Source organism: Haemaphysalis longicornis, unplaced genomic scaffold (assembly GCF_048455015.1).
Source record: "Haemaphysalis longicornis isolate Haplotype H1 unplaced genomic scaffold, Haemaphysalis longicornis Haplotype H1 scaffold_31, whole genome shotgun sequence".
Lineage (NCBI taxonomy): Eukaryota > Metazoa > Arthropoda > Arachnida > Ixodida > Ixodidae > Haemaphysalis > Haemaphysalis longicornis.
The window spans coordinates 1,590,666-1,733,308 of record NW_027526340.1 but is presented as its reverse complement, the minus strand read 5'-3'; the positions used below and the strand labels follow the sequence as shown (position 1 = coordinate 1,733,308).

General features: G+C 46.8%; 6 protein-coding genes across 16 annotated transcripts; 3 read left to right on the top strand and 3 right to left on the bottom strand.

Moving 5' to 3' along the window:
- The first annotated feature begins 26,196 nt into the window (after positions 1 to 26,196).
- LOC144177784 (methyltransferase HEMK2-like) lies at positions 26,197 to 28,893 on the top strand. Its single transcript, XM_077705355.1, has 6 exons — positions 26,197 to 26,528; positions 26,586 to 26,672; positions 26,736 to 26,826; positions 26,941 to 27,024; positions 27,739 to 27,883; positions 28,749 to 28,893. Exons 1-6 carry the CDS (start codon positions 26,404 to 26,406, stop codon positions 28,868 to 28,870), a joined length of 654 nt encoding a protein of 217 aa, XP_077561481.1. The 5' UTR covers positions 26,197 to 26,403; the 3' UTR covers positions 28,871 to 28,893.
- A 2,199-nt stretch (positions 28,894 to 31,092) lies between these two features.
- On the bottom strand, positions 31,093 to 71,208 carry LOC144177808 (uncharacterized). Of its 6 annotated transcripts, none has more exons than XM_077705389.1 (7): positions 71,023 to 71,208; positions 53,370 to 53,503; positions 49,717 to 49,865; positions 48,109 to 48,168; positions 44,230 to 44,331; positions 38,400 to 38,460; positions 31,093 to 34,091 (listed from the first exon to the last, which is right to left on the bottom strand). In XM_077705389.1, exons 1-7 carry the CDS (start codon positions 71,072 to 71,074, stop codon positions 33,960 to 33,962), a joined length of 690 nt encoding a protein of 229 aa, XP_077561515.1. In that variant the 5' UTR covers positions 71,075 to 71,208; the 3' UTR covers positions 31,093 to 33,959. The 6 variants fall into 6 exon arrangements, with proteins under 6 accessions (XP_077561515.1, XP_077561512.1, XP_077561511.1 ...); XM_077705386.1 differs by lacking the exons at positions 48,109 to 48,168; positions 71,023 to 71,208 and adding exons at positions 47,421 to 47,453; positions 54,992 to 55,332; XM_077705385.1 differs by lacking the exon at positions 71,023 to 71,208 and adding an exon at positions 54,992 to 55,328.
- Positions 71,209 to 71,306: 98 nt separating this feature from the next.
- On the top strand, positions 71,307 to 76,352 carry Sf3b6 (splicing factor 3b subunit 6). The gene is made up of 4 exons (XM_077705393.1): positions 71,307 to 71,456; positions 71,613 to 71,731; positions 73,088 to 73,226; positions 76,190 to 76,352. Exons 1-4 carry the CDS (start codon positions 71,433 to 71,435, stop codon positions 76,268 to 76,270), a joined length of 363 nt encoding a protein of 120 aa, XP_077561519.1. The 5' UTR covers positions 71,307 to 71,432; the 3' UTR covers positions 76,271 to 76,352.
- Positions 76,353 to 77,517: 1,165 nt separating this feature from the next.
- On the bottom strand, positions 77,518 to 78,553 carry Crif (growth arrest and DNA damage-inducible proteins-interacting protein CRIF). The gene has a single exon (XM_077705392.1). The coding sequence runs from the start codon at positions 78,397 to 78,399 to the stop codon at positions 77,599 to 77,601; it is 801 nt and encodes a 266-aa protein (XP_077561518.1). The 5' UTR covers positions 78,400 to 78,553; the 3' UTR covers positions 77,518 to 77,598.
- A 45-nt stretch (positions 78,554 to 78,598) lies between these two features.
- LOC144177806 (dnaJ homolog subfamily C member 27-like) lies at positions 78,599 to 83,613 on the top strand. 4 transcript variants are annotated; one of them, XM_077705382.1, is made up of 8 exons: positions 78,599 to 78,805; positions 78,876 to 79,014; positions 79,676 to 79,758; positions 79,852 to 79,921; positions 80,021 to 80,176; positions 80,285 to 80,398; positions 82,059 to 82,219; positions 83,309 to 83,613. In XM_077705382.1, exons 1-8 carry the CDS (start codon positions 78,726 to 78,728, stop codon positions 83,442 to 83,444), a joined length of 939 nt encoding a protein of 312 aa, XP_077561508.1. In that variant the 5' UTR covers positions 78,599 to 78,725; the 3' UTR covers positions 83,445 to 83,613. The 4 variants fall into 4 exon arrangements, with proteins under 4 accessions (XP_077561508.1, XP_077561509.1, XP_077561507.1 ...); XM_077705383.1 differs by having other exon boundaries at positions 78,876 to 79,029; positions 80,021 to 80,152; XM_077705381.1 differs by having other exon boundaries at positions 78,876 to 79,029.
- A 380-nt stretch (positions 83,614 to 83,993) lies between these two features.
- Naprt (nicotinate phosphoribosyltransferase) lies at positions 83,994 to 137,266 on the bottom strand. 3 transcript variants are annotated; one of them, XM_077705378.1, is made up of 14 exons: positions 136,936 to 137,266; positions 136,321 to 136,491; positions 135,765 to 135,975; positions 133,781 to 133,911; positions 131,200 to 131,315; positions 128,504 to 128,697; positions 126,354 to 126,579; positions 108,623 to 108,760; positions 103,121 to 103,201; positions 100,338 to 100,440; positions 97,789 to 97,874; positions 93,808 to 93,879; positions 91,547 to 91,654; positions 83,994 to 90,397 (listed from the first exon to the last, which is right to left on the bottom strand). In XM_077705378.1, exons 1-14 carry the CDS (start codon positions 137,021 to 137,023, stop codon positions 90,320 to 90,322), a joined length of 1,803 nt encoding a protein of 600 aa, XP_077561504.1. In that variant the 5' UTR covers positions 137,024 to 137,266; the 3' UTR covers positions 83,994 to 90,319. The 3 variants fall into 3 exon arrangements, with proteins under 3 accessions (XP_077561504.1, XP_077561505.1, XP_077561506.1); XM_077705379.1 differs by lacking the exon at positions 136,936 to 137,266 and adding an exon at positions 136,589 to 136,847; XM_077705380.1 differs by lacking the exon at positions 108,623 to 108,760.
- Between the last annotated feature and the right edge of the window lie 5,377 nt (positions 137,267 to 142,643).

The window sequence follows — 142,643 nt, the reverse complement described above, 5'->3', positions numbered from 1 at the left end:
TGGTCCCGTGATGTAGTTGCAAGTCTGTTGTTTCGCTTATTGTTTGCGTAATTGGAAATAAATGTGATGGCGATGGATGTCGGAACCAGTCGTTAGGCCTGGTGCGAGGTGTTGCTTGGACCTCTGATCCTTTCAATGCCCTTAGAAACGTTGGATGACTCATATAACAGTTTATGAAGGAACCTTTTGATGGACAAACGCGTTTAAATCGCAACGACGAACTTTGTAGATAATATGGCGCACTCTATCGTCACCCCTCGCATTGTATTTTTGCCGTGGAGAGCACTGGCGCTACGCGCTTATTTTACCAGGATCGCGTGGCTATGTCACGGGGCTGTAATAGCTTGTCAATGTGGCTCTGTCACGTAATAGGCTGCAATAGCTTCTCAAACCAGATTTATCAAACAAGGTAGACGTGCGTGGAGACACACTCGGTAAGTTCGTGTCAAATACCGAAAAAATTATACCACCGAAATTATAAAATAAGGAGTATTGAAGGGTTCCTTGGCAGAACCTCGGGTTCACAAGCAAATCAGGTGCAAGACTTCGACTGTGCAAATGAACGTTTTGGCAGCCAAATATTTATACGTTCCTAAAATGTATGTTTTGAGTGCAAAGCTTTTCTCCATTTACGCTATCATAAAGGTGGGACTTCGGCGAAATATGCATTTTGTGGAAATGCAGGGCATTACACGGTTCACCATTTTCGATGTTTGTTTCTATTTTTTTATTTTTGGGTTGGCAGAACTATTGCAACACAGACGTAATATTATCTAAGTATTAAAGCACTATCATAAAAGTGCCACCATGCGATACCTATGCCGTCGAAACGTTGTCGAATGACCATGCAGCTGCACGGGATTATTTGTATTAGCAGATATAATTACGGTCTAGAAATATTTGCTTTTAGTTCAATGCTTTTTCTTTGACACCTGATTTTGATTTCTTAATGTTAGCATAGCGTATATATTTATTATACCACACGAAGATTCGGCAACGCCGCTATTATTTATTTGTTTATTTATTTAGTTATTTTTTGTTTATTTATTTATTTATTTATTTATTTATTTATTTATTTATTTATTTATTTATTTATATCAAAATACTGTCCATCCCAGAGAGAGAGAGAAACAACCTTTATTAGAGCCTGCTGTGAAGACGCCGCTAGTACGTCCATCCCAGGAGGTGTAATTATTGCAGGAGGGGCATGTCAGTAATACAGTGTCATTTCAATCAACAACAACAAAGAAGTGAATCGCAACAATCAGGTACAAAACATGGGAACTAACAATCAATCGATGTCACAGAAAGCAGTTCAAGAGCGATCACAATCCGTTCACTTATCGAATACGACAAACTGACAGTAGCAACAGATCAGCACAGAAACAACACAACGAAATGTGAAAAGAGCTTATGTTTGGCAAATACTACATTCCCGGTACATGCAGAAACGGGACGCACATTTGTTCACGTGAACAAGTGTTCACCAAGGCGCTCACAAAACTTCTCGAGTGTTGGTTGTTCAATCAAAGAATCACCTACTGTGTTCCATTCTCTTATGGCTCGTGGAAAAAACGAATAATAGAAGACGTTGTTCCTACAAAGATAATCATCGACAATTAAATGTTTGTGTCGCGTTTCTCTTGCGCGATTAAATGTAAGAAATGATTCGGAATCTATTCCCGGATTGCGATGAATTGGCTTATGCAAGGACTTTAGGCAGTGAAACTTGGAGCGAGTTTCAAGAATTAGAATAGATGTGGTTGAATAAAGAGAAAGAAGCGCGCCACGAGGCAGGCAGCGGGGGCTCGCTCCACGAGCGCGGCTCTCGCGGCAGTCGTTCGTAGGCATCGCTGGTAACCGGACGTCTAGTTTACTGGTTCCCTTTCGCTACACATTCTCTGGTGCCGAAAACCCCCAGCCGTCCGGTCCCGCCGACTCGCGCCATGGAATCGCTTCGTCGCCGCCGGGGAGTTCTTCGCGCCACCGTCACGCAGAAGATGAAGGCACTCGACGCGCTCCTGCAGAACCCGGCGGCACCGACTCTGGAATTTCAGACGCTTCTGGACATAATTCTCGACAATCAGCGAGCCTTGAACGAGCTGGACAGCCAGATTCAGGCGGCTCTCACAGCAGAGGAATTTGACGCGGACGTTTTGGATGCCATTGACTACGACGAGCGCATCTGCGCCCTTAACACGCGCGTGCGCTCCGCCACGAGCACGGCCCCTTCAGCCAGCGCAGCTACAGCCGAGTCTGGTGAGCCTTGCGGGAGCGCACCTTCTCAGCCTCGACCGGGCACCCCTCGGACAACGCAGGGAACCCGCTTCGCCGCACTCCCGAAGCTCCAGATACCGAACTTCTCGGGCGACCGACGCGACTGGCAAGGGTTCTGGGACCAGTTCGAGTCCATCATCCACTCGAACACGACTTTGCCACGCGTCGAGAAGAAGAAGTACCGGTCAAGTACTTGCTCTCGTACTTGACCGGTCCCACCAAGGACGCGATCGAGGGCATCAGGCTGGCCGAAAACAATTACGACATCGCTGTTAAAATCATTACAACCAGATTTGGGCGGAACGACCTTCTCGTGGACGACCACCTGGACAAATTGCTCGCATTGGAGCCGGTGCAGAATTCGGCCGACACCGACAAGTTGCGGGTCCTCTACGACACGGTCACGTGTCGCATAAACGCGTTGGAGGGCCTGGGCGTCTCCCCGGACCAGCACTCCGTCGTGCTCCATCGCGTACTGCTGCGGACCTTGCCGCACGACCTGGGCCTCCTGTACGGGCAAAGGCTGAAGGAGGAGCACAAGGACGCATCCGAGGTGTCCGCGTCCCCTTCCGCCAGATACAAGGAAATCAAGGTGATCCTGGACTTTCTCCGCGTCCAGGTAGAGATCCGAGAGGAGAGCGCGTCCGATTGTTCGGTTCCGTCTACGCGCCGCGGCCAGGGGAGACGGCAGTCTTTGCCTCCGCGCATCGATCCGCCAACTGCGATGAGTCTCGGTACCCAATCGCCGTCTTCGGGGATACACGGGTGTGAACTTTGCAACGCTCGGGACCACGACATCGCCTACTGCAGAGCGCCAATGTCGCCCGAGGAGAAACGGAAGCGCCTGCAGGCAAGCAAGTGCTGCTTCAGATGCGGCAAGGGCAATCACTTAGCAAAGCAGTGCAGGTCAGCGAACAGTCTGGTATGCGGCCTTTGTTCACGTCGGCACCTTACGGCGCTGTGCGACATTCAACGCCCGGCTGGAAGGTTCGAACCCCCCAGCAGAAGACCAGATCCCAGTCCCAGCGACAGGGCGACAATCGGCACAGCGAACGCAGTGACGTCCGCTTCGACCAGTGCTGCAGGACTTACGCCAGTCCTTCTGCAGACAGGCCGTGCATGGGGCATCGGCACAAGCCGCCAGCTGCTCGTCCGCTTTTTGTTGGATTCTGGCAGTCAGCGGACCTTCATCCGACGCGATGTGTCCCGCGCACTCGATTGTCCAGTCGACGGGGTCGAACGTCTTACCATTGCGACTTTCGGAAACACTCGCACGAGCGCACCTGTTTCGTGCAACCGGGTATCCTTGACGCTTAAAAGTCAGCACGATGGCCAGCGCATCACAATCGAGGCCCTAGAAGTCCCCAATATCTGTAACGTCACAAGCCCGCCCGTCAGCGAAGAGATTCTAGTTGCGGCTGATGCCCGGCTTTCGGCCACGTTTCAAAAGCATCAGATAAGCGTGCTGATCGGGTCGGACGCATATTGGAAGGTGGCCACGGGACGAATTTCTCGGATTTCTCCCTCGCTAACAGCCGTGGAAACAGTTCTGGGCTGGACTGTGCAAGGTGCCCAACTTGAAAGCCCAAGTCCTTCGACCGCGCACTCCAGCGCGCTGTTTTTGTCACTCGGGGAAGCGCCCCTTGAAGACGCCGCCGCTGCGTTGAATTGTCGTCCATGAGGCGCCTGGGAGCAATCGGCATTCAGGGATCATCGGAAAACTCAGGATTCAATGACCCCGAAATCCTCCAGTTCCAGCATGGAGTTCGCAAAGCAAGCGACCGCTATGAAGTGCCCCTTCTAATTCGAGAGCCAGGGCTCGATGTCTCCGAGAACAATTATCGGCTCGCAGAGCAGAGACTCTGTATGCAGCTCAAACGCTTCCGCGGTCAGCCAGATTTACTAAGGCAATATGACAAGACCATCCGCACATACTTTGATGAGGGCCATGCGGAACGAGTCACCTGCGACAAAGAGGATGGGAAACCGAACACTTACTATATGCCACACCATGGTGTCGTGCGTCGTGATGCTGTGACAACCAAGCTTCGAGTTGTTTTCGACGCGTCGTCCCATATTCCCTCCCATCCATCCTTGAACAGCATGCTACTGAAAGGCCTAGAGTTAGACGCAAACTTACTGAAGTTGCTGGTTGAGTTGCGGTGACATCACGTCGTTCTCGTGGCAGACATAAAGAAAGCGTACCTGCAGATGGTTATTCGCGATGAAGTTCGGGACGCTTTAAGGTTCCTCTGGGTGGAGCACCTTCCGAATGAAGAAGACCCTCTTCCTCAGATAGTCCACTGGCGCATGACAAGAGTGCCATTCGGAGCCACGTCTAGCCCATCCCTACTCGCCGCAACACTTCGTCCCCACCTAAAGGAATGTAAAGAGCAGTTCCCAGACACGGTCGCCAAGCGGGTCGACGCCTTTTACATGGACGACCTTGTCGTCGGGGTCGACAACGCCGAGCAAGCCAAGCGTATCTACGCCGAGTCGAGGTCCATTTTGGCGGGTGCTGGTGCGGAACTGAGGAAATGGGCCTCCAACCTTTCGTCCCTGCGAAGCCAATTCCTTGAAGACAACGTGGCTTTCGAAACGGAAGGAGGGGACCGTTGTAACATGAAGGTGCTCGGTATGCAGTGCGACCGCTCAGACGACAGTGTCGTGCTAAGTGCGGACAATGTCGCCACCTTTGTATCCACAAAGCCAGTGGCAAATCGGACAATGCTCCAGTCGTTCGCGCAGCTCTACGACCCTCTAGGATTTCTGGTCCCTTTCACCCTTCGAGCGAAGATCATTTTCCAAGACTTATGGAAACTGCAGCATCCATGGGATTCACCACTGCCGACGACTCAACTCAATGCGTGGAACAGCTGGTGCAGCGAGCTCAGCGACCTAAGACGCATTTGCTTGCCATGGCATGCCTTCACGATGAAGTACACGGAACACGACACTCGAGAGCTCCACGTGTTCGCTGACGCAAGCCTGAGAGCCTATGGTACTGCAGTCTACGTCCGGTCGTTATCATGGGAAACTGGAAGATGGGAAGTGAACCTGCTGCTCAGCAAAAGCCGCGTTGCACCGATCAAAACCACCTCTCTACCACGCCTTGAGCTCCTCGCCTGTTTGATAGCTGCCCGACTATTTGATTTCCTGAAATGGCTACCGTGCCTGTCAGAAGTTCGGTCTTTCTTCTGGACCGATTCAAAAATCTCCCTGCATTGGATTGCGGGGGAACCGAGCCGATGGCCGCCATTAGTGAGAAATCGCGTGTCCGAGATACAACGTCTGACACAAGGCCAAGGGACGTGGGCTCATTGTCGGAGCAAGGATAACTCAGCCGATTTGATTACTCGAGGCTTTGCCGCATCCGCTATCGCAACCACAGAAATGTGGTGGCATGGCCCACATTGGCTCGCACTGCAATCTCAGGATAGGCCAACGGACAGAGAAAGAGTTGCGGACGTCGGTGAGCCGCCATTTCTACAGACAGCTTCATGCGGGCTAGTAACAACGCCAGCTGAGCCGTTGCTGAGTATCAAATCGTACAGTCGGTACTCCAGGCTTCTTCAGGTAACTGCCTGGATACATCGCTACTTCGAAAACACGCGAGAGTTAACGCATTCAGCAAAAGGTCCGCTGACGAGCGATGAAGTTCTCAAAGCGGAACGCTACTGGCTCCGGTTCGTACAAAACGAAGCTTTTCCGGAGGATATAGGAGCGTTGTCACGTGGTCAGCGTGCCGGAACTGCAATTCGCCTCATTTTACTACGGCCGTTTTTGGACGACGATGGAATCCTGCGTGTCCGTGGACGCCTACAGCAGTTAGGATCCTCGATCGACACCCGTCACCCCGTCATCCTTCCGGGCCGTCACGACTTTTCCCGGCTACTAATCATCGCAACCCACCAGCGCCTGTTGCACGCGGGTGTTGACAGCACTCTCACAGAACTGAGAGACCGATTTTGGATTATCAAGGGTCGTCAAGTGGTGAAGACAGTGCTGCACGGACGCTTGCTTTGTCGTCGACACAAACTCACACCAGAAACAGCTCCAGTTGCGCCTCTACCCCGAGATCGTATCACTGAATCCAGTCCGTTCGACGTTGTCGGTGTAGACTTCTGTGGACCGCTGTTCTGTCGCACGAAGAATCCTGCGCAAACAAAGGCCTACGTCGCCGTTTTCTCCTGTGGTGTGACACGAGCCGTCCACCTTGAGCTCACATCTCAGATGACGTCATCGAGCTTCTTGTCTGCTTTCAGGCGGTTTATCGCTAGACGCGGTATTCCATCGACAATTTACTCGGATAACGCTTTAGCCTTCCACCACTGTGCACGCTCTCTCCGTTCGGCTCCGGAAGACCCCGTCCTTAATTTTTGCAGCGGCCGCAACATTTCCTGGAAATTTGACGTCGAAAGAGCTCCGTGGTGGGGTGGTTGGTGGGAACGCTTAATTCGGCTCACCAAGGAGACATTACGGCGAATCCTCGGCCGCAGTTGCCTGACTGCTGAAGAGCTGCAGACGACGCTTTGCGAAGTCGAGGCAGTAATTAACAGCCGGCCCCTTACGTATCTCTCGGCAGACGCGGCTGAGCCATACCCGCTGACCCCAGCGCACTTCTGGCTGGGCAAAAGCAACACGTGCCTGCCTCAGCAACTCGACCTTCCAGAACCGCTGTCCACGGGCAGCGAGCTACGCAGACGAGCTCGGCACCGTCAAATCGTAACTTAGCGTCTTTGGCGTCGATGGAAACGAGAGTACCTCCTGTTGCTCCGATCCGCTCACGAGGCAACAGCGCAGCTTCCCTCCAGGCTCCAAGTGGGGGACGTAGTGCTCGTACAGGACAATTCGCCGCCGGCCTTCTGGCAACTTGGGCGCATTCTTCAACTACTTCCCGGACGCGACGGAGTTGTACGCTCGTGTTCCCTACGCCTGTCATCGGGACGGGAAATACGTCGTCCAGTGCAGCGGCTGTGCTTTTTTGAAGCAAACCCTTGATCAACTTGGGGCCACGGGAGTATGTTGAATAATGGGAAAGAAGCGCGCCACGAGGCAGGCAGCGGGGGCTCGCTCCACGAGCGCGGCTCTCGCGGCAGTCGTTCGTAGGCATCGCTGATAACCGGACGTCTGGTTTACTGGTTCCCTTTCGCTACAGATGTCACAACTACGCCTGAAAACAAATGTCAGTAAAAAAGCATTCGGCAAGCGAGAGCATAATGAAGTGCTCAGGCAGTTCTCGCCTTGTATTAACTTCTTCCAATAAAAGCCCCAGAATTGAGTTTAAAACTAACAAACTCGTGTATAATGCAAAATTTCCTTCAGAGGTCTACTCACGTAATTTATTGTTCCACTTCATTCATTTTTCATCATACCAAATTGTTGTTGCTTTTTTCTAACCTTACTTCTCTGCGACCATTTGCCTCCACTAACGCTATTACGCTATTGAAATCGAGGGTTGGACGGAAACCCGTCTGGTCAGGAAAACACATGACAATAAAAACTCTGGCACCGCCCAAGAATGTTTAAAATCCAAAAAAAGGCGTTTCGGCTTCCGTACGGGTGCCTTGTTCACAATGAAAAGTGGGGGCCAAAGTGATCCGGTTATGTTTGCTTCAAGATGTGACGTAGGCAACGTTCGTACACGTGTGGGAAGTTGCAGTCATTGCGATTAAGTGTTTGCTCGGTTGTCTGGATTGTTAGGGATTCAAGATAAAGCCGTGAGGTGCAATTCTTCTCTTTCACGATTATTTTTGCATTCAATCTATATCATGGTGAGTTGCTTGTGCGTGTTTGGCGAGAGCGTCAGAAGACACGTTCTTCTTTCTTACGTCGTACATGTGCTGCTTGAGACTTTGTTGAAAATTTCCTGTCTCGCCTACATAGCTTCGGTCGCAGTCTGCGGAGGAAATGCTGTAAACAACGCCTGGGAACTTTTCCTCGGTGAGCTTGTCCTTCACATTCACCATGGAGTGCTGTAACTTTCGAGTTGGCACATCATGCGCTACCTGTACACTGTAGGGGCGCAGTACACGCTCCAAGTACTCGCTAATTTACGGCGTATGTGCCGTACGGTGTATGGCGTATGTGCTGTAACACATACGCCGTAAAGTTACGGTGTATGTGCCGTAACTGTTGAGTTGGCACATACGCTACCTGTACACTTTATGGGCGCAGAACACGCGCGAAGTGCTCGCTAAGTCCAGGAACATACGGTATCGGAGCACGACGATTGGGACGCGTGTGGCCGGACAACGCAGGATGTTCTAGCTGACGTTCCACGGAGCCCACAATTGAGTCAAGGTAGCCACTTGCAGAGAGGTCCCGACGCACGTGCTGTATGTCGGCGGCATCTTCCGGTTTCTTGCAAACCCTCTTCGCACAGCTTACCAGCGAGGTGATTACAGACCGTTTGTGGGAGGCACGGTTCACAGACTTAAAATGCAGGTAGCGACCTGTATGGGTGCTCTTTCTGTACACGCTGAACGTCAAGGAGTTTTCACCTCCCTTGTAAGCCGTGCGAAGAGAGTTTGCAAGAAACAGGAAGATGTCACCACCGACATACAGCAGGTGCGTCGGGACCTCTCTGCAAGTGGCTACCCTGACTCATTTGTGCGCTCCGTGGAACGTCAGCTAGAACATCTTGCGCTATCCGGCAACACGCGTCCCAATCGTCGTGCTCCGATACCGTATGTTCCTGGACTTAGCGAGCACTTCGCGCGTGTTCTGCGCCCATAAAGTGTACAGGTAGCGTATGTGCCAACTCAAAAGTTACGGCACTCACTGGTGAACGTGAAGGACAAGCTCAAAGAGGAAAAGTTCCCAGGCGTTGTCTACAGCATTCCCTGCGCAGACTGCGACCGAAGCTATGTCGGCGAGACCGCAAATTTTCAACAAAGACTCAAGCAGCACATGTACGACACAAGAAAGGTGAACGTGTCCTCTAACGCTCTCGCTGAACGCGCAGAAACAACTCACCATGAAATAGATTGGGTTTCTATTTTTCTAAATAATGCCTGACGAATTAACGTCATTTGCGCCATTATAACGATTAAAGACAGAACTTCTGCGAAATCTGCATTTTTGTGAAAATGGAGGGCTTTACACGGTTCGCAATTCCTGCTATTGTTCTCATTTTTCTTGTCTTGTGGTTTTTAAAAATTCTGTTGGACCAATTATCTCCATTTACGCTATATAACGATTACAGGGGGGGGGGGGAGCTTTCGCGAAGTACGCATTTCTGTGGCAATGCAGGGCGTTAGACGGTCCTTGTTTTGGGGGTACTGGGCAAGCAATGCTACGCATCAGTATATCACTGCTGCCTGCATCTCTGCGCAAACGAAAAATATGTGCAGGGGTACTGAATCAGTACAGAAGCAGGTACTGAATCGGTACTGAAGCAGGGGTACTGAGGCTCACTAAGAGGGCTCAACTTAAATTGAGAACGACTCAGCGGGCAATGGAGCGGAAAATGATAGGTGTAACATTAAGGGACAGGAAGAGAGCGGAGTGGGTCATGGAGCAAACTGGTGTTAAAGACATATTAGTAGAAATTAAGAAGAAATGGACGTGGGCAGGGCATGTAATGCGAAGGCAAGATAACCGCTGGTCATTAAGGGTAACAGAGTGGATCCCTAGAGAAGGCAAGCGTTGCAGGGGCCGGCAGAAAGTTAGATGGGCAGATGAGATCAAGAAGTTTGCGGGGATAAATTGGTCACAGTTGGCACAGGACCGAGGTAATTGGAGAATAATGGGAGAAGCCTTTGCCCTGCAGTGGGTGTAGATAGGCTGGTGATGATGATGATGATGCCTGAATCAGATTCAAAAGACGAAATTTGAAGTCTTTCCTGTAAAATGTTTCCAGAATACTATTTTCTTTTTTCAGTGCAAAGTAGGAGACGGGTTCTCATGTGAGGCGTTGTCAACTCGTGAATTAAACTGCACCTGCCTGGCCTACAACGGTCCAGGTCATTCCAGCGGGATTGGAATTTGCATCAATCAGTTCATGCCATATGACAAAAACTTGTAGCTTCAATTAACCAACATTTGTTGGCTAATAAAACTGTAAATTTCAAAACACGTAAAATAAAGATATTTAAACTACCCAAATAAAGCTTTGCACAATTATTACTCGTTTTCTTGTACCTATGACATTGTGTCATTCAGTTTAGTTGCGTGTATACAAAAATAAAGGCGAAACTCATTGTCCACTAGACACAACAGCGAGTTGTAGTACAGCTTTTGCTGCGTTTGTGTACGTGCACTGTGGATTTTTTGAGGCCCGCTACGTGGGCATCGCGAAGATAGTTTTGGTAGAGTGTTAAGTAGGTTTTGCTTCGAAATTCACTAACGCTTGTTGCGCTAGCTGTTGTTGCGTACGGGAAGGCCGACGCGAGTCGAGAGAGAGAGAACAAACTTTATTTTCCGCAGGACCTAAGTCCAGGTCATAATTTGAAAGTTCAATTCACCGGATCCACGTGGTACTCCAGAATGTATGTGCGGATCCGGTGCACGTGTTTGTAGAGAGCTTCCTGGGCAGCCTGGATGTTTACTGTCGGCGGGGGAGACTACCAGAGCTCCCAGGAGGTGATGCAGGCGAGGTATGGGTCAAGTGATGGCGGGATGCAGTCACAATAAGAATGAGGGATGGATGGGTAGGAAGAACAGGTGGGACAGGAAGGATGGCCAGGGCGTCCATAGATGCGGTGAAGCATGTGATGGGAGGGGAGTGAAGATGTTTGAGCCTGCCGAATGAGGCACGCAGCCTCACGAGTTAGACGGGAACTGGGGTGTGGGTACAGGGTACATGATAGGCGTTGGGCGTGTAATTGGTAACGGCGGGAAGCGCGGTGTTGAGTACGAACCGTTGGCGGGTGGTACAAGGTTGGCTAGGACATGGGCGGACCCGGGAAAGGTACTCGGGTCAGCGCGTTTGCTAAGGCGTTTCCGCACATGCCAGTGTGGCCATGAACCCAAACCAGTGTGAAGCGGGGCCGAGGATTCTATGCAAGTATCACAGTGACGAATTCAGTAGTGTGTGGGTGAGTCTCACGGTGAGCGAAATTACGAAGGGCTGACTGACAGTCGGAGAAGATATATACTGGCGTGCTGGTAGGAACAGTAAGAGTAGCGTGCTCTATTGCAAGGGCAATGGCGTATTCTTCGAGAGAGGTCGAACCCGGTGGGGAAAGAAAGGAAAGCGTGGCAGTGTCTAAAGAAGGGAGTTGGAGAAATGAAGTCGTGCCCGTTGAGTTTGAGGGGATGTCGCTGGCGTCAGTAAAGTAAACGATGGAACCATGGGAGAGTAGAAAATTAATTCGTCTGGAGAGGGCCTGAACTCGCAGTGCACGACGAGCAGGGTGTCGATCAGGGTTCATGTTGCGGGGCAAAGGCTCAACCCGTAAATTAGTGAAAGTCGCCCAAGGAAGGTGTTCCGGTGGTATGGGGGGTAGTTGCGAAGTGGGGTAGTTAAGTGTATTGAGAATAGCACGACCTTGGGCAGAAGTCTGCAGGCGTTCGAGTTGGGCCTGGCGATGGCACGCAATGCGTTCTTCAAGAGTATGATATATCCCTAGTTCCAGAAGGGTGGCGCTGGGGGCGTAGGAGGGTACTCCCACAGCGATACGGTAAAGTGTGCGGAGGGAGGCCTCGAGGGACGAGAGCTGAGATGGCGAGGGTTGCAAATACGGAATTGTGTATATTATACGGGACATAACAAAAGCATCGATGGTGCGGAGCAGGTGATGCTCGTGCAGTCCAGCTCTTCGGTTGGTGACCCGGCGGAGGAGATGGGATAGCTGAGTGATCTCATTGTGAAGTGTGCGCAAAGTCGGTACAGAGCTGCCCGCATAATGTAAGGTGGGACCGAGAATCCGAAGGGTGTGAACATGCGGTATAAGGCTGCCAAAAATTTGTACCTGAGGAAGAAAGCGGTCCGGGGCTACTCAACGCTTGTTACTGACTACGAGTAGAGCGGATTTTGAAGGCGAAATAGAGAGGCCGACAGACGTGACATAGCCTTGGATGACGTCACACGCTTGTTGAAGAGTGTCCTCCAGTTGGCCGGGACTGCCCTTGTTTGACAAGAGCGTGATGTCATCCGCGTATATAGAGTAGGAGAGAAGGGGGATGGCATCTAATAGTGGAGGAAGCGAAGCTAAAGCGATGTTAAAAAGGGTGGGTGACAGGATGGAGCCTTGAGGGGTATCAGCTCATAGATAGAACGGGGGGGAGGTAGAGCCCGGGATAGAGAAAGAAGCGGTACGGTTAGAGAGGGACGAAGGGATGCAGGTATACATGCGAGATCCGCAGTTAGTTTTGGCTAAGTTAGCGAGAATGGCAGTGTGCTAAACATTATCGAAGGCCTTATGAATGTCGAGAGCAAGGATGCCACGGAGCTGAGAGGAGCTACGAAAGCCGTAGACGTCATGGGAAATACGGAGGAGGGTATCCTGAGTGGATATGTAGTGGCGGAATCCAGTTTGGGTGAAAGGGAGGGCAGAGTTGTGAGAAAGGTGCCATTCAAGGCGCGTCAATGCCATACGCTCGAGCAATTTACCAACACAAGACGTAAGCGAGATAGGGCGAAGATTTGGAAGAGTGTGTGGTTTGCCTGGTTTCGGGATCAAAATAATTTTGGAATGTTTCCAAGACGCCGGCAGTTCGCCACTGAGCCAGATGTGGTTAAAGAGAGCCAGGAGTTCTGAAAGTGCGTTGTCGGGAAGGTTGCGGAGTAGTTTATAAGTTATTCGATCTTCCCCTGGCGTCGTATTGCGACGAAAGGTGTTGAGCGCCCGGTGCAGTTCTGTTACTGGCTGGTCAAGGGGGGGCGGCGGGAAGTCTCGGCGTGGAAGCGCAGAAGCAGGAATGTGTGTTCTAGTAGGGTACATGAGTAAGCGAAGGTCATCCGCTAGTGTGTTAGGATGTTGCTTTGTCGAGAGGAGGATGCGGGGAACAGGGTGGACCGGTGAGGAAGGTTGAATGAGAGAGCGGAGGAGCGACCAAGCCCGTTTGGTGTTCATTGCTGAATTGAGAGAGTCACAGAAATTCCCCCAGTTCGAGCGAGCTAATTGATCCACGTAGGTGTGGGCTTCTTGTGTGAGGATGTTAATTCGACGGCGCAGGCGACGGCAGGCTTTCTTTCAGCGCCAGGGGCGAATGAGTGAGCGGCGCGCGTCCCAAAGGTGCACGAGATGTGGGTCTATGAAATGGGCATCGGCTGTCGGGGCAACATATTTCGTGTGCCGATCATGATTGTGCATGAGGGCACGAAGCCAAGCGTCGGGATTAGATGGGTCCATGGTGGGGAGATCCGACAGGCGGAAACGATGCCAGTCGGTGAGAGCCACGCGTGATCCCGGATGAGGTTGGGTTCGCATGAACGGTAACCGGATTTCAATAATGGAATGGTCGCTTCCGAGGCTTTCGTGTAGGTGTGATCACGAAGGGCTGCCTGCGCCCTGGAAGAACGACAAGTCTGGGGAGGTGTCGCGTTCGACTGAGTTGCCGAGGCGGGTTGGGAAGGCGAGATCGTTCAGGAGACAAACGCGGCCCTGACTGATTGCAGTAGGCAAAGTTCGTCCCGTTGGGCTGGCCTTAGTGTACCCCCAAAGGGGGTGTGGGCAATTGAAGTCCCCCAACACCAGGGTAACCTGATCCTTGGGAATGGAGCGGGAAAAATAGGGTGAAAGAGAGGGTAGTGGTTTGTTTGGGCGTTGATAGACGTTTATTATTTTGATGGTAAGAGCCGAATTTGGATCTGGTTTAATGAGGATGCCATGGGCATGAAAATGTGGGGTAGTGTAGGAAGTGAGGTCTTCGGGGGTGTAGATGAGGCTTTTTGTAATAAGGGTGATGAGATTGAGGGTGGTGGGATTGTCAGAAACGCCTGTGTGATAGGTATCGTAGCCAGGAATTTGGGGGAGGTAGAAAGCTTCTTGAAGAAGAATCAAGTCCGGCTGAGGCGTTTGTGATGGAAGGAGAGTTTTGAGAGAGGAGAGTTTGCGACGGAGATCTCGACAGTTCCACTGCCATATAATTGGAGGATGAAACAGCATTATAATTGATCTTCGGTGTCCGAGGTGAAGCTAACGTCTCGGGAGCATGGTGGAGGGGGTCTGTTCTTGCTGGGTGGGGCGCGTTTTCGACGGGGCCGATGGTCAAGGGCCTCCTCGATGGTGGCGAGGCGGCGATCGAAATGCGAGAAAAGATTGACCATGAGGGCATAAAGCTCAGGGATTGTCTGGGGAGCGGTGGGTGGTAGCGGCAGGGTAGGAGAGGTGGAAGGACCAGGCGGGGCGAGAGCGTTACGATAGGTGAGGGATGACGTTATTGGCGTGGCAGGAGGATGTGCAGGGTCGGTAGGTGCCCCGACGGAAGGCTGTTGGCTCACCTCCCCCTGTTGTGCTTGAATATGGCCTGGCAGGCGAAGTCGAACATGTTGGGATGTGGTGACGCGGCGATGAGATGATGGAGACCGTTTTTGGCGGTAAAACCGGGAGGCGTGTCGCGGCTGGGACTGGGGCCGTTGTCGATGTCGGGATTGGAAGCGTTGTCGTCTTCGGGACGAAGATCGGTGACGCCGGTCTTGAGGATCGAAGCTGGTCATGTCGAGGGCACGTCTCTGGGAGCGGCAGTTAGCCAAGCGACGTTGGTAGGCGCGACGTGCCGATTGTGCGTCGGCATCCATGCGTGTAGGACACTTGGGCGAAGTGCAGGCGTGAGCTCCCTGGCAGAGGTGGCAATTTGAAACGCAGTCGTGTTCCTGATCCGTTGCCAGGCCGGTGATATCCCGGGAGCAGGTTGGGCACAGCACGGTTGATGGAGGCAAGGGACAGACGCCCACTCGGTGGCCGATGTTGTGGCAGCGGGAGCTGAACTGGGCTTTTGGTTTTTGAGGGTAGCACCTGAATTCAGTGTGATGGTAAATCACGTATCGTGGGATGGTGGAGCCCGCGAATGTAATGAGGGCTGTTTCAGTGCGGCCCATCATGCGTGCTGAGATGATGGAAGCACCCGTGCTGATCAGGTTGGCTGCGAGTTCTTCAGGCGCGGTGTTACCTTGCACGCCATGGATCACTCCGCGGCAAGAGTCTGTGGGAGCAGCAAGGTACGCTCGGAGGGGAATGTCGGTGTCTTGAATGCGTAGGGATTGGAGTCCACGAATCTTGGTGAGCGCTGACATTCTAAATGTGGAGACAGATCAAATTGAAAGTCTCGGTAAGGGAAATCACACGGGGCAAATTAAAAAGCTTCCTGGTCATAATCATGGCTTAGTCATGGTGAGTCATAAACAGGGTCGTAACCATCCTGTTCGTAATCATGACATAGTCATTGCGAATCATTCAATGGTTTAAAACTCATTGGGATGCCGCTAGGTTGTGTGGAGTATTCAATTGAAGATCTTGGTGATGGGATTCACGAGGGACAAAATAAAATTGCTTTGGTTATAATCGTGACACAGTCATGGTGAGTCAAGATAGGGTTAAAATTCAAAGTGATGTGCCGCTAGGGCGTATGGGGTGTCAAACTGAAAGTCTCGATGAAGGAAATCATCTCAGACAAATAAAAATTCCTCCTGGTAAAAATTATGGCATAGTCATGGTGAGTCATCGATTGGGTTAAAAATCAAAGTGATGCCGCCGCAGGGTGTGGGGTACAAAATTGAAAGTCTTTATAAAGGGAGTTACTTGGGCCAAATAAAAGATGCTTCCTCGTTATGCTGATGAGATATTCATGGTAAGTCATAAATTATTCAAAATTCGAAGAAATGCCGCCAGGGCGTGTCGGGTATCAAATAAAGGTTTCGATGAAGAAAATCATGTGGGGCAAAAAAGGGGCATCCCACCGATCAGTACTAGTTAGGAGTACATAAACTGCGTAGATTCATTATGTTAGATTAGCAGCACAAAAGGAATTGTGGTATCACGAGAGCAAGACAACCTAGAGGAACGGCTCGTTCGAGATGCCCGCAGCCATTGGCTCCGCTCGGCGTACGCCACGCTTTTTTTTAGATGACGGCCAAGCTCCGCCTACTACAACGGCTACCGCTAAAGCGGTATTCACACGACAGAACGTTTCAGCGGAGAAATCCGAAGGAGGTCGGGACTTTACCGCGGGTGGACTTCCGCTCGGACAGCTACTTCACTCATACGGAAGAGGCGACTGTCGGACGGACATCACTGTGTGCAGTCGCCCAACCGGAGCTTCGCCGTCCTAACTGAAATCTGAAGATCCCACATCATTGCTTGACCCCTCACTGCTGCTGGAATCGGAAAAATCGACAGCAGGAGCTGCCGAAGTGCTTGCTACAGCAGACCGATTGTGCGGAGCGCGGCGCGAACCCGACGCCATTTTTCCTCCTCCTCCCCTCCCCCTTCGGTTCAGATTTCTCTTGCTACGCCGCCACCACACGAGACACATAAACAAACGAAACCGAAATTGAAAGAGAAGTTGCCAATGAACACACCAGATGGCGATAGTTGTCTGTAGAGCGCGGGTTTCAGATTTTGCGGGAGATTTAAAATCATCGGACGCCGGCTTCCGATTGCCTATGGCGCCGTCGTGAAAGAGTTAAAGCGGTGCCTGTCGGTGGTCGGCCCTTTAGTCGGCCCGCACCGTAACTCCGTGCGGCCCTGCCTCTCGCGTCGGCTGTGCCTGCATCGGCAAGTGAGATTTTTATTAGCCAAAGCAGAGTTTGAAGGCCAAATCGGGGGGTTCTAAATACAACATGCTCGCTCACGACAGTAATTGAAGATTGCCACCGACGACTAGCGACCCGCTAGCGTTTCTGCATGCGGCGCTGTCACGACGAACTGGTCCCTGCGAGGTCGGAGAGCAGGCTTAGCATAGAGGCAGTTATTCAGACACCACTTTGCGAGGCTGCGCCGACGACAATCACCGGCGCAATCTTTCACTGCACTATCACCCCATATCACGCATTTGTAAACTAATTTTCAGCAATAGTCCCGCTCTGGCGGGCTGTGACAAGTTTTACGGTGTACGCCGTATCAAGCGTACACCGCAGAGTGGGCTCCTTGTCGACCGTGCAGGCAGATGCTTGCCGCTGTAGCGCATGTAGCGGCGTTTCCGCCCGCAGAGACGCTCCGTGTTTTTCAGCGTTATCCATACCTTGTAAACGACGCGCTATATCTACAAACTCGCTTAAGCTCATGTAACGGATGGCCACGATCGACGTTCGTCCCCACTAAGATACGCCGTGCCACCGGTGCCGGAGTGCAGCTCCAGGAACGCTGATTGGCGACAGCTTATTAAAGGGGCCTACCAATAGCGGCGCCGTACTGTCCAGTGCTTCAATACACGCTGCGTATAGCATTCCGCCGCACGTCAGAGTGCGGCAGCATGGCGGCAAGGAAGCGATATGTAAGCAACGAAATAATGAGGATCTTTTTTGCATGTTTGTGCAGTACCTGCTTTACGCAGAGGTGTAATATTTGGTATACGCTGTCGTGAAGGGCTACTATAGCGATTGCACGATTAAAATGGTGACCTTCCGAAGCATATTTAGGGTCCTTTTAAATTTATGGACACTAACATTTAACAAAAATTGCACCGCTAATTAGTTATGCAAAGTATTTTTGCAGTGTTAAGGTCGACTCACTAAGTGCTCTTTTGGAAATATCACGTGTTGGCAATGTTTTTATTGAGTTTCTGGAAGGTCAGTTTTTTTTTAGAGAAAGATTTGGGAATGTTGTTAAAATGACTTATGCCTTAATGTACTGTTGCGTTAAAAGTAGGATACTACAGCACAACTGAGACTAAGGAAAGAACACACAGCCCTGCCCCTGCGTTCTTTCGTTAGTGGCAATCGCATTTGGCCTTGAAACAAAAGATTAATTACCAACTCTCACGAACTTACACTTTACTGAAAGGCTAAAAGACAAGATTCTTTGTGATGACCCAAAAAAGAAGGATTTGAGAAGAAGGACAGTACTGTTCACATCGCCCGAACTAGATGAAGGGGAGATGCGTGAACGGGCTGTATAGAAGCGGTCTAGGCACACTGCGCGAATCTTAGTGCATTTAACCCATCTCATGGCAGCGTTTTTGCTTTTAAAATACGTTCTATTATTTCCGCACCTCCACAGCGGTGGAAAGAAGAGCCATATCTATGTCATGCCAATACGGAAGCTATAGCTATTCATCAATGCGTTATCGATACGAACTCGATGTTAGCGTATCCAGTTTATAAATATAAAAATATTAAGTGCAGAGCACTTCAGGCGCTCGCCTTGTCGTCGTAGGTCACTCGCTGGACCCAAGTAGAGCAACAGGGCGTCCCGTGCTAACGCTGTCATTCGCGCATACCCCACAGGCTGCGAAAGCCAAGCGGTTTATATAGTTATAAGTGTTTGAAACTCGTGAACTGCTCGCGCTTGTTCTACGTCTTCCCATTGTTCAGTGCAAAGAAAACTGCAGGTACATTTGGGGCAAAATATACGTAATTAACCGGCAGCGCCCGCGTTCACTTAGTTTGCTCGTTGGGTTGGTTTTTACGATAGTGAGCGAAAGAGGCGGCCGCGCACGAAAACAATTGCGCGTTAAAAAATGACGCAGAGAAGCTCCATGCGCAAGAAGACTATGGCGTTTTCGAAATTCCGCAGAAAGGCTCCAGCCACACAAGAAAAAATTAGCAGTGCCTTAGCTCGACTATTCCAGGTTATACGTAGCGTGAGCTAAGCTTCAGCTGGCTATTCTTAGCTTCCCTGGTTGTCTAGGATTAACTTGATTATCATGCTTACTGCTGCTTCAATGATACACACACGGTATACGCATTATGTGACACATGTACATTTACCAAGCGGCCCCGCCGCAGCGTCACCAATCGCCCCAGAGTTAAGCTGGTTGCACAGGCGCACGCCGGTGTTGCTGCGACGCACGAGCCATCGGTTCCGCACCCGGCCACCCTTCGCATTATCATCAAGTGGACCGGGCCGCCACGTGCGAAACGGAGGTCGGTGAAGACGCGGGGCGCATGGGGTGTGTGACAGACGCCGGGCCGCGAGCAACCTTCTGTGCGCCGTGTGACGTCACTGCTCCTCGCGCATGCGGAGCACGGCTCTTCAGGACCCACACGAAACTGCTCACCCTCGGCCAGTGTAGCACACGCTACAAAAAATGGCGCGTTCGGAATGACGCAAAACTGCTCCAGCATACAAAATTAAAGCAAGCACCGAAAGAACAGAATCCCGCTGGCGCAGTTTCAGGCACAGGGCGCGCGACCACTGTGAAGACGGGAAATTTGAATTGCATGGGGTGGTAGCAGTGAGCGGGTAACGGCGGTACAGCCAATTATGGCGAATCACTGCTATGCACTTCCGACAGCTTTCGCTGAATGAAACGGCTTTAATTTTTGTAATTCTCATTCACTGACCCTGTTGCCCACAGTATATGGCGTACTCGCTATGTTTTACAAACAGTAAATCGCACGGCCTTCCCTTTTTGCGTAGGTCCGTACTTTAATCGGAATCACGAAATTTCGGTGTTGGAGTTTACGGTGCGTATATATCGTCAGCAAATCTTCTATGCATTCTTCATTTTTCGTTCTTATACTTATATCCTACTGGGACTGTGATATCAACATCAAAGCGCTGTTGGTTGATTGCGATGTGTGTGAACCAATAATAAACTCTCGTGCGCTTATGCGCAAAAAAAAATAATTTTAGAATAGATGTGAACTAACACTGTTTAGTTATTCCCAATGGGGTCCTTTTGATTTCATTATTAAAGACAGTTAAAAAATTCCTCGCATAATTAGGATTTAATTTCCCAAACGTTTTGTAAATCATTGATTGAAATTCAAATTTAAAGAATAAGATACGGAGTTCTAAGAAAAAGCGCTTAAATGACTTTGTCGAGTGATCATGAAACAGTGCAACATATCTTTTTTGGGGCTCCCATAACACTCTTTGGCGAAAAATCCCGAGATTCCAAACAACGCTGAAATGTGCTGCTGGTAAATAAGAAAAACAGAAAAACATCAGTTTTACCAGAATGATCTGACGAAATCAAAATTCACATCTTATACATGTCCTCTAAAGAAGAAAGGTTTAACTAAAAAATCGCAGAAAAGAACGTTTGCAGCAGGAATAAAAAATATCGAAAACCGACCAACCCTGAAGTATGTCTTGAATATGCGGAAAAATGTAGAACTGGAGAAGTAAAGGCACCTAATGACTATAATGGCGCAAATTTCAATCAATGGTGACAAAAAACAAAACAAAACTTCAAGAAGTAAGATTCGCCAATGACTTGGCATAATACTAAATAAATCTAGCTGTAAACAACTCACCCTCTGGGCAACCGCCATAAGAATGGTACTCATAAGTAGACAATTTCTGGAAACTTGTTTCTACCTTGGACTTGCGACCAGTTTCTCGGGGTCCATTTTTTCGTACGCCCAAAATTTCGAGCGGTTCTCGCGGTGTTTTCTGTAGTGTGTGCACCCTTTACGAACGCATGGCATTAGACGAGACCACATGTGCGATCTCGTCTAATGCCAAAAAAACAGTAACGCCCGGGTGCATGCACTGCGCACCTCTTCATCATATGCCCTATAGATAGATTCAATCAGTGCAGAAAATAATGCTGGACAACCTACGGCCGTGTAAATGTAAGTGTGAGCGGTGTTTTCGAAGAAGTAAGCATACACTCTGTTCGCGCTCCGAAATAAGCCGCCATCACATAAATGCCTTTTCATCGAACGGTGTTTGGTTGAAGGATAATTCCGTTGAAATGTGTCGTCGAATTTTTTCATACACAATGCAGCAGTGTCTTCGGCATGGATGGACGAAAGATAAGTGTGGTTATTGTATTGGCGCACGCTGACGTCTTCAGGCTACTTGCCTTTAAAGTTGGTGTTTCAGCAGCATTTTGGGGGTTCTAGTGTATTCTAGTGTACACTGTAGCTTCCCATGCAGCTAATTTATTTCTTGCAAAACAAATATATACCTACGAAGGGCTTGCTTTTTAGGTTTCTCCAGGATACTTGCATGCCTTTCCTGTGAATAGCAAATATGTGAGATTGTGCCAAATGGTGCCCTTCAAATGCTTTAAAAAAACACGATTCCAGAAAACAAAGAAATAATCAAAGCCACTGTAATCTAACGAGAAAGATGGTTGAAACACGCAGCTTTTCCTGGTTCAAATTAAGGAAGTGGGCGTTTACGATGGATTTGTTTGAATTCGATTTATTTAGAGGCTGGAGTAGCCCAGAGCATGAGTAGATGCGAGGTTTCAAGCACGCAATTTGTTATTATTTGTTATTATTTATTACAGATATACTTCCTCTCAATTCAGCGTTATTTTGGCTCATGCGGTCTTGCCAAAAATGTCTATTTATTTCTGGAATATTAGCCAGAATATTTCTACCTTTCAGTCAATCTAATTGTTCATTATGTCGTTTTTTCTAGCGACGTATTCAGTAAAACAAATCAGTGGCAGTATCATTGTGTTTTTCGTTTTTTCACTCGTTGTTTGCACCGTCTTATCATCGTCATTTTTTTTTCAAATATTGGTGACTAAATAATTTGGACAGAACTAACTTTTTGCACTTCGAGGAAACAGCAACAACAGCTGAATAATATAGCGCCACCGCATGCGTAATTGAAGTGATTGCATGTTAAAAGAAAGATGAAAAGCAAGGAAAAGGAATGAAACATATCGAAGAAGGATCCACAATAATTACATGAAGACATGTTTCAAAGAAAATACGGGGAAATATAATTTCGTGATTTCTAATTGTGTTTATATATTCTTTTCCGGCCTTTTTTATTTCAGTCTTTTCATTTTGTTAAGCCATTTTGCTAAATTTGTTCTTTTTATTCTCGTGCGCTCCAAATTACTTTACCCGAACTTCCCTAGCTCATTTACGCTGCTATAAGGATTAAATGTGTCAGCGCCACCAATTATGCATTTGTTTTGCCTTTGCGGGCGCGTATGCTTTCGTAGTATCTGCGAAAGATATTGTGAAATCGCCGCAGGTTTCTCGTCACAATTAAGGTGTGCAATTAAAGCCAGCAAGGTGGGTTTCAGTATACGAGGGTACATGTATAAAGAGGATTTATTTGGATGAGGCTTCAAGGTTCTGTAGTGCGCGAATTTCGGACAGCGCCAAATTAGGTGCTGGAGATTGGCGGGCGTGGGGAAGTCGTAGAAGGGACATCGATGCGGCAGAGACGGGGTGTACCATTTACGGAAGGTATCTGGGGTAAGGCTAGCAGTGGCGGAACATTTGTTTATGAAAATTTCGGCTGCTCTTGGAAGTGGGGCAGAGTGGATGAAAAGCCGGTTGGAGTGTGGGCCTTGCGGCGGTCTTTTTTTATTTTTGTAACGTAGAAGCTGTATCCCTGGCAAGAAAGCATGAAGGAGGAAACGTACGAGGGTAGAGAGAGAAAAAAGAAAAACACTCTCTACATTACGCGAACGTGTCACATAAAGTGGCACGCACGACATCACACTTCTGGTCTGGCAACCATGACAGGGACCATAGACTGGAGGAAAAAAACGCAGGCACACGAGGACACAGGATACGTTACTACGTCTATGAATCGCAACGATATAAGCCAGAGCTTGTCGATTGCAGTACACTTCATCATCTCTGCACCGCAGCGTGCGTTTTGCGTACTTCAGAAGCAGTTCGTAGAGTTCATACTCTGGATTACAGACCATGAACAGGTAATAAAAGTTACAGTGCGCCTACTTGCCGCACTTATATAAGCAGTCGGCACAATAACCGGCACACGATGCGGGGAAAGAATTTCGCGGCTAAAACCGAGGTTGTGCAAAGTGATAGCGGGGAAGGTATTCCTCCTTGTCGGGGCGTTGGCTTCTGTGCACCGCGATAAAGGCCCAGACAAAAAGCGTACTGCGCGTGGTCATTTGCCTCCGAGCAGTGGCATCGCTAAAAGGGGGTCGGGTTACCATCCCCTTCAGTAAGGGGAGGGTGGGGGCCTGGCACTTGTGCGTCTCCGTGCCACTTGTGCGGCTGGTACTGTGGGCTTCAATTAGTTCTGAGAGGGTATTGTGGAGCCCAAGATGGAGGAGGCGATCTGTGGATGTGTAGGCTGGTAGGCCTAGCGCTGACTTGTATGCTTTGCGTATGAGGATGTCGATCTTTACTCATTCTTGTGGTTTCAATGTCAGATAGGGTGCTCCGTAAGTGATGAGACTTGTAAGGATGGCTTGGAGTATGCGGCATGTGTCTGCCTCTTTGAGGCCGTGGCGGCGAGAGCATACCCTTTGTATTAGGTGTGTGAGTTGAGCCACCGTTTTCTGCAGGCGTGGGAGGAATGCTGCCCCCCATCCATCGTGGTGGTACTGCACTCGTAAGATGCGTTGTGTGGGTACTGTGGGAACCAGTGTTGCGGAGTTGCCACTTTGGAATTGGAATGTTTCCGGATTTATTCCACCTTTTCGAGATGCATGGAATGGAATGGGAATGGAATGAGGGCAACGCGTGTAGGAATGGAATGGCAGCAGAATTAAGGGCGTTTTGCCCGGAATGGAATGGGAAAGGAGTGGGGATTTTTAGACGGCCCCGTCACCATTGCTGGATCCTTCCGGCTATACTTAATTATTTAGTCTGTGGTGACGGCTCCGTCGGTATATCTCAAAGGGAGCACCGGCGACTCAAAAGAGAATGCGTACCCGGCATCTCGCGTAACTGACTCTGCGCAGTGCGTATGGAGGTGAACTTTGAGCGGCGAAGCGCGTCTGGCCAGTGGCGCCGTTAGGTCGGCTCTTCATGCTTCGGTAGGCTTTTTGAGGCATAGCTTCTCTGTACAACCGTTCGTGTTCACCGGTGGCAGACCAACATCCCTCTCAGTGGCAGGCGCTGTGTGGCCAGGCCTGCAGGCCGGGAATATCATCGAGAAGCAGGGGGATACGAACGGCGCGCATCCGAAGCCGCGGTGTTTCTCGCCGCAAGCTGACACTGCGAAATATTGGCGCTAGCAATGTAAAGCATTCGTCGCACATGAGGCAACAAAGAGTTTTCCTCGGCGTGCAATGAATAGCGTTGTAGCTCGCAAGCCGACCTGGTAGGAATCTCGCGGGAATACGGCGCCAAGCTTTCGAAAGACTGTCCGTGTATTGCAGCGGCCGGGGGGCGCCAGCAAATCAATTCCAATGCAGCAAAAAACATGTCACCATCTTCCCGTAGGGGAACCCTGGGTAGTATGTGAAGCAGCCATGCGGTCGACTCAAGTTCCCATGCCGTTGTCAGATGGAGGGGGGGGGGGGTCGCACAGAAGTGCTCGCCCCCAGAGCAGTCAATACACTCATCCAACCATCATCATCCAACTACGTTGCTCAGGCAAAGGTCCCCCTTGTGGAGCGGGGTTTTTTTGTTTAGAGCAACGGTCCTTTTTCCTGGACGTAGGATTGCCAGTGTCATTTTCTAGGTTCTGCTACCAGTCACTCTGCCGTCGTCCCTGCTCCGTGGAGCGCGGCGTGGCTCGAGAGCCATCGGTTTTGACCACTGGTCCATGTTTAGTCAGCTGGCAGGCTGATATATATGCTGCCTTGTGAGCTTGACTCGGGACTCACTGGGTTGTCAATTGCAACCTCGCTTTCTGAGGAGTAGGAGTCAGCAGACATCTCCTCAGAGCTGCTGCTCCCCTCGTCCCCCGAGGACTCGTTGCTGCACACAGCGGCTCGTTTTTCCTTGGGGGTGTCTCGCGAGCTTCGAGATAGCTCGTCCTCTGAGCCGTCGTTCGCACTCGCGCCTGCGGGGAGGGTGTGCGACTTCCTCTTTTGGCGTGGCCTCTTCCTCCTGGCCGATTTCGGTGCCTCTTCGACGGGTTGCATCATCTCAGCCAGCTCCTCCACGGCTTGATCCTGTGCTGCCGCAACAGCAGCAGGTGCCGACTGTTCTGAAGGGCTGGCTGCCAACTGCTTCTCTCGCACTGCCCGCAGGGTTTCGGAACGCCCGCCGTCCCCCTCGGACTGCATGCTCCCTGCGCCGCTAGCCTGGGTGGAACTAGAGCTATTCTGCTGGACAGGAGCTGCTGAAGTGCCGACCGCTCCCACGGGAGGCGGCGGCTACTGAGTCACCATCGCAAACGAGCGAAAGGTGCACTCCGAAACAGCGTGATCGCCAGCACACTTAGTGCAGGGCGCCTCGCACTGTTCGTGACCGAACCGATCGCAGCGCTTGCACTTGGGCGTCGTGCATGCAGCCGCGTAGTGACCAGGAAGGCCACAGCGGATGCAGAGGCGCACAACACCCTCGTACTCGCACTGCACTGTAAATCTGCCAACAGCTACCAGGTTCGGAACTGCCCTGCTCATGTCCACGCGCATCCTACGTACACCTGACCAGACGCCCGGAAATCCCGACACGCTTTCCTGGGAGCAGCTGTGGACCTGCCCAAACGACCCGAGAGCGCGGCACAAAGCCTCGTCCGGCTGGTCGTTCGGGTAGTGCAACACCCTGATTGCCTTCGCCTGAGACCCACGATAGTCGAACCGAACATCCTGCTCACGAACAGTGAGGACAGGGTTGTTCAGGAAACGCTCAACTGCACTCTTGGTTTTGAAAAAGATTTCGAACCTGCCCGCTCCAAAATCCTGCACACCCGAAAGTTCCTGCCTCGAGAACTTCTGAACGAGAATCTTTGTAAACTCCACGTTCGTCACCCCTTTCGGGAGACGAGCGTAGAACGTGAAGGGCCGAAGCCGCGCATCCTGAGCTGCCATGGCTAACGCGAAGGCACAGAGATAGCACTCCTACCTAAAACACGCGTCTGGCTAGCAAAAGACCCTCACGACTCACCCGAAATGCTGTGATCCGAGCTGAGCGCGCGCGCGTCATTTATACCGCGAAGCTACAGTGGCGCCCCCAGCGGAGTCTGCAGCGGCTATCGTCGCGTCTCTAACCCTAAGCTCAGGCTTTCTCTATGGCTCAGGGGGTTCCCCTACGGGAAGATGACGACCGAAGCTATCTCGTGATGGATTCCGGGCAGGGTGATGGAACCACTAAAACCTGCAGCTTATAAAAAAAAAAAAACGCGCTTGGAAGCAGTTTCGTCAATTTTAGGCAGTTGAGTATTCGCATGCTGCTAACACTGGTATAAACAAACATTTCACGCGATTTCACGTGTATTCATGGACACGCCAGTTCTAAGCTCCTTCACTAAAAATGAAGCGGCGAGTGTGTATGAGCCTGCCGAAGACAGTTTCCTACTAATAGACGCTTTAGAAAAAGACCTACCTGAAATCACCAGAAGAAGGTAATCGAGATCGATTGTTGTCGAAGTGCGTCCTAACGTCGTATTTTCTCGTTTCAGGCCGACGCTATGCGTGGAAGTTGGTTCCGGGTCGGGAGTTGTCAGCGCCGCTCTAGCGAAAGCGTTAGGGAGCACTTGTTACTGTTTGTAAGTGCTAATCTACTATGATTTTTGTGAATGACAATAAAGCCGTTCTCTGTTTATTTGCAGAGCTACAGACATCAACGGAAAAGCCGCGGAAATGACAAAAAGAACCTGCGAAACCAACAATGCAGACGTCGATGTTCTCGTTAACGATTTGGTAATCTGCTTTTATAACATGTCCAAATGAATCTTTTTTTATTGTCTCTTTTTTCACGAAAGCAATAAACTGTGTGGGGAAGAATTATCTTTGGCGACTAACTTTTGCACCCAGGTTGAATGCCTCGCAGACCGTCTGCGCAACCAAGTGGACCTCCTGGTTTTCAATCCACCGTACGTTGTGACGCCGTCCAAAGAGGTAATCGTTCATCTACAGTCTACGCGTAAACACTGTGGTCGGCAATGGCAGTGATCATGTGGCCGCTAGTGTTATTTACACAACTCAATGATTTCACTGTTTTTCGTAAGCTAGATCTTTCGGGAGGCTCTGTACTGATTCAAATAGAATCGAAATCTCAAGACGTGTTGCGTCAATTTTTAGGAGGCGTTGGTTGCATATTGCACAAACAAAACACCACATGCTAGGAATTTGAAAACCTGATAGCTCCATTTTTGTTTAGTTCAAGTGCTTTTCTAGCTCGAATTCAAATTGAGTTGAGTGCAACACTAGAAATTTCCTTAGTTTTTTTCTTAGTGATTAGCTCCCGTTAATTGAACTTCCACAGGTTTATTTGGCGCAAATTATGTGAAGATCAAAGTGACCGTGGTCAAAATACATAGCTTTATTCCCAAACTGAGCCCCTAATTGATCAAGTTATATTATCAACTCGAATTATTTGATGCTGAATGAATGATACTGAACTATATTGCTACCATTTACCCTGATTAACCAGCAGTTGAAATGTTAACTCATAATTTAACATTTTCTATTTAACTTTAGATTGAACTTTTTTGTTTGAAGCACAACCCATTTCATTTGAATCGTACTTATTGCAGTGTATTTAGAGTATATCCAGTGGTGTGCTGGAGCAGATGTGCTAAGCCTTCTCTCAACGTTGCGCATGTATTGCAGATCCACAGTGGTGAGCTGCTCACTCGATCCTGGGCGGGGGGCATAAAAGGCCGTGAGGTAATGGATCGGTTGGCTCCAGATGTACCTCAAATACTCAGCGACTGTGGCCTCTACTACCTCCTTGTTATCAAAGAAAATGAACCTGGTATGATTCCCACGCATACTTTTTTAAAGGGCCCATGAAGGCAAAATACTAGTTTTGTTCATTAAGAAGACCACTTTGTCCCGATGACAGTGATACCAATTTTATCGCAAACTTCGATCAAATAATTGAGATATTAAGGAGAACTAGTAGTGGTAGTAGAAAACGTTTATTTGAGCAGCTGAAGTGGGAGTGGTTCCCTAGTTCGGGAATTTATGAGATGAGCAGAGAGCCTTTGCTCTGTATGCCAGGAGTTGTTAGACGCCCAGATGGCCACTGGTCACCAGGTTCTCCCACAGCTCAGGGGTAGTGAGAAGGGACCGGAGAGGGGGTAAGGTAAGGATTGTGCTCACACTGTAATATAATACGAGGTATATTACTCGGTTGTGAACAGAACTGGCATTCGGCAGAATATTTAGTAGGAAACATACAACGCAGGCAAACTGGGTGAGCAAAAGTATTCTGCAGACCACTGGCAACCCCCTAGCCACTTTCCGCTGATTTCTCTATGACATCACAGAATCTTGTTTGCGTGACTGACAGCCACCCGCCTAGGCCACCACCACACAACATGACTGGGCCATTGCGGTCCTATCACTTGAACGCTAACATGCAGTTGATACACTGATGACTGTTTTAAGCGCTGGCCCATATTTTACATCAGTGCAGCACAAAATTTGGAACTTCAATATTTTTGCCTTTTTTTATTTAAAAAAACATTTTTTGTGGCTGTAATAGAGCTGAGTGAGTTATCAAATGCTAGTTCCTTCAAACTGAGCAAAGTTGTAATTGCCGTCGCGGCCCCTTTAAAGCACCTGCTGTATTCGGTACCTCGGTTGACGTGCACTTGGGCTTTCTTGTCTTCCAGATGACATCTGCCGGCTGATGTCGACGTACGGACTGCAAGGAGAAACTGTCATCTCCAGGCGATGTGGAGCAGAGTCACTTAGTGTGCTAAGGTTTCAAAAGTGTAAACAAGATTCACAGTAAACTGCTGTCATAAGTGTGTCCTTTCCCGTTAGTGTTTCTTTCAAGTTGAACATTTTGTGGAATAGTTTTTTGGCATGCACACAAACTGTGCAGGTTGTCTAGCCTAGGTTGGAACTGCAGGAAAATTATAAAAAAAAAAAAACGTGCTCACCTGCATTACGCATGCTGGAACATCATTCAAAATCACTCTTGTGGCACGAGTGGTAGGAAAACATCGTCGCAACCTCCAAATCTTACAGGTTCACTATTGCAAATGCCTTCCAAGTCTTGCAGTGGTTCTAGTGGACACCTCCAAAGAACTCTGTTGGTTGTGATTGAATTTCTACACCTTATGCAGAGCTTCAAAGACAGTGTCAACAGGAATACGAAACCGACTGACACAGTGCTAGTACTGAGAGGATTCGTTATCCTCACGTAATTCCTGTTGCAAGTCCCCTTTGGCAGCCTGATCGTACAACCACGTGAACTCCAGGCTAAGTTTTACCTACAGAAAGCTGAAGCTGTTTAGCAATTTCAAGTCATTTTGGAACAAGTGCCATGAACTTGCAAGGGACTTGAATGTTGCGATCGAAGAACGTCTCATTCTAGCTTTGGTATAGTGCGAATTGAAATATGATTTGATATACTGCATTCAAATATAAAATGTGACCAAAAAAAGCACATTTCTGTGGCATCGCGTAGCGGTGCAAATAAATAGAGTTTGGGGTTGTTGCAAATCGTACGACAACTGAAGACTTGTGTAGTAGCAGCTCCAAAAACAGGACCAGAGTGACTGATAATCCATCCAAGGCAGGTAAGCTGATCTCTGACCCGAGCTGCCTACTCAAATGCAAACCAATTGAAATTTACTACAATAGTTAGACATGTTCTGAATGGCGACGAAAGTGGACTAGGTGCAAATGTTTTTATGCAGATGTTGCAGAGAACAAAAAAAACAGCACCGTCTTGCAACAGGCCGGTCTGTATGCCTGCTGTAGGGTTCGAAAAAAAAGCCATCACCTAGGCCACTGCCACAGGAGGTGATAGAAAATTCATCCACACTGCCTATAGGCCCCAGAACCTATTTTCATTTGCTCTTACCTCTCAAATATTTCTGGAGAAACAAATGTCTTTTTGAAAGTGGAATAATAGCGCTAGAATGCGCTGTTTGATTGTACAGCAGTAGCTCCCTATGCCAGTCAATAGCCCGCTACGATAAATACCAAGGCTGGTACCTTGATGCCTCTTGCGGAAAAAGACGCCATTATAGCAAGCAGGAAATTTAGAACTCAACGCAGGGATCATTAGACCTGATGATGGCCTTGGCACTGGTGCTACTGCTGTGCGACGTCTTGCAGTGGTTTCTTGAAAATCTTTACTCGGCCCTCACCAGATGGCTTCAGTTGTAATGCTTGCAATATCCCCTGATGTAATGGGGGTGGGTGGCAAGGTGTGAAAGCCCATCGTTGCGACAGTTCACCATGTTCACCATGCAAAAAAAATTTGAGGAGACTGGTGTAGAACAAGAGAAGCATAATAATTAGCCCCAATGAAGGATGGAGTTGTGTTCCCTTCCAATTCTGACAGCACTAAATTCAGCAAACCCTCGTTGGTGTATTCAAAATCTGGCTAATATTCAGTGTTTCATGGTCCACTGCAGTACATTGAGAACAAATCGCCTCCACTTTTAACAAAATACTGCATATAATAAAGGCGGTTTTTCGACCTCAACACTTGTTATGAAGAGGGTTTACTGTTCTGTGGAAGCAAGCAAAAGTTGAAAAAGACATTCTATGGTGCCCCAAGGCACACTTTGGGTGCAGCTGACACTTCTTTCCCGTCATTTTAAACGCTATCAATTCACAAGCAATTTTGGAGACTGAAATAAGTTTTTGGCAACAACTCCTCCACAGTAAATTATCTGCTGCATTGAACATTTCAAAGGCTTGTTTAGGGGCTAGTTGGCAGTCTTGAATTCAAATTTAGTGTGTGCTGCGTACTTGGACGAGGAACAGGGACATTGAAAAAGAGAAACCATATGTTGGTGCGCAAACTAGCAACTGGTTTCAGTTTGTGCACCAACGCACGGTTTCTCTTTTTCACTGCCGCCCTTTCCTTGTCCAGGTACGCAGCGCACGCTAAATTTGAATTCATGAACATTTCACGCTGCAATTGTTTTACTGTAACAATCCTCTACTGTATCACATAAAATGCTAAGAACAGATCAAGCAATCACACGAGACGGAGACACCAGAAAAAGCTTTATTCCTCTTTGAAAACTGTTCCAACACAGAGCCTACCAGAGTGGCCGTGAATGTATTTTTTAATTATATTCCACAAAAGCACAATTGCATAATGTAAGGAAACAAAGGACTGTTCCAGAACCAATACCAACACGTTTTTTCCTGCCTTAACAGAGAGGGGAGGGGGAAATAACTCGCCACACAAAGCAACCGCTCGAAGCCTAGCTTTCATTTACAGCTTGCATATTGAAGAAAAGATTTACAAAACCGTAATACATATCATACAGACCACGTAGCATACACATGCCGTCTCATAACGTTGGCAGACACAGAGGGGGAAAAAGAACAAACAAAAAAGAAGTCATTTGTAAATAGTTCATAAAAATATATAGCTCTAAGGAGTACACAAAGTAATCAGCATCACCAAAACTTACAACTTAAAAATTATAACAAAGTGGCCAGATTATTTACCACTTCTGCCACTCAGTAATTCAGTCAGCTGCTGCAATAGGCATGCAAGCCTTGCACCATTCATGCAAAGCTCACTGTCCGCAATCTTCTTCACCGCATAAGGAAGGTGTGTTCACTCTAACATTTGTAAGGTGCGACACTGGCTTGTGATGGGTGTAGTATTGATAGCATCGGTCAACAAATGCTGAGTAAATAGTGTAGAGCCACCAAGTTTCACGCGGGCTGGAGATTTTTTGGCAATGCCTCTAATGACATCAAGATCCTGCTACCATAGCTCAGCGAAAAATAAAAGCTCATCACAGCCTTGTGAAGGTATTGCATGCCAAGGTCAGGACTACTGATTGTAGATGCTTCCTGTAGGCAGCTATCGTCGAACCCGGATATATCAGACAGGCCAAATATTCATTTGAGAATCCCATGGAAAGGTGTACAACCTCTGTGCATCTAATCGCAATGAACATTCGATTTATCAAACAAGCAAAGCCCCTCAAAAGGTGGTCAGCACGAACGAAAGTGTTGCTGCTTTCAAGATAACATCAAGCCAGTGAATGCACAATCTTTCCTGTGTGGGGTTTAGCAATTTTAGTAGTCTGGAGTGTTTGACACCCGGTAATTGTAAAAATAAGCACTCCCTCCACCTGTGTAAAAAGAACAACTTTGCTTTACCTCAAACGAGAGGTTCTCTTGTCACTGGATTTGCTGCAATATTCTCCAATCATGTCTGGCATTCACCTTAGACTGCTAGTTTCTTAATGCATGGAACCTCCCACAAAAAGTACACTCAATGCTTTTCCGAACTCTTTCTCTTATTATGTAATGGTTCTACCCGACCAGGTTCAGAGCACGACTTTCTTTAATCACACTGCACACGGTAGATGCAAACAGTTGACAGCATTTCCCAGCTAGACTTGACACTTTTCCGCTTCCCTTACGCCATCAAAAGTACGCTAGCAGCGTTGATGCAGTGTGCCTTTGCAGCCCACTGCCTTTCATGTCAGCGAAATGTCGCATGTAGGACTATCGATACATCTACCTATTTTCACATCATATTCAAATTTGATATATCCGGGTTCGATTGTACTACAAAACCAGGAATGGTCATGCTTCAGACAATGTGGCACCAACATTTAAAGCATTACAAGTTTCGTTCAAACACTTCCTTCTCTTTAAAACATGTGCGGGTGTCAATCACAGAATCACAATCCTTTACAGTAAAGTCCAGTGCATGTTGCCCAGAAGGTTCAGATCAGACCCGCTTCCCTTTCAAGCGCTCCGCACACATGCAAGGCACCCAAGCACATGAACCTCTCTAGTAACCCATACACGAACACTTAGATTACAAGACAAGGAAAGACGTGGGCCCCCAGTGCAATAAGGGCGGGGAAGATGAACAGTGTCTTAAGTTCCAGTCAATCAAAGCAGCTCATCGCTTTTAACTTGACTGAGTGTTGAATCCTTAGCTTCCTTTTTTCCCATGGTAACCACTCAGAAACTCTCTAGACCTGCTCATGCACGTTTAAAAATGCAAGTTATGACCGTTCATGGTATGCAAAACCACAATCGGAGTGCTCATACTTTTCCATTTCAGTGCATTACAATGCAGTGCCCACTATTGTTTTGCACGTCGAGCTGTCTTACAAGTTTCAGTAAGGAACAGTTGTGATCAGGATGGCTGCTTGTTGTTACACAACAAGTTGTGTTTCTTTAGCCTGGTTGCTACGCTACGCGGGTTCAAAAAGCCAGGCCATGCAACTAGCTCACAAGGGTACGGACTGAGGCGTGTTGATATCCTTCCAAATGACTACAAAGGGAACAGCATTTACCTTTCATTCTATGCTTAGTTTGTCATCACATTGTTCTGTTCCGAACGTTCTGTGAAACTTGAACCTTTTCATACACCACCTTTCTAATTTGGCGCATGGCTGTCAAACGTAATGCCTTCAGGAACCGACGAGAGATATGAATCTACGCATCTCTGCACCTGCAACTAAAATCTTTTCTAAGCAAACGATGACCGTACCATGGCTTGCCTTCAACCACAAGTGAAAATAAAAGCAACAAGTGCGCAGGCAATGTATATACCCCACTCTTTTCCCAGAAAAACGTTGCCAGTTGGTTGACTGCTCTGCATTAGACTGCAGCATTCCTTTAACTAGATGTTTTTCAAGGTCATGATTCTCTTGCTGGGATGCTGAAAGCTCTAGCTTTGACAGCACTGCGCCGAACTAGTTAAACACGGGGCAACTTTCGCTCCACTACGTTCAGCTCCAAAGGCTGGATAGTTGCGGGCACTCGGGCGGAAGAAAAAGGTGAACTCTGGAAGGAACAGGAAGGAGAACACACAGTTCACCGCAGATACCCACCCTGCTACCATACTGCGTACCCTACCCTTCCCTTTAGGACAGTGGCTTCTTTTCCTCGGAGATGGGGCTCGTCGTGGGTGTTGCAGACACAGACGTGTTGCTGGGATGGCTGTTCAGTGCGTCCTCAAAGCTGTTGACGCTGCTGCTTCGAGAGGACACCTTCGACTGGAAGCAGATAGGGTGTGTTTTTTTTCCAGGAGGATAAAAAGAAAGAAATGTGGGGGCATGGGGTAAAGGGAGAGGGGAAAGCCAGTTTAGGGGAAAAAAATAAACCACACCTTTCACACTGTGTAGCTTTACAATCACAGTTTACATGGAACATGGTTTGCCGTGAAATAAAAAGAGCAACTCCAAGGCACCTAAGAACTTTAACGAGTTTTCAATATGAAAGCATTGACGTTCAACCGCTGCATTTTTCGCACCACTATGTACACCCAGCAACAAAATACACCCGGCGAAATACACCCGGCACCATGTGACATTGCATTTCTGGTGCTGAGACACCAATGTGTGCATGCCCATCCTACCATGCTCGCTACTCGGTGATTTCCATCACTTCAAGCGGCGAAGCTGATCACATTCAGCATTTGGCACTAGGGGTCACTTTTTTTGTTTTGGTGTGCTCATTCTTAACAACCAACTGCATATTTTTGGCAATAAATACAAAGACGCCATGGAATATATGTGGCCCAAGTTTGATACCGAAACAAACAAGACATGTTATTTGTCAGATCGGGGCAGAAGGAGCAGCCCACAAATTTACCCTTGCTGTCCACCGCTGAAGCATGTATGGTCCGACTAGACATGTTGAGCAAAGTGGCCCCTGGCGCAAAACGCTGAATGTGATCCGCTTTGTCGCTTGAAATGAAGGAAAGGACAGGGTAGCAAGTGTCGGACGTTCACGCGCACATCGATGTCTCGACAGCAGAAGTGCAGCGTCAGATGGTGCGGCGATGCATTTTGCCACGTGCTCGTGTGGCAACCTGACAGTGAAAGTTGTCCATTCTCGCGTGTCCCAGCCTATTTTGCCACAGAGTGTACTCCCTATGTCAAAATTTTCTAGGCCAATCCTAAGCCTTCTCGACCACAAAGAATTCAGATTCAGCTTTACCTTTAGATGTGACAAAAATATTTTAAGGCAGTAAGAAAGAAAGGAGTTTTCTCTAGCTTTCCTGCATGAAAACTTTCAGCCTCACTCAGGACATAAGCATGTACATTGATTTTTTCGCGTCCTGCATGTTTCTAGCTTGGCTCACAAAATTTCGACAGACTCCAGCTTGGCCCACAAAATTTCGACAAAGACTGTACATTCTGCACAGACCCTACCACACTGATGCACACCACCTGAATGAGCACCTAAATATGGTCCTCCCAGTCCTCACTAATATCATTCCTCCTCTCCTAATTGGGATAAGGAATTACAGCCTCTGCAGCATACAGTAATAATGCTATGTCACCTGCTCCTCAAAAGTGTAAGGAGAAGCGACACAGACGCCAGTGTTTTTGTTCTATGGGCCCCTTGATGCATTCAAATTAAAACTCAATCCTTCATGTGTTATGAGGAAAAAATTTCTGCACAGAGACCAAATTTGCTGTTGTGCCGATTCTTATTTACGACTAACCCTCAGGTTGTACGCGGCGTGCATTATTTCTTTTGGAGAAATCCGCAAGGTCGAGCAAGTTTGAGAGAAAAATTTGACATCCGCCTGAAATGCAGCTGCACGGCTACAAAGGTTGAGCTGATATACATGTCTCAGAAAGCTGCATAGCTTTCTTCTGTAGCCATACGGCTGAATTTCAGGTGAACAACAAACTTTCCTCAGATAATTTCTTCTTGCAAAGCATTTACAGCTACAGTATGACTAGAGTCCAACCATTTGGCACAGAAAAAATGGCAATTTAGTGAGCTATTCTTGTCACACAAGTCCATGTAACTGAAAGTATAAGGGAATGCCATTTATGAAGACTGGAGACACACCTTGAAAAGTGTGCTAAAGACTGCAGCACGGTGGCTCCATTACCCACAGGTGATGGTATAATTGGGTGGTTGGTTTATTTGAATGGAGATGAGAGAGCATTAGTTGGCCTGTTGATTGAATGTGCGGAAGTCAGCTTTTGTAGTGCCAAAACAGCTCCTATACTACCAATGACTGGCACGTTTATGGTATTAATAAATGTTAACGAAAACCAGACCAATAAAACGAAGCACGCACTGCTAGGGAATGCCTGGGTGGACAGTGCAGCAGACTTTGCAACCTTGTTGCTATGCTGTCATTCTTTATATTGTGCATGCAACTTGGCTGAATAGCAGATTGTGAATGTGGCCCTTCTAAATTAGATTCCAGATAAGGGGGATGCATTGCAACGTAGTGTGGGCCCACTAGCATTTCATGCGCCATGTCGTGCAGTACTCAGAGTTCTTTGGCAAAGACAGCAAAGCAAGCTCCTCCAGTTCTGTGCAAGTAGGCTGTTTTGTTTTCATTGCATAGTAGACTACCACTACGATGAATGCAACTGAAGAAGTAGTGTTCCAATCCATTGCATTTTTGGTTGTATAAACTGCTATATCTAACTAATTGAATGGCCCTACAGTGAAGAGTGCTGACAAGTGTGCTTTCGTTGTTACGTTACCAATCTTAAATGCACGGAGAAACTTAAAGCTGTATACGTGCCACTGCAAGGGGCATTTTATTAATTTGCGATATGAAATTCTGTGGTAGTCTCGTGATTGTCATCTGTTCTTCTGTTGTGCCAAAGTTTCTGTCACGTCGTTATGGTTGCAGTAGCTTCAGCTGGTGGTGGTTTTAGCTGCAGCAAGCACCTCCCTTTTTGCTCGCCGCAAGGCATTTTTGCGCTCACTCGCACCTTCTTTCTAGACTTACTTCTGTGGATGACTGTTTCACAGCTGTTGCTGAGGTATATGCTTCAGACTCCATCGCAGCAGAGATGACACAGATACAGAAACGTGCCCAGTGGTGCAGCTCTGTCCACTCATTACAACCATTGTGATCCTTTTACCATTTCATCGTTTTCTTCTCTTTCACTTTGACCACAGGCTTGGCCAATTGCCACAGCTAGCCCTACATATATGCTATTAGCATAAACATGCTTTGCTACTTTGTAATTTACAGGCTCAAATTATTCCTGCGGGCCTCACTACATGTCTGTAATAGACATAGCCAACGACGCCTTCTCTAGGTTTACCTTTGGTTAGCTCGAGCCAAGGATGGCTGTAGAGTAGGAAATGCAGACCGGACTTGCATGTCGTACGCCCGGAGTTTAAAACCCAGCCCTGAATTTGCCCAATTTTTAAAACTCCTGTCCTCTTTGCACCTCAGCCATTTTCGCAACCATCACTCAGGCCCGCCAAATGCTAGATTTTTGCGCAATGCAACTTTCAGTCCTTTCGCATTATAGCTAATTGGTCACCTGCAATGAAAAGGTTTGAAAGGGATGGAATTTGCGTTACCATTACGAGCCCTTTATAACTGCCTTTGCGAGGTTTAAGGAAAATCTTGGGCATAGGTTTCCCCAAGATCACAAAATGGAGCATTCTTTAACTGTTTCGTTACTCCGCCTATTCAAAATTTTTCAGTCTGAATGATAAGTTGGAAGCCCCGTTTCACAGCATTAAAGCTAAAGCACTTGCACGGCTTTATCAATGTGTCACTGCAGACAAAAGTTTACAAGACAGGTAGTGAAAGCCCAGAATTAAATTAATATTCATTTTCGAGTTGGCTGGTAGCAAGGTATCTCAGTGCACACGTAAATCCTTTCCCCCAGATGAAGGGTTTATGCACACAAGAACACATTGGCCATCAGGCTAATGCTAATTCAACTACTGATTTCAACTACCCATCGCACATCTCATAATCTTTCATCCACATCCAGGAAGTTGCTTATCTAAGCTTAGAGGAGCTGAGAATGGTAGAGACGTTCCTAGCATGCATCTTCGCACACAGCTGAGCCCTAGGCACATGCACAACTCAGAAGGATTTTCAAACACAGGACAAGCAAAACACGGGTGAAGGCTTTATTAACAAAGCAAAAAGAAAAAGAAGAGACGAGGGAAGTAAACCGGGCAGCAGACACAGAAAAAAAAAACGTGATCTCAGCCTCGGCAAAATACAAAACGCGTGGCTGCCACGCCTGCGAAGTCATTCAGCCACGGTACAAGGTCTGCGAATGTTTTGTAGGAACTCAGGTGGACTAAACACTGCCAAATCATAAGTACACACACAAGCAGCGGGCTGCAGGCGCTTTTAAGCTACTGAATGGGCGACAGCTAGACTTCAAGAACGGTGGGCCCCGAGCTTCCTACGAAAACAAGCTACATGCTTTGGCTCAAGAGATCGACTCCTGCAAGGAAAGAAAGCACAAGAGCAGCATTACACCTAGCTGGGAAAAAAACGCAGGGCACAGGCACAAGCGTTACACAGCGCAGTGCGACCTTGGCGCCGGATTTGCACCTACCTTCACGTTGGTGTAGACCGATCCAACTTTCTCCTCGACTGACTTGAACGCAGTGGAATTTCTGCGAGGATAAGAAAGCACCGCACAAAATTACTCCGCGATTCGTTGGGGAAAATGTCACGAAATTGCACTTCACTGCAACCGAGACATTTTAAAAGAGGCAACATTCTACATAATATACTTACGGGCAACATCTTAAACTGTACATAATGAAAGCAAGGCAGCAAATTTGCACGGAAAGAGCAGACACCAACTTCTCCCGTTTAATGTGCTATAATCACGGTAACATCAGCTTGTTAATGCTCAGATCGTAGGAGACATTTTACAAATACCTACTGCAATAAAATCCAGTTTATTATCGACCTCTGTTAATTTCACTCCTCATTCAACTTGGTCGAAACGTACTAGCAAGAATCCACCCACTGCCACGAAAGTAGATCCGATTTTTCTGTTCTAAAAACAAGTGCTGAGCAAAAATTTCCACATACATCTGTTGCATTTACACTTTAATGGTTTCTTATCTTTGTTTTGGCAAAATGCTTAGGCAACCTCAGACAATATAATTTCACCCTTCACCATTTGCAACGTCATAAATCGAGTTATAAAAAAAAATGTATGAGACTGCAACAACCCCTTTTCATGCTTATGGCATTTTCAGGGTTAATAAGCAACTGCTGCTGCAGCAAGTGTTATGCCAGCATTCAATCTCACCCTTCATTATTTGCAACGTCATTAACTGTGTTAATTTCATCACAAGTTTTACTATGTAATGCTTCTTCCATTCATGGAGCCCTTCACTTCAATGCAATGCTGAAACAAAGGATATTGGTGCTCTCGTGGCATGGCAGTAATATTTCAAGACCAAGACACAAAGGAACCCTATAGCCTATTCCTAGCAATAAACACATTTACGTTCTTTCGTTATGCCGCATTGAAGTAACTTGAGATTTTGTAGCACCGCAAGGGTCGAATGTAGAAGTAAACTAGAGTACACAGTTGCAATTAAATTGTCTCCTTTCTGGTAAATTCAGTGCAGCCCATTAACCTTCATACATCATTCTAAAGAAACCTATTTTGTTGCTCATACAACATTCAGATTTTCATTTCTCTACAATTGCTGCCACATACAGCATGCTCCATAACATGTGTCCTCTGCAGGTCCCAACCCTGGTGGCCTCTCTGATTTCTACTCTGTACCGCAGCCTTGCAGCAACAATGCCCCACCCCTGCCCTGGCTTCACAGACTTCCAAAACGCCCCAATATTTGCATGCAACAGTCCTTAAACTTCAGTTAACCTTCCACTAAGAGGACCTCATTAGAAAAAGCTCACAAATGCTCCGCAGTCAAGGACAGTCTCCTTTAAAAATTCTGCGTCCTCTCATTCTTTTCAACCTCGTGGTCAAGGGAGCGACGGTGTTCACCTGGCATACACACTAGAGAATCGCTTGTCTGAAATTGTGAGGGGTGAGACTGCCTAACAGCCCTGATGCTGTACGATACCCAACACCATCACCACCAGCCCGATGATGTCTGCTGCAGGACAAAGGCCTGTCTTGCTCTCCCAGTCTTACAACCACTCCAATTCTGCACCAATTCCCCCTTAATCTTACCCCCGAAATTTTGTGTCCACGCGTTTTATTGCCAGTGCAGATCCACTAGATTGTGCGTGTTCTACATGAGCCTGCTCCCAAATGCTACTTGTCCAAGTCTGTAGATTCCAAGTATGACTACGGTGGTTGGATGCTGTGTTCCAGAGTGGGAACAGGCTGGAGTGGTTCAGGGCAACTAACACAGTAGGAACAGTGGCCCTCAAAGAAGTCAAATACGCTTTTCAGCACAGCTCTGAATTATACAATGAAACACTTTATGGTACACCATAAAATTCCGAGCAAGCGCCCCCCTGTAGTCAAGGGCACCGGCAAAATGGGGAGGGGGGCGCTATCCCAGAGACTGAAATTCAAGACGGCGGCGACAAAGATCTCCCGCCAGGGAAAAAGAAAAAGAAAAACAATACACATGCCCCTAAGATTTTGCCAAAGAAGGCTGGTCACTGCCTTCGAAACCATCAAAAGACTCCTCTGAGTCAGACCCAAAGAAAAGTCCCCAGAATGCCACTTGAAGTTCGCCCCGGTCTCCTGGTGCCCTGGCTCCAACATCTGCCAGTAAACAATGCAAGTCGCCTTCCTCCGCCATTCAGTGCACTGGTTATGCCACAGCCACTGACAGACTGTGCCACAGTACTCAGGTACAGCTACAGGCCTCAGCAACTAATTCGAACACATGCTGCCACGAAAAGACACCGACACCGCCAAGAGAAAAACAAGAAATGGCATGTAGAGATCGGGCTATTGGGCAGCTAACCATGGCTGGATTGAATTGGATTATAGACTAGCCGTGGCATACCCGTGTTGCCTGGGAGCAATTTCCCAGAATGGCGCGAAAATTTGAAATTAGCAGAGGATTTAGAGGGGACCCTTGCACAGGTAAGCGCTTCTTCAGAATTTTATGGTACGCACTTATGCGTGAACAGGCTTTGTCTAACCACCCCATTATTGTTGCGTTAACATATTTCAACTGGGCTTGAAGGGGAGCAAGCCCACTTTATGACCTGGTTGACCCTCCTCTATATTTCTGCCGCCCTTGACCTTCAGTTCCTGCTGGCCGAGCGATAGGGTGGCTGGATCGCTCCCGACAAGCCAACTGTGACAAAGACTGTTTAAGCTTGACAGACTCAAGTCGAGTGCGCACGCAAGACTGAAGCGTTCTCTGCTGGCACATCACAAAAACAAAAGGCCCCTTCATTTAAGAAGATGGGAATCCTCAGAAAAAAGGTGAGCAAAAACCCAAAGAAATGCGTCAACCTGGCAAAAGAGCTAGGTGTAGCCCTGTCCAACATGGCTGGGAAGTGGGACGTCTTGAGGAATGCCCAGCACTTCAGTTTAAATGTGAAGGTAGTGAAGACTACAACACGTCAGCAAACGACAACGTTGCGGCCGTCAAGTTCAGGACCCCTGAAGACAGTAGAAGCAAATTCCCTTGAATCTGACAGCGACGGTGGAGACAACCGGTGTGAAAACCGTCTTCGATAGCGGACGGCCCCAATGCTGTGATGTACCGCACTACACTGCAAGTGCTGGTTGCGCGAGTGATAAGTTGTTGCACGGTTTTTATGCATTGCAAACAAGGTTTTGTAGTGACACTAAGAGCAAAAAAGGGACACATTACGGACCTCTTCAACCGAAACAGTTGCAGCTAGATACTGAAATTTCTGCTCGCTCACATGTTCAAATTGGCTTATTTAGGATCACACCAATTTGGGACGAGACGAATATTTTGCATGCTCCCAGGGAATTTAAATAATCAAGATTCTCCTGTAGTTGGTCTTCCAAAAACTGAAAACAGTACTCAACATTAGAGAACTTTCGTATTCCGCATGCTCTGTGTCTTCTCTGCTTACTGTGTTGACCAGGACACGACTACGCTTGCACGCACGGGCATGGCGAGGGCCAGCCTGTGGAACTTATCCACCCTACCAGAATGAATGTGCAAATGCCCAGATCGGGTCCTGGTAAGCACCGTAAGCACGGAAGACATGGAGCAGACGGAATGCTAGAACTCTACTGCTAAAGGAACCACTGAATGTTCAGGGATAGCAGCAGTGGTTGGGAGACATTTGCTATTGTCCCAAAAACGAGTCGTCCGGCCTCTACTTAAAGAGTTGTAAATGTACCGAGATGACACTAAGCATTGACGACTTACCACTACTGCCAAAACGTTGGATTTCGATGCCACTTCGTGGCTGGTTTCCTGTCTAAGAGTTCTGGCCAGTAACCTCAGTGCAGGCTATTTTTCTTTGCTTTTCACAAACTCAACAACCCTTCGCAAATGTTTACCAGTATTGGGAAACTGCACTTATTACCAAATGAAAGCTGTTGGTGGGGTTGGTGACCAGCATGATTGTTGCCCTGGCGAAACATTTAACCACAGGGTCGACGAAAAGAGGGTGACACACACTGCCACAACAGCAACACGATCGACGCTAACGAAACAAGGAGAGGGACAAAAATGATGCAGACACAGGGAGGCGATGTCCTCGTGCGACAGCACTGTTCTGCTTCCTGCACTAGAAGCCACCATGCAGTGACGCCTGATCTATGGCAGTACTTGCACTGAACACCTTGATTATCTGGCTGTCTTGCTCCTAAAGCTGGTCTCCACAACCTTCACTTGGTTACAGCAAAGTGCACTATGAGCTGTGGCAAGAATGCCTGTTAGTGTTCTCGACAGAGTAGAGTGTTTCGTATGACTGACGATGCAGCTAGCTATAAACCGACTCCAAACCTCCGAACAAGTATCACGTACACTGTATTCAACATAACACAAAACTCGTAGAAATCTAAATACCACTGCTCCATTAAAAACAAACCCAAAAGCAATTTTTTCCCCCTCCAGTCAATGCCTCCCTTTTGGACAACATGCTGATACAGCCACTTGCAGGCAACAGTAGGAATCAGCCGTATGAAATAGCTGTATGACTGTCTCAGGCTTTGTTTATATACATTTAAAGGTATGGTGTGAGGGTTGCCTTCTGAACACCAGTGTGAATTGCTCATTCTCTCCTATCTTTTGCCAGAAAGACTAACGTTAAAGAACCAGCCGGCTGCTTCTGATTACAATAATTAAAAACCTTTTAATTAAGTGGTTCAGATGCATCCTTCGCCAAGATTATGCAGCACGTGAGGTTCTAAGCAATCGACTCCCAAGCATTTTGTAAATGCATTTTGTAGTAATGAAGTTATTGTATATTTGCACTCCACATATTCTCTCCTAACGGTGGCAAATAGTGCAGCACTGGACTGGGATGGCGATCAACCTGTCCATGCACACGCCAGCAAACAACTTTAGGTTTAAACCCTTGATCTTCTAGGATGCCTCGATGTGTGGGCTCCTTACCACTTGTAAGTCTGAAGCACATTGTGGCAGTGACATCTGCTGCATGCACCATAAAGTTCTTGTATAAATATGCTGGGTGATGTGCGGACGTAAAACCTCTGTTGTGCGGGGTGTTGGAACTGCATTTGGCTACAAAAATGTTTTGCTAGCAAGTTCAACAGATTGAATCCCCTCCATAATTCAGGCATTCGTAGCAAAGTGTAGTGTATAAACGTAGACACATTTTCGCTATTCCAAAGATGAGAGTCCAATTCACTCCAGCCGTACATGCCACAACTCACTGCCTGGTGGGACACGACGACAAAATTCTCTTTGTTGGCTTTGCAGCCACTAACCGCAAGGCGATGTTCGTGTGTCCTCATCCAGAACAGTAGTTTAAAAGCGACGAAGAATCCGTGATCACAAAATGCGTTGGTTTGCACTGTTTAATAAGACATTCAAATGGCCTCAAAAGAACCTCTGCTCCATGGCGAGTAATGCGAAGAGTGATGGTGCCAATTCAAAACCAAAGGAAAGAACTGAATTTTGAAGAGAACCCCCTGAGCCTGCCACAGATGCCACTGCTCACGTAGCCCAACAACTGTGCTATTTCCTTTTGCTACGTGCAAAAGGTGTTCCAAAACCCCTTAAGACTATCATTCAAAAGGCATTCACAACCCTACCCCAACACTTCACGAACAACACTGAAGCTAAGGACTTCGTGTGAAAATAGGAAAATTTGTGCCGCACCTGAAGAATGTGACCTCCTAACCTTTATTAAAAGTGGCAGCTCAGAACATTCAGTGCCAGTAAGTGGGAAAAAGAACCCCCCACACAAACACAAGAACTGGGACAAGCAGGCAGGCAGCACGGAAGAGTGAGAAAGGAGTGCATTACTTCATCTCCCCCAGCTTCTTGGACACACTGGCGCCCAGGGTTCCCAGGGCAGTGGTGGTCTTCTCCCCGGCATTCTTCAACGTGGAGCTAGTCTTCTGGTATCTGAGCACGAGAACGAGAGAGAAAAATAATTAGGGGCTTCTCCTGCGCTATTTCATATTCAGTTATGCAGTATCTTTCATTAGAGGCATGGTGTATTAACACAGTTCTGAGAATACACCCTAACATGCACAGGGAGCCCCATTTCGCATGCTGCATGCAAAACAATCACCGGAAACACTTGTGTTTTGAAGAGGTCATGAAGACATCACGCAGCTTTGCTGTATGTTTCAATTATGATGCAACATGATGGCAGCGCGGTAATGCCTGTGGACACCGCTTGCCAGAATGAAACCCTTCGCAAAAATAAAGTTACACCTACAGGAAAGGGGATATCAATACAGGGAAGAACTGCACGGGGAATCTTTATTTGTGCCACTAGTGAAAGCAGGCATCAAACATCTGTCATGTTGCTAGGCGTAACATCCTCTAGCTCTAGGCGGCCTGGCCAGGAAACCTGAACACTATGAAAAACTACCACCATAGGCGTGTCCCTCCGTGTTTGTGCACGAGGTGTAAGCTAAGCCTTGTTTGCAAGTGCATAATTTGCCCTAAAAAAGGTCTCTGATAAGAGCCTCGAAATTCCGATAAGGAAAGCTTCCGAAATGCATGGCGGCCGTTCCTTATGCTCACATCCTTTTCCCACCCTTGCAAATGGGTGCCCGAAGGCTCAAATTTTTCCGAATGCAGGGGCAAATATAAGCTGCCTGAAATCCCCTGCGCATTCCTGCAAAGTGTGCGCAAACAATCGACAAAAACACAATCCACCAGTTCAGCAAATAAAAAAATGCAGCGCCTATCCCAAACGGACCCAAGCATGCAAGTTAGGAACTACAGCTACTCAGACTCACAATAAAAACATGACCCGCAAGAGAAAGTAACAGTGCTGTATTGATGTGTGCGAGATTACTCATGCAGCGCTCAATAGAACACATTAATGCTGCTTCCCTGAACGAATGTACAGGAGCAAGACTTGATTTGCCAGATCAGATTCAAATACATCATAATTAGCCCAGCAAGGTGATTTTTGCACAAAAATGCATTTTTAAACACTTTCGATTGTGGTGATTACTACAAAAACAAAAAGCTACGAGTCGGTCACCCCAATCAACCACCTCTCCTGGCTCGTGATGCCAGTGGCTGTGCCAATTTTAGTGCAGGCCCATTTTATAGTTTGTTCCTGCCTGTCTGACAAAAAACGGTGCAGAATGGACATCTGCACCTTCCTGAAATAGCCAGCAATGGGTCACATATTCACCACACATTTGCACAATTTCATAGTTTCGAGGGTACCAACTAAAAGTTAAGCGAGACTCTTTCCTTGCTAAACTTTTTTTGGGTTACTTAATCAGACATGTTTCCCAGTATTATCAGGTTCAAAAAATTGGTGGTTGACAGCAAAAGACTATTCTGAGCTTGGACCCCAACTGTTTTGACCTCGCTGAAAGAGCTGAGTCACATGAAAGAAGGTAAAGTATCTGAACAACCAGGGGAAAAAGAAAGTACATGTGAATCTGGTTGATTTGAACCCGCTCAATTTGAACTCATGCCGTGCTCTGGTAAATGCTGTATTTTAATGGGCCATAACACTCAAGAATTCGAACGTGGCTGCCGCTGACCATGCTCTAGACAGCGGCCGAATTCACGCAGCAGCACATCCAACCCTGACGCCCACATACTGATACTATACTCTAACACTTAATTCAATGTGCAGTTAGTGAGAAGCTATGTAATTGAGTATGTCAAGCATGACGATGTGATGAGATCTTATGGAGTGCCAAGAGTGGCCGCCAACATTGGGGCTACAAATATCTACACTCCACTTGTTAAAGAGGCCATGAAGACAAAATACAACTGTTCAATTTGAAAATGCTAGCCTTCGGCAACTCTATCGGCTCCATTACAGCCACAAAAGATTTTTATTAACCGAACAATAAAAAAGTTATAAAATTTCCAAATTTCCAGCTAAAGTGATGTATTACGGGCCGGAATGATGTAATATATAACAGCACTAAAAGCATAGTCATCAGTGTGTAGACTGTACATAGTCCCATTGAAGTGAAACGATCAAATGAAGCTAGAGGCCCCACTACAATCACTAATACCCCTGTCACACGGCAGATGTAATGTCATTTAGAGCTAATGTCATTCGCCCTAAACATCATTATTTCAGTGCTACACGAGAATACGAAATGACATTTGAGGCGAATGACATTCATCGCTAACTGAGGTTCGGGAGCTCATTGAGCAGCCTAATGGCCTCGACAGAACGGCCTCGACAGCAGTGGCGCATCACTGGAGAAGACAGTTTCTAAACAACCCAAAGACTGTTTCTAAAAACTGTTAGTAAATTTATATTTTTCCCCTTTATGTTGTTTTTCAAATAAAGAAAGATAAACAAGTACTAACAAAAAAGAAAACATGATCCAGTGCGCATGCTACCCTAATACGGATTTTTTGTGGACTTGTCTCAGCTTGCAATGTCTACTGATGTCACCTAACCTGGTGATTTTCTAATTTTTTTTTATTTTAAAAAATAACCCTTTGTTGTCTTTTAAAAAGATTGTATCTATGAAAACATTCTAGATGCACTTGAAATATAATTTTGTGGTTTTGCGAGCTCACTAATCGTCATCGCAATCACTATCAAATGACATTTGTTTCACCGCGTAGACCCACACAGCCAAACTGAATCTCATTAACAGCTGTCATTCACTTTGAATGACATTAGATTTGCCATGTTACAGGAGTATAAGTCATGTTTCCTGGCGGTGGCTTAGGTCGTTGGCTGCCGATCGCACAAACGTGATTCTGTGACATCGTAGAGAAGTCGCCAGAAAGTGACTGCGTAGCCGTCACTGCTTCAAAAGAGTTCAATAAGAATGGTATCGTTACAACAAAGCAGCCCTTTTAATACACCAAACTTGCATTTTGTCTTCGTGGCCTGTTGCAGTTGCACTAGGTACAAGGATACAATCGAGAAAAGGTCGCTTCTGTGATACCCTCATTAGAGCTTTGTCAGACACACACCTCAATCGCACCAAACACTAAGAGCACAAAGCAAGCGAGCAAAGCAAGCACAGTCCACGTACGTGGTAGAGTTAAAGATGCCTGGGAAGTTTTGACTGAGCACCAAAATGCAAAAAGAGAGGGAGAGAGAGAGAGAACGGGATCAGTGAGCCACACTTTGCCACAGGATCCCTCCAACCCAGTAGTGTTCAAACCAAAGTCAACCTCCCACAGAAGATTAAATTAGACAAACGAGGAACAGGGTACGCTGGGTAGCACAGCGAGTGTTATTAACAGAAGCCACACAGCAGAGGACAAACCCCCTAAACAAGTACAGCACAGAGCTCGAGGAAACACTGCAGGGGAGAATACTTTCGCAAGCCACAATTCACCCGCGCGTGAAGTTCTGCTCTCGAACGGCAATTTAGATCATAAAGCTGCACCGTGCCGTAAGCAACTTGGTCGCTACTTTAGGTCAGCCCACATTAGGAGCAATGCGACGGAACTCGCACGCCTGTGAGAGCATTCTCAACCCTGCCATTGCAATGCGACTGGCACCAGGCAAGGCAAACTGTTCAGAGCCTGCTATGGCATCAGCCAGTGCACGGAGACGCAGAGGCCCCCAACAGAGAAGAAGACGGCCCACAGATAGGTATAGGTGCCACATGACGACATGACGGAGGGAAGACACAGTACAACAGTTGTTACTGTGGGCAGCAGCAATTGTGCGAAGCAGCCGATGGTGACGCAGGGGGGGCAAGGAAGACTCACATGGGAGCACTTGTGAGAGCAGCGTTCCATTCGACCAATTTCCCACTGACATCCTTATACCTGAGCCAGGAAGAGAGAGCCACACATTTCTCTCAAGGCCACCCTCTGATGAACCATGCAGCCAAGGCAGCCAAGTCTTGTTTTTAAACAAGGCGAATTTAGAGTTTTATTGCAAATAGGGAGGAAAAACTACGGGAACTTGGGATTGCTTGATGATGTGCACTTGCAAAAAACAAATGATTGAGTGAGCAAAAATGAAGTGAAGTGTTTCTTGATATCTTGTGTTGGTTCTAAATGAATGTTGACATATACAGTAGCCAACCGTTTTTTCGGACTGAAAATTCAGACTTGCTGGATTTCCCAAGGAACAGCCAGTTGTCCCATAGCAGTAATGACTCGCGGATTTTCCAGACAGCTCTTTTATTCAGACTATTTTGCGTTCCCCTCCAGGTCCGAAAAATCGGTCGGCTACTGTAACATGATCGCATTTGCAGATGCTTACGAATCCAAAAATAATGCTGACTTTGGTTTTTTGCAGGAGAGTGATTACAAACTGACACACTTAGCACATTATGCAATTGGGCATTTCAACATTTCTCAAAACGAAAACTTCAAAATAAATTTAAATTGAAGCTGATAAGCTATCGCTCACTACTAATGCTAGAACATGCAGATAACAAGCAAGAAATAAAGGAAATAGCTGGCGTGGAAAGGTAAATGCGCTCTGTCTTGTACGGCACTTGTACTGTCTTTTTTTCCGTTTTTTCCATTCTTTCGTCCGCATCCTTGCGCTGTTAGTTCAAATTAGAATTTACTTGACACAAAACTAATGTGCAAAGCAAGCATATTGTGCACATTTACTAATTGGTAAAAATAGCTTCTATACTTCCAGGATACCCAATACTACAAACAAACCAGAGCAGGGTAAATTAATACCTCCTGGACAAAAACAACCAACAAAAAGCAAAGAAGCACTTGGGGTTCACAAATGACACTGCAATTTTTCTGTAGATACAAAAAATGAAAAGCAAGGATCTTTTTAAAAAAACAAACATGTTGTATAACCACTGCCAAATAAGTAAGTGACCTGTTATCACTAATGCTCGTGTCAAGAATTAATCATAGTTTAACAAACAGCTGTGCCTAATGGGGGAGTTCATCAGAATTCCCAGACGTGTATAATTAGCAATTCCGTTAGATAAAATGTCACCTAAAACATTGATCAGGCGACACCTCAAGACCTAAATTACAGAATTTTTCGGCCGATTATGAATCGATTAACATAAAGCAGTGTGCACTGACAGCGCATTTTTTCACTTTTCCCACTGGGCCAACCCTGCACACCAAGCTTTTGCGCAGCACAGCCATTTCATCGCCAGAATGTGTCTGTACATCCCACGAGCAGAGTTAATGGCATCTGTGATCCCCAGCCTGAAAGCATGCTCTTATTCAGCCAAGCTTCAAGGGACGAAGTCTGCAATGTAGGAACTTAGGGCGTGCCATTATGAACGACTGGTGGAGCCTTTAGCCTCGACATGCGAGTTCCCCGCAAGGTCCCCCTCAGAGCATGCCTCCAAGGAACGAAGGAAGGAAGGAAAGCGTCCTTACGCAGCCGTGTCCTGGATGTTTTTGATGCCCTGCTCCATGTCGTCCTTGAGCTCCTTCCAGACGGTGATGCCCAGCTGGCGCTTGAGCTCCTGGGACCGGGCAAGCTTGGTGGCCAGCACAGTCCTCAGCGACTGGATCTCCTCCTCCACCTGGGAGGGAAAGTGGGCAAGGGCAAGCAGCGCATCGTCACCACAGCTAGGAAGCAAAGATGACGATGACTGGTTGTGTTTACTGGCACAAGGCAGAGTAAGAACAAAGAGCGCTAAACAAAAGCTCCCACTAAAAGTCACGGGAAGTATATCCAAAATGGGACAGTTAAAATGGATGTGAAACGGAGTAAAAGAAAAATAATACAGTAAAAGTTCGTAAGCTAGAACTCAAAGGGGAACTTAAAATTGTTCGAATTAGCGGGCGAGTGCTGGAATGAATGGACATCGAGCCACACTGTGCGGGCAGAACACAAAGAAACCACCTCTGGACTCATTATCGCAAATTAGGCGCTACTGCACATTTGTGGAAGGTGATTTCGTAAATGTTCAGAGAAAACCTGCAACGGCATGCACCAGAACACTGGTGCCGGCTGCAGGAGCAAAATAAGCCATTGCAGCAGCATAGCGCACACACTACACTGTTGGTTTTCTGTTTCGTTGTTTTGCACATCTAGTAAATTTGGTTTTGTTTGGATCTTTTGTTTGAACCACTCTGGGCAGACTTCTTTTGCGAGCAGTGATCGAAACCAGGGGAGCCCAGTTTGAATTAACCGTTCTGGATACCGAAGGGTTCGAATTATCGGGAGTTTTCCCACACTGAAATATTCAGGGCTGTTCCGGGAACAGGGTGCCAGTTTGAATTACCTGCAAGTTCGAATTAACTGATTTCGAAAAAACGAGCTTTTACTGTATAGCTGGTGTAAAGGGCCTGGCTGCAATTAGGTGCGGTAAGAATTTCATACCTGATGAATATCTAAAAACACGCTTAAATGGAATGATAGGATCGCCGGCTAAAAAAAAATGATTGGTATAGTGGAAGCAAAGAATAAGCACCCATGGGCAATGCTAGGGAGTCCAGAAGCGAAAAGTTAATGTGGATGTCTGCAGGCCTGCTTTTACAGATTTCAACGAAGGACAAAGTACTGGGCATTGGCCACCAAAATGCCGGCAGTGTTCTTGCTGCACTTATTTCGAAGGCCGTTGTTACCAATGCTCAAGTCAGGGGCCCCACACTTCTGCAGCTGTCACTGCTTTTCCAACTTCGCTACCAGTGTCACCTTATTTATATCTTATTCGTGTCAACATACTGCCAATCCCATTTAAAAATTTTTACATTTACGTCAATAAAGACGTTTGGAATACACAGAAAACAAGTGGGACTTTTGTTCATACAAAAACATGGATGTGAGCAACTGAATCAGTTTTAGAACATGAAAAGGATAAGTTAAAAAAAAGAATAAAAATCACATGAAATTGTGAGGCAGCACAGTGATGAAGTAGGTCTATAGGCGTGCAATCATCAGAACACACACCCAGTACACAACACAAACATTGTTACATCAATAAATTCTGCCATGATCGGCACGAGGCAGAGAAGCAAGCACAGTCAAAGAGTACCCAGGTACGTCAGTACGACTGCAATGTAGGAAATCTGTGGATCTTGGCCCTCACAATGTAAAAAAAAAAAAAAAGACTACCCACCTGATATGTCATCTGCCTTCCTGAATGTGATTTTTGAAATAAAATTTGACCAATATCTTCACTAAAAAAAATATATCAAAATTTGACCATTTGGGCATAAGCAGCAAAGCAAGTTTTGCTGTGCATTGAAAAGGTCATGGTAACACAGCTGCCCTTTTGCAGACGACGCATCTAAGCCAATTGAGTCACTGTCTCGTATCAAGGACATTTTTTCCGCTCATCATCTAGCAAAATTGCTGTGATATTAGTAATGATAGACATATTCATTTGACAGGGTAACTGATGGTGTTCTGTCAAAAAACTAATGCATTTCCCCATAGACTGGTTGATTGACTGAAAAGCTCTGATGAGATCTTTTGGACACATGGCGCGTGCGCGACACCAAGCTTCCATTGTGTCAAAAGGGTTACTTGAAAATCGTGAAAAAGGAACGGTTCTAGATAAGACTACACGCACCAATCATGCAGGAGGAGTAGAATAGTCTTAAAGCATGTATCAGTATACATTTAGATAGTTGCGCAAAAAATCGTTGCATTGGTTCGTTCTTTGTTACCGATTTGAGTCTTCGAAGCTTTGACGATTGATTGGACCCACTTTCAGCTTTTGCGCCTCTCTCAACTTTCTTTAGGAAGGGATAATAAATTTCTGCCACTACAGCACAGCCATCATTTCATAACCAACCTTTTCCTTTTCATGTAATGACCGTCGGCCCAGATTTTAGATACCTAAATAATATGCTGCCTGCCATAAACATAATGGTCAACAAGTAGCAAGCAGGCTTTTTAACATAAGATCCCTCACACTTCCCTCCCGTTTCCTTCCTTACAACCCTTGTTGTGGCTCGAAATCAAGAACAAAACCACAAGCCAATGTTCGAACGAACTGCCAGTCCCAAAACTATCAATCGCAAATGCTGACACGAGTCTAACGCTACCCTCGAAACAACTGTGTACAACAATTTTACTCCGCAGGAAATCCTTGAAAAGGAGGTCTTGGCAGACAGTAAATCGCAATGAATTTAAGAAGACAAAAACTTCTGATGCAGATGAGCAATAGATGGTAAGGCCAACAACTTCCAAGCAATTCATGTTAGGCTGCACAAACAGCCAGTGCTTAGATAGTAACTTTCTTGTTACTTATTTTCGCATTCCGTTAATTTGTGCTGTCTGTCCATTGTATTAGTTCTGTTCTGGCACATTGTAAGGTTGTTTTGCTGTCAAACGGCTTTGTTGCTTCACTTAAAATAAGGAGCAAGAAAATTTTCACGTGCTGCTGGCAACAGACACCAAGCAAAAGGCACACTTTTCCCCGATGCCGACTTTCTAGGATAGCACAGGGCTGTGTTCTCGCAGCAGAAACTAATGCTGGCCTTCAATACTACATGAAACTAATGAACATATGGTAGCAATACGCTCATTACCGTGTTATATCATGGCCAGCTTGCTCCAGGAATTACAAGAGATCAGCTCAGCTATACAGCACAGGGAAGCAGTAGACACAGGATAGTGACAGGATTCGTCACTGGTATTTTACTATGCCCTCAATACACCCATCCCTACCTGCCAGGGGAGTAGGAACCCAAGAACAACGTTGCAACAAACATACTATGAAAACTACAATCCCCATGAATAAATTGTTTAACTTATGGCCTGCGACTTTTTTTTACAAATGAAGTTTTTCCACTTTGACCAAGGCCATACCGCAGACAAAAAAAAATACAGCTGGTATTTCTGTCTAAATATATTTGAATAACTCGCTCATCAGGATATTTCTACAATGAGATTGAACACAAACCCAGTGATGACATTTTTCAAAAATCGCCACTTTCAGTTTATACCACATTCTCCAAGTTCCCTCCGTAACAGAAGATCCACCAACGCAGTTAAGCACTTATTGCAGAAAGAGCCAATGGCATAGCGTGAGAAGAGCAGATCATTAAAATGCCCAAAACACTGCGCTCACCTGTGTAAGCTCGTCCCTTAACGCAGCCTCCTGGCGCGCTTTCTCCTCTGGGTCCATCCCTGATAGGTCGTGTACTCCGCTGTCTGGCGTAGCGTCACTCGCTTTCACATCCGAAGTCGCGTCGAAGAAGTTCTCTGTCAATGAGATTGGAAAAACAGAGCACTCAAGAGGCACTCCTTTTGTCTCACAAAGTGAACCGCGAGAAGAAGAAAAACCACACAGGCCTAGGAAGTATCCGCACGCTCGATCAGGGAACAAGCACTGCCGGTAGAGCATCAAGAACAATGTTCGAGTGCTGTAGCCGAGCATAGAAGACAGACAATTGCTAAGTTTGGCTTCGACCACCAGTCTTGAACTTGGCAGCCATCCAACAAGCGTCACCGAATCAACAAGCAGCTAGTGAAGTGTCAAGCACGTGTGTGTCATGTCTCTCACAGGTGTCTCGGCACACAATGACTGCTCGCCTTTCGAGGCTGACAGAAAGCAGACTGGAAAGCAAGCTCACAAACACTGCTAAACACTAGCATGAGCCCCTTTGCTTTGCTTCACGGTAGATCCATGCTTATTAACCATTTCTACTCATAATCGTGTCAATATAAGTGTTTCTTTTTAGAATGTTAACCTTTACTCCAAGAGATTTTATACAGTGCCGCCCGAGTTCTAGCTGCAAGTTTTATAGCCACCAGAAGCATATTGTAAAAGGCACCAGCACAGAAAGTGCTGTGCTACAGTTTTCCAGACAACTGCATTAGTTCCAAAACACACCGTACATTGAGAACACAGCAAATTGAACCCTAACACCGCTCAAGTTGTCTAACAAGTTAAAAAAGTGAGGGCACCCAGCATAAAGAAGAAAGCATAAACTCAACTGATAAACCTTTAGAGGCTTAAAGCCTGTTGCAAATTAGCTGGGCACATATGCCATGTGTTTATCTAATCAAAAATTCCTTCACTAGGATTAGTCGAAATTTGATGGCATGCTGAAGTCTAAATTTAGGACACTTTTTAAGACTTTCTATGTGTTAAAAGCATACGCAAGTGCACACAGCGAGGGCCCCCTATTTGTAATACAACTTGTACATTTCAGTTTTTCTGTGGATCCAACACAAGTGCAGATTTTAGCAAAAAATTATAGCAGTGCAAAGACTTCATTGGAATTTTAAGATTCATAATTTTTTATATTACCACGGTCTCAAAGCCAACCAACGTGGGACTACACGTAAAAACTTTGCCCGACAGCTCACACCTCGTGCAGCTGCAAGTACACCTGCAGTCCAGGAGCGACACTTGTTCCCGTCCGTCTGGTAAGTCCATTCAACCTTTCTACTGCTTCAGCCAACTCACCGCGTGCACACAGTCCGAAAAAAGCAGCGTGGAATCAGCCTCAGATAATACAACCGATACCGCGGATGCACGAGCAACTGCGCAACGGCAGCTCCGGTACCGCGACGGCGAGGAGCGCAACGCACTCGTGGCGACCGATGACAAGGCGCGCACGTTCGACCGGCAGCACCGCGCGGCTGCTGCTGTCGTCGTCGATGCGCCGGCACTTCACGGAACAGCTGGCCGCGCACCGTCATCGCCTTCGACGTCAGACGCGCAGCAGCAGAGGGGGCCCTCACCGTGGTGCAGCTCCTCGATCTCCTCGCCGGCCGCCAGCCGGAGCAGACTGCGGCCTTCGTCGTCGAGCGTCGGGTCGGTGGCGCCCACCTGGCCGAGGTCCTGGCCGGAGTCGTAGGCGGGCGACTCTTCCTCGCCGTCTTTACAGTCGGGCAGGTACGAATCTTCCTCGTACGTGACGGCAGCGGCGCGCGCCATGCGAGACACCCGCCGGGAGGATGCTCCGACGCGCGCTACCGTACGGGGCTGGCGCTGCTCGTCGACGTCGACCGGTGCTCTCCGCAGTGGCCGCCGGTCCACTCGACGTGGCGCACGGAACGCGGCCACCGCGACGAGGAGGAAAGAAAGCACGCCGACGACTTCGCCGCGCACGACAGACCGAGCACCGGTCCGGCCGACACCCTTTCTGGACGGCTCTTTCCCCATTGTTACGATACCTGGCGCCCTCGCCACCCATCCAGCCAGCACGAGTGACTCATGCGTACCTGGCTTTACCCGGAGCAGTTTTCGCTCCTCGCCTGTCTTCGTCCAGCTCGTCTGGCGACAGCCGAGTGTTGCCCGTTATGCCATGTCTTGTTGCTCCCATTTTCTTCGCTTTTTGTTTTTCCTCCCAAAGACTCTTCGCTTTGCCTTGAGAGCCGCGGCGTACAATCCGGGCCACCACTGCCAGCAGCAGACAGCGCCGTCCGTACGTCCATCCATCCGCGAGCAGCTCAGCCGTCCGTCAGCCGGGTCAGCGCGGGACTTTGAACCGCCGCGCTCGGTCGCGTCACCTCTCCCCAGCCGCCAGACGTTCTCTTCTTTTGCGTGGATAGCCGCCAAATTCTCGCTCTTCACGGGTCCGCACGCAATGGAGCGGCGACGTGGCCGAGCGTACAACCGAGCTTTAGACAATCGTCTGGCGGTCGTGAAGACACCGTGCCCGCAGGACCCGAAACTGAAATTGGCTACACAACGACTTGAACGGTAGACCAGCTTGCTCGCAGTTTAACGAAGCGATGGATGTAGGAACTTAACATAACGGCTAAATAAGGAACTACCTTGTTCATTTAGCGTAGGCAATGAGTTTCACAAATTCCAGGAATACTAGAGACAACCGCAGTACAGCAGCATCTTCGGTTGCTGGTCAAATGCACGAATAAAACGCAGCGCACGTTTGTTTCCACTTCTGTAACCCGGAATCCTGTCACATAGTGTTGTTATTTCTCGCCAAACACGCACCCGGCGGGAATCGAACCCGCGTTCAGCGCAGGATCACTTTGCAACGGAGCCATTGAACCACGTCTACCGACCGCGGCAAACAGCTCGGTTCTACGACTTAACTATGAACTGTATAGAAGCAGTATACTATACACACGTGACGCCTCGACAGAAAAACAGCAACCAAATACTCAAGACTCAAATAAACAGGCAAGAAAGCTGGTCCTCGTCGCTTCGCAACACAAGTGGCGACAAATTAGTGGCAGTGACATCGCCATTTACTCAGAGGTAGCGATAGAAAAAACTAACACCGAAACTGCTTACACCAAAGGTACAAAATTTTCTTCTGAAGAATACACGAAATATCTACTTGCAAGGATTTGAAACCCTCTCCTACCTAAAGGCCCTAGACGACAAGGACTTACTAATACCAGAGTTAAGGCCGCGCCAGAGTCCTTCAGTGCTTTTCTTTTGAACAGCATGCCCTCTCTCCCTCTCTCTCAGCGCAATATCGTTCCAGTGAATGGTCCTTTTGCCAAAGTCCTTTACGCTACCTGGATGTTTTTCCTCCACACTCACGACGCCTGCGGCGGGGGCACGCCTTACCGCTCGCCGACTGGTCACGACGTCTCGGGAGTCGACCAAAACTACATCTACAGGCCACAAGGGCGCACGCGCCCGAGCAGCAACACAGTCCAACGCACCGTAGTTTTTCAATGCCCACGCCGGAGTACAAAGTGCTTCGGCACGGATGCAATCTTTCAAATGTGGGGCACCTGACATCGGGAAAAAACACCTACGAAGCGATAGCTTCGCTACGTCTAGTTCACTCTGGCTTCACTCGAGAGAAAGTCATATAGGACTGGAGGCGTTATGAAACAGCTTCGTTGCGCTAACAAACTCGTTACGTAGCCCGCGCTACATACAATCTGAGTTTTTAAATGGAAGCGGACGTTTTTTGTTGTTTTTTAAAGAACGTCAGCAAGACAAGGGCCATATTTCTGGATGGGTTAAGCTAGAGGCTAGCGGGCCAGAACGGTAAATACGATTTGACGAAAAAGCCGATTAGCAGACTTTACATAAAGAGCTCTATTCGGGGCACGCTGATACTGTTCCGTAACGTCCATCATTCGTAATCACAAGGCAGCGGACGTTTCTTTATATGCCACGCTGCCTATAGGTTATTTTACAGACTTTCTGTAGTCCGCTAAAGAGCACAGCAGCTGAGCCTACCTTATTAAAAAAATTGGGTATTGTCTTCGAATTCTGGGGTTTTACGCGCCGAAGCTACTCCTCGGCAATGAGGCAGTGGCGGGGTGGCGATCTTTAAAGGGACTCTGAAGGCAAGCTGCAGCAAGAAGCCCATAGCCATTTAAGCGTCGGTTAGGTGACGAAAGATGCCTTGACTGCCCAGAAATCGCTAATCAAACATCGATCAAACGTAACGCCAACAGCGACTGCAACCGCTGTTTGCTTCAAGCAGCGGTGATGTATACTGTTGAACCTCGTTATAACGAACACTGATATAGAGAATTACCGGCTATAGCGAACTAAATACAGACTTTGGTAGGTCACGCTTTACTTCAATGACACTCATTCTTTCGTAACGAAACTGAAACCATGAGATCCGCGCGATATCAGATATAACGAAGAAATATTTGACCAGGAGGTTGAGAAGCTAACTGGAAAAAGACCCCGTAGTCCCAAGTTGCAGAAGTATAAAGGCCCTTTTCGTGGACACTGGAAAACTTCACCCTGCTCAGTGCTGCAAGTATCCACCAGACGAAGATCACACCCTTCAAATAAATAAAGACGCAGTCCTGTTTTGTCAAGTGAACTCTGTTTCGCAATTTCACGTACTCTTGTTCCCGTTCATTGAGCTCGAAATGCAACAAGGAGAAAGGTAAGAGTTACCTTGTGTACAGTGGATTCGAAGCCCCAAGAAATTCATTCTTGTATCAAGTATTTTTGCGCGACCCAAATTGTCGGTCTGTTATAGCCGATTTTTACCTCTACTTTTTTTAAAAATATCGGTAATAAACTAATTTGCTGTCCCGATACCACTTCTTATAAGGAGGTTCTACTGTACTGGCATAGAAGCAAGCGAATACAACGCTCCCACTGGTCAGTTACGGCCAAATCAGTCGCTTTCCCGAACTCCCGCGTCCTTTGCAGCTCCGTACCACTAACCAAAATGTTCTCTCATGGAACCCGTGACGCTCTGTTGAAGAAAAGCATATTGTCCTTTCGAGGCCCCACGAATGTTGGCGTCGAACCAACCGCTCGTGCGTAGCTCGCACGCTTCCTCGAAAAGTGGTAACGCCGCCCGAAGTATGGATGAGTAGCGCCATCCAGCGGCCGCCAGGTAAGACTTCGCGCACGCCAGACGTTTTAACCACTTCCGGAGGTAGAGCCAGTGGCGGCGGAACCTGCCTTCCCGTTTTCGCTATTCTCTACCTTATTACAGCAAAGCTGTTTTTGGCTAGGATCCAGCAGATCGTCTCCGGTAACAGAGCGATGTAGACAAGAATCGCTAACGAGCGTAGCGCCACGTTGCGGAGCCAACCGAAATCCCCGGGATCGTAAAACTGCGGAAAAAATCGTACAAAATTAAAACGGTCCTAGGGCCTTCATATTTTAATACGAGACGGCCTATATTTCCTTTTGAAAATTGGCTGGCGATTACGATAGTCCTTAATGCGATATTTGGGCGCAGCTATTCGGGCAGCTCGTTTAGCATAAACGGCAGATGACTCAGTTCCACCAGTTGCGTCGCTCATTGCTCAGTAAGAACTGGCTGAGAGCGCATGTGCGCGTTCCACAACAGCCTCTGCAGATGCGCACGACCGGTTGCGTCACTCGCAGTTCAGCACTCACTCCTGATGGCTGCAGTGCGCTGGGGCAGCACTCGTGGGTTCTCTCGACGGTGAGCCTCTGCGGAGGCGGCGGCGCAAAGTGCGTCTCAAGAAGGGACCGCGAACTGCGTCTTAGGCCGGGTCAGACTGCTGTCGCAACTGTCGTAATATCTTTAAATAATGACGTCATTTGACGTCTCGGCCAACTGAACTGCGTGAAACGCCGTTCTTTTACGTCCATAGCGCACGATATGGCTGTTACGTCGGTAATCTGAACATACGCACACCATTGTCGCGCGAACGCCCCCCTCACGTTTTCGCCAAGCGTGGAGCGCCTCGTGCGGGCACAGCATACTGCCCATTCCCTTCCCCCACCGCACACTTTCCGAGAGCGCTGGGTCGCGCCGCCACGGCGAACCGCCCTCCCCTCCCAATTTTGCGACATTCTCCTCCTTTGCTTTCTTTCACTCGTCGGCCTTCCCATCGTTTGCTCGGTCACGACGACGCCGACGCGGCTCAGCCCAGAGACGGGCGTCAAAGGGTTGCGCCCTAAAATGTCTTCCCAGCAATTCATTTGTGTTAGGAGGTAAAGCAGACTATAAGGGGATGGTTGTGAGCTTGATCTTTGTAGATGGCTTTCCCACATCGAGTGTTGCACAGCGAATCACGTCAATCTTCGGAGGGAATAACATTACAGAAAGTGGCTCTAACGCTTGTTTTATTGAAACTATACCGAAACAAATTATATGACCATTATATAAACTATTCCGAAACATGTTATATAACACAGCACCGGGTTTTATATAGTTTTCAAAGTTTCATGGTTCACAGTGAAGTTGTAAATATTGTGGTATTCTCGTCCGCTGTCGATACATATGGGATTTTACGGGAGGGAAACGGACAGCCCCATGTTTGTCCACCGGAACAAAACTCTAGTTCGTCAAAAGTTCATTCAGTTAATTAGCCAGAAAGTATGCTCAATCGCAAACTACAAGCAAACGTGTTTTGCTTCGTGCACCCCTTGGACTACGACCCAGTCAAAGCTCACGTTGAGGCTCGGCAGCGCAGCTTTTCTGGCCATCCTTCTTCACAGAGTGGAAGGGCACTAAATTTTTTTTTTCAAAGAAATATATGCATAAGAATGGTATATTCGTGTTCTCAGTGAGCTAATCTATCAATCTAGAGCACCCTGTATTTTGAATTCAGTGTCCCTTTAAAGGGACAGATGGCAGCTGTTTCTACAAAGGATGTCCTCTAGCTTATTTGAAAGGTACTGCGTTTTATATAGTGGGATAATCACAATGACCCGGAAATTATTTGAATTTTGCGCTAAACTTTCTGAAATCTGAAAGGTGGCGCCACGTAGTGACTAGGGGAGACACTACAGTACGTATACAAACAGCTGTCGCTTCCAATGCCCGATACAAAAACCACATAAAGGAATGGTAAAGACTGCGTTCTATTATTGTTTAACTGCGGACAAGTTTTTAAGTACCTATTTTAATCTCTCGTATAGTTAAAAATATGTTGCTGCACGGCTTCACTGTCAATGTTGCCAGCATTCGTTTTGGCAGCATGCGTAAGGCTGTAGATATCAAAATTCCGCTTTGAAATGTTGTAGGGCCCTACCGGAAAAACCGTTTCGGTTAAAGGTGTTTTAAGCGATGCGCTTTCATTTGGGATAGAGCACGTATACTAAAAAAAATCGGTTGACTGTCTTTTAAATGCAAAGCATTTCAGTAACTAACGATGTCACCCGCGTTGACGTCCGTAGTCGTAGTCCGCACCCCTCCCCCTACACTATATATAAAAAAAATACTATCCGGCGCCAGGTTTCGATCCCTCGACCCTGCGGGCGGAACGCAATGTACATGGTGCTCTACCCACTGCGCCACAAAGCCGACACAGAATGGGAGGCTACGAACGCGCCTTATATACCCCTCCCCCTACACTATATAAAAAAAATACTATCCGGCGCCTGGTTTCGATCCCTCGACCCTGCGGGCGGAACGCAATGTACATGGTGCTCAACCCACTGCGCCACAAAGCCGACACAGAATGGGAGGCTACGAACGCGCCTTATATCCTTGACTCATTCAAACTACGTCAAGAAGCTGCTGATACAACGCATTCACTACCACCAACTCCCCAAACACTAAACGTTAACGCAATACACCCACCCCCTATGCGACGCACTTACTCGAGTCCCCCTCGCGGCGAGATGGGCCCAATTTTTTTAACGTGAGCCTAGATCTCGACACATCGGCGTTTCCGCTTTTCGCCTTCACCTGAAAAGCAGCCATCGCGGAGGGGATCGAACCCACGTCCTTGGGCTCAGCAGCACATCGCCTTAGCCACTGAGTTACCGCGGTTGGTTTCAGGTGTTGTCTTAAACGTGACCATAATCAAAGTTCCGGTATTTTAAACAATTATATCGGGCTGTTACGGCGACTCCGAAGACGGCCTTCTACTGGCGCTTGCGCAGGTCCATGTCACGAGACGGTAAACACGTTAAAAGCACTCCACCAAAAGAGCTGCTGATAACATGACGTCCTAAACTAACGGCACACGCGCTATGTGTCACGCGCATGTCGCGACCACTTAAAGGAGCCATGAAGAGAAAACAAAAGTTTGTTTTATTCGAAAGATTAGGTGTTTCATAGTACCCCAAGCGCTTTCCCGGAAGCAAATGATGCTTTATTCACTGAGAAATAAGGCAATTTAAGCCAAAATTTTAAATCTCCCGCTAAAATTGAACATTCCGTGACGTGTACAATGGCGTCATAGAGCCGGTCCATGAAACAGATACTTAGTATGTCGACTCCATATAGCACCCACACGCGGGAGTCGATCGAGACGGCGGCCATTTTAAAAATACTAGTAAAACCTAGTGCACCCGCAGCCCTAGTCATGGAATCGCCTGATCCGGAGAACAAAACTCTCGCCGAGGAGCTCGGGCTTGCATTTAACAACCTCACACCACTAAAACGCTCAATGCTTTAAGTGCACGAGCGGCAAGAGTTGTGGGATACGCGGTGGACGGGAAAGCGACCATTCCGCGATAGCCACAACAGACGAACGCCCAGCCGTCGGCACCGCTGCCTCGTCAGCCCCGTCGCGACGGACGAATATAGACTGGTACGTATGTGCCGTATTTTGATTACGGTTAATAATAGTTCAATTTCAGTAGCAGTATCACTTATGCCAGTTGGCCGGTGTCGTGTATGGAAAGCCGTTCGCGCGAGCTCTCTGCTTCGACCAGAAAGATACGAGCGTCAATGCGCGGTGTTTACGGAGAGCGATTTGACGAAGTCGGCGACGAGCGCCAGCATGTCCCAGGTGTGAGCTAACGTAAGGGTCCCTGCCGTAATCACTTCCTCGGAAATGAAGCGAGCACACTCGCACTTCCTTTAGCTCTCTTTCTCCTCCGTTTGCAAAGTTCACAAAACGTAGCCACTTGCTTCGCCGAGGTTCGTCGTTGGGCAGCACATGAAAGCAGATCTCCTTACCGGCGGGGATGTCGCACTCCCTCGACGATTTGCGCGTACTACATGGGCATTTCAAAACGTAGCAACGAAATTTCATTGTAAAGTACTCGAACAAACTGAAGTTTTCAGTGGTTGTAAACTGTAAACGAGCTTCTAACAATAGCAGCAAGCCAACACCATTCTGAAACTGCGACGACTGTCACTATCTCGTCGCTGCTTGCTGTTCCTTACTCCCCTCGTTTCTATTTTTACCTTTGCTGGTTGGCGATATGACGGCCAACCTCCTGTGAAGGGATTACGATACGAAGCAAGGTCGCGGCTGTGCGTGCTGGAACGGTTCGTTGGCCCCGAAGAACCTCGAACCCGAAAATTCGTCTGCGCGACGGCGAGATGCCGAGCTCGGCCGGCGCTAGTTTCGTAAGCATTGGCGCACACGCTTGCGTGTTCGTTCGGACATTCAACCGTTTACTCCACCGTTCTTTGTCATAAAAAGAATGTGCAGTATGTTTCACGGGCATTTAGCTCGCTATGCAAACTGTAAGCCCTGCCTAACATGCGTTTGCTTTTGCCGGCCTCCGCCAATCGCAGAGCATTCCCAAGTGACATCACAGGTTCTGTTGCGGAAAATGAGCTGGTGGGTCGCATGGTCATTTCCTTTTTTCCTAATTATGTAGCTTATTTGAGCGAAGTTTGCGTTATAAGTGGTGTCGTTGTGGTTCTAACGAGGCAATCTTTCGAATGAAATAAACTTGTGTTTTCTCTTCATGGCTCCTTTAAGCGTCGCTAGCCTCTTTGTGGACACAGCACGTTCGCGTTCAGAAGGCGACGCCAGGAAAAAGAAAAAAAAAACCGCTAAAATTCACGGGTACCATTGTTGACACACCTGACACACCATTGCCTCAGCCTAGCGACTACTCTGTCATCTGTTGTCATCATGAAGAGTATAAGACTCGATCCGGAAAAAGGGCAACGCTAGCTCACAGGTAATTCTAAAAGGTGCATATATGTAGTCATCTCGTTACTGTGTCTGCCCGTGCCAGCACACAGTTCTGATCGACTGGTGCGCACCTGTTCTACTCGAATGCCGTCACGTTCAGGTGTCACGCAGCGAGAACTATTTTCTTTCACTTTCCCCTCTCCAATCAATTGTTTTGTGAATGGACCTCTCCCTGTATGTAAACAACGTGACGTCACTAAGCGCACGTGCGCGACGGGTGGCGCCTGCTGGAGGCCGGGAAGTGAAGTGGCGGTTGGCAGAAAGCGCCTGCGCCGACGGCACGGCCTGGCCGCGCGGCGCCCGAAAGGAACGATGTGCCGTTGGTTCGGGCCGTCACTGGTTTCCCACATTGCAGGGGGGGGTCTAGCTATCCTAGCTATGGCCGTCGCACCTCCATGTAGCTTTCCGCATCTACAACCTCCGCAACACTTTCGTTTACCGTACGGTCAACTGAACGGAGACGCTTTCGAATACTCAGTGCGCGGCAGAACAGCCTAAACGAGTCATTCTGAAGGTTGGTGCTGTTGCGACGGATCTCAAAATGTTTTTGAAGATTCTTTGTGTTCGGACACATACCAAGGAAAGATAATTTATTGTTGCTTTCGACGTCCGCTTAAGCTAAGCGCGGTGCTTCAGGCAGCTAAACGCTCCCTGTTCTTGGTCTCTTTGCGTCGCCCGGAGACAGTGGCGTACACAAGATTTCATGTCGAGGGGAAAAAGGAAAGGTAAAGCATGAAAGGATTAAATAGTAAAATAAGCAGCAACGAAACAAAAATATGAAGAGCAAAAGGCAAAAATTATTCTAATAAAAATATCGCGATGATGTCGTTCTCTACGAGATTGATCGATTGTTTTCTTACCTTTACCCCAGTGAAATATCGAAATGGTTCATCGTAATTGTGAGAGTAACATAGCAGCCACATATGGTTAGTGCGTATATCTTGCGACAGTGCACTGAAATATTTTCGGTAGTCATTATTTCATGATAGTTAAAGTTAGTGTCCATGTACGCCCGCTGCATACGCCAGCGTCGGGAGGCCGCAACAACTGAATACATTCACTGAGTCTGTTCGCTAAGGGCAAACAGATTTTTCGAGTCGCGTGAGCGGCCCACCTCGCCCCGAAGGCACGATGCTACATGTGAGCACGGCAAGCATCTCAGTTTTCCGGCATCCTCAAGGCAGAATATAATTGATCAAGGTAAAAATTTATTGTACTTACAAGCAATGAATTTCGTTCGTCTTGAACAGATCCCCCCATAACAAAATACCAAACTTGTTGTCGATCAGGCGGCAGGCGGCTATCGCGGATCCCTCGTTGAAACATTTATTTCGTGTCGCCTAAGCAGGTTAGGCATTCATTGTGTTTTTAATACAGTGCTCTACCTCCTCAAAACATGACAATATTTCGCAGCAAGAAAATTTCCATCTGCCCCCTCCTCCCCTTCCCTATTTCACTTGAGCAAATTTCTGCTGGTGCTGCATGATAGCAGATGGTTGATAAACAGTATCATTTCATTGCACGAATCAGCGCGGACTGCCAATGTAGACGGTATGACTGCGCTTTGGAGAATGCGAAATGTTGCTACGAGTAAGAGCAGACTATGTCGCTGCTTTGGCTGCCAGCCTCTTCGGCACATTGCGCGCATCCACAATACACGCCGAATTTACCTCTGGGGACTCCGAAAAGTCAGATGCCGCTGATTTTGCTCGCAAAATTTGGATAGCCGAGAGCACAGCAGCCCACCGGCATCAGAAAAGCCAACACGTAAACAAAAAATTCCCCGCAATTCCCCGAGGGGAAGAATGTGAAAGTGCGAATGCACGAGTTGAATTTGCGCGGTTCGGTAATGTTCGTGAAAGAGAGATCACACACACACACACAACTACAAAGAAAGAAAGATGCATTTATTCACAGACACCTATTTGTGTTGTCGTTGTACTTGATTGCTAGAGCGGATCTCAGCTTTGAAATTTCGTGTCAGTACTCCTTTAAGCGGGTGCATTAGCCCTTCTCACGCCCGATTCCTGGCCAATCCCCCACGTGGGTATGTGCCATGTCAGCGGCCAGGCAGCGCGCGCCCATCTCCCCCCGTTGCCAAGGAAGACGAGGAGATTCCTGGTCAATCCCCCACGTGGGTATGCTATGCGGACATCGCCGGTGGACGCAGGTTCAGGGTCGCTTAAGAAGTGCATCGCACTTAAAATTCCACTTTTGCGCGCGTCTAATGCAGCCTCACTGCATACGCGCCGCGCGCCGGTCCGAATGTTTTGCCAACCACCCTCCCGGCCACGCCCAGCACGTGTGATTTCCGTGACGTCACGGCCGCCGCGTGACGTACCCCGGGAGAGGTCTATTCCGAAGCGGACACAATAGCCCCTCAAAGCTTTCGATTCCTTCAAACTTCGAACCACCGACCATGCGACCAATTCTTCCACGAGTGCACGATACGCTGCTTTGTGTCTTCCGTTGTAAGCACCAATTTTACGAAAGGTAAGTAACGGGTTCCTGGTTGCGAACTCGTCACGCAAGGATAACTTATCTCCGAAGCGAGCAGATCGGACTGCTATGGGTGCGAGGCGGAATTATCGAACAATTCCTTCCTCCCATTCCGCATCAGTGAGAATTGAGGACAGAGTTTTGCGTTTAGGGCCGTCTCGATGGGCGCGGGCCGAAAATTTTATTGCGTGATCAACAGTTAGGGTACGCCGGCACAATTTTCGCGTTGCTCTAACAGAACGAGCTATGGAGGAGCACAGAACGAGAGAGTGGGGAGAGCGCGTGGTGGGAGCTGCCTTCGCAGCGCTGGCGCCGTTGCCTTTGGGAAGGGAGACGACAAGTCGAAGCGCGGCTCGCCAGATGCCTCTGCCTCAGCAGGTCTTGCGACTCCCGCCACCGCTCGAAGGCGTTGTAGGATCGAGTATGTAGCCAGTGCGGGCGGCAAATGCGGAAAGAATGGGAATAACGGCGACGATACTGGTGGGCAGCTAAATGAAATACAGGCAGCCAATGCCGCTGCCAAAGCGAGCAAACCTGACCACTGAAGCCCGTACTACACATGGTGCGAATTTACCTGCGAATTCGGCGCAGCGCCGTTCGCAGCGATCACTTTTCGAATTTACATAGCGATCAATTTTTGCAGATGCGGCAAATTGCCCAATGTTTGGGTCGGCCAAACATTTCGTGCGAACTCCGCTCCTGTGGCGCAGTTACGAACCAACGCCGCTCTTGTGCCGTAGTTCGGCCGAACACAGCTAGGTGGACATCACAGTGCCACCGTGACGTTCAGGATAAAGTAACTTATCCGAAAGGCACGATTTTTTTTTAGCGGCGAAGCACCTTAGGGGTTCGGGCCGTCGGTCTCTCATGTAGTCGCGGTACCAAAACACCGGGACACTCGTTATCGAACGCCTCGCGGTAGAACGCTTCGTGCTTCAAAGACACGAGACTTCTACAGCAAAGCTGTACACACCTCTATCCCCCAGCGGTTTCATCTCCGAGGGCAAAAACGCCAAGGCCAAAGGCGCCGTGCGCTCAGCATCGAAACCGCATTTACACTTCATCATAACTTTGAAACCGCATCAAACATCGAAACCGCAGCATAAATTTATTCACTCCAATGGATGCTTCACCCCGCCCCAGGTTTCACGGTAGTGGAGATGGCCCGTTTGTTTATGAGCACAAATCTTCGGCCGTTTGTCGAAGGCAAAAACCGCAACGTTTGCAGGCAATGTAGCAGGCTTTGCGGATTTCGCAAGTGCGGATATTCGCTTCATCGAATTCGCAAGGGAGAAACGAACCATGAACGGTTAGAGCGCTAACCAAGTGTAGGCATGGTGTACGAGGGACTCGCGAGGAACGCCGCATTGTGGACTCAGCTGGTGCCGCAGCAGGGCTTGCGCATCGGGGCAAGCTCCCGAAAGAGGGGGACGAGATGCTCACGCATTCTTAAAAATCTGCCAATAGATCTTACAATTTTTTTTCCCAAAATCTAGCCTCCAAACTTGCGATTGACGGCACAGAGAATTAGTCTTTCCGATAACGGATACCTATGACAATGAGGACCATATTTTTTTTTCATTCCGCCTGATTTTCCGAACAAAAACTAGCCGACAGTCGCCGCTTCCGGTGTAGTCTTCCTGTCGCTCTGTGTGTACCATGCTGTCACATGACCCTTGCGCTTGTAGCGCCCGACGCGCGGTCATCCGGCCGTTCCCACGTTGCACGCGGGACGCCGGCACTATGGTGGCCTGCGTACCTCCGCGACTCATTCGTTCAGCTCCATGCGTCGCACACATGAGCTTCCGTCTGCAACGCATTAAAGGAGAGTTCCATTCTAACCAGTGCGTCGAAACGAATTGCACCAGCGTCCGACAGAATTCCGCCACTGGCGACGGGGTAGTAACAAGCGATAAATGACGCGCAAGCATCCGGATGATCCTTCCTCTGATCTGTCGCCACGGGGGTGTTCTATTTCAGGTTGGCCCGCCGTCCCATCACGTTCCGAGCACGTGGCGCGGTTTACAAACGTTCTTCGAAACGCCGACGGCCGGGCGCCAAAATAGACGCCTGTTTGCGGGCTCTCGCGGTAACCCCCAAAAATCAAAGCAGAGTGACCCCCAAGCCAAGCAGGTTGTCAGAGCTTTCGGCTGCCTTGCCCGAGTAACTTTGCGAACGCACTTTAAGGCCCACTCTGGTATTTTTTGGCGTAACTATGCATACAACTGCAGCGTAAAAAAAATCTATACAGGTACTGGGCAAATCTGCTCCGTCCACGATGCCCCGAGAGTGTTAGAGGTCATTTCTTAAAGTTGCGCTTTAAGAATGTCTGTTCCCTCCGCAAACTGGTATGGGCGAATATTCGTTTTCTCTCCAATGCTTCAACACTCGTTATTCAAATCAATATTCCTTCATCTTGCATCCAAAAATGTCATATATTCAATGCTTACAAATGGCTCAAACTTCCAAAACTCTCGACTGGCCAAAGCAGAATCGTTTATATCGCAGAATAGTGAGTTGTCGGAAAACGTGCATGTGGGAAGAAAACCAGTGCAAGAAATTTGACACAAAAAAAGGGGAGAGGGGGGCGTTGGCACCTTGTCCACCGAATCCAAACTACATTCTCAAGCACAGGCCAGTATTATATTTGACCAACACTAAAACTTCCGCATTAAACTTATTAAATGCCCCATAACTTGTTTCTACATTCATTTAAGTCAGCGTCCAAGCAATTTTGGTGGCTGAAATGACTGCTTGGTGCGACTCACTCTGTAGTAACTCATCTGTTACAATGAACAATTTGTATTTACTTATTCTAACTATTTACTGCAAGTATACCAATGTAATTTAAATATTGCTCACAGTATTCTTTCTGTTTAGAATAAACACTAAGTTATCTGTAACTGATATTCTGGTAATTTGATTTTTAACGTGAAACACTAGTCACTTTGAATTCGAATCGCTTTCACCCATGCCCAGGCATAAATCCTTGTCACAGCTGAAGATGCTTGAGCAATTAAACTGAATCCTTCTGCATACTAGCGTAAAATATTAGTGTTCCACCTGTTTGTGGCTGCACGTAAAAAAAAAGATGCAAGTACGGGGCCACAAAGAGGCTTTGTTTCATTATGCACGAGTACAAGACTCGACAATTGCAAACCAAGAAGAATTTTTGAGCTTTCACTAGTGTTCTTTTTTAAGATGATTCATAGTTCTACATTCACTAGTGTTCTTTTTAAAATGATTTATAGTTCTACAAATAGAATAATGGGGTACAGATGCATTGTTCACAAAGAGAATTCATGAGGTTTCTAAGTAAGCTTTATATCAAAATCGGATAGCCTCTCATTTCAACTGTTCGCTACTTTTGTTGGCCAAGTACCTTTTGGCTGCATTCATTGGTGACATCATACAATACTTGTGTTCGGCTGGGCTAGGTGATATTTTATGAAGGTTAAGCAATTTTAAATGACACCTCATAGCTTTCTCAGCAATTTCGCTGCCTTGATACAGTTCCTACTTTTTGTAGGCTTGTGCTGGAATAGAGCACAATTGTTTTAATTGCCGTTCAAAAGAACTTTCAAGGCTGTCACAGTTTCATTCTGGATGGGATGCTAAACATAACTATAGTTCTAACTATAACGCAAATGCCTGGGCAGAACTCTAGCAGTGGCAACCGTTCCATACGGGTGACAGCTAGGCACAGCCTCCTCATATTGCAAATAATTAAACTAACTCTGTTCCAGGCGCCAGAAAAGCACAAAAATGAGTTTGCTGCGCTGAAATAATATATGACGCACCAGCCAAGGTCAACGAATCAACATGGTCGTGCAAAAGTTATCAAAGCAAGAGGGACCTAAAACAGCTGCAAAGAAAGCCACTTAAGGCCGTACTTACGCTTAAAAAATCCCTGCAAAAACAACAATTTTTATGACGCGGCCATCATTCATCAGTGTAAAAAAAAATCTAGCGATGTTGCTAGCAAAAATTTAATCTGAAAATCCTAACGGCGATGCTTTGGAACAGCACCTTGTCATGTTATGGGTACATTCCGCGTCGCTAACAAAATTCTACGCACAGTCACAGCACATCACTGAACAGTTGGCCTCAAATCCGCCCGTAGGCCGCTCCCATTTTCCACAGCGCACACACCCGCCCACAAGCCGTCTGGCAAAGTAAAAAAAAAAAAAAACACCTAAATAATTGTTTTGTCGGATCACAGGACAAAAAAAAAAAAAAAAAAAAAAGAAACGCCCGTCAGGCTGGTCCAAAACGATCGCATATTTAGGCTGCCGCGTGGAAACAGGTTCCTTTTGTGTGCGAATGCGGTATTGGGAGCGAACAACGCGTTGCCGACCGTTAGCTGTGTTGCACAATGCGTGTAAGCACTGCACCTCCGGTAGCGCCCCGTACCTCGCGCTACTTGCACATCGCACGACGTTTCATATCGGTGAAACTGATTTTTCGCACAGCAACAAAGTATCGCGCGAAACGTTCTACCGACGCGAGACGCGGTTGACATCGCAGAAGCTTGGCTACCGTCGCAGCTGGGTTGCCGGTGTTGAGACTACGCGAACGCACTACACAAATAAAAACTCGTTTAAAAGGACAGGGACACGATTGGTTGACACGAAATACGGGGACACGCTACGCGTCACGTGCAAAACGCTGCGATGGGCAGACAAAAAACAACGAAACATAGTACGGCTTCCCAACTGCGGAATTTATCGATTTTGGTACGCCTCCACGACGCGACGTGGTTTCCACTTTCTTTCCGGCTTTACTTTGCCCGCTGCAACAAAGGTGCAATAACATTGTCGCTCTTTACAACGACCTGTCTCAAAGCGTAGTGCAATTCCGCGAGAAAACGAATAACAGCACAACAGCTGCTAAGCATTGTCGAGGTGGATGATGCCACCTCGACCGGCGCGACGGCCGACACCTAAGCCTACAAGCCGATGCCCCCTGAAGCAAAAGCGAGTCGCCGGCCTTACCGCTGCTCGACATCGTGAACGCCGTCCGCTCTTCCCTGGGGGTAGTGGACATGGACGCAGACACAACTGTCAAGCACGGGGGTCGCGATTCTTGCGCGGATTTGTTTACGCCGACGGGATGTTGCTGTCGCCCTGAACGCCTCCGCAACAAATCGTCCTCGCAGTGGCAGCAAGAATGACTACAGCTGACATTGCAGTGGCCGCAACCCAAGCGGCTCTTATCATTTTTAGTTATCTCTTTTAAGTGTTTCAGAATAATTACTCGATACATTTACATATTTGCTTATAAATTTGCATTAAAATTTTTGATCTTTTGCTTATTTTATGCCCTCAAATTAGGAACGGCTAGGTACGAAGACGGAAGTCCGCGAGCCAAGTCGAGTCCCAGACAGTCAAAATAAAACGCAATCATGGCGATGCAAAGGAAGACTAGCGTAAGTTTCTCGATCTTTTACAATTTTACGTCTAATTTTCGCTTCCCAAGTGTGCTGTATTACAAGGGAATGACTTCCGCTTGTATTTACTGCGTAAACAAAGTCCTCAGTGGTCTGCAACTTGCGTGACGTTCAATTTCTCTTCCTCCTGTCCAGGTTCGGCTGCCGCCAGAGGTAAACAGGATACTGTACGTTCGAAATCTCCCGTATAAAATCTCTGGAGAAGAAATGTACGATATCTTCGGCAAGTACGGAGCCATCAGACAGATCAGGGTGTAAGTATTAATGCTGCTTGTCCTTGTGCAAGGCCGGTGTTCAATGAAGTGCTTCTAGCTCAACTACTTCGCAGTCGCGAAGGCCGTGTTCAACTGGTGAATCCCGCTTAAATTTTAGCGAAAAATCTACATCTGTAACTCGCAGGTGTCACACAGAACCTGACTAGAAATGGCCACAGCGGTTCTATCGGTTTGTTATGATTGTCCACCTCAGTTTCGATTTCTCTTTTGACTGACGCTGTGATAAGCCACCCCGAAATAACTTTTTCGTCTCAGTATGAGTGACACCAAAATTATTGGCCCATCACTCATGATGGTAATTTTCTTTTTGAGTGCTTTATTTTGCAGTTCTAGGGATGCCAACGTGCCAGAGGGGATGTTTCCAGCTCGAATTAATAGCTGCATTGAAACATCTCGTTGCCGCTGCGTGGTATGGCGTTTCGTTGCCTCAAGAGTCTGCGATTTCCAAACTTATTGTGCACATTTACTGTTTCATACGGCTAAATGTGCGTGATTTGAGGTATATGACTTACTTGCTGGAAAGAATGAGGCATCAATCTAAGTTACAAGTAATTAGAAGTAACTTTTTATGTATGTAGTAAGGAATTGTTACTAGCTGGCGTAAGCCAAGTAGATTGCTCTGTTCAGTTCAGCAAGCGCATGTCGTTCTATTGACGCGTATCTCAATGATCATACCTGTCATCATGGTTACTCCTGCCCCAAAAAGTGAAGTCACCGTGTATGAGTAACAAATTTGGGGTCAGCATATCTTGGCTCTTTTTCAAGCAGCTAAACTGGCCCATTTCGTGTGGCGGTTAAAAACAAAATATAATACTTGAGAGAGGGTGGATTTGAGAAGTGTTTATGGAAGGAGTGAAGAAGTAGAACCATCAGGACCCAAAGTAAAAACTTTTACTGTTTCCTGGTGCACTGATTTTGCTCTTTTTTTTTTGACAATCCAGCACGGGAATGCACAGTTGTTGAAAAGAAAGGCACCACGGTTGTGTACCTGCCGCGGTGGCTGAGTGGTTAAGACATTGTGCATCTGAACCCAAGGTCCCAGGTTCGATTCCCGGCTGCCGCGGCTGCTATTCTTATAGCGGTGAAAAGCAAAAACGCCTGTGTGTTCAAGATTTCGACGCATGTTAAACATCCCCAGGTGGTCAAAATTAATCTGGAGCCCTCCACTACAGTGTGCGTCATCGCCTGTGTAGCGTCAGCGCGTTAAATCTCATAATCAATCCATAAGCGCTGCAGTTGTCACGGAAGTAGCAAGGGCGACACCTCGTGGTTACCTCATGAAAACTGATGGAAGAAACTTATCCACTTGTGTTCTTTTGCACCTTCCTTGTGCAGTGGAAACACGCCGGAGACCCGTGGCACGGCCTTTGTCGTCTACGAAGACATCTTCGATGCCAAGAATGCCTGCGACCACCTGTCCGGCTTCAACGTTTGCAACCGGTACCTTGTGGTGCTGTACTACCAGCCTACCAAGGTAGCTGTCGTATACTTATTAGTGCTGCTCTAGGACCGGTAATTCAAGCTTTGTTGGTTGATGCGCACACCGATCAGCAGACGGGAGTCACGAGTGCCATTTCAGACATTGCTAATGGCAGCACGTTCACTTCTGACTCTTAACTACTGGTACTGTTCAAATTTTGTTGCTGTGTTACTCAGTGTGCTGGAAATGGGAAGAAAAAGGCTGGTGAAAGGTTAAATATTGGTGTTAAAGGTTAAACACCAGAGCTGTTTAATCTTTCAATTCTGCCGTCGAGCGTTGCCAGATAACTCAACCCAGCCGAGTGCACGTGAGCGTGCACCTCGTAAAAATTGCCCGACGTTCGAGGTGTGTCTGTTGCGTGCTGTTCTCCTCGCCAGTTCACTTGCGTTCACGCTTAAAATGGGGAGCACAGACCCCAAATTTGTACTACAGACGCCAAGCTCGCGAAGCCAGTTGATGCGGGTTCTAGCACATGCTAACGCGGCCCACCATGGGAGAGATGTGAAAGGCTCTGGATGAAACAATCCGGGCCTGCCAGTCACAAAGAACTTTCGGCGGCTGGAAATCCGTCTGAGGTGCAACAGCTGAGTCTCCGACGAAGGGAGAGGGGCCGCTAGCTCTGCTGCTTCTCTAGCCGTGCACTACTAGTGCAAGCTGTGCCAGTTTTTTTATTTTTGCGTGACTGTCAACGCTTTAAATCAGTTTGCATTTTTGCACGCTGAATCTTTGCCATTGCTATGAGGCATGACATTGTGGAAGCCGAAGGGTTAATGTAGTTCATCCATATTTCTTTAATGTATGCTTGATTTAATAATTATTATGTCCTACAAGTTTCGCTGAACTTGAACGGGAAGGCTGTAAAACATTTTTTTTCTTTTTTTTGCAATGATTTTCATAAATCAACCGATCTGTGGCTTTAGTTGGGATTCAAGTACAAAACATTTAGTACTACTTGTTTAATAAAACCAGGTGACAGAATGAATACTGAGTAGGCTGCTGATGATGGTGATGGTAATGGAGGCTGGTGTTACATTAGTGCAATGAACTATAATAGCGGCAATGAAATGACCGGGCCTCTCTGGCCGACGACGCCGTGCCTCCAGTAGCGGCAGCGCTGCAATCAACTGCTCTTCCAGCCGCAGCGGGTGCGCAGTCGCAACAAAGTACTTGCGCACGCCAGGCAGGGCACAATGCGGCCGTCATTTTTTATGGCCGAAGCCTTTTAGGGGCTCGCGCTGTCGGCGTCTCGTGTCGTCATCGTTTGTGGTAGTATTCTCGTGTGGTCATGGTACTAAAACACTGCGACACTCATTTTCCAACACCTCACACTAGAACGTTTCATCTCGGTGGGCAAAAAGGCGTACTAAGAGAACACACCGGCACACTTGTTTTTCATTCACGCTTGCTTACTTGGTTCTAGTTCACTCCGTACTCACCTTAACTTTGAAATTTGCAGTTCTCTCTTTTTTTTTTTTTTTAATTTCACTTCTCCTCCATCCTTGTAATTGGGATGTCGCGTATATCAGCGCGCGCCGTGTGGCAAGAGAGAGGCTTACAATCTTTGAATACACTGATACACTGCATGCTTCGCCCCTCCGCAGGTTTCACGTTAGTGGAGATGGCCCGGTATTTTTATACCCCTGCTACACTGGCGTCTCGAATGTCTTCGAACCGAATGTCAACTCAAATGAGGGGCTTCAGTTGCCAGTGAGAACCTGCCGTGCTCCACAACAATTTTGATGGCATTTGAAAGCTTTGCAGTCACTCGCTGTGCTGCGTGGCGCTGCTGCCATTGAGTTCTGTTTTTACACAAAAATCAACAATCGAATTCAGGAGCGGTGTTCGGCAAGCTTTGACATAGTTTTTTCTTAATTCGAATAGCAATCAAGGTTTTTTTTATACTTTCGGGCGCATGTTTGGTACTGTCTGGCCACACTGGTTTGTCGCTTGCTCGCACTGGTGCTGTGAGTATGGAATCATTACATATTGATATCGTGATTTAAGTGAGTGAAAAGTGAACAAAGACCCACAAATAAAAATATTTTGTTTGTTTCAAGGACGTCAGTAACATATTTGTTCATTCTGACTTGAAACGCTGTGCGCGAGAGTGCAAGAAATGGCATTCAAGAGCCCCAAATATCTCTCGGGGTGCTCCTTCGAGTCAAATGCAAATGACATTTCAAAACCCAGGGGAGAAGCACAACTTCACATTTGGGTCGAATGACATTTTGTTCAAAGGCGTTTGAGGCACCAGTGTAACAGGGGTATATTACTTGACCCTATGTCCAACATCACTTCAATTCCCATAACAGGTTCCGCCAGCCATGGCTCTAATTTTTTACTGTGGAATACATCGGAGGCAACTTGAATTTAATTTTAAGGTTATGTCAGACGTAACTGTAGACGCTGCAGAACCGTGAACACGTGTGCGTGTGTGCAAGGAGAACAAGTTGAAAATGCAAGGTGCGTGCGTGCAGGTGTGATGGTGGTTCGTCGACCTGCAATCCGCAGAACTTGTAGCAAACCAATTTCCCTCTCTGTGATCTTCATCGTGGTCTAAAAATTGTCTGGGAACACATTTGAATCCCACCAATGCACCAGCAGAGCCACAAACTACTATTTAAGATACCGCGAAGCCGATTTGGCCGCTTGCGCTGACCTGTTGCACTGGAAGAGCAGGCAACAGCAGCGCCGTCGCTACTAGCTACACCGGCTGCGATAGCTCTCCCAAGGCACGGCCCGCGCCGCTCGCATAACTGCCCCTATTCTGGTTCACTGTAGCATTAGTGCCACCTGAAAGCCTCATAGTGAGCTGCAGTCTGTGCCAGGATAAAAAGCTTGGAAGTGACGTCACTAGTTTCTGCCTTATCTTCTTCTTAATCTGGATCTGCTTTGTCAAGGCATTTGCATTATAATGTTACTAATTTGTGGTTTCGCATCTTTTCCGTCAACTGTAGGCCTTCAAGAGAGTGGACCAAGAGAAGAAGAAAGAAGAAATTGACAGAGTCAAGAAGAAGTATGGTGTGTCTGATGACTGAGAACTTCAGGACACAGCTTTCCCCAGCAGCATCCTTACTGTCTGTCATCCTTTCATCCAGTAAACACTTCTGTACATGCAAACTGCTTGCTTCTTATCAAATGTGGAATCTAAACATTGGTATTGCTTGTGCTACACAGCCATCGCAAAGGTCTTCCCACCAATTGCCAATCAAGTCCCCCAATTGCAAATGCATAGGGCGCACTTGTATGCGAGCGTGCAGCTGTCGATTGAAATTTGCCGTGTAGCACAGGTGTTAATCGTATATGAGCTTCAAGGTATGAGTAAGTAATATACCGTGCTTATATCAAGCTGTTTTCAAGCAGTAGTAATCGGGGCTGCAAATAACTACGTAGATGGGTGGTGGAATTGAACATACTAGCTTGGATGTGAAGCACATGGCAATGAGATTGCAGTCTATGGCCATATTTTGAGTTGAGTAGAGTCGCATCCTACACTAATTTCACTTCACAGCTAGTTTTTTACCAAGCAATACGAAAAAGACAAACCATTACACAAAGTTCTGGGTCAATTCAGTTCATGCCCACTGCAATTGCCTTCAACCTTGGAACCGGATTTAAATTAAGTTCGACTGCACTTTGCAAAATAGCTTACAAATTCACTGAACAGGAAGCACTACACAAGTCCACAAATATTTGGAGTGGATTAATGCCTTGCTCCAGTATGCCGCACCCCAATCTTTAGATTACAGTTTATTGTGCAATCTTGATGCGCCTCAACCAGTCCACCCAATGGGCATCTAATTCATTGTGACATTCTGGACATTCACACTTGCAACAAAAGTGGCGCAATTTGTCAGTGACAAAAATTGGTCATGATGAAACGACAAAGGCGATCGCTGCGCAACTGAAGCGAAATGGCATCGCTTCTATTGCTCCAGCCGCAAGAGAGAACAGGCCTTTACTTTCATCCAATACACACCTTACACACAGGAAACTCCAGAACTTGTGCCAACTGCTTGCCCCTTATAAAATTCAGAATTGCCGCTGTGCTGGCAGAACCACACTGGTACATTGCATAATTTCGGGCAGATGGCGTTTGAAGTAGACTATATTGAGTATTACATGTACTATTCAGTGAAAAGAATTAAGAATCAAGTGAGAACAGGCGACGAGGTGAACGGAAGATACTGGATTCGATGACAGCACTCGGAGCTGGCGTGCCAGCACCTTAACCCAACACATACCAGTTTTCGTCTATGGACACAACAAAAACCACGGCAAGATATTTACTGACTACTATATAAGCTTTATTATCCTATGACTTGGGGCACCTGTCCAAGAAAAGTCCTCCACACAAGTGCGCCACCTACGAATCTTCCTTCTGGGGTTTGGTCTCCCCACTTCCCGCCTTTGCACCGGTGTCGGCCGCGCCACCTTCAGCAGCACCCATGGCCATCAGCTTGGCGAGCATCTTCTCCTGCTTCGCCTTCTTCCTCGCCTCCTTGGCGGCTTTCTTCTTCTCCTCCTCCTTCATCTCCATCACCTCCTTGAACTTCGGGTCCGACGGCTCCACGTTGTAGCCAATGTACTCGCGCACTTCCAGTATCATCTGCTCGCGCTGGAGCCGCTCTTCGTCGGCCTTCGCCTTCTTGGCAGCGTCGCGCTCCAGCATGGCTATCCGCGCGTCCGCTAGCTTGGCCATATTCCGCTCGATCTCCTCTTCGCGCTGACGCCGTGCCTCAACCTCGGCCTTTTGCTTGGCCCTGTCCTCGTCCCACAACTGTTGCAGCGTCGGGTAGAACTTGTTCTCGATGTACACCAAGTCGGCGAGTTCCTCCTTGGACGGCCACATGATGCCCGGGTTGATGCCCGTGGCGCGACCGAACTTGGCGTAGTCCTTGCGCATGTAGCTGATCTGGTACTCGAGCTCCATTTGCGGGAACGTGTACTCCAGCTTGACACCTCTGGCGTACTTGCGCGGGACGATTCGCGACACGTCGCGCAACTTGTCGATCTCCTCCTTGGACAGAGTTCTTGCGCCGGCGCGCGTGGTTGTAACGGTGGCTGCTGCTGCCGTCTCCGGAGCGGATCCGGTGCAACGGCAGACCACGTTGAATGTGGCCCTCCGCGGAGGAAAAAACGACGTGCTTGCACGGGAAACGAACATGTTTATCGGCGTTGGTCGACCAGAAAATAAAGCGACGTTCCGAGTCGGTGAGGCGCGTGCATTCAATGCTGTGAAACGTTCATAATCGTGAGAACACACGCGAACTCTGCACGCACGCCGCCATTTTAAGGAAGCAACTAAACCACTGGACTAAAATATTACCCGCTCACTAACTTACCAAAGTAATATGTTAAGTGGCGGCACCTAGCGTAGTAGTAATGGATTAGGAGCGAAACCGAAATTGAAGCTGTCAGCGCAGCTCCTCGCAGCGCAAATTTGAACGTCATGAGCACCCGAAAAAAAGATAACAAAATGATTACATATTCATGTACAGCATCGCTTCTAACGGTTGTGAACCATTTTTGGCTCATCGGATAATGCGGAGCGGAATTAAGCGGCGGCGGAGGTGGGGTCCATAAAACTATATTTAGACCCGCTGAGTCCGGAGCCTCAATTTGCTCTCGATTCTGTCGCAGCCTTGGGCGCAGTGGCGAATGGATGTTTTGTGCGCAAGAATTCTGCGAGCTGCAGACAGCAGCTATGGATCTCCAAAGCAGGATAAAACGGCCACATCACGTCCGAATCGTCGCAGTTGGGAACGTAGAAGTCGGAAAGGTACCAGCGCATATGGCACGTACTATATCTATCCTAAAGCACGTGCGCAAATGTGTTTTTCGCAGGAGGATATTGACGGAAGAACTTGTTGGTCGAAGCGCAATTTAAATGATTCATTATAATATATTTACACTTCGTAACTTTAAATAATTAAAGAATGAGAGCAAAACAATAGAAGTACATTATTGCCAAACCAAGAGTAAATGTGATGCTGGGTCCAGCTGATCCAACCTCACAGTTACTATTGAGAACAACCAAGGGCATGATGCTTTTCAGCTATTAAAAACAATTTGAAGTGCAAACGGTCCAGTTGGAAATCAAATGAAATGAACTGTTTCCAATTGAACCTAGCTGTGGTTCAACATATATATTGACTCCAACACTTTATGACTTTATCACTATAGGACTTGGAATATTACTCCAATATTTTTCTGAAATAGGATTCAGAACGAGTCGAGTTGGCACCAATATAACTGTAAGCTTTATACGACTGACAGTAATACCCCAACTGGCCAATCCAATGTTATAGGGTTACATTTTTTAATTCAGTGAGCGTCAGAATGGCAATTATAACCAGAGTTGTGCTTCTTGAAATAAACTGATAAGTGCTGAGCATTTCTCTTGTCCGAGCATCAACGCAGATGACTGAAAACATTTGCAGACCAGCATAATTAAGCGATTCTGCGACAGAAGATTTTCTCCCAAGTACGAGGCAACTGTCGGGGTCGACTTCGAAGTGACCAAGTATGCTCTTGCAACTTTCATCACCTTCGTGAAGGCTTCTATGGCCTCTTGCGCTCACACATGGTCATGCCTCCTTTCTTTTCATTACCACAGGGTAACTGTTAACAACACTGAATTTTCGGCCAACATATTCGACCTTTCAGGTCATCCAATATTCAAAGTAGTAAGTACAAAGTTGTAAGTAGTAGCGAGAAGGTAGCAAGTGCTGCCTTACAGTCTGAAGCACACCCCACCGAAACACCAAATTTTAATCTCGCGTCAGGTGCGTATGGAATTCTACTCAAACATAGACGCTGTTCTCCTTGTGTACGACGTCAGCGACACTTCAAGTGGACCTGAAACACTTGAACGATGGCTCAACGAGATGGCGCATGGCATGGATAACACGTCGGTGGTATGTGTCGTTTGTGCCAACAAGGTAACAATGCTAGTTTTGTTACACTAGCTTGTGCACAGACAAAAGTCGCTGGTTTCACCAACGAATTTTGCCAATATAACCACAACTGACGTCCCCCTCTGTATTCAGAAGGACAGAAGACATGTGCCAAACACAGAAGTCGAAAAATGGGTCCGCCTGCACAATTTCCCGCACTTTGTTGTGTCGGCATACACGGGCGAAGGCATCCAGGAAATGTTCCAGGTATGCACTCCACTATTACTGTTTCTGCAAAAAAACGTTTGTTCCGCGCAACACAAAACGTTTTGCTGCAATTATGCTACATTGAATTGTTTTTAAATAGAAAGAAATGGTGTCAGTGTATGGTACATGCTGGCAGCTGCAGCTAGCACTTTGATCACTACAAACTCTCATCTAAAGATACCGAATGGTGGCCGCTTCATGAATAGTGCTACCCTATTTACATGGCTGAAAGAAGTAAAAAACACCCACTTGTGACTACCACTTGATTGATTGATTGATTTATTGTAGGGTAAGCGCCGATGCAACGCAGGCGATGAGGCACGCCGTAGTGAAGGGCTCCGGATTAATTTTGACCGCCTGGGAATCTTTAATGTGCACCGAAACCTCGTACACACGAACGTTTTTGCTTTTTGCCTCCATCAGAAAAGCGGCCGCTGCGGCCGGGAATTAAACCTGCGTCCTCTTGTGACTACCAAGCTTACAATACAGGAACACTAACTGCGACTCCAGCTGTGCTATTACAATGAGCTCCAATGCCTATCATAACCACACAGTCCGAGTTGCATGAATGTAGGTTGCTGCACAAAGCAAACTGCAAGCTCACTAAGAGCCACAAGAACATTATGAAAACAAAAACAGCACGAAATTGTACGACAAAAACACAGCGTCTTTTTTTGTTTTTTCTGTAGCACTGTCTCATTTCCCTAATGATATACCAACTTGCTCAAATTACAACTTAAAGGGGCCATGCAGACAAAACACAAGCTTGGTTCATTCGAAAAATTGCCTTGTCAAAATCATACGCACACCACAATTAACACACACTTCACTCAAATAAGCTACATAATTAGGAAAAATGGAATGGCCATGCGACCCACTAGCTCATTTCCCGCAACAGAACCTACGATGTCATATGTGCCCAGCTGTGCGATTTTCTGAGGGCAGCAAAAGCAAACGCAAACGCAAATTAGTCATGGCTTATAAGCTTGCCGAATGAGCTATTTGCGCTTATATGTAATGCATATTCATTTTACAGCGGTAAGAATGGTGTAGTAAACAATGAAAGTTACGAAACTACACAAAAGCATAGAAGTACCAATGTGCACTGCTGTTGGTACGGGGTGCACTTTGCTTGTTTTAGCTGCACAGCAGTCTGCAGGCCGCTTTGGAGTTGTCTTACACGACACTGGCAGATTGGCATAAGTGACTTCGTTTTACATGACCTTGTTTGATGAGCATACCACATGTTTCACGAAATGATTATTTTCTGCAGTAACAAAAACAAGCCAGGTACAAAAACGGTCAAAAGCAAAGCAACGGCGGACAACGGTCTGTGGAGTAGTATGATAGCACCACCTGGGAGGACAGATGGCAAGCAAGGCTGCAGAACCGAATGATGCAATGGAATTTCATTTTAATACGTGCACTTATGACTTCATTGCAGACGTCTCGAAAACCCACGATATGGCGGGAGAATAAAAATCTTAACCTAAATTAATTTGTCAGTGAACACAGCATAGTTTGTTGCCGGACAAGCGCTGGGGACACTATAAAACACGAAATCTTTCGAATAAAAAAAAACTTGTATTTTATCTGCATGGCCCCTTTTTAAGCAGCACATAAGCATGCATGTACACTTTTTCTCTCGATGTTTTCGAAGAGCCTGTTGACACAAGTCCTCGAAGTTCATGACACTGGGAGAGACCCTGTGGCCCTGTGGTCTTCGTGCAACTACAGCAAGGAGGAGCTCCAAGCAGTGCACCAAGTGCGGTGGTCCCGTTCAGAGTACGAGAGGCTGGGAGTCGATTCAAGGGCATCCAGGTAATAAGCAATGCATCTCGAGAAATGCATAGCCACCAAGAGAGATCAATGGTGCAGCTTTAATCCTGACAGAATGTAAGCAGGTTTTTAAAAAATATTTGCGGGATATTACATCCACTGACCTCTGCCGTCAAGAATAACCGATGAACTTGGTAAGGAACAACAACACCTGCCAATTAATTTTCACACCTCTTGAAAGCTGAGAACGCATAATGCTGGCCCTTTGTTGGATGGGAGACCCATGAAGCCAGATTGTCAATTCTTGTCAAAGCTATGTCACATGAATGAAAGCTGGCTGTGCCTTTAACCCACTTTGCGGACCACTACAGCAATGTTACGTTTTTGGGCACGTCCAGACAACGGACCGCGAAGGGTTAAAACAAACATGTGCTGATGTTTTTATGTTTGGATTTCGATGCCTTGATCATGCAAAATGGCTAGTTTTCTCATGACATGACCTGTTTACACTGCCTACAACACGGTTGACACTTTAAAGTTTACAAGCAACGAGCTTGTTTCCTGTTGAGTGCTTTCCACATTACAACTTGCATAACAGCTCTAGCTTGCGCAGTCCTAGATGCAGTCAAACCTGCTTTAAAGCCCCCCCACAGTCACCCAGGAGCCATAATGTAGATAAGTAACATGGCTAAAAAAATGGTGGTCAGAATGGTACCAAAAAAAAAAAAAAAAGGTCAGTCTTTGCAACCATCAGTGGTTTGGTTCACTACATAATCAAGTTCTACTAACATAGCTTTTCATTAGAAACTCGCTGTACCATAAAGCACACCAAACTGAAACGAAACCTGTCGAATTCGTAAAATGGTGCTGATCAACTTCTCTTGTTATCAGGGCTCGCGATGTTTTCAATGAAAATTAGCACAGGACAAATAACACAAGAGAAAGGACGCGACTGGCACTACTTTGCTGGTCCAGTCTGTCTCTCGTGTTGTCTGTTCTGCGCTCACTTTTATTGGTAATACTATGCACCAACTAGCCCAGCAGAAAGGTTTAAATAATTAGGTATCATTGGCTAGCTGCTGTGCAGAAATCTAAGGCTGAAGCAACACTCCATCCCCATCGCTTTTGCAGGGATGATATCAATCGGTCCTACCGTCGCCTAGCGGTCCTGTTGCATCCCGACAAGAGCACGGCACCCGGCTGTGAGGAGGCATTCAAGATGCTCGCAGCAGCAAGGACTACGCTGCTCAAACGAGTGTTGCACTGACAAGCATCATCCATCGGCACATTTCAGTCACCTTGCGAGGTTTGCTAGCCAAGCTGTTTTCAAAAGAACGTCCGACTTCATTGCAACCATTATCCTCCAAAAACTACACAAGTCTAGTCAGTGTGCTCCCACGCTAGCGTGGTCTGTGAATAAAAAAAATTCACATGAAGATTCTTTCAAGCCCAACTGCCTGAAGATTGAATAAAAGTAAAACAATTGGCGTATACCAAACACGTGGGAATTGACATAATGCAAAGCAGCCAACAAGCAGTCCGCCACGCGCTCTTGCCTTGACTTGCATATTTGAGCCAGCCCACCCAGCACACATTCAGAGTCTACGCCACATTTCGCTGTTGGCGCAAAAGGTCTCATGTTGTAGTGAAACAAACATTAAGCATGTAAAAGGTAGCATGTGACTTTCTAGTGCATTCCCTGGAAAAATAAATAATTCATTATCCCTGGCTGCTTTCTTGATGAACTTTTACACGTCAACAGAGCCACTGCTTTAACAGCACAGTCAAAGTATCTGGAATATCAAGACTCCAGAAATTTGTAATACGAAACTATCATTTATTGAACAAGTTACAATATAGTAGGGCGAGGCCATACACACACAAATTTTTCATGCATATAGTAAGACGCATGGCCCCACACTTTGAAACAGTACAAGAACCTAACAGAAAAAAGCTCAACAATGCAGTTACATCAGTGGTGACTAGTGCTACAACAGTCGTGCACCTGTAACGTTCGATAAATGTCTACTATCCTCGACAGATGTGCACAATCTTCTAAAAATACAACTGCAACATTGTGGCAGACAAAAAGCGCTGAATATTTGTGCAGTGCTGTGTCTAAAGCCAGAAAAATGCATACAATATTAAAGCTGAAAGAAACCTAAATCGCCGCTTCGGCTAAACAGTAAAATAACATTTCGTAATACTTCAAAAATTGCAAAATACAAGCACCAGTTTGATGGAGATGTGCGGAAGCAATTGAAGCAAACAAAGGCAATGCCACAAGCTTGAGTTCTCCAAACTTTTGTTCACAATTTCTGGTTCTTTATCACCCAAGGTTTTACCAAAAAGTTTGGAGTGTCTGTGACAATGCTAATTTCGCGGCAATGATGGCACGAGTGTGTTGTGCACAATTAGTTCTTTCACACTAGGAACAAAAAAAAAAGGATTTAGCACTGGTGGCATTCACAAAGCTACCATTTTGTAACTTTGCTCACAGCTCGTCACGAAACACTTACAAACAGTACACATCCAAACTTTGCATAACAGAACCGAAACTACTGCTGAAGTGAAAACACACCAGAGCCCAATCTAACACGTAAACTTAACTTAAAACCACCATGCCTGATAAGAACTAAAAGCATGCGTAAAAATGACAACCACTCCGCGGTAATTAAAACAGCATGCCTCAATGTCCTAACCCACAGCTCCCCATCATGTTACGGGTGCAGGTAGTTCTCGACACAGCCATTCAGTTGTTCTGTGCTCTGCAATTTCCCAGTGCATTAGATCTAGCAGGCTTGCTTCATATATTGCCTGAATGACAATTGACAGACTATACTTGACATGCAGCTATACTAGGCGACAACTAGACGTCAACTGGTTGCCATTAAATTTTGCTGTATTTATTTACTACAAAGCTCGAGCTTAGAGCTACCGTGTGCAACTAACAAAATGATTCCCTTGTGTACTGCACAACACTGCTTACTTGACAGGTCGAAACTTGGCACACAAAATGCCAAATGCCTACAACAGTGCGTATGCTGCCGACACACAGAGTAAGCTATGTTCTATGTTCCACTTTTAAAGGCAACAGAAGTAAGCAGGCTCTAACCAATGTCAACAGGATTCTAGGGAACAAACAAATGTCGTCTACTATTGCGGCACTTAGCAACTGGAACCTCAAAACGTGCGGGGTTCACCGACATTGTTAAGTGCCAAGGGCTGCAACCCTAACTGGCTCATTAACTCCACAAAATAGAGTAATTCTCAGGAGAAAAAGCATCGCCGGCCTACCTGCTCACTTCGTTGCAAATGTCATCGAAAGGCGATGATTTTCTGGCACGTAAATGCCTCTCCTCTCTCTTCCATCCACCTCTCACGCTCCTCCCACAATGAACACAGTGGAGGTTTGCTCGAGTCAATTCAATTTTCCCGCATTCACACTTCTGGCACACCATCTGCTGAGACTTTTTGTTACTGACGAGCTTTCGGGTGCCACCACGAGCACGAGGCTCGGGAACGAAACCTGTTTGAATTTTGCAATTAAATAATTGCTTTTAACTAGTTTTTTTTAATTTGTCGCAGCAATCCAGCCTACATCTATTTTCAATTAAAGGAACACTGCCAGTACGTATCTGTTATTTATGTATGTTTCAGATATGCCTCATGATTTCTTTTTGCTAAACAATGTTCACAAGAAGTATGCTACCAGATTTAGTAATTCAGAGAGGTTTTGCCTATGTATACTTCTTGTTTAACATTTCTTTAAAGATTTTTGGCAGGGTGGCTCAATTTAGGGACATATCTAGACAGACAGATAGATAAACCAAAATTTTTGTGTTAAAGTAGCCCTCAGTACATTAGTGCCCAGAGTTACTGGATATAGACAGTTGCGAAACTCCCCATAGGCCCCATGTATCGAAAGCCGGTCTTCGGTTGCCCCCCCTGCGCCGGGGCAAGCACGGGGCAAGTTGACTAGCCTGTCGTCTGTCGGCAGGACGTTGAAGCAGTACTCAAGTGCTTGCGGCTGCTGCCGTAAGTCATAAAAAGAAAAGCCGCAAAAACACAAGTAAATTTTACGTAATTATTGTGTTTTAATTTAAAAAGCAATCTTTATTTTACAGAAGAATTTTGAATAATAATAGTTTAGCGAAGTTCCGTTTTTATCTCCTAGGTGCCGCGCGCGTCGACTTGCCCCTCAGCTTCCACGGAGTGGGGGGGCTAGCGCCGCCCGGATTCTGAAGCGGAGTTTCGCAACTGTCTATATTGAGACCCTTTGCAAAATTTCCAAATCTTTGGCGGAAAAGCAGCAAGCCACTCTGGCAACACTGTGCACCCGATGCGCCGCCATTAGAAAGGAAGTGAAAAGGCTGCGAGTACAGAGTTTCTATGGAGTAGCTACCGTCCACCGTCCACGCAATTGCATACGCGTTCCGCAAAGTGGTGTTTCCCACTGCAGGATGGGAAAATAACTTTGCCGCCCTTCCTTCGAAAGAAGAGCAGCATATTCAGGATTTTTATTCTTCGAGGTCGACCACTGAAAGGTCCTACGAGTACGAGCAATCATACGTCAGCGTGGAGTCCTACGTTACGCCATCGTCATCGTTGACAAACAGCAGCAAGCAAAGGTAGGATTTGTTGCGAATAAAGAATAGCCTTAGCGCTGCCTCCTTGTTTGGTTGTCGAGTTTTAATTGTGTTTAATCGATACGCCCTTGCCCCGTGGTAGCGGCGGCTGGCTGCTATGAACGGGCCATGAAGGGTCCGTCTCTGCTGAGCGCTCATTTTGCGTATGTTCAAACTTTCAGAACTATTCGCGAAAATGACCAAAGCATGCATAATGAAACTGATTTGGATGTCTTTGATAGAGGTCATGTTTGCGATTCACCGCCTCTGTACTTGCGGCGCTTAATTTTTCCGTCGGTGAAAGTGGTGCTAATGCGGGACCGATAGGTCGCACGCGTGTGTCAGCAGCGAGCAGAGGCAGTCGACCTTGAGAGGAACTCGGAGGAAGGAACAAACACAGAAGAAATAGGAGAAAAGAAGGGCACGTCTCGACTCGCCCCAGACGAGCTGTTGTGCAGCGGGGTAGATAAGCGGAAGCGATTTGACCAGTGTTAATCTTCGATATGACTACGGCGATGGGGCATCATACTCGTGGGGCAACAGACTCGTGAAGCCGTGGGCGAAAATGTGCAACCGCAACGGCGTTGCTACGACCTGCTTCCTTTCTAATGGCGTCGTCGCGTTCACCACCAGTATTACCACCGCTGAATTCTCAGTGTTGTCCGCCTTTTTGCAAAGGGTCTATTGCCACACGTCTTCTTATCATTATTTTCCCTTCGAGTTTTTTTTTGTTGTTGTTTATTATTATGACCAAGAGCCAGAGCCAATCACCTTTCTGAGACCTTTACTTAGTCATAATGTTAAATAGCCGCAACGCTAGGCCTTACAAATTACCAAACAACATAAAACTCAATATAGATGAACTACAGGAAACCGTTGACGTTATAGCTGAACGCGTAATCGTTAGGCCTAATGACACACCGGCGCATACCCCTGCACCTGCACTGCTTGCGCACTATTTGCCCGGACAGCGCCACATGATTGCATGTTTCAGGGCACGCCACAAGGCGCCTCTACCATCGTCGGGCAAAGCAAAGAGGATATTTTGCCGTAACATACATAGCCGTTCACCTAATTGCCACTTCCAAAATTAGATGGTCAAATTACTCATACGGGCCTCCGCACACGTCTCTCACACACATTAAGTCCCTGGCCACAACACGTACACTAGGTAGGTCCACCTTTTTTAGTTGGCTAAAGCAATGAGCATGGGGTAGACATGCTTGATTCCCATTCCGAAGGCCCTGGGCTCAATTTCTATCTAGAGCCAAATTTATTTGTTATTTTTTTTTACGTCAATTGCTTAATTTTATTTACTTTGTGTTGTTGGTCATTTTGTTTGCCACATCTTGGTTACGGCGTCAACATCAGACTTTCGACATACCGAGACAACTAACACTTCCGCATTTAAAAAGATCTGCCAAGTTCTCATTCATATGCTACATTATAGATACCTTTGGTACACAACCGAAAAATATGACTTGAGAAAAATCTAAAATCCTGCACTGAATGGAAGCAACCAGACATACCAAAGCACTCAATGCACATTTGAAATAGGTTTGCATGCACGGAAGCAGTTGCAATGATGCACACAACTCGGCTTTTGCTGCTACAGTAGAATCTCGATGATACGAATCTCGCGGGACCGCGAAAAATATTCGTATCATCCGAAATTCGTATGAACCAACACAGACCAAAAAATTGAGCGCTGAAAAAAAATTTCGTTTATTTCTTTTCTTACCTTCGCGTGAACAAATCCACGATTTTTTCTGCTTTTTTTAAACCCCCACATCACAAAGCAGTCCTTTCTGGAGCGCGTATTGCTTCGCCTAGCTTCGCGCTCTCCTCACTCCCGGTGTCCAAGCTCGCTACACGCCGCAACAGTCAAACGTGAACCGCATGGTGCGTTTTTGCACGCGATTCGCACGCCTCGGCTTTGCGCGTGCTGTATTCTCAAGGCCGCATTGATGATTTCGCACCCGCGGTATCGCCTACCTCGGTCAGAAAAAGACGCTAGGTCTCTTCGATTTACAGTCTCGGACTCACCGCGGACTCCCCGAGAAGCAGTCCGGTATTCGATTTTCCCATGTATCCCTATGGCTTCGGGGAATCCTCAGACTACCCGCGGACTATCCGCGGTGAGTCCGAGATTATAATCGAAGAACCCCGCTAACAACTTGCGAAACGCTCGAGACAGCCCGCTGGCTCCGCCCGAGATGTTTAGGCTTAGCACTCCGGCAGATATTTTATGGGCGCTTTCACTAGCGGCGCGGATGGTGTTTTATAGTACCGTTTTCGCCAACGTTATCAGCTCCTTTACTGCACAAGAAACTTTGTGTCTGCCTTGAGCGGCATTTTAAAGAGCGGCTAGAAGCAGTCGCTCAAGCGGCCGTGCCATTTCGCGGCCGCGGCCGAAGCCGCCGCCATGTTGCCGCCGCCGGCCGCGGCGCGTGCAGCGTGCGAGAGGTTTCGCGGCGCGCATGGGGCGTGCGGGGCGCGTTTTCGCGAGCAGAAAACAACAGCCCGGCCGTTTCTGGAGAAAGAAGAGTGACAAATGGGGAGAGAGAGCCGTCACTTGTTTGTTCGGCAGTCGGGCGCCTCGCCAGCTCGTTCGTATCATCCGCCGGGCCGCGCAGGTCCGTTCGTAACAGCCGAAATTTTTCCCATTGCAAACAATGCAATTTTGCCGGAACTTTTCAGAAATTCGTATCATCCCGAAATTCGTATCACCCAGAATCGTATCATCGAGATTCTACTGTACCACCGTTAGTTTTTTGCTCACGGTCAACAAATGTAGTTCTGTCAGTGTAAAACAACGTGGGTTCATGATCTGAACATCAAACGTATCCAAAAATGGCAGTGAGAAAGCTCTGCGCTTTCTGCATCTTCCTACGAAGGCAGTAAACACTAGAAAATCACAATCGTAATAGTTTCTTTGCAAGAATGCCAGTCAAACTAAACGATAGCTTGTCACAAAAATGAAGCGCATAAAACCATGAATAGTACTCCATGTAACATGGTGGTGTAAACCGCCAATTTCTCACTCTGATGCGAAACATAGTACGTGCATTTCACGATAGCAAGAAAAAAATGCCGTAAATTATGAATAGTGCAAATAACGTAAACATGTCCACACAATCAATAAAAGGCGAGATGTTCGCACAAAATACAGGGCACGATTCGGCACCAGCGACAAACAGGGAAAGCATTCGTTGCTAAAATCGCCTCAACGGTTGGAAAAATATACTGGTGCTGCGAGACTGTGCACAGACATGTATTGCTAACGCTACAGTTGCATATAGTGTCACATCTTCCCAACCTAATGCCGGGTTATCATGCACCATTTGTGCCTGCTAAAACGTTCCGCAAATCACTGCGTTTAAAGGCGAATAAAGCGAAATAAAAAGGAAGGAACAATTATTGCGTGTGGGCTCGGCAAGAAGCCCATTGCTGCCGGAGCACAGGACACAGTTTGTCCCATTTCGGCGGGCAACACCAGTGTAGTCCCGGGGCGCTACGACAGCTCGCCGATGGGTGCATTCTGAAGCCAGAGCTCGTGCATGAACATGTAGAGGTTGTCAGAGACGGACACCTGTTTCGGAATTACAGAAAGACAACAGAAGAAAGAAGGTATGCCAGTGAAGACGGGGGAAAGAAATATTTGCGTACTAAAACTACTTCATTCATGGGCATGGCCTCACAAGACATTTTGCCTGCTATCCAACTTGTGAAAAGAGTGCACCATCTGATGAAAATCTCCACCCATGGCTACCTCAACCTTCTTGAGTGAGGAAATGAAATAAAAGTAGCGTGAATGGGCACAAAACATGGTGGTGGCCCAATTCAAAGCACTCACACACCAAGGTTGGACACAAACTCACGTAACTCATTCCAACTGCGCATCAGCAGGCCATTGTCACGATGTGCATATTGCACTGAAAGCCACGCACTGCGTTCTTCGTATTTCAATGTATCTTGATAGTACATAGGGTTGCACCCCAGCCTTTCACCACCCCTTCAAGAAATGACACTTTGTAATGCAATAAATTGAGCACCCAAGGGCATTAGATTGTGAATTTATAGCTGGAATCCTCTAACCTTTACACAAACATTACTGAAGGGACAGATGCGGTGCAGATAATGAACATGCAGTGGCACTGAACTTCACACATTTGAAAACACGCATCACCGCTAGCTGGTAGTGTTAGAAAACCAATAAACTAGACTGGAGAAGTCTTGCTATAGACAGGAGACAGTCCAGGTCATTGCTGCACACCTGTACTTTGCCACAGCACTTAACTGAAGCAATGAAATAGCCTCCCAATAAATTAGGTTTTCCCTAATACTGCATTACAAATTTGAAGTCAAGGGTGTGACGGAAGCCCATCTGGTCTGGTCGGGATGCATTTTGATGACGGAAGACAAGGATGCCGACCACAAGTTAGTTGAGTTGAAAGGAATTTTAACGTTTCGGCTCCCACACGGAAGCCTTGATCACAATAAAATCTTGAAGGGAAAACAATCGCCTCATATACGTTTCACAATGCTGCACAGGCAACATTACAAATGCTACTTGTCTAGGACAAAAGCAATCACATATTTTTGAATCCGCACATTGAGATGCACCCCAGCTGCTCAAGTTTTATCTAGCTGTACCAATAAATCTTAAGAGCACCAGTTTTAAGAATAGTACGCCGCCTCAAATAATGGAATGTAAAAGCTGACCCCCCCCCGCACATACCTTGTATGGCGTTGGATTCAGCGTCCGCTTGATGTCTGGTCGAAGCGTCTGGAGCGACTCTTTGACTCTGTTCCTTATGCCATCCAGCGATGGAAGGTCCTTGACAATCTGAAATGATGGCAAACCATGGCAGTCGCTCCTTCGAACCATACAAGTTTTAACTGCACCGTGCACAGCCCAAAGCAAAAACTCCGCATTAAATACTTGCTTTGTGCACAGTGCAAATTTTATTCAGTTGCAAGGTAAAGGTATATTAGATCACCGTGAATATGAACATACCACTCGCAGTGGCAGCAGTTGCTTATTGACACAGAAAATGCCAGAAGCGTAAAAACAGATGTCGACGCCCCATCTTCTTTCCCACAGTACACTTTGCGACGTCACAAACCACGAATGCACGGTGAATTGGGATTGATTGGTTGTTTGTAGGGTTTAACGCGCCGATGCTGCACAGCTGTAGGGCACGCCATAGTAGAGGACTCCGATTAATTTTGACCACCTGGGGATCTTTTAACGTGTGCCGAAATCTCGAACATACGGGCGTGTTTGGTTTTTGGCTCCATCAGAAAAGCAGCCGCCGCGGCTGAGAATCGAAACCCCCGTCTTCTGAATTGGGATGATGGAGCTTGCCTCAGCATTTTCTGAAATAAACACTGAGGCGGCAGGGATGTGTGATAGTAAAATAAATGTACAGGGGAACTTGTGATGGTCACGCGCTTTGGAAAAGACGCAAACCACAGCAAGCACACATCGAAGCATAGGATGCCACATACCAGGCTGTGTTTCAGTTGCGATTTCATTGAAATGTTTGGCCTTGCGTGCAAGGCAGTCAAAAGATGCACGTACGTGGGTGAACGTGACAGCCAACCGCACCTACTGATCACTAGCGCATGCATACATGACACAGCCAGCGGCAAAAGCAGATATTAGCGTGATCGACCAGAAACGAGACGGGCGTAAAATTGTTTGATCAGCTGCAAATGTATTTTCAACACCTTGCTAGTGTTGAAAATAGTCTAGTGCATTTATAGAAAAGCTTCACCAACGTCATAGTTCCCTGCCAATAAAGAGTGCGGGTTGGCGGCCAAATTTGTTGTACACCACCACACCAAGATGGTGTCAAAGACACCCTTTTTAATTGGCTGCAACGAAATTGAAAGCCAATGAGGACAGGCTTTCAAGGAGGTGGTGACGATCAGGTAATACCAGGCCTGACTCACTCGGAGCGCTTTGTGACATGCTAGGAAAAGCCATGAAAAAATGTAAGGAAAACGGCAAAGGGGAATATCGGTTTAATAATATTTTTTAACAGCAAACCTGCTGAGCAATGTATGGTGTCCGCAGTTCTAAAAATACAAAGAAAATGCCGAGCACTCGTGTGCACGTGCCTCGAGCACACGTTCGTCAACCCAAGCATACCCGCTTAGGGAGATTGGCCAACATTGGCCACAAAAAAACTCCAGCGTTCACCGTATCATGGCCACGCTTGCCCAGAATGAGAAAGACATGTCGTAGTGTACGCGCCTCATTTGTTCATCCTCATGTCATCGAACGCATGCGCTCTGTACCGTAGAAGAGTCGCGACTTGAATTTCGAAGCTGCTGTAGGTGATCATCGGCTCCACATGGCCCGGCCTCGGATAGTTTGCTTGGCCGCGGAAGAGGCCGCGCTTCACAAGCCTCCGCAGACAAAGCATCCGCTAGAGACGATAAGTCCCGCTTGCAGAGTGGCATACGAAAATGGCGACCAAAAACGACGAGCTCACTCTGGCCTTGCTCGTAATAAAAACATTGAAATGCCATGCCGCCGATGTCAACCCCGACACCACAACAATACTAAAACTCAACATTGTGTCCGGTAGTGCTCACCTACAAGAGCTTCGCCATTCAAGTCTTGCGCGTGAGTGCAAGCTTCTTTGAATTTTTTTTCTCAACAAACAAGACATTGTTGGCTGTCAAACAAAAACCGAGAGGGCTACAGAACACGCAATCTCTTAGTTAAAACAAAATTTTACTCAGCCTTTAGTGTTTCTTTAAGGAACAAATAACCTTGGCAACATGACCAGCAAATATCGATGGCATAGAAAAAAAAAGAAAAACGCTCAACAAACACAGTGGGCCAATTAAATTGTAGAAATTTGCCCCAGTTAACAAGTACAAATTATTCAAGTTTGGTTTAATGTGAGCCAACTGCACATTAAACAACCAAAATAAAAGCAGCCTTTAATCATCAAGTTGGTAGAAAGAAAAAAAAAAGCCCACCTTGCCATGGTCCCACCAAAGCTGGCAGAGGTCCTCAACTGTGTCTGGCATCACATAGGCTCGTTTGGATTCCTGTTAGGAAGTGAGACAAGATGTTGGGAAACGGGAATGTATAGGGCAAGAAATGTCGCTTTCCGATAGAGTACATTGCAATCATAAACACAAGTGAAAGAAGTCCAGCAAGAATTTCTTTTGATTGGCACCTCCCAGGCTTTACACCTCTCGTCATGCCTCGTACGGACAGAAGTGAAAAGAATTGCCGCCACCAGTGCACAAATAAACAATTCATTCAATTGCGGAGCTCGAAGGTCCAACAAAGGGAAACAGTGCCCACAACTCGAAATTCAGAGGCACACACTTGTTTTCCCCACTCAACAGAATAATGTGACAATCTCATTGGCCCAATAACAAACACGTACAAAAATAAATGCACATTTCTCCAGTTATGAGCCCATGATGGCCTTACCCGAGACAGCAAATATGATAGAACATCTGCTAGCAAAAAGGGGGAATTTTTAAAAAAGAACAACACAAGATTCTGCCAGGTTCTGTTTATGCGTGAAGTACTAGTAGTATTAGTGACACTTCAACTGCCACTGTTATTTCCACCCTCCGCTAGTTCATTTTATCTTTGGTAAAAAAAATACCTCAGTCTACATTTGCTTGGGAAATGCAACTGCATAGGCATTATATTACAAGCCCAGCCAATGTTGCAGGGTGGTGTGCAATGTCTTGATATTTGATGGACTGACTGGTCACACAGCCACCTCCACGATTTCTTTATTTTTGTCTTGATTTAGGTCCAATCTTTTCAAGTCTGAAGCCGAGAATACATGCAGAGCCTAAAAGTGCTGGCCGAAAACTGTGTTGCAGAGATGCTGGAACAGAACCAATCATATACTAACAGTGCCTCGAATAAGAATACATACTACATCAGCTTTAAGCAATCCACAGTTAAAATCACGGTGCTAAAGTCGCATGTTTCGAATGAGGAGTTGAAGAGCTTATGTCAAGTGAACTGCTGAAAATTTTCCTACAGAAAATGTACTGACCAGCAAGTATTTTACATCGGGCCTCCTCGATTTACCAGTCCTGGACGGTCCGCGGCCAGTCCGAGGACTGCCGTCGGACCGGAAGCCCCATAGGAATACATGGGAAAAACGAGCACCAGATCGCGTCTCAGGCAGTCCGCGGACGATCCGGGACTGATAATCGAGGAGGCCCATCATCTCCCCTGAGCTGATGTAAATAAGGAAGTGTTACCCTCAGGAAAACGGTGGGCACAACCGGTTTGAAATTCTTTCGACATTGTTACGAGCCATGCACTGATGGCACAGTGTTACTTGCTGGAATTTCCAATTACAAACACTACACGTATCACCTGCAAGACCACAGAAACCTATTCCAATGTGCAGGTGCTTCTGTCAGCATCAGCCAATCTCGCCCATAACACCCACAGTGTCACAACACTAGCTGAGTGCGGGAAAATAGTCCTTGTTTCCCCCATTATCTAGACAACCTGATGCTGGCTAAAATTAATATTTCGGCAAAGTGTTCTTATGAATGAAGTAAAGTTGTATATTATCTTCACTGCACCTTTCAAAAGAGTCTGGCCTGATCATTAACAGAAGTGATAGTCAAACAATTAACATGATTTCAATGTAGTTAACTCTTTCGGGACCGCTCCATAGGCCATCGATCACATATGATCGATGGTTTCGCGAGCCTGCAGAATACAAATTTTTGTTCGATGGAACACCTAGCGACATCTAGGAGATAGTTTGAAAAGTGGAGTTTTCTCTTTTGTGAAGTTTCTTTTTTTATCGCCAGGCGGCGACGCGTCAGATATTTTATTTTGACGGGCAGTGGTTTCGAATGTAAACAAACATGGCGTCATACTCGTGCGAGCGCGATAAGAAATCCGCCTCGTCTCGAATATCTTCGCCTTCTACTGTGGATTTTAACGATGAGAGTGGCAGTGAAGAGTCGAAATGCGGCTTTAGAGATCGGATTTCAGCTCGAGTGAGGATTCGGGTGTCGATCAGCCTGGAACATCAAATCGCACTCAAAGGTGGGTGTTGGTTTCGGTTTCAATTGGCTCTGGAGTAGGTATGTGCGCTTGAGCTATGTTCTGGCTGGTTTATATTTATTCGCTAGGGTGTTAACTACCTATGGTGGTGATCTCCTGCCACCAGCGCAGAAACGGATCAAGTTTTCGCCGAGACAAGAGCCCGGCGTGTACCTGGGCGACGACGTAGCCATGGCCACAGTGCCAAAGAGATCACACACAAAACAAAAAACCAGTTACACCTAGCCGCATCAAACTTTTTCAATGAAGAAACAAAGCATTGTGTTAGATTTTGTATATCCTGAAATAATTTTATTCTTTTTTAATATTTTTATATTTACGCTTTTTTCTATCTTTTTGTGTAGTTTTTTTACGAAGTTCTTAGTTTCAGATTTTTTCATGGTTCTATCGTCAGTGTTGAAGTAAAACTTGGTATTGTATGTAAAAGAACATATAATTAGCTGCATTTTGGTATATGCTAAGGCAGGATGGTGCCTTTGCTTTATGTAAAAAAAAATTTGTACCGAGACCTCCCTTTTTCATCACTTTTTCCGGCGGTCCCGAAAGAGTTAAACAAGGACTCGATTCTCCCATGAAAGCTTGGGGAATACTCTAGGAGCCTCACCCACAACAATAAAAATAAACGCAAGATAGCTGGAGCTGTGGAGCTCTACCTTTCAGGGTTCGCAATAAACAGAAAGAACCATATGCAGTGACTGACACAGACAATTACTTTACTCGATCCTGCGTGAGAACACCTTTCATCCCAAGAATACACAAGTCATGTTCAAGGTCATCTGATAACTACCGTATTTACACGATTGTAGGTCGACCCTTTTTTTCAAATTTGACAATCCAATGTTGGGGGGTCGACTTAGAATCGAAATTGAACCGTCTACCACTAGTAACGGCAAGAGAAATGAGAAATCGGGGGTGCTACGAGGTGGGGACAGCTTTCCACCCTCGTTCCCATGGTTATGGTCTAAAGTGTGAACCGCATGGGGCGTTTTCTGCTCGCGAAAATGCGCCGCGCTGCCGCTGCCGCGAATACCACCCGCATGCTGCGCGCTATGCGATCGGCGGCAGCAACATGGCGGCGTCACCAGCCGCGAAGAGGTGCAGTAGCTCCACCAACCGCTTCTAACCGCTCTTTAAGATATCACTGAAGGCACCAACGAAGGCGTTCGTGCAGAAAAGGAGCTGATAATGTGGTCGAAAACGACACTATAAAGCATCATCCGCGCCGCTAGGGAAAGCGCCAATCAAATATGCGCCACCGTGGTAAGCCTAAACATCTCCGGTAAGCCTAAACATCTTTGGCGGCGCCAGCCGGCTGTCCCGAGCACTTTCAAACTGAAGAGCAATGAAGAGTGCGCCTCCCCATTGGGGCAAGACGTCAGGCTCCTCCCACTGCCGCGCTCATCACGCGTCATAGCGACGTAGAACTTAGAAGCTACCGGGTGTGAAAAAGTCGCCCACGCAACGCCGACGCGCACGAATCGAGTCCAAAAACGTGCCAAGAAGCGTTTTATTCGTCTCTAATAAACAAAATGAGTATTAGCGAATTCCTTGATTCAGTGCGCGGCGCTGACGTAGCCCAAATCATATCACGTTGTTCAGTAGACTTCCGAACGCGATGGTGGGAGGTTAGCCGCTCAAAAGTAAATCGCGCGCGGCCGCTTCCGTCAGCCGCCATGTTGTTTGTTTGAGCGAAGTTTGTGTTAAGAGTGGTTTCAGTGTTATTCTAACGAGGCAATCTTTCGAATGAACCAAACTTGTATTTTGTCTTCATGGTCTCTTTGAGAGAAGCGAAAACACTGAAAATGTTTGACTCGGCCAGATCACACAGTCGCGAACATTGAAGAAGTTGTGCATTTGCTCCAACTTCCTAGCACCACTCTGAGGAGACCAACCTGGAAAGGATGTCGACAGAGGACGCGCGAGCCTTTCTGTGGCGGCGGCTCATCCATTTTCTGCATCAGGTCCAAAAGGGCATAGCCTGCACAAGCAGTAGGATAGATGCACTGTCAGGGCATGCACATAACAAAGATTTGAAAACGTTACCTACAAGTGCAGTCAATTTAAAGGGGCCCTAAACAGGGTTCCAAAGGTTGCGATTTTGCATGCGCAATCCTTGGAGTACTATCCAAAGAACGTCCTGCCGCAAAAATGGTTTAAAAGCGTTCAGTACTAGCAGAGTTATCGTTCATTAAAAAGGGCCCGCAACAAGGCCTGCCGCATTTCCTCTTTCACCGCGCCTCCAAAGCACTGTGGAAGCGGAGACGCTGTGGTCGAAGACACCTAGAGAAACAGGGTTGGTTCGAGAAGCGCGCCGCCATTGGCTCCGCTCGGCGGTACGTCACGCTTCTTATTTTAGCAGACGACGGCCAAGCTCCGCCTACTACATCCGCTACCGCTCAGCGGGGTCGGTCAGCGGCCGGCCCGCAACAAACGGCTCCTCGCGCCGGCCGTGCTTGCGTCGGCGGAAACGAGCGGAAACGAGCGTTTGAAGGCAGGATAGGGGGCAAACACAACATGCTCGCTAACGACAATAATTGAAGATTGCCACCGATTACTATAGCGGCTCGCTAGCGTTTCGGCATGCGGCACTGTCGCGGTGAACTCGTCCCATCAAGGTCCGGGAAAAGGCGTAGCATCGCCGCAGTTATCCAGACACGGCACTTATCCAGACACGGCTTTGCGAGGCCGCGACGACGATGATTCCCCGCGCAATATTTCACTGCACTATCACCCCCTTTCACGTATTTGCAAACTGATTTTCAGCAATAGTCCCGCTCTGGCGGGCGGTGACAAGTTTTAGCTGCTGCGGTGTATGCCGTATCGTGCATACACCGCACAGTGGGCTGCTTGTCGACCGTGCAGGCAAATGCTTTCCGCGGTCGCGCGTGTAGCGGGCGTTTGTGCCCGCAGAGATGCTCCGTGTTTTTCAGTGTTATTCATACCTTGTAAACGACGCACTTTGTCTTTAAACTCAGCTAAGCTCGTGAACGGATGGCGATGATCTTCATTAGTCCATGCAACGGGCACAGGACGAATACCCGAATACGCCGTGCCGCCGGTGCAGGAGCGCCGCACGACCGCGTTTCCCCCAGAGCCGGGAACGCTGATTGGCTACAGCAATTAACGGGGCCCACCAATAGCGCAGCTGTACTGTTGAGAGCTTCGTGCATCACAGGGTGCGTCAGAAGCGGTCTGTTGCACGTCAGAGCGCGGCAGTGTGGCAGGAAGGAATCGGTAGGTGAGCAAGGAAAGAAAGGATCTTTGTTGCGTGTTTGCGCGGCCCCTGCTTTACGCAGAGGTGTAATATTTGGTATACATTGTCGTGAAGGGGTACTCTAGCGATTGCGCGATTGAAATGGCGACCTTCAGAAGCCTATTTAGGGCCCCTTTAATGCACTTGTGTAACTAGCACACCTTTTTTTTTTTTGCGAATTTAGGACTCCAAAAAGGAGGTGTTCATACCACAGTGAAATTTCGTAAACACATCATGTAAAAGGTGTTAATGCATAATCAAGAATTAGTAAAGAAGTAAACGGTGCTTGTTTACTTTGCAGACAACGTAATTCAACTAGTGAAATCCAATTATAGTCTAGTTAGTTGGAATCACTGGTTGAAAAGTCCAAGTCAGAATCGCTTTTGCGGTTGCTGTCGCCCGTCTCCTAAAGCACACTGTCCTCAGTTCGGGCAAGCCCGGTTTTCTCGAAGCTGTCATCCCCAATGTTGGGAGAGACCCATGTCCTACAAGTTTCTACTCGCAGACGGTCTCCAGTGGCAATCTCTCCATACTCCCAATGGCATTGAGCCCGGGCTGTCCGCTGGCCTTCCATTCAACGTATGTCTTCTGCACATAGTCCTGAAAGGGTTCATTAACTGAGACATCCGAGAGCTGCAGGACAGGTGCTGGGCCACCCAGAATAACAGCCAGGTTGGTCACACGCACCTCAACATCTTCACATTCTCCACGAGATGGCATTTGAAACTGTTGAGCACACCTACAACGATGGCAGTTGCAACTATACCCCTGGTCGCTTATCCCAGAGAGTGTCAGGCCAGTCTGATCAATCCCTCATTCATCCATCCTTTTCCTTGGGCGCAGACGTGAATGCACCCAGCAATCTTCAATTTGGGTATTGTCTTCTTGAAGATGGCACTATCACCAGCTGTCACTGCAAGCATCAGCGTGCAGAATTGTTTCTCACAACCAGTTGCCTCAATCGGGATGGACCTTTCTTGCTCACTCTAGTGTTGAATGGTTTGTCAGAGGTCAGCGGTGTTTCGTCGGCATTCCCAATCTGGGACATGACGATGTTCCCAGTTTTGCGCAACTGAATCACAAAGTGGCGAAAACAAAGCCTTTTCCTCGCAGTTCTGTAGCAACATTCAACTTGCTCAGAACTTTGTATAAACAAGGTGCTTCACTGTACACATACTCAGCGCTTACCCTGGTGGCCATAGAGTCGGTAGCAGGCCTTTCTTCCCGGTATGGTCACCTTCTGGATGTCCAAACTCAGCTTGATGCAGGACTGGTTCTTCACCTCCACCAGCTGCAAAAATGGAGGCCAAAAAGGATTGGCAGTTTCAAATGGTTTTTCTCCACAACTACACGACCGGCAACAATTTTCTGGGAGCAGTGGGTATATATGAGTGCAGAAGAAGCTTCACTGACAAACTATTTTTTATTTATTTATTTACAAGTACCCTCAGGGCCGAAGCATGATAGAGGGGAGTGGGAAGTACAAAGAATAATAACAATAATAATAAAAACGGTGAGCAGTGAAAAATACATGTACATTTCAAGTAGGCTCAAAAACAATAACATTCAACATCGAAGAGGATTTACACAGTGCTAGAAAAAATACAACACGAGTAATTGGCAAAAAAAAAAAAAAAAAAAAACGTTATACAAGGCTAGGGGTTTCAGTGTCACTGGTGATAGCAGACCTGAATTTATCAACGTTATCTATAGCAGCTGTGGTGGCGGGAAGGCGGTTCCAGTCAGTCGAAGTTCACGGAAGAAATGAAGCAGCGTAAAAACGCGAGTGACACGAGGGGACAGCAACTTTGTGCGCATGGTCAAGTGGTTCAGACATGTAAGCGGGGGCATGAATGATTTTCAAGAGCGGGTGATGGTAAATTTTGTGGAAGAGACACAGACGAGAAAATTTTCTACAGAGCGCTAAGGTTTGTAAATGAAGAGTTGATTTCATAGAAGTTATGCTGGTAGCTCTAGTGTAGTTGCAAAGAATGACTTGGAGAAATTCTTTTGGCAGCAAAATTTTTGGAATTCGATGTCCTTGATGCACTTCTGAGCCAAGCCGTATGAAAGATTCCCTGGATATGCTCCAGCATAGCTTTACACAACTCCAGGCAGTCGCTAATAGCTGTTTTCAAGCAAAACTTGTATTGACTGACTTGTGTCATAGAAGATAGTAATGAGTGTTCGAAAAACAAAGCACGTAGAGAAAAAAATTACAGCTGTTCCACTCAATGTGAAAGCTGATGGAAGTGCAGAGAAAGTGATTCACTATAATGGGCTGTAGCGCTGTTATCCGCTCACTGATACAACCCAAAGCAATTCAAATTTCCTGCCTCCATAGTGCTCGCGCGCCCCCTGCCTGAATAAGCACCAGCAGGAGTTCTGTTCTTTTTGTGCTTGCTTTTCCTGCCGCACATGCCGGCGTTGCGAAGTCCCTTTTTTTTTCGCTTTATATTGCAAAAACCAACCCAACGAGCATTCCAAACTAAATGAACGCAAGTGCTACCGGTGAATTATATATTTTACGTCAAATGTACCTGGAGTTTTTTTTTGCGCTAAAAAATCTATCACGAGCGACAGCGTTTCACGAGTTTCGAACGGTTATGACAACATAAACCACTTGGCTTTCGAAGCTTCTGTGGGACACCCAACGATGGAACACCGCGCTTAGGTCCGTTATGTGCTTGGGTCCATTATCTCGCGGCACCGCCCGATTCCAGCAGATGTTTGACATTGACCGTTACAGCCAGCTATGACAACAAGACAAGCCCCTAAAGTGCTCTGCACTTAAAAAAGCTTCCCGTGGTCTGTATCAAACCTGGGTCCTTCGCGATATAAAGCAGACGGCTATCCGATTGTGCCATTTAGACATTGTATTCATATGCAAAGCATCGGAGGTGATCTGTGCGCTGCGTCGTTGCCACAGACACCTCCGTTGCTAGGCCGCACTGAAAGCCTGGAGACAAGTGGCTACTCTGAAATGGGCGCGCTGCAGGCTCATGTCCATTTGCTGCAGCGCTGTTGGAACAGATGCTACTGGTTGTGGGTCACACTGAATGCCGGGAGATGAGCGGATGAATTGAAAGATGCCGAGAACTACAGCGTAACAGCAGACACGCCAGCGGAAGTGAATCTGTGAGCTGATTCTTCATGTGATGAGGGGTGATTCTTTATCTCGTGTGTGTGTGTGTTTCTTTTAAGATCGTGTCAAGCTCAGCCAGTGGGTTGGGTGGGATGTGGTTTGGGTTGGGTCAAGGGTTGGGTTGAGGTTGATTGTGGATGGGTTTGGTTAAGGGTTGGTTTGGGGTTTTGAGTTCCGGTTTGGTTTGGCTTATACTGACTGGTGACAAGCTTCGCGCGCGCACACCACCGTCCCCTTTAGGGGGTTGGCTAGTTTGTACTTTTTCCCCCGCAGATTTTCTGCTAGGGAACGTCCCAGCAGCAGGCTGGTTTATAAATAACAATTTTCTCTTCTGCCTGTTTTGCTCCAAATATTTGAAAGAGAAGCCAGCCACTACGCCACAGCATGGACAGGCAGCACTTACAGCAACCCTAACTGGTTTCATGCCATTTTTTATAGACTTATAGGGCGTTTGAACCCCTCCCATTCAAGTTCATTTCAGTACAACTGAACAAACAGGCAACAAAAAAGAAGGGCACAAATCAACCCTCAGTTGTGCCCAGCTGCTTGTAACCAACCACCAGGTGGCGCCACAAGGTTGATCGGATTAAAGACTATGAATGTAATTCCCTCAGTCCCAAAAAATGAAGCAGAACACACTTTGCAAGGTACTCAGTTATTTCTTCATGCAGCAAAACATAACCACAGGCAACATGCATCGCAAAAACGGTTTTGAGAGGCTCCGAAAAGAAGCCTTCTCATTGCAGGGAAAAAAAAAAAAAAGAAAGGCAATGCATCTTGTACCCTTTCCTTGAGTCTTTTCAGGATTGCTGAGGTTCGTGCTTACCTTATAGACACAACCAAGGGCAGGCTGCTTTTGGCACGTGACCAGGTGAGTCCCAATGCCGAAGCTATTGATCTTGTGACCCTGCAGCATAGCCAGAGAGAACAACAAAAGGCTGCTCACAAACTGTAGCGACACTCAGCACGTACAGACTGCAGGACACACAAGGCTTCCTTTTTTTTTTTTTTTAATTAAGGGGGACACTGAACAGGTTCTTCTATAACAGATACTGACACCTGTATCTTGTAGAGTGAACATTATAAACGAATTTTAGACTGTAGAATCCCCCCTTCTATTGTGAAGAAACAAAAAGTAGATTTGAAAACACCTTGCGAAGCCCAATGTTTACGAGCAAACCCAACTGGTTAGTATACCAATCTCGGCACAGTGAAATTGCGCAACCCGAAAGCATATCCCGAGTTTCTTGACCGCACAGAAAGCGAAAATTCCGTGGGTTCGATATCTATGGCCCTTAACAGGAGTGAAACTGCCAGGGAATGCTTCATTTGTATTGACCCCCCACCGCATCAGACGAGGCTTCAAGAATTTAAACAATCTTGTTCACGTATGACTATAGTCAGGGACTTTAAAAACTTGCCACAAAACAAGTCTTATTGTTAATTCTTGTTAGTTGAACGAAAAACACATCTTTTAAATATTCATATTTAGGTACGTGTTGTCTCGTATATGCCCGGCTTATTCTCTCCTGCTCACTTGTACACTTTGTTAAAGCAGTGGACGCGTACATTCCGAACAACTTGTGTTTTGCCTTAATTATAACTGCACTCCACCTTGTATTTTTCCTGGTGCATATTATAAAGGTTGCTTTGCTGCTTAATTAATGGCTACAAATCCAATTTTATATGTTGCTGCCAACAATATTTAAATACCAAAGACCAACCTCTTACCACTGGCAATGGGTTGAGGGCTCGTGCTCAGATTAAACCCACTCCTGACAGCTCCCACAATTTAGCGCCTGTCAAGGTTTGCTTCTGAGCATGAAACATTTAAAATCAACAAGGTCACCCGGAAATATGTTTCTGTTTCTATGCCAGTCCAAATACACCTCTCATTTGGTTTTCCATTTCAAAACAATTAAACTGGCATCTTTCCGAACAAGTTAGTTTTGAGACGGCTTTTTCAGCGATTTAGCTTTTTCCCCGCAAGCTTAGCAGTCAACTACGGGGTACTTGGCCTTGTGCAACACAGTTCCATTTCTAGTGCCAGGCTGTCAACCACACTGGACCCCACACCCAAATCCCAGAACAACGAATCAACTATGAAACCCAAAACAAAAGAAACAAAAAATGAAGCTATGCCACTACCGACCAACTGATGCTCCGTGCCAAGAGCTGCCGTGCCACACTCAAGTATAAAAATAATAGGCTTGTGCGAATAGTGATATTTTAGTTCGAAGCGAATTCGAAGCGAATAGTCCTAGGGGTCGAATACTTTCGAAGCGAATTCGAATAGCTGTCAGGTGTCACTGAGACATTCCAGTAAAAAAGTTCTACAGTAAAATCTCGATGATACGAATATCGCGGGACAGCGAAAAATATTCGTATCATCCGAAATTCGTATGAACCAACCCAGACCAAGAAATTGAGCACTGAAAAAAGTTTTCGTTTAATTCTTTTCTTACTTTCGCATGGAGAAATCCGTGACGTTTTTCTGCTTGTTCCTAACCTCCATATCGCCGAGCGGTAATTTCTGGACTTTCGTCTATTCACTCGCGGTGCCCAAGCTCACTACAGGAGCGTTTTTGCACGCGATTCATGCGCGTCGGCGTTGCGCGCGCGATTTTAACGCCCGCCTCGGCGATTCCGCGCTCGCGGTCGCTTGTGCCTGTCAGAAAATGAAGCGCGTGGCAGTGAGAGGAGCCTGGCGCCAATGGGAAGGCGTGCACCTCAGGGCGGCAGTTTCGAAGCGCTCGAGACAGCTGGCTGGCTCCACAGGAGATGTTTAGGCTTAGCACCCTGGCAGATATTTCATACGCGCTTTCACTCGCGGCGCGGATGATTTTTTATAGTACCATTTTTGCTCACATTGTTAGCTCGTTTACCGCACAAGAAACTTCGTGTGTGCTTTGAGCAGTATCTTAAGTAGCGGTTAGAAGCGGTGGCTCGAGCGCCCCGCACCACTTCACTACCGAAGGTGCCGCCTGGTTGCCGCGGCCGGCCGGCAGCGTGCGGGTGGTTTCGCGGCGGCGTCAGCGCGCCTGTGGAGTCCGCGGCGCGTTTTCGCGAACAGAAAACAACAGCTCGGCCGTTCCTGGAGAAAGAGCCCGTACGTCACCGTCTCTCGCTCGTTCGTCAGTCGGGCGCCTCGCCGGCTCGTTTGTATTATCCGCCGGGCCGCGAAGGCCCGTTCGCGAGAGCCGAAATTTTTCCCATTATTGCAGTGGGAACAATTTCATTGTTTGAAACAAGGAAACAGGAGTCTCGACTACCCTGCCGTACATGCGCGAAGGCTGCGACGCGACAACGCTTTGAATGTGGCTTGGCTTGTCTTGGCTCCACATGTAGTCAAGATGTAGGACTGATGTCGATGGCACTGCGGCTTGCCTAACGAAACCGAAACTTGAACGAAGTTTTGATATTCGTTCATCCCGAATACTTCGAAATATCAGAAATTTTAAATTCGAGTCGAAGCGAATTCGAATACTGTAATATTCGTTCGAATATTCGAAGCGCCCGAATATTCGCACAAGCCTAAAAAATAATTCAAAATTAGTGGGTTTAATGCAATGAAGCTACCTATGAGCTAAGAAGCTCGCTATAGTGGAGGGCTTCAGATTCATTTTTATCACCTGGGGACATTTAATGTGCACTGAAGGCATGGCACACGGACGTTTTCGTTTTTATCCTCCATCTAAAAAACGGCCACCGTGGCCGGGATCAAACCTGCATCCTTGGGCACAGCAGCACAACACTTCGGCCACTGAGCTGTGCAGATAGTGTGTGTGTGCAGATAAATCTAGTGTGCAGATAATCCTAGCGAGTGCCTGAAAGTGTCACAAGTAACGAAGTAACACAGGGTAACGAAGTGCACAGGAGAGAAGTGTAGGTGCAAAAGAGGTGCTGGAACTGTGAAAGATGTAAACAATATGGAAGGAATGAAGGGGGAGCAATTCATTACTCTTACTTGTAACACCTACCATGGCATAGCTCTACATTTTCGCTGCAAGAGCCGTTGCTCACATCTTACTTTCCCCTAAAATGCATTAGTGTCACCCATCAGCAGACTAGAAAAAGTTGGGCTTATTGCTCACTTCACTGCACCACCGATTCGGCTTCCTAAATTACAAAGCAACCACCCTAAGCGAGCACCTCGCTCTAAACACCTGCTGTCACCAACATCTTTAACGGTGAGAACCTCAGTGTTAAAGGGACCATGAAGACAGTACAAGATAAGTTCACTCTCGAGATTGCAGCAGCTACAATGATGATAATGCAGATTTCCATGCAAATCTCACGCAATCAAGTCAGATAACAAAAAAATTAAGTGAAAGAGTAGAGACTCCCACTGAATTTCTCGCACTGCCTCAGTGAAGTCACAGGGACTAGTCTGCACAATCAGCACCCTCCAACAAATACTACTGCCAGCGAACACGAATAAGTGACTGCAGCGGTCCCAGTAATTGCTTACATTGTAGAGTGGGACATGGTTATAGTACTTTGATACAGTGAGCTTAAATAAAACGAAAACATTGACATACCGAAGTGATTGTATCCGCATATATGAGTGCCCACCGAACCTCATGTACATTTGGTCCCTATATAATGAAGAATTATTTTTTGCAATTTATTTAGCAAAGCTTCTGCCAGTAAAATATTCTAAAAAAGAAAAACATATGTGGGAGGTAAATTATTCGCAATGCAGTGTTTGAGGCAAAAAAAATTGCAAGCACGAGTGACTTTGGCCAACTGGTGTAGCGTTGCCAGACTTGCCAGAAAGCACACAGGCCAACGTTATGTACTTATAAAAATATTTAGAGAGTAAGTGTAAGGGTAGAGAGAGAGAGAGAGAAAGGAAGGACAGAGGGAGCTTAGTGCATTCAGTAAACTGCTTCTGAAATTGAAGAAGTATACACCAAGTGATGATGCATGCGTGGTCTATGGGAAAGAAGCAGAAACGATTTGGCACAATGTGTGCATATGCGATTGTATCCATCCAAGTCCATACAAGGGAAATTGACCCCATAAAAAGCGAACTACAAGGCTGTGGCAAGATAATGTGGCAAGATAACTGCAGTGCAAAACCACCGCTACCACTTCTTTTAATGTGGAATACTTAAATCACCCATTAAGGAAGAAAAAAGTGGCGCCTGAACCAAAAAACACGGCTCCTTTGGAGACGCTTCATTGCACAAAGCACTCTATAGATAGCTTGCACTGAAGTCACTGTAGCTACAGTGTTAGTGTACTGCGTGCGGGGTGGAAGGCTACGAACTTATCTGCCGCCCTTATCTCGAGAAGCAGTGAGAAAGCCGAGAGCAATGCACCAGGAAGGGCTGTGGTGTCATTATGTGCAGCCATGTATGTCATGAGGCGTTGCACAGTGCAAGCTCAAATTCGGCAGTAGCGAGAGGTGGTCGTCCCCTCCAGTATACCGCAGATGAAGGGAGGCACAGAACAAGCAGCGAAATTCACCATCGTCGTTAACTCTCCCATTACATGGAGGCATGAACAAGCAGCTGCCTTAGACAGATCAAGCCACTCGAAAGTCAAAATGCAGATAGAAAAGAAAAGCGCCGCCAGTGGCAAGATTGCACACCCTTCGACAATGGAAGGAGAAACAAGGCATCTCAGGCGCTGAACCGGACATTCCTACTTTCACATTCACAACCTATAAGAAATGCTTAGGAGTACGTAGATTTTTTTTTTTTAACACACTGTCATCCTACGGCTTTTTTAAACCCATTCTCTAAATGTCAATTTGCCTCAGCGTTGGAGAAAAACCCTGAAAGCAGGAGCGAGGGACAGGTAAATGCTTCCTTGTATTTCCTCTATGACTGCGAAGTTGCCGATCAAGTTCTAACAAGGTGACCAGAAATATTTCACTCATTATTGACTGCCAATAAAATAATGCACACTGAATACCAATGACAGCGTCAGCTTGCAACATCTTGCAGCTAGTGGTTCAGTTCTTCTCGACAGTATGACTACCAACATCTTGGACACAATTTTCTGCGAAATTTGAAATCAAAGAAACTACAGCATACATCAGCACTCGCCTTGGGCACAAAGCATCGCCTTATCACTGGTGCGGACTGTTTATCAAAAAAAAATAATAATAATAATAAAAAAGTGGGGGCCTCAGGAGGACAATGCATGTGTCCTCTCTCTCTCCTTCCTTCCTCTCCTCCCCTTTTTTGTTTCAGGTAACCAAATTATTCATTTTCGAGAGTACTAAAAAGATACAACAATAAAGAGCAATTCTGACCGAATTTAGTGTGCCCCTATAGCCACCACCACCACAGCAAGGTAGGATTAGGCATCCTACCTGTGATGTCAAAACGATAGCAGCGCCAGTCTCTCCAGTGGTGGCCCCCATGCTTAATATGGTAGTACGAGAGTTCGGCCTGTGTGCCACTTTGTTGCTCATCGAATTCCTACAAATGCAGCGTGACACTGATTTTATCTGCAAACCAGGCACACATACACACAAAGAAAGGTCACAAATTACTTGAAAAGGTTTTGTGAAGGGGTGCTTACAAATGACACCTAAACTGGTACTTGTGTCTGCTACGTACCAATTTTTTAGTGGACAAAATTTTGACGTAACAAAGTGCCAATTTTACCAAATTCACATATCAAGGTTTAAATGTATTTGGGAATGTCAATATTTAATTTTTTTTTCATAAAGAAACCTCTAGTCCAGCTCTCTTTGCTGAGCAAGTCGTCAAAGGTTAGTTCTTTCAAATAAAACAAGTCTGTGTGTGTCTCCACGGTCCCTTTATCTAGCCAAGCCAAGCCGAGCCCTGGCTTGCACCAAGAGATGCATGCCGTTGCATACACTTCCCTTTAATGGAAAAGTTCAGTGCAGTTTGAAGTTTTGTTTTTTTGCAATGTATTACTTTTTACATCGTCGGCATACGGCTTCAAATCAACCAAGAACTAAAGGCAATCGCAACAGAAATAGAAATAGGTTGTCAAGTACTCGCTTCTGAAGCGCACTACTGAACAGAGTTCCTGCACCTCCTGGGACGCTGACTGTACGGTGCTGACAGGCTAACGTCGGCAAGAAAACCTGGGCTACTGTCGCATACGAGTTGTTCTATGTTGCCATAGCAACAAAACTTTCCCACTCTCGCTCTATCAGTGCGCACTCCGCTCTCTTTGTAACCATAGGTATAGAATTAGTCAAGCGGTCGGCCCCATCATAGCATACCCAAGAGTGCATCGCTAAACAAACACATCTCCTTCCCCTCCTCCCTAACTCCTGCCACTTTCTCCTCTTTCCCCCTCAACCTGCAAACATACCCTTTCATCACACTCTCTTCACAATCGCCACACTTTCATCCACTGCTGTGCTGTGTGTTCACATCAACCAATAGACAGTCAACCAAGAACAGCGCACTTAAAAACTGGCTGCGTATCTGCTCACTTTGCTGCAAATGTCACTGAAAGGCAGCTGTTTTCTGCCACCCCTGCCCTGTAAATTTCTCTCTTATCTCCCATGCCCACCTCTCCCGCTCTTACCCCAATAAACACAGAGGATGTTTGCTCAAGTCAATTCAATTCTCCCGCGTTCCACTGCTTGCATGACATCTATGGAAACCTTCAGTTGCTGTTGGACTGCTTGGAATGCTGCCACGGGGTCTAGGGTCGAGCACAAGCGCTTTTTAAATTTTTAGGTCAAAACGTCGTTTTCAAATAATATTTTTCTATTTGTTATCGCAAAAATGATGCTGCCATCAATTTTTAATTAAAGGAACACTGTAAATACCACTTATGCATTGACGTTTGCCTCAAATAATGGAAATGTTTTGCCTAAACGTACGCCTTGTTCAAGGATTCCCCCATCTTTTGGCTGGGTGGCTGAGTAGAGGAGGAACAGACATACAGACCAAAAGTTCCAAGTTGTGGTAGCCAAAGAAAAACTAGTCCTTAAAAACCACACATTTAAAAAAGACATAACACTGCAGGAGGTCAGTCACCTTCGATTAGTAAGTGCAATTAGTAAGCCATGATTAAGCAAGTACGGCATGATTGGAGTTCCCTTCAGTGCCCCCCCTGCAGACAGGACTAGACTGCCACAAAAGTCGAAAGACCGGCCTCTAAGAAAGAAGCAGCGGAGCAGACAAAGGCAGAGAAATTTCAACCAAGAGTGCTTAAGCCAGGCGAGCGTATTCCTCGTCTCTTCCATGGCTGGAAGGAGCCAAGAAGGGAGGGGGGAAACAAACAAGCAAGCAAACTTCATGCGACCAGTCAGTCAGGCAAGGGCCCTGCAAAACCATCGGTGGAACGGCATTCCAGTGACACACACTGTCACCTTAAAGGAGCCATGAAGACAAAGTAGTGCAAAGTAAGTACAGTACATTTTTGTTCAGTTTGAAACAACCAGCCTTCGTATCTCACTGAGCTCTATTCCAGCCACAAAATATGTTTCCTTAACAAACAAAAAAAAATGCCATAAATATTAGCAACCTTCCACAATGGGCACTATTTCCCAATTTACTGGAGAGAGGCACCCGCTTGCTATTTAAGGGGGCAGTTGCGCCTTTGGGGCCAAAAAATGGCCAAAAAAAGTGTTCTGAAAAACGGCATTTTCAGCCTCCACAGCCTTTTTTCTATCAGTCTGTAAATTTCCTCATCAAAAGGCACCATATTTTGTTGTTATTATATTATAATATCATTTTAAAGTGCACTGTACAGCTCAGTTAGCGCAGAATTCGATGGTGAAACGGCACTTTTCTTGCAATGCAAAGCTAGCATTTCGTCCTCGGATATCTCGGCACCCAGAGCAGTTACAACTGTAATTCTTTTTGCTTCTGATACCGAAATGTGTGGAGAATACAATGTTGGAAACAAATTTTTGAAATGGAGGCTTTGGAAAATTATTATTGTGTTCAATTGGCACCACCTGCGAGCCATTTCTGGCAGAGCGCGAGAAAAGCGAAGTTCATTGTGTTGTAAAACGACCAAAAATAGCTGAATCAAAAAAGTTCTTCCTATGTTGTATTCTTTAGTCATTTGTCAGCCTAGCCACGTGCTAATTGCCATTCTGTATGGAGTGGTTATTTAGTAACTGTGACCCAAAATAATGGCAATTAATTATTAATTAAGTCGAAATATAATCAACTTACAAAAAATCTAATGGTAGATTTGAAACCAGCACAAAAAACTCTATAATTCAGCGCAGTTTTACTAAAATTGGGTGGTAAATAAAAAAATAGCTCTAAGACCAGTCTGCCCCCTTAATGCAAAACTGGTTACACAGAAAGTTGCATGCTGGCGAGAAATCCAATAGCCAGTGCAACAAGCCACAAAGAAAGGAGGAAGGGGCATGCAGTGGTTAGAATGCGGGTCATAAAACAGAACGCTCCCAGGCAAGCATTTTAGAAGTGAAATGCCCCAGTCATGCGTGTGCATTCGTTGTATTAAGAACACTGATTAAACCTGACACGAGTAGTTACTGCACCCTACTACAGAGCGAAGTGCCCTACTCTAAGCGCAAACACAAAGTCCACGGGGCTATGCACTGTAAAGTCAGTTACCAACACCTGTTGAAAAAGTACACAAATACTAGCTTATCGACTGCGAGTCAAACAAGAACAAAAGATAGTAATCACGATATGAATCAAACCATAGCCGAGAGTCTCAACAGAAGTCAGCATTCACATGGTTAATGAAGGCAGTCAAATGTCCCCCGTAATGGTAGGCCTAAATCCCTTGAGGAAGCTCAGCCAGGGGCAGCTTGGCTGCTTTGAATGCTTTGAAAACAGCTACCATAAATGCGCTTTTTGGCGAGAGCAATGATCGGCATGCCGCAATGACCTTCGACAGGCGGTTTGGTCAAAATGCCTCCATAGCATTTTGACATCGGTACAAAACAGTGACGAGCGCTGCGTTTCCCTTGAATGTGCCTTCCAGACTCGAAGCAATGGAAGCCGAAATTGACTACTTTCAATGTGCTCTATATTATTAATAGCGCACTCGAGCATTTAGAGTGGTGTTTCATGGTTGCTAAGCCAGTAGGCATTGATCAAAGCAATAAAAGGAGAACCAAGATTTGGTGTCAGGACTCCCTCTTCTCTCACGCTAAAGCTTTCTTGCAACACGAAATTGTGTGCCCGACAGTGCTGGTGTATGCCACACATGAAGCTCTAATCAGAACTTTGGCTTGAACATAGCTTTCCACATTTTGTGACATTTTTAATGAAGTAAGAGAACGAACATTAACACCTGATCAGCCAGGAATATAGACAAGTTGCAGCACAAGTCAAACAATAAGGTATTAAATTGAATATTACCCATGCCGAACTTCGTTATAGCTAATACTGATATACTAAATCAGCGATTCTAAACCATTCCCTTCCTGGGGACCGTCTTCTGGGACTGCAAAAGTGGTGGGGGACCCGACGATGAATCATGTTGGGCGATTCCACGAGAGAACGAACATGCGTGTACACGACCATTTTTTGTTCATTCTTGTTTTTTTTATTATATATGCGCGCATTATGGAAACCCCCGAAAATCAAGTTTGTTTTCTCCTGAGGTGCGTAGTTCGGGAGAAAAAAATGTTTGAATGTGCCCGGAGCGCCGCGCTGATTTCGGCAACTGCAGATTTTTCCAAGTTTGCGTCTCTGTGTACGTCAAGGAGTACAAGGGGTGTGTATAAAATGTCTTGGGCCATAAACTAGACCAGAATTCTAATCCGTGCAACGCAAAATCAGCGTCCTGCAGCGAACAAAAAATTTAAAAAAAAATCGTGAAATCGGCCCAGACGATAATTGATTGATTGTGGTGTTTAACGCGCCGACGCAACGCAGGCGATGAGGCGCGCCGTAGTGGAGGGCTCCGGATTAATTTTGACCACCTGGGGATCTTTATCGTGCGCCGAAATCTCGTACACACGGGCGTTTTTGCTTTTCGCCTCCATCAGAAAAGCGGCCGCCGCGGCCGGGAATCGAACCCGCGACTTCGTGCTCAGCCAGACGATAATTTGTTAGTCTTTTTGACGCCCCCTATCTACATTTCTTCTATTCTTAAAAACTTGTAAGTCGGCCATTTTATTGGCAATACGTATCTAAACGCATAAACAAAAGATGGTGTTTGTAGAAAATTTAGAAGTACTAAAAAAAATTGAACAACTTCGGCTGTTTTTCAGAAATTGCGCAAATTCAAAACTCAATATAAAAAAAACCCCATACTCGATTTTCTTCAAAATTGCGAAAATAAGACTCCTTTACTTGGACAACAAAACTGTGGAAAAACATGTTGCATCATTTTGTTGAGAACAAAGTTATAAGGGGCCAAACTTGGCTCGCGCGACGCGTCTTGGCGCGCCGCGGTAAGTTCTGGCCGCTGTTGCCGCACGTTGCGCGGGTGTACACGGGCGGTAATTCATATTCCACTGCCACATGCCGGCACGGTCAATCTCTTTCCAGTATTCCCAAACGCAAAAAACTATTCTGGAGATTCTTCTGTTTTTTTTTTTTTTTGCCCGCCTGTTTCCCTAATGTGTTCTTTAACGAGCTAACTTTCTGGCCGATATCAGCTCGAAAGCGCTCCTTTGCGGCGCCAGTGTTTTGCGGGATGCAAAACAAAAAAACAAAGGTTCCTCCGATGCGCAGGTAACCGAAACAGATCGCGCTCGGGCATTTACAAGGGAGGGAATGGATTGACCTTCAGACCCTAATCAGTTCCCCACCACGACGGGCGCATTTCCGCTGGTGGTGCATGGTGCGCTGGCGTCAGTACAGGGTATCACACCGCTTTCTTTGAGGCAAACATGAGAGAACGACCTTAAAAATAACTAACCAGGAAACAAACACCTGCACCACGGCTTATGAGGCCGTAGGAGGCTTTTCGGAGACGCCACGTGCACGCGAACCTATTTTACTGGAATGAGAATCAGGTGCGGTCGGGTACCTGACTTCTTGACGTATTATTAAATTCCGGTCTGTTGTCATATTATTGCCGTATATCTATTGCTTAGTCACATATCACAAAGGCGAAGCGTACATTACAGTATTACTAGCGATTTTGATACGCTTGCGTACGAAAATTGCAGTAAGGGGAGGCTGCTGCCCCGTCCTTTTCTGTCCTTCAACTCACTGGTTGGTGGGCTCTCAACGGATGCTTCCCTTTGCTTTACTCTTGCCATATTTTTGTTTGCTTTTGACTCCTCCCCAGAAAAGGTTTTTTTTTTTTCATGGGTGGATGCTTTCGTTTGTGCCTAAGTGTTTGCACTTGCATTTGTGCGCGTGTTTGCTTGCTCGACTACCCGCACACTCTTATCCTGATAGATGTGGCAGGGGAAGCCTAGTGGATGTTGTTCTGAAAAAAAAAGTGTGACCCGTTCACCCACCCACAGTTCATTCCCGCCCAAGTCTTGCACTCACCCCAGCACGAAGTGTGCGTCTGCGTTTATTGTGCGAATGCCGACCTGTCTGCTTTGGCCCTGCAAAATGTTACAGGGGTTGACTGAAGAATGAGCAACTTAAAGGAGCTTTGTCTTTGCACCTCACCATTGACGCAGTGTTTCTTGGGCGCGTGCCGGCAATTCCCAATGGCCGACAACCTTACCATGTCCGCTTTGGGCGTTTCGGACGAAGAAGACGTCACATATGCTGTATGGGAAATTGGTTCTCTGATAAAAAAGAGTCTACCTCCAGCTGCATTCGTGAAGGAGCTAGGCAAATGGGTCACCAAGTGGATTTCCCATGACTCTATTAGGCGGACCCAGGCCATTGCCATAAACGAAGCGAAAAGATGCGAACGGCGATCAAGCATTGTACTGCACTTCGACTTCTCTGAAAATTGGACAGTTATTCTGCCAAATGAAGTCCAGTCGTACCACCGGCACAAAACACAGGTTTCACTGTTTACGTGCGTTGTAACTACAAGAAAATCAGTTCAGAGCTTCGCAGTAGTTAGCGAACACATGCAACACGATACCGCACGTGCATGCTATGCGCTCGCTCCACAAGGTACACGAATGCCTGGAAGAACGTGCCCCTGTGTACAGCTACGTTGTTTACGTTAGTGACGGTGCAGCCAGCCATTTCAAGAAGAAATATCAGCTGTACGAACGTTCCAGAGCAAACTACACGTCTGCGAAGTGGCTGTGCTTGACTGTATGAGTGCCCGAGGAAGCTGTGGTGCAGATATTATAAATATTTTACTTGAGTTGTATTCCCACACGTATGCCTTTTGCTGTGTTCCTGACTGTAAATAATTAATCACGATAGTCTGACAGCCAATTTCCAAACTTGTGTCTTTTATCTTGAATAATTATTCTTGTGAAAAAACTGAAATCCCTTCAGTAATTTACTCGTGCTGTGACCGAAGCGCCATAATAATAGAAAATTTCGACCACTCCTACCACTTCTACCCGATATAACCTTCGGAAAAACTTTTCCTGTTGTTTCGAATCCTTCTTTCCTTTCCCTATAAGAAGAGTGGCGTTCGAGCTGGTATAGGCCAGAAAGTTAGCTCGTTAAAGAACACATTAGGGAAACAGGCGGGAAAAAAAAAAAAAAAAAAAAACAGAAGAATCTCCAGAATAGTTTTTTGCGTTTGGGAATACTGGAAAGAGATTGACCGTGCCGGCATGTGGCAGTGGAATATGAATTACCGCCCGTGTACACCCGCGCAACGTGCGGCAACAGCGGCCAGAACTTACCGCGGCGCGCCAAGACGCGTCGCGCGAGCCAAGTTTGGCCCCTTATAACTTTGTTCTCAACAAAATGATGCAACATGTTTTTCCACAGTTTTGTTGTCCAAGTAAAGGAGTCTTATTTTCGCAATTTTGAAGAAAATCGAGTATGGGGTTTTTTTTATATTGAGTTTTGAATTTGCGCAATTTCTGAAAAACAGCCGAAGTTGTTCAATTTTTTTAGTACTTCTAAAATTTCTACAAACACCATCTTTTGTTTATGCGTTCAGATACGTATGGCCAACAAAATGGCCGACGTACACGTTTTTCAGAAAAGAAGAAATGTAGATAGGGGGCGTCAAAAACACTGACAAATTATCGTCTGGACCGATTTCACGATTTTTTTTCTAATTTTTTGTTCGCTGCAGGACGCTGATTTTGCGTTACACAGATTAGCATTGTGGTCTAGTTTATGGACCAAAACATTTTATACACACCCCTTGTACTCCTTGACGTACACAGGGACGCAAACTTGGAAAAATCTGCAGTTGCCAAAACCACCGCTGCGCTCCGGGCACATTCAAACATTTTTTTCTCCCGAACTACGCACCTCAGGAGAAAACAAACTTGATTTTCGGGGGTTTCCATATTGCGCGCATAAATAATAAAAAAACAAGAATGAACAAAAAATGGTCGTGTACACGCATGTTCGTTCTCTCGTGGAATCACCCTGTTGATACCTGTCATACTGTCCTTGCTGCTGAAGTCACCCATGCACATATTCTAAAAAATGTGTACGTCTTCCATTCTCCAGAAGACTTGCTGGCCCATATCTAAACATGAACTAATGAGCTCTTTGGGCCGAGCAGTCGGAGCAGCGTCAACATTTCCAGACACGACGTCATCTACCGCCATCCAGTCATGAAAGGCACCCAGTGTATTCTGCTTGTGCCCAAGGGCAGGGGTAATTTTAAATGCAGAGCATTTCAGTAACTCACGATGTCACCCGCGTTGACGTCCGTAGTCGTAGTCCGCACCCCTCCCCTACACTATATAAAAAAAAATACTATCCGGCGCCTGGTTTCGATCCCTCGACCCTGCGGGCGGAACGCAATGTACATGGTGCTCTACCCACTGCGCCACAAAGCCGACACAGAATGGGAGGCTACGAACACGCCTTATATCCATGACTCGTTCAAACTACGTCAAGAAGCTGCTGATACAACGCATTCACTACCACCAACTCCCCAAACACTAAACGTTAACGCAATACACCCACCCCCTATGCGACGCATTTACTCGAGTCCCCCTCGCGGGGAGATGGGCCCAATTTTACTGCTGACGAGCGCTCTCTCGTCAGCAGTTGCCACAAGTGCAACAACATTAACGTAACGCAAACTACTTAACGTCGTGCGCCCCCGGAAATGCTCTGCATTTGATCGTGCCACTCGCGAGGGGGATGTTTCACTGCGTCGCCATGCGAACAGTTTGCCACGCTTTAGTTTCAGTTCCGTATCTCCCCGCCGCGGCCGTGGAGAGAAGGCGGCCGGCCGCGACTCTCGCCACCGCGGCGCTGCGGTTGCGAGTTGCACTAGGAAAGCGAGCGTCGTCTGCTAGCAGGGAGCGGAACGCGTTCCGCTCGGCATCTCTTTCGTGTAATTTTTCATGTATTTCTCTTTGTGTTTGTCCTGGCTTGTGTGTTCGCGGCACACCCACCCGATTCACATGGTACAGCCAAAATATCATCATCATCAGCAGCAGCAGCAGCAGCAGCAGCCGCAGCATCGCGCATTTCGGCGCTGCTGGTTTATCCATGCATCAACTTCTACGTGCGGTCAACTAAAACTGCTTCTTCGCCAGAACTTAGCTGCGCGCGCTGCGCTGCCGCTGCGTGCGTGCGCAACTCTCTGCGTACGCTCAACTAAAACTGTCTATTGCGCAGTTTCAGAACGCAAACGGTATGCGCGAGTCTTGCGGACGTACGTTAGAGTCGAATTTTTACGTTGAGGTCCTTACATTGCTTCCGTACATCGAGTGGAACAAATTGGCAGCGCCCTGTTCTCCTGCTTCGCAGCGATAACAGCTTCGTCGCTGATCTTTCGCTGGGATATGGGGTTGTAAGCTGTTCATTTCGTCTTCAAGTTGCCCGCTCTTACCCTTCCATAACGCTTCAAGCGACAAATAGGTTCTGTTTTTTAGATAGAAGGGCGATTTTCCAGCTGTTAAGCCTGACGAAGTAGCGTTTGTCGTCGTTGTAGCAACGGCCTCGCAAGATCACGAGTGGCTACATCAGTGTCTGTGCCTGTTCGTAGATGGCGCTAGGCACCCAGGCACCCTAAGCAGCGTTAGTATTAAACCAAGAGTATAAAACATAGTTTATTTTAGATGAAAAAAAGAATGGTTTGCTTGTATTTACAAATAAAGTAAACATTTCTTGCAATTCAGCACGGACAAAACTCCAAACTAATGTGCCCAACAAATTTTTCTTTAACGGCACTTCAGCAGCCATTTAATGCCATTGTGTTGAGCATGTTAAGCAGCTGTCGCACACCAGGCTCATCTCCTGTTCGTTCAGGTGCCTGCTCTTATAACGAACATTCATCAGATGTACAAATTATTTCTTGCTCCCCATGTGATTTCTTTAGATCAAGGTTTCACTGCAATACCAAAGATGCTAGCATATAACACTGGGCTAGAGATGACACCGTCTCATCCCAAAACTGATATGTTCAAATATAGCGTTTCTTCCTTTGACTAGAACTCCTTTGACTTAAACTAGAAGTACTGGAAATCCTACCTACTGATACTATCATGCTTCCTACGGATTCCTTTTGCGATACAAGATACAAAAGTCTCCCCTACTTTTGGTTGCTTTGACCTTCCTTGGTGATTTACTAAAGCAAATCACTTTTACAGTGCAAATGTATTTGCGTTTTTTCTATTTGTATCATCTTTATGTCCACTCAGGCGATAGCCCTGAAAATGGCTGCAGTATATTTGTAGCATGTTTTCCAAATAGAGCACGACCTAATCTATGACAGAAACAATCAAGCTACTGAAACAGCAACATCATAGCCATTTACTTGGTAACTCAACAGGTGATTTTGAAATCACTGCATCTGTGCAAATTCTTCGAAAAAAATTTGCAATATAGCTCGCTCCCATGCATTTTAGTGCACAGCACTTAAGCGTCCGCTACTGTGTTTTAGTGGCATCGCCAGTTTTGTAACAGAGCGAATGAAGGGAACACCGAAGACAGAATGCAAACAGAGGAGGAAAGTGTGGCGAAAGTGTGAGGGGGAGGGCAGTGCGGAGATGTGTTAAAGGACAACCGAGAGAATGAAGACGTAACCAAATATGAGGCGGCAAGAAAGCGGAGGATGAAAGTATGGCGAAAGTGTGAGGGGGAGGGCAGTATGGCATGGCTGCACCACATAGGGAGGCGAAGCTAAAGTTTGCCGGGCGAGGGCAGCGCTGATTGTATCGCGAAGCGGCGTCCTTTTCGTTTTGGGGGAGTGAGTGGCTTTTCCGCCGCCCTTTGTACGTGCTGGCTTATTAAGTGGCTCGTGCAGGGGGTGGTCGCTTTGTTCGCATACCGGAGTAGGGGGGACGGGTACTTCGAGTGGTCGGGGAAGGCGGAAATAGATCCGGGAGTGCGACAGTGTGCACAGCGAGCTAGCTGCACGTGCGGTTGTAAGATGGACCGCGCGGGCCGGCGGGCGTCTCCCTCGGATCGGGTGCGCGGGGCGAAAGAGCGGACGCTCCCGCAGTCGTTTCGCGATGTCTAAGGTGGTAAAACTGAAAGCCAAGCAAACCCCTGATATTATTGCATGGTCAGCTGCCACAACATTAACAAGAAGGCGAAAGAAAAGAATCCATCCGTTAAATTCAACGAATTCCCAGCGAAAGCGCGCCACAAGGAAAGACGGTAAGCATGGATCACTGTGGTTCGAAAGGTGAAATAAATTGGCCCATTTTTGTTTGTATGTGTGAACTTTCAGTTTACATTTCCCGGATTTGAAAATGCGAACTAGTGTTCTAACGAGTCCTCCCCTCTACTATTTCTTTAATGCGTGCTGCCAATGATTGTTTTCGGCTATAATAAATTAACTTGAGATTTGTTTAGCTGGTGCCGTTCGATACCATCCATATATGGCACAATAGGTTCGTATTTTGCATGGGTGAAAAAGAAAAATAGTTTCTAGCAATTTGACTGGCTGTAGTAGCTCCGTTCATTCTTGTTATTATAATTTGTGTTCTCGACGGGACTGCGTGTTGTTCGTTTTTTTTTTGTTTCTCCCACATTTACAAATACTGGTAATTAAAAGAGTTATACACCCAATTCTGCGTATTAATAGTAATTAAAAGTTATACACCACAAGCTGTTCTGTTGTTTCCGCGAACTGTCACTCTAACCCATAGTTGTACTCCAAGCGGGTGACAAACATTGCGAACAAAAATTCCATCAGGGACAACTGAAATGGAAATGCGGCGCTACACCCCTTAATTAGCCTGTGCCTTTTTAATGCATTTTTATAAGATGCGGCTGATTGTTTCAAGAGTAAGAAATAACCTATTAACCATAATCAATCACGTTTATCTTACATTTCTTGCAAGCCTCAGTGTTGCTGCAGTACATAAAATCGGAATGTCCGAAGCGCGAACACGCGAAGGAAGTAACAAATAAGAGAAGGCTACGCTGTGACAAGCTGAACAGCTGTCGCCTTGCAGACGAAAAGACAGCAGCCGCCGAACAACGCGCTCCCCCCTTGAAATCGTCGGGGCAGTCTGCCGGTCGAGCGGCGGGTAGCAGACGGCGCGTCTGTAGCAGACGACATGACAAACGCGACAAAAATGAACTCACTATATACTCTACTTTTAAACCGAATTTTTTGGACATGTGCTGACGCGTACGGTTTCATAAGTCGAAAGAAAATTTTACCCAGCCCTCTTCCTAGCGCGAGAAATGCAGCACGCACGCAGCGAAAAAAGCACATGCTGAATCGGCGGCCGCCCCGGCGTACTCCCCCGGAGGGGAGAGTGCAGCGCCACCCGGCAATCGTTCCGGAGCCTATAAGCCCACAACGCGCTGCGTGATGCATGTACATCGGTCCTTCGGCGTCCCCCTCATTGTGTGACTCATCCGAACCATAGAGTTTCATACAATAACAACTAGAGAGGAATCTGGCGCTGCGATCGTCCGCCACAATGGGCGTGATGGGTAGTTCTATATTCAGATTGGCGCTCGATGGCTTACAAAGTTACTAAGGATTCGATTGTGCAGACAGTTTCGTTTTCATTTTAGACTTTCATGAACGCATTTGCCTACGCAGTGTGTTGAAAGAAGCGTTCAAAAATACATTTCTCCTTGTACTGAATGCCGCACACGGACTGACGCCGCCCCGAGTAGAAATATTTTATAACCCAGAGTTGCGAATCGGATGGGTTATCAATTCATTGCCGCACAGCGAGCACAAAAACACAAATGACAGCGCTCTGTGCGGCGAAGTTGTCAGCGAATTAGGAGTTGCGGCGGCTTTTACAGCATAGACCAGCAGCACATGCGACTGATAGGAACGCAGCTTGATGAATGTCACTAATTCAGGCAAGAATAACTTCTCCAAAGATAATCGGTTTCTTTTTTTTTTTTTTTTTTTTTTTTTTTTTTTTTTTTTTTTTTTGAGCACAAAACTTTTCTTAGTATTACAAACTACAAGTGCCGAAACTTATACACATAGTTTTTAAAGAAGTTCGTGTCCTGCTGTAGTTGGCGGCAAAACGCAAACCTGCTCCTCTAACCTCCTCGACTCCGCGTCTACTTTTTATTTAAACGCGCCATTTTATTTTGTACAAAACCAATTTTTGGTCCTTAACTTTCTTGTTTGCCATGTAATTCGTAAACGGAGAACCGGGCAATAAGAGTTTGTTTGTCAAAAACACAACTTGCGCAGCCATAGGCCCGTTTCGATCCTACGCAATCCGGTTCCAGAACAACCCATCATTCGCATCATTCTTATTGAAGCGTAAGTGCCGCTGCTGTGTTCACGTTGACACTAGCGCCAGTTTCCCCTATAGTTATTATTGTATGAAACTATGATCCGAACCAAGTGACATTTGTGCGGGAGGTTCAAAGACAATTTACAACAACATGCTCAGCGGCAGCGATGCGCTGCAAGCCGATGACAGAGTAGCGCACTCTGCCATGCGTTCAGTGATCACGCGATCACTTCCCAACCGAGATGCAGCATTTATCTGTGAAGACCGAGAAGACGGCAGTTCACGGCGGGCACAAATTCTGTAATAGGGAGTATAGTAATCATCAGCCATTTTTTTTCCTTACCCCTGCAACAGAGCTTTTTTCCTTACCCCACTTGTGAGCAGCCCTATCCTACAATAAAGACTACAGCAAAAGCATGCCCCATTTGACGCACGCAAGGCATGCTGTCATTTAACCCACGAACAGCTGTGCTCCCAAATGCCCTCCCTTGATGCGCAATTATAAGTTTTTATTTTCCAATGCATTCCATCGATTGTGCACAGCTGGCACACCACAAGGAAAGCAGTGCAGTGTCATTTAAGTGACGTGCATGCGGCATGTGCAGCCTCAGTTTTGTATACGATTTCAGTTTTATTTTAGTATTAACTAATACCTGTGCTACACGGCCATTTCAAAGGCCTTCCGGAGGCCATCAAACCAATTGTCTGTCGGGTGCCACATTGGAAATACATGGGGCGCACTTGTAAGCAAGCGTTCAACTGTCAACTGAAAGTTGCCGTGTAGCACAGGCATTAAAGAGCCTCTTAAGAAGCGGTATTACATGAGGGGTAGGGGTATGCAAGTGCAGGGTTGGTGCTGCCATAGACCAAGTTTGTAAGAGACGCGATATCCTATCTGTTTGTCTGAAGCTGTACAGCCACTTATGACAAGGCATTTGAGCCGCGCCTGCACACAATGCACACTGCCGTGATCTCTCTCTCTCTCTCTCTCTCTCTCTCTCTCTCTCTCTCTGCACGCACGCATGCACGTGAACAGGAGGCAAGGCAGGCAGCCGCACAGTCAGCAATGCCAGCAGGTAGTGTGATCTATGTGCTACAATAGACCACTGGCACTCCAACAAAACTCAGCCGCGCAAATCCCTAAGCAATGAAAGGGGTTATGCAGACAAAATAAAAGTTTGGTTCTTTATAAAGACTGCCTTGTGCCAATAAGAATGGTACCAATTTTATCGCAAACTTATCACAAATAATGAAGATATTGAAAAACAGAGGTGGTGCAGTGGCAACACACCAGCCACTCTCCGACAATTTTAGATGCGAAGCATCTCATGTTCGGGGCTGTGTCCCTCCCTCCCTTGTTGTCCGCCATCCACACTCTACTGCGCATGTGCGTCTCTTCAGCCCCGTCAGCGTTTGGCCTGACGTCAGCGTAGTCCACTATAAAAAGAAATAGTTAGGCGGCGCCCGGTTTTGATCCCACGACTCTCTGGCCGCAACGGTACATGGCGCCCTTCCCACTGCGCTACAAACCGAGACGGGAGCATGTGCTACGAACGCGCCTTATGTCCTTCACTCATTCAAACTACGTCAAGAAGCAACTGATACAACGAAGGCACGCGAAGCTGAACATCAACGGAAACGACGAACTGAAAACTTTTAGAGGAGGATGTTGAATTTCCTGTGGGAAAGCCGTGGCGGGAAGCGTCACGCGCCTTGCAGCTCAACCAGAGAAGAGGACGAAGAGGGCAGGCAGGGGGGTAGGAGCGTGAGCACGCAATAAAGAAAGACGAGAACCAGGAAGTGTTCGATCAGGTAACGCGGGTGTCCGTCTCTTCGCTGTCTCTACATTTCTCTGTCTCTACATGGGGGTTCACACTACGTTCCCATTCGTGCTCCGATAAATGAAACAACGTAACGGCAACACAATGGAACCTACACGGAACCCCCATGATTCTTTGCATCCTCCTCATGGTTCCCCACGGGAAGATGGAGTAATTTTTTTCTACGACGTCACCGAACCTTGCTGGTGTGATGGGAGGCCGCCGCCGAAAGCAACTGCAAGAAACATGACTAGACAGTTGTAGTGGGGCCTCTAGTTACATCACTTGAATGCTAGCGTGAAGTTCACACACTGATGACCGTGTTTTTAGTGCTGGCCCACATTAAGTCACTCCTGCCCATAATATGTGACTGTAGTGGGAAATTTGGAAGTTTTTCAATATTTCTTGCATTTTTTTCTGTTAAGAAAACATCTTCCGTGGTTCAAATGGAGCTGGTCAAGTTACAAAGGGCTAGTGCTTTCAAACTGAACGCAGTTGTATTTTCTCTTCACGGCCTCTTTAATTGTGCTCTGTCTGCGTAATCCTATAGGTTATCATGATATTGCCGCAAACCATGCCTTTTTGACTCGCTTATGTATGTTCTGTTACCAGCACCTGACCACGCCCGGATATCTTACTTTGTGTTCTAAGTGAAGTGCGCATTTACTCGTTTTGTACTACACACCGCCAATACAGTTTTGATAGAAAAGAGTGTTGTGTTGCAGTCACTTTCCCAGACTGTTCTTGTCTAATCTAAAATTTTCTCGATCTAAGTCGATGTTTCTAGTAATGAGAGCACTGTAGATAAGTAGATAAATGCGTGCTGAGGAAACACAATGGCATTCCATTTGCTGACAATCGCCTGTGGACATCACTTTGTTGACTGCCGCTTTGACAATCGAGTATTCTTTAATACCCCTGTCACACGGCAAATCTAATGTCATTCAAAGTGAATGACATTAGTTGTTAATGACATTCGGCTCGGCCGTGCGGGTCTACACAGCGAAACAAATGTCATTTGATTGCGATAGCGGTGACGATTAGCGAGCTCGCAAAACCGCAAAAATTACATTTCAAGCGCATCTAGAATGTTTTTACACGTAATATTTAACAAAAAACGTAACAAAGGATTATTTTTTAAGTAAAAAAACAAGAAAACCATCGATTTAAGTGGCATCAGTAGACATCACAAGCCAAGACAAGTCTGCAAAAAATCCGGATTCGGCTAGCGCGCGCACTGGGGACGAGATTTTCTGTTTTGTTAGTACTTGTTTATCTTTTTTTATTTGAACAAAAACACAAAGAAGCAAATATAAGTTTACCGACAGTTTTTAGAAATAATATTCTCTGGTTTATTACTGCGCTACTGCTGTCGAGGCTACTCATTCGGCCGCCAACTGAGGTGTAACTGAGGTCTGAGACCTCAGTTAGCCGGTAAATGTCATTCGCCTTGAATGTCATTCGGTATTCTCGTGTAGCGCCGAATTAATGACATTTAGAGCGAATGACATTTGCTGTAAATGTCATTAGATCTGCCGTGTGACAGGGGTATAAGTTTATTGTGGAGCGCAAGTTCAGGGTTTATTGGAGCGAACCCTTGATTGTTCTAGGCTTCATGACAATATAAACTTGCCACTTCCTTTCGTTTGCCACACCTCCCAAAAGGTACCATATTTACTATATTTACTCAAATCTAGGCCAATACTTTTTTTTTATGTTATTTACAAAAGTCGGGGGTCGGCTAAGATTCGAGGATACTGCTTTTCTGTTACCGCTAGACACAACACCACTGACACCACCTTGCGGTTACATGCTTGCAGCTGGCAGGTTTTCGGGCATGAAGGAAGAAAGACTTTTCTTCCCTCCATGTTTTCAGACTCCATTTTGCCTGTTTAAAACTTGTGAACCCAGCTCTCAGCATTGCTTGCTTGCTTGTGTACAGTGCCGCGTGACCTCGAGAAGCGCTCATGTTTGCAGCCCAATGGCGCCGACGAAGCGGTGCCACTGCACCGTGGCTTTCAAGCAGAAGGTAGTCTCGGAGGTCAAGAGAACTTTGAACCCCCAAGCACAGCACAACTTTGGAGTCAATGAGAAGAACATGCGCCGATGGCGGAACCAGCAAAACGAACTTTTCAACTGCGCCGCCAAGTGAATGGCCTTCACAGGACGCAAGAAAGGTCTACACTCAGAGGTGGAGAAAAAAGTCTCCGACTTTACTCAGCAGCAAAAAAAGGGGGAATGCTTGTGACGATGAAGATATCCAGTCAAAGGTGAGGGAGATCGCAAACATTTGAGGCACCGTGCGAACTCAGTTTAAGGCCAGTAGGGGCTGGGTCACTTCTTTTATGAAGTGGTTCAGGCTCAGCCTCCAAGTGAGCATTGAACAAGCTAAGACAAGCACCACAAAAAATAAAGTGCATGTTCTAGTCTTAGTCCAGTACCTTTTTTCATTCGGCTTACATTTGAGGTAAGTTTTCTTTTTTATTTCTTGACCGTCTGAATTTCGGAGGCCGGCCCAGATTAGAGTAAATATGGTACGCAATGCCAACGCAGAGCCCGCAAGAGTGGTTTCCAGACTGCCGTGGACTGACCTGTTCATTGAGCGAGACGATGGTCTCCTCATTTATGTCATTGCTGGCCACGATGGCGAGGCTCTTGAACCATTCCTGATGGTACGTGTTGGCAATCTCGTGGAACAGCTGGTACGCGCACGACGACAGGTAGGCCAGGTCCCCGCTGTCGATGCGGACACCCACCGGTCGGTAGCCCAGCTCGTTCAGGGCCATAGCGACCGCAGAGAAGTTGAGCAGTCCGCTCCTGCCACAGGGCCGCACACACACACGCACAAAAGATTATTTGAAGGGGACATGAAGACAAAATACAAGTTTGCTCAACTTGAAAGAGTCCACTTTTTGCAACTCCCTCAGCTCCATCCCAGCCTGGAAAGACGTTTTTTTAAATGAGAAAACGCAAGAAAAAAAATATGGAAAAAGCTTTCAAGTTTCGCACAACAGTGATTTGTTATGGGCAGTAGTGGCAATCACTAAAACAGTTTTCAGCGTTTTAACGGCACAATTGCATTCAAATGATATGGTTAACTTGTAGGAATCCTGGCGTCCGCTGCCATCGCGCGCGGTTTGGTGTCGTCGCGCGGTGATTTCCCCCTCTCTTTTCTCTAAGGGCCACCTCGCCTTGGGGCCACTGCATAGAGCCAGCCGAGGCAAAGCTTTCAAATTCCTGCAGAGGTGTAGGCGCCGGCGACTGTTGCGCAATACAACTGCAGGGGTGAGACAGCTGAATCAGATTTGGGAGCAGTTTCTGGAGCAGCGAAATCACGACTTTGGAGCAGAAGAAACTTGATTCGGAGCAGAAGAACGGCATTTGAATCATAGCCAAGGAACGTAGGAACAATTTGTATATCTCAAAATTCCAAAAATAATTCTTTGGCTCAGTACAACTGCCGATATATGTTGTGTGTATACCTTTTTTGTGAATTTTTTTCTGATTATTTGACCAGTAAACTGTCAATAATTGTATCTTTCACAAAACTGCCGTTATGTGCTTGTAAGAGCAATCTATAAACTACAATTTCATGCATAGCAAGGCTAAATGTGTCCACTAGCTCAAGAGAAAAAAAATATTTTTGTGGAAGCACTCAAAATCGGCCGTTCTTTCGCCATAACAAGAAAGTAAAAAAATCGGAGACTTGAGACAGTTGTAATGCCCTTGTGTCTTTCTCATTGCTATCATAATCAACATCCTGACTGCACGAAAACCATACTTGCAAAAATGCATGCTTCCCATAGTGGCTTGCACCAGGCATGGATACTGCGATTGTCAAATGCAGGCCGCCACCTCCACTAATTTACATGCAGCTATGCATAACAAAATAGGCATCTCTTGCACCCTTATCAACGCTAGCCTTATTTTCACAGCAACCCCCATTGCACAGGTGATCCTAATTCCACAGTTGATCATATCCATTATTCAGGGGCCAGGATACTCAACAATTCCATCAGAGCATCTTCACAGTGGAATCATACACAAGGCTGCAAGTAAGCCTACCAAAGATAGGCAAGAAAGAAAAAAAAAGAAGAGTACGAAAGAGCTGAACTGGACATTCGGAGAGCATCTCTGCACCAAGAGAAGTGCGATAACGTGGCACGTTAGTATTCTACGAAATGTTTTTTCAGTGCAGAGAGGGCACAAGACACAAGTGAGAGATAAACTCAAGGTTGCGAGTTTGTGTCTCCAACATGTCAACTCTAGATGTCACAAGAAGCTTGCATATCCAACGGCTGCATCTGAATTTCAGTCAACTCACGATTGCTGTCCCATGATTCGCGGCGATACCAATACACAAACTGGCAGAGGGAAAACACTTCCGAGGTCTTGTAACACCTTATCTTGCCAGCCTCTCAAATGGCGTTAACTCGCAGATTTCCCAAAGGCTGATGATAACCAGGATAAGCAGTATGAATAGCTCCAGTGCCTTGAGGGAAGCCCCAAGAAAGGAGACGCAAAACCAGACATTTCTATCAGCGAGCGTGCTGTTCCACAAAGTTCACAAAAAGCGCACAAGCCCTACACACACTCATGTCGCTTGTACACCCGTCCTTCACAATACTCTTCAGTGCGGGCGAATCATGTGACTTTTCTGCGGGGAAGTTCAAACAAGATTTACAACATGCTTGATCCGCGAGAAAGGAACAGGAGGCGCAGATGTGAAGAGGGGGCTTACCGCAAGACGTCGTAGGTGTCCACCAATGCCAGGAAGCTCCTGGGGAAGGACACCGCGTAGGAGATCAATGCAGCCAGCTCCCCGCTGCTGGCTTCGTCCTCGATGGTCCGGAACACGCCCGTCAGCTCCTTGCGCCACTTGCAGCACAGGGCCAGGAAGTCCACCTCCTGGTCCCCGTTGGCGGGCTTCAGCATCTAGGGGCATGACGAAGGAGGAAACCCCCCCGCTTAGTACACTTAGTGCAACCCTCTCTGAGGCACTGTGTCTGAACCTACTTGCTCTTTTGAAGAGTTTAGTGTTAAAGGGGCCATTAGGACAAAATACAAGCTTGGTATATCAAAAACACTGGTTTGTCCCTTTAATCACAAACTTCAAACAAATAATCGAGAAATTGAAGAAAATGTACGAAGCAGCAGACATTTCTTTACGAAGCAGAACTTTGAGTGATTGGCAGTGGCTGACCTAAGCCATCGCCAAGAAACATGACTGGAAAATTGCAGTGGGCCCTCTAGTTCCGTTTGTATCACTTGAACACCAACATGTAGTTACACACTAATAACTATGTTCTTAGTGCTGGCCAATGTCACGCCAAGGTCTTTTAGTGCTGGCCAATGTCAAGGAGGTCCTGCCGGCGGTTTTTTACCCTGGGATCTCCTCTTGTATACCTACAATATGTAATTGCACATCATTGTATTTTTGAAATAAACGGACACTTTTGAAACATCACTGTAGCACAAAATTTGAATGTGTTCTAATATTTCTGGCATCTTTTCAGTTAAAACAAAACCCTCTTTCCTGGCTAAAATAAAGCTGAGTGAGTTAAAAAGGATAGTCATTTCAAACTGAATGAAGTGGTATTTTATCTACGTGGCCCCTTCAATACAACCCTTCTTTAGGCATTGCATCTTACCTTACATGCTCTTTTGATGGGTTTACAGTGTTAATATGCCAACTTTAACAACGTGGACCAGGGCTGGTAATTTGTACTAATGTGTAGATGAATTCACTGAAATGTATAGCTGTCAATCTGTTCTCTTGACAACACTGGAAAGGGCCACAGACATGACCGAAGCGCCACGGACATGGCGTGCCTTGTGCCACTGCGCCTGAATGCCAGAGGAAAAGAAGACACCGGCGTGCGTCGTCTTCTCCTTTTCAACCCGATTATCAACAGTGGCGTCAACAGGGATGTTATTAATCGCACTCGCATTGGAGTCGAGGCAATACTTTGCGTTCGGTGGGGTAGAGTTTGGAACTTCCAACACACATCATGGGCTTAGCGCGGACGAGTACCACCACCCCGCGGAGCCCGACGTAACCAGTGACGGCGCACTCCCATGGTTGCCTGCATGAGTGCCTCGCCAGTAAATACAACCTATAAGGTGTGTACGATTGCTTGACAGGCGCTGTTGCAAGTGACTGTGCGCAGAGGTTCCCATGCTTCAAACCAAGCTCATTAAACAAGTGCAGGCGTTGGAACAGCATTTGTGTAAATATCAGTGCTCAACCTTCCCCTCTTCCACAAAAACATAGCAGCAATGGTTGTGCTGGATGCAAGCATAGATTATGTAGACCAATATAACTGCAGGGACGTCCATTCAGAGCAGATACTTTTTGACATCGGAACAAACTTGAAAATGCCCGTTCCTTTCTCGCGCGCGCGTATGCTCCAAATGATGAAACTGAACGAAGCACACCTGAAGCCAAAGATAGAAGGAAGAAATCCACCGACAGCCATCTTACAGCACAGCAGGAACTTGTTGCAAAAGCTTATCTGACCAACGCTTCATGCTTAGAAAAAACAAAGAAGAAATAAATGCTTCAGAAATGCTTCAGAATAATTTCAGATTTGGAGTATTTTAAGTGCCCAAGGGACAAGAAGAGCACGGAGTGGGTCAGGGAACAAACGCGTGTTAAGGACATATTAGTAGAAATTAAGAAGCAGAAATGAACGTGGGCAGGGCATGTAATGCAAAGGCAAGATAACCGTTGGTCATTAAGGGTAACAGAGTGGATTCCTAGAGAAGGCAAGCGTGGGCGGCACAAGGTTAGATGGGCAGATGAGATCAAGAAGTTTGCGGGGATAAATTGGTCGCAGTTAGCACAGGACCGGTGTAATTGGAGACTAATGGGAGAGGCCTTTGCCCTGCAGTGGGCGTAGATAGGCTGGTGATGATGATGAAGTGCCCAAGCCACACCTTGGCTACAAGGTGCACTGTAGTGGGTGGTTACGGATTAATTATCATCATCTGGAAACCTTTAATGTGCGCACAAATCTTGACATGGCCACTTTGGTCTTTCAGCTCCATCAAAAAAAAGAAAAAACAAAAAAACAGTGCTGTCATGTATGCGTAGGACTGTGCACTCCTTATACAGCAAGCTTTGGTGAACTTCGTTATATTTTACGCCACCAGTAAAAAGAAGGAAGTATTTTTTGTGAGAAATATTTGTTTGCGGCCGTCACCCCCCCAACATGGCATAAATAAGCTATAACAATTGCACAACAACTGAATGGTGGTAAATACAGCCCATGGTTACAGTTGAGTGCAAGTAAATCCGCGTTAATATGTAACCCCACCACCTTTACTCATAGGCTGCATTTTTTTGTGCCCCCCCCGAGTCATCAGGTGGACACTCATGCAATACAGTTTTGCAGTTGCTACAATTGATGGAAACTTTTTATGGCTACCACTTACCCGGAGCTTGCAATCGTCCAGGCAAGAAAAGCTCATGACGAAAGCATGAGCATGGGTGCCTCTCAGTGGAATATTGAACAGCTTGCCCGCCAGCACATTGCTCGTTCCATCAAAGCCTGCAACACAAAGATTTCGCACGTAAGCTTCTGCTCAGAAAAAAAGAGAAAGGAAAAATTAAAGCCTTTAACACTCAATGTGAAAGCAGTCGGAAGTGCAGAGAAGTGATTCGCCTTAATGGGCTGTAGCGCCATTATCCGCTCACTGGTACCACCCCATGCAATTCAAATTTCCTGCCTTCGCAGTGCTCGTGCACCCCTGCCTAAAACTGCACCAGTGCCTAAAACTGCACCAGTGCGAGTTATGTTCTTTTTGTTCTCGCTTTTCCTCCCGCACCTGCTGGCATTGCATTGGCACTTTTTTTCACTTACTATCGTAAAAACGGTAGCCTTTCGGCTGGCGTACCCGCAAATTTTCCCGCCATTTTTTCGCTGGGCTACCATGGTTGCCAGAACAGGACTGCCCTCTTTTGATTAGCTCGCATCATCCATAAAGGCCGCGGATCCCGCTCTAGTAACAAACCCCTGTGCGCTCGCCGCGCGGGTTTTTTTTTTTTTTCGCTTCGAGGTACTACAAACGTATGGGGCCCGTAAAGGCCGCGGATCTGTCAGCCCGCTCTGGGTACAAACCCCTGCTCGTTCGCGCCGTGGGCTCGGGCTCGAGCCAGGCTTTTTTTTTTTCGCTTCGTCCCCACGGGAGGTACTACAAACGTATGGGGCCCGTAAAGGCAGTCTGTAAAGGGGAGGGCAGTCCTGGTCTGGCAACCATGGGGACGAAGGCTCGAGCCCGAGCCCACGGCACGAGCGAGCAGGCGAGCGCGCAGGGCGGGCTGACCAGAGCGGGCTGACAGATCCGCAGCCTTTACGGATGATGCGAGCTAATCAACAGAGGGCAGTCCTGGTCTGGCAACCACGTAGCTCCGCGGAAAAATGGCTGGAAAACGGTGGGCTCGAGCCCGAACCCACGGCGCGAACGAGCAGGGGTTTGTACCCAGAGCGGGCTGACAGATCCGCGGCCTTTACGGATGATGTGAGCTAACCAAAAGCGGGCAGTCCTGGTCTGGCAACCATGGTAGCCCCGCGAAAAAAATGGCGGGAAAATTTGCGGGTACGCCAGCCGAAATGCTACCGTAAAAACCAACCCAACGAGCGTTCCTAAGTAAATGAACGCGGGGGCTGCCGGTTAATTACGTAACATCTTGCCTCAAAGGTACCAACAGTTTTCTTTGCGCTAAACAACGGGGAGATGTAGGACAAGCGCCAGTGGTTCACGAGTTTCGAACGCTCATGACTATATAAACCACTTGGCTTTCGAAGCCTCTGGGTTACACCATGACGACGCAACGCCGTGTGGCTGTACTTGGGTTCAGCGAGAAAGCTACGACGACAAGTCGAGCCCCTAAAGTGTTCTGCACACTTAAAACGTGCAAATGCTGGCTTATCCAATCCTACAAAAAGATTAGGCTGTGTTCATAAAGCCTTCCCAGAATTTCAAGCGTCTTCACAAAAAACATCACAACACAGCAGTGAAGGTTCAGCTGTTATGAGCTTTTCAATAAGGAAGTGCCACACATAGGCAACTAATCTGTGAGTGCATCCTAGCAGCTTCCATGCTGCTAGGCTAGATGGTACCTTTGAGCGTCACTACACTCATAATCGCAAATGAATAGCCTTAAAATTCAATTTCGCCATTCTGCTATTGCAATGACTTTAATTAGGGTGGTCGCTAATTCCAAAGTATGTGCCAAGCAACCCTATGGCCAAAAGAGAAGCAGTACACTTACGGGATTTCAAATAAAAATCCCGGCGAGAAGGGAGGAATTGTTTTCTAGACTGAAAACAGTTTTTAAAAACATCATTAAAACAATTATCATCAAATCATCATTACAATTAGTAATGTAACAGTGATTTACAAGCTTTGATCGCTCACAAGATCCTCCAGCCAAGGGTTTGTGGTAAATACAGATTACACTGATTTGGCATCTGGTGAGATGCTTCTTTCCTGTCAATTTGTCAGTACGAAGGGGACATCTGCTCGATAGCCATTAAGAGGGGAATTTCGAATAGCCACATATCCCAAACCGTTGTGCGATGAGTGCGAAAACACCTCCAAATGATTAAGAAATGACTGCCTCCAAAAGATTTTGCACTACAAATGAGGTGCGAGAGGCCCGATTACAGTTAGCTATCGCTGTAAACTTAAACTTAATCTTGCAGCAAAGGACATTCTGTCCGCTGAAGCTGCAAAGAATCACACTTGAAAAGCCCTATTCTAAACAGAAATTCATAAAGAGTAAGCTGGTAAGTACGGGGGGGAAGAATACATGTGCTCGATTGGCTGCAGTTTGTTGATCCAAATAGGCACCGAATGTATGCAAGCGAAATGCCAATAAAAGCCCATCACTGATAAAACTAAGCAAATGAGTGCGAAGGAAAAAAATTTGCACTAAGTTGCACTAAGTTTGATGGTGATTGTTTTTTGTGGAAAGACAGTTCGTCAAACGTAACAACAGACACAAACTTGCCTCCAAGGTAGGAGTATTTTGAGGCCGACAATCCACCATCAGGACCCTGGGCCCGTCTCAAGCCAAACTCAAGCAGGCTGATGTGCGATCCAGCTGCCAACCGGAACCTCGCTGCGTTGGTGGTCACTAAACTTGATGAGAGAAAAAGGGCACAAAAGGGCACATCTTGCAGGTGGCGCCATGCGACCGCTGAGAGAAAAAAAAACATGCTTTCAATAAAAATATTACAAGAACACCCTTTATAATGTAGTGATTGCAAAAGCATTAATGTCCTATCGCTAAATGTTTCTTCTTATAATTATCATTATCAGTTGTTTTTTTTTGTTTGATTTTTTTTTCTTCGCTCAGTTACTATGACTCAGACCATACCTACATTGGCATCGCCAAGCTAAGAGGACATATAACGGGAACGTACTTTGCTACTTGCCTAATTGCTAATTCCGAAATTGGCATGCTCAAATTACTCATGTAGGCCTCGACACGTCTCAAACACGTTTCGAAGCCAAAGGCCAGAATGCCTGCTCCAGGTCTACCTTTAATCGACTAGAGTTGCCGACCTGCGGTGGTGCTGAGGATGCATGGACAAACACACATGCAACATGACGTTGAAGATGAAACATTGGCTTTCAATCTGCAGTTTTTAGTTCCGTCATATCATCCAAAGTTCAAAACCACTAGGCCATTTACTTATGAACGATTTCCATTTACACCCAGAGCTAGGTACAATTTTTTCTTGCTCAAAGAAAGACATCACGCACCTACTTTAGACAAATTTTGCACGGTAGCTTAGCAAGCAGCAAATACTAATTGTATGTAGAGTGGAATCTTGTTAAAGGGACAGACAACCGATTTTTGTCACGAGCATGTTCTCTAGCTCATATGAAAGCCAGCGTTTTATATAGCCCAGTAACCACAATTTATAAACAAATTGGCAGAAATAAGTTTAATTTGGCAGCAAACTTTCTGAAATCGGAAGGGCGGCGGTTCGTAGTGTCGAAAGTTGACACTACAATATGTGTCCCTGTCATGTGACCTGCAAACGTAGCAGCTACTTTAACTGCTGAAACGTTTATTTACCCATTGAAAACCTTTTAACACAACTATTTGTATAGGTTTCAATTGTATATGTATTTTTAAGCATCACTTTGAAAATTTTTACGACACGCCGCCCGCCGTCGCTCGGTTGCTCTGTGTGGCTAACTGAACCTCCATGTCCAGAATCAACGGCAGTGTTCACTACGCAGACCCAGTGAAGGAGTTTTGACGAGACTACCTGAGTCAGAGGCATTTGTTCTGCCAAAATATTTGATTTCAGTTTCCAAATACGCCAACAACAGCTTAAAAAAAAGGGTCGCGCCCTGGGAGAATTGAACTTCCGACCTCCACAACATGAAGCCAGGTTCTACCTATCGTCTATCCCAACAGATGGCGCATCCGTGCAAAATAGACTGTTAAAAAAAACACATAAAGGAATAATAAAGCCTGTGATTCACATTTTTTGTAGCTGGGGTCAAGTTTTAGCAAAACCATTTCGGATTAAGGTGCTTTAAGTGATGCCCTTTCATTTAGAATAGCGAACATATACTCAACAAAAATCGGTTGTCTGTCCCTTTAAACCGTGCCTGCATAAGACGTAGTTTCTTTTTATACGTAGTTAAGTCGAATCCCCGACTCGATTTCCCTTTAATCTAATGCATTCGGATGAACCGTAGTGCCGGCTAGTACGTACTTTGTGTCACCGTCAGGTACAGTTTAACACGGTTTCACTGAATTTTAATATATACATAAATACACCTTTTTTTGTTCCAACTCGTATTTTCATACACATTCCTAGTAAAGTTTGACGACCTTTATTTAGCTTGCATACCGGATGCACGGACAAAGATGACGTACTGGTGAAAATTGAAGTCACACGAAAATAAAAATGAAGTCCATGGCTTGAGCGATGACAATTATCACTGAAAAGAAGGTCATGACAACTTACCTGGCATAGTTCACAAGGTTGAGAAGCGTGCTTTCGAAGAGCTGCAGGACCGCAAGAGGCCCTTCCACTCGGATCAGTGGCACTCTCGGAAAAACAACGGTTCCTTCAGGCACTGCGTACAACCTCACTTTGTCCGCATTCAGGGTGGAAAGGAAATTGTAGTAGCCAGGATCAACGTCAGCTGGGAGAATAGTCTTGAGGTACGCAATATCTGGAATGTGAACGCAGAACAAACCCTGAGCAAAAAATAAGCACACGCACATCACAATGAATACCATAAAGAAATCCTAAACAGTAGATCAAACAGCAATGGAAATAAGCAACTGGCTGGAGGGCTCGTAACATTTCAATCGTTGAACTTGGTAAAATGCAAACCTTCAAAAAGTACTATGGTTGCTGGGAACGTTTACTAAAAAACATAGCGCCGCTGATTGGTTTTGAATTTTATCCCTTCATTCAAGAATCGAGCAGGCGACTCGGCCCGCGCGTCTCAGCTAACACTTGTCAGCTGACTGCTAACTTAACTAAAAGATGCTACGTGTCAGTACTGGCTCACCACTTTCCGAGTAGCGGAAGGCTTGCAGGAAACGAATGCAATCCTCCAGACCCGCAAACACGGTGAATTCGCCTTGAAAGGGGTTCTTCCGGAAAAAAAGGTCGAACACGGCTTCATCGTCGTGCTTGCCGCTTTTCCAGTATGCGTACGCCATCGTGATTTGGTACAGGTCTGCAACAGAGAAGAATCGCATGCAACGATCGAAACCAAGTCAAGGCGTCGTTAACGGTTATAAATTTACTCATTAGATCAAAACGATCATTTTTACCAGTGAGAAGCGCCATGTTAGCCATGTTCAGTAACGAGAAGTACGCCTGTTCGGCGGCGGCGGCCCAGGGTATCCAACGCTTGTTTCCGGGCGTTCACAATGGATAGGAGTCCCCGCGCCAGTTCCCTCTCCCGACAGTAACACAAGACGGCGGGCGTGAATGCGCAAATGCGACGCTCTGCGCTGGTCCTTTTTCGCGTCTTCGTCGGAGAAGCACACGAGACGCAGGCAGCACGTCACTGAGCGCCAAGCGCAACTGCGGCATTTCGGTTCGCGTTCACGGAGCCCGCGACAACGCGTGGAAACTGAAAGTACTACTATACGTGTTGCGCTAACGGCGATCCTACCTGTGAGCAAGGGTTGGACGACGCCAACCCGCAGCGAAGTAGACGTTCGAGCCTCGAGTCCATGGTGGGACCCTCCCACCAGAGCCATGTCGAGATCGCGGTCAAAGTAGTGAGCCCGGAACTTTATCGCAGCGAGTCACAGTTGGCTTTTGAGTGACGAGCGGCGACATGTGCGCGCATCAGGCTTTCAGTGACGGGCGGAGGATTTTGCATATAAATGGGTTTGTCTCAAGGCTACAGCATATTTCCGGAGCGCTCGATCATTTCAGCTGCCACAGCTGATTCGCAGAATAGGGGCCCAACTGTCCGAGCAACGAGAACTACGAGGCGCAGCTAGCGCGGCCTTGGCCGCCCATCGAGATTTCGATTTCGATGGTGCTGAGCCAAGTAAGGGAGTTCCGAGTGGCGCGCACGCTGGCGCTGGTTTGAAAGTGCCGCGAGCTGTGTAAAAACTATAGTAGAAATATATTTACAGTGTGCCGCCGCCATATGCCTCATATTTTCGGTACTCAGAATTTGTGTTATTACCGATACCTCGGGAAGGGAAATTCACCCTGAATTTGTCCCTTTTGTCTAGAAAAAGAAACAACACAATTTCCGCTTGCCTACAGTACATCGGGCAGGTCACTTAACATGTGTAGTGAGAACAAAACCTTATGTAAACATTCGTCTCAAAGAAAACACAACATGACATACAGCAGCAGGTAAGGAATCAATCGCCGCGCGAAGATCGGTAGGTCTATCAAAGTGGCACGAGTTTTGACCACGGAGGTTCGAGTACAAACTTCTTGGTTCTGTCTTATGGTATCCAGATTGATGGCTGCTCTTCACTGCGTTTTACACCGAGTCCACCGGAAGGAAATTTACAATTTTTTGTAAGAACACCCTCAAAACAATTCAATCAAAAATGCGCTTAATCTGATCCCAACCTGCCAAAGTTGTTATACAAGTTCGTACTCTGTTTTTATTTCACTTCGTGGCATTCTCCTGGATCACGCAAGCGGACTCGAACGGCTCAAGATTTGAGAACCTCCCCACTCTCGATCCCACCTACAATTCTACTCTCGCCGATTACCTACATACAAGAACTTCTTAGCGCCTCACCACCTTTCTCTCACCAACTACCAAGCACATATCTGGCACAGGCTTCCGACCGGCGCCCGCTGCAACCACACAGCCCCCTCAGATATATTCCTTTTCCCCGTCCAACGTAACTGCCCTGGCACGTTTATCGCACCACTCACTACTTAATGCGCTCTTGCAGTGACTACTAAAACCTCCTCCCATGTCAGCGCTGACCAGCTCGGCATTCGAGCTTCAACAAGTCCTGGTTCGTCGACTAGGCGCGGCCGCGGACTCGTGGTCTTCTGGACCTGGTAGGCTGACCATGATCCCCCTTTCCACTTTCCCTTATTGGTGAATAAAACGTTTATTCTTTTCCTTTACTCCGTCAGCTGTCAATATCCGAATTGGCGCATACTTTTTATTGCCAAAGTTCTCGTTCGCAGGGCTATAGTTGATGCTCGCAGAAAAAATATGCTGCCGATACACGTGCATTCCTGTGGCGAGATGGGCCCAGGGTTGCCAGGTCCTCAGAGTAAAAAGTAGCCGGAAATTTGTCCAAAGGAGCCAGAAAAGTCGCCACCTGTAGCTGAAAGTTTTGTTAGTCGCCAAAAAAACCGCCATTTTTGGCAAGTGTATTTCCAGGTGGTTTCCTTAGAGAAAAAGCCAACAATTCTCATAAAATCAGCATAATCGATCAACATTTTATTCATTTCCATGGTACGGGGAAGCAGTGCGTATTGATCATCTATATCGAAAATGAAAACATCGTGAACAAATCGAAGTTGACCTGAACAAAGTAAATGTCACGCCTGCATAAAGAGATAAGTTGCTAGCCAATAAAGAACCAATCGCGCAAGTAAACTATCTTTTATTGTTCCAATCCAATCTAAGAAGACTGGAGGTTTTTCTATGGCTGGATTTAAAGTCGGCACTGACTCAGCAGGAACAATCGAACAAAACATCGGACATCACTGTGAAACCAATCAGCTACCTTATGTCACTGATAAATATCGTTGTTGTTCACTTTTTCCCCCATATCTCGCGGCACTTGAAATTCAGCACGAGTGACACCTCTCATGCGTAGTGCAAACTTTATTTATGAGGATTGCAACAAGCAGCTCGTGGCCCATTCTGTTTCTCAAGCCCGTCTTCGTGAGTGTGACGGCCCAAAATACACGTTCCGCTTCAGCATATCACAAGGGCAAGACCAGCAGATTCATTGCAGCTGCAGCGATGTCCTGCATGGGATTTGCACCTGACGGATCTTTAAATTTGTCCACCGTGGTCCAGAACTCAATGGCGGGCATGTCCCCGTTGACGCTTTCTACTTGTCGCAGGTATCTGACTTGTTCTTCGAGGCGGCGCTCTGAGCAAAAAAACAAGCTATTTGGTAGCGCTTTGAGTCCCTGCATAGCATGCGGTCCTAGAATCGATTGTTTGCTTATCGCTCTCAATTTGCGGACTAGTGACGTTGAGCTCGGAAGGCGTCTCTGCAAGTTGTACGAGCATGCTTTAATGAAAGCGGAGCACCGTCTTCGGGGCTGACGCGCATTCCTTGGAGATGCTCTAGAAAACTGCTTCCCAGATCAGCGACATGTATGGAAAGAAAAATAGACTCCATGTCCTTCGTGTCCAGAGTCAACAGGCTGGAGTCGTCGTGGTGTCGCAAAACGCAGGGCTTCAGTGTCCGGCACAGGAGGCGCTTGAAAAGTTTTTGCAATTCTTCGAAAATTCCTAGTGGATCGACATCTTCCCCTTGGAAGAGCTTGTTTATCCTTCTCATTTCAACAAGTATCGGTTCGAGAAACAAAAGATACGCACGGTTTCTCTCATCAGCGTACATTTCCTTTAGAAGGTGGGCGGCGTAGGTTTGAGATGCAAATTCAGATCTCAAAGGCCGTGCTTGATCCACCGTTGCTTCAGCTGGATTCATGCGGCAGAAGTGCTCGCAGGAGTTGAAAAACCAATTGTGTGCGTCAGGGGGGGAGGCCACGTTCGGGAGTTTTTGCATATTAAGCATCACTGTCAAAAGTAGCCACAAAGTCGCCATGGCGCCAGTCACAATTTTCGGGCGCCAGGAGCCGCTAAAAAGAGCCAATATGGCGAGAAATCGCCAAACCTGGAAACCCTGGATTGGCCCTCACATTACCTGCGGGCTATCTGCGGTTAGTCACACACTGGCATGATGGCAGCAGTGACGCGATAGTGCGGCCAAAAAGAAATCAGTGCCCGCACTGTCGCGTGATTAGACCTTATATGTTTCGATTCAGGTCTATGTATCCAGCCTTTTACATTTACTGAAGTGAGCAAAAAGGGACGAGCGAATTCAGCGTAGATAGCCGTTACCAAATGTATCGCGTGGGTGCAAACATGCGATTGTCTTTGAGGCGCCACAGCAGACGAGAGTTGACCATTCTTCTCATGACATTACGACATACGAGGCGGGGGAAATGAGACGAAGATTAGGTGTGAGAATGTGTGAAGCGACTCGCGCGAACAATCAAAATACATGGTTCGAATTTCCCCTGCGAATACGCAGCTGCAGTGCCGCTCTTGCGGCAAAGCGATCTATTTTCCTTTTTTTCACTGCTGCGACAAAGTGCCAAATGCCAAGCGCCGTTTACAACAAAAATTCGACTGTTCCAAACATTTGCAAATTTGCCACAGCAACGACAACAGGTGGCCTTGGCGCACGAGCGGCGCCGCAGCTGTGAATTCGCAGGGGAAATTCGCACCATGTAGAACGGGCTGGCGGTGCGAACATCTTTGAACATGAAGTTATACGTGAAATCCGTTGTATTTATTTTCTGCTTGTTCTCTATCTTTTCCATGTGCTTAAGACTCCAGTTCTGCACTTACGACGAATAAATGTCATCTTCACCAAACAACCGTGTCACCAAATACAGGGTGTTACACCGGTAAATGGAACACTTAAAAATTATTTCCTGAGCGAACCGGTGCTCTGTTCGCTGTCAAACTTCACATGATGGTCGCATTTTGGGGTGTATTTTGTTTGGCACCGGGAACAACGATGGTACTTACCTGTTTATTCTGAAAATAAATAAAAAGATTGTCACTCATGGAAAAATGGCAGCCAATTAAATTTGGACGTACAAGTTGTTCTTGGAAAGACGGCGCCACCTGGGATATTCAAAACGAAGCGTGCGATGGTGACTCACGGTAGTACACCATAACGGTGGGAAGGAGCCAAATTAGGTTGCAGACGATTAGAAATTCTCTTTTGTCGACAGTTTATGTAGGCCACAAATAGTTACGTAATAAGAGCGCATACGAATCATAGTAAAGTATTCCCGCGGGTCATCGTTGTTAATACCAGTCATCTGGTTTCAGATTGCCTGTCGTCTGCTGTGCCAGGGGACCCTGCTTTCCAAAATAAGGCTCACGATTCTTGGTTCACGTGTGTTGCTTTGTTCTCGTTTTACTTTTATTATTCTGTGCTTTCGTGTCCGTGCTTGTGAAATGGCGTCATGAGATCATTCACTGCAGGTGAACAGGTTGCCTTTTCGTCTGCAGTGAATGGTCTCATGACACCATGTCATAAGCACAGACACACACGCACATAATATTGAAAGTAGAACGAGAACAAAGCAATAAACGTGAGCAAAGAATCGTGAACCTTATTTTGGAAAGCGGGGCAACCTGGAACAGCAGACCGGACGATCTTGAAACTTGATGACTGGTACTGACAACGATGAACTGCGGGTATACTTTACTATGATTCGTATGAGCTCTTATTAACTATTTGGGGCCTACATGAACTCTCGGCAAGAGTTTTTCTAGTCTTCTGCAACCTCTTTTTTTGGCTCCTTCCGACGTTATATGGTGTGCTACCGCGAATCACCACCGCGCGTTTCGTTTTGCATATCCCAGGTGGCGCCGTCGTTCCAAAATCAGCTTGCACGTCCAAATTGGCCGCCATTTTCCCACAGGCGAAAGTCGTTTTTATTTATTTTCTGAATAAACAAGTAAGTACCGTCGTTGGCCCTGGTGTCAAACAAAACAGACCACAAACTTCGACAATTGTGTGAAGTTTGAGCGTGAACGAAGCAACGGTTCGCTCAGGAAAAAAATTTAAGGTGTTCCATTTATCGATGTAACACTCTGTATACAAGACGTATATGTAGGCATAGGCACGCGGCATAGCAAGGAGAAAAGTGCACGCATTCGTCGGGAAGGAAATGTAGGCACAGTGCCCCTTTGTGTTCATTTTTTTTTTTTTTCCTTTTTGCGGTTTCATCATTGAGACAGTTAATCTGACGATAACTCTAACGAAAATCTATCACACATACTGATCATCACACTTCGTAAAAAAATTCGTCCCAGCCTTCTGCTCTGCAGGAACATCAAAATAGTTCTGGTAGGCCTTGTGGTCTGTGTTGAACCTGACCAGAGACCCCAAACAGCCTGGCTTCAATTCTGCCGTCGCGCGGCGTATACACACACGTAATGTCTCCCTGGGCGCCGTGAACTTGGAGTATAAGCAGATGACATGCTCATTAACGTCGCATATGTACACGTAGAACAAACTGGGTGAAGAGGCCTGCTGAAATTTAAAGCGGTAATACCTTGTGAAGGCAACATCTCACAGCAGTCGATGCACGGTGGCTTCCTCACGATTGCTT

Bases quoted from the DNA above. Each gene is read 5' to 3' on its own strand.
- Naprt (XM_077705378.1), bottom strand. From the start codon at position 137,023: ATGGCTCTGGTGGGAGGGTCCCACCATGGACTCGAGGCTCGAACGTCT. The intron at 128,698-131,199 runs GTAAGTGGTAGC...TCATGCCCCTAG, and splicing joins TGGACGATTGCAAGCTCCGG to ATGCTGAAGCCCGCCAACGG. The intron at 126,580-128,503 runs GTAAGCCCCCTC...GCCCTGTGGCAG, and splicing joins GACACCTACGACGTCTTGCG to GAGCGGACTGCTCAACTTCT.
- Crif (XM_077705392.1), bottom strand. From the start codon at position 78,399: ATGTTCGTTTCCCGTGCAAGCACGTCGTTTTTTCCTCCGCGGAGGGCC.
- LOC144177806 (XM_077705381.1), top strand. From the start codon at position 78,726: ATGTACAGCATCGCTTCTAACGGTTGTGAACCATTTTTGGCTCATCGG. The intron at 78,806-78,875 runs GTGGGGTCCATA...ATTCTGTCGCAG, and splicing joins GGAATTAAGCGGCGGCGGAG to CCTTGGGCGCAGTGGCGAAT. The intron at 80,177-80,284 runs GTAACAATGCTA...CTCTGTATTCAG, and splicing joins GTGTCGTTTGTGCCAACAAG to AAGGACAGAAGACATGTGCC.
- LOC144177808 (XM_077705385.1), bottom strand. From the start codon at position 55,187: ATGGCGCGCGCCGCTGCCGTCACGTACGAGGAAGATTCGTACCTGCCC. The intron at 48,169-49,716 runs GTAAGGACGCTT...TTCCTGGCTCAG, and splicing joins AACATCCAGGACACGGCTGC to GTATAAGGATGTCAGTGGGA. The intron at 38,461-44,229 runs GTAATGCACTCC...TTATCCTCGCAG, and splicing joins AAGAAGCTGGGGGAGATGAA to AAATTCCACTGCGTTCAAGT.
- Sf3b6 (XM_077705393.1), top strand. From the start codon at position 71,433: ATGGCGATGCAAAGGAAGACTAGC. The intron at 71,732-73,087 runs GTAAGTATTAAT...TTCCTTGTGCAG, and splicing joins GCCATCAGACAGATCAGGGT to TGGAAACACGCCGGAGACCC. The intron at 73,227-76,189 runs GTAGCTGTCGTA...CGTCAACTGTAG, and splicing joins TGTACTACCAGCCTACCAAG to GCCTTCAAGAGAGTGGACCA.
- LOC144177784 (XM_077705355.1), top strand. From the start codon at position 26,404: ATGGACACGCCAGTTCTAAGCTCCTTCACTAAAAATGAAGCGGCGAGT. The intron at 26,529-26,585 runs GTAATCGAGATC...TTCTCGTTTCAG, and splicing joins CCTGAAATCACCAGAAGAAG to GCCGACGCTATGCGTGGAAG. The intron at 27,025-27,738 runs GTAATCGTTCAT...CATGTATTGCAG, and splicing joins TTGTGACGCCGTCCAAAGAG to ATCCACAGTGGTGAGCTGCT.